The sequence below is a fragment of the Stenella coeruleoalba genome (genome assembly GCF_951394435.1).
Source record: "Stenella coeruleoalba genome assembly, chromosome: 3".
Classification (NCBI taxonomy): Eukaryota; Metazoa; Chordata; class Mammalia; order Artiodactyla; family Delphinidae; genus Stenella; species Stenella coeruleoalba.
This window is the reverse complement of record NC_137148.1, coordinates 172,369,934-172,491,829: the sequence shown is the minus strand read 5'-3', so window position 1 is coordinate 172,491,829 and position 121,896 is coordinate 172,369,934. Positions and strand designations below refer to the sequence as shown.

General features: G+C 57.3%; 5 protein-coding genes across 14 annotated transcripts; 2 read left to right on the top strand and 3 right to left on the bottom strand.

The window, feature by feature from the left end:
• The first annotated feature begins 221 nt into the window (after window positions 1–221).
• Window positions 222–22,543, top strand: BTBD2 (BTB domain containing 2). 4 transcript variants are annotated; one of them, XM_079916887.1, is made up of 10 exons: window positions 222–620; window positions 3,978–4,073; window positions 11,769–11,888; window positions 15,564–15,720; window positions 16,789–16,894; window positions 17,066–17,263; window positions 20,309–20,501; window positions 20,646–20,733; window positions 21,025–21,171; window positions 21,585–22,543. In XM_079916887.1, the coding sequence occupies exons 1-10, from the start codon at window positions 226–228 to the stop codon at window positions 21,744–21,746; spliced, it is 1,662 nt and encodes a 553-aa protein (XP_079773013.1). In that variant the 5' UTR covers window positions 222–225; the 3' UTR covers window positions 21,747–22,543. The 4 variants fall into 4 exon arrangements, with proteins under 4 accessions (XP_079773013.1, XP_079773012.1, XP_079773015.1 ...); XM_079916886.1 differs by having other exon boundaries at window positions 20,252–20,501; XM_079916889.1 differs by lacking the exon at window positions 3,978–4,073.
• Window positions 22,544–35,173: 12,630 nt separating this feature from the next.
• Window positions 35,174–63,063, bottom strand: CSNK1G2 (casein kinase 1 gamma 2). Of its 3 annotated transcripts, XM_079917825.1 has the most exons (12): window positions 62,738–63,062; window positions 45,097–45,529; window positions 38,199–38,239; window positions 37,985–38,054; window positions 37,758–37,906; window positions 37,425–37,659; window positions 37,274–37,359; window positions 37,110–37,194; window positions 36,862–37,010; window positions 36,615–36,698; window positions 36,424–36,530; window positions 35,219–36,304 (listed from the first exon to the last, which is right to left on the bottom strand). In XM_079917825.1, the coding sequence occupies exons 2-12, from the start codon at window positions 45,278–45,280 to the stop codon at window positions 36,250–36,252; spliced, it is 1,245 nt and encodes a 414-aa protein (XP_079773951.1). In that variant the 5' UTR covers window positions 45,281–45,529; window positions 62,738–63,062; the 3' UTR covers window positions 35,219–36,249. The 3 variants fall into 3 exon arrangements, with proteins under 3 accessions (XP_079773949.1, XP_079773950.1, XP_079773951.1); XM_079917823.1 differs by having other exon boundaries at window positions 35,174–36,304; window positions 36,424–36,698; window positions 62,738–63,063; XM_079917824.1 differs by having other exon boundaries at window positions 35,218–36,304; window positions 37,758–38,054; window positions 62,738–63,063.
• Window positions 63,064–70,712: 7,649 nt separating this feature from the next.
• Window positions 70,713–90,052, bottom strand: SCAMP4 (secretory carrier membrane protein 4). 4 transcript variants are annotated; one of them, XM_079919054.1, is made up of 7 exons: window positions 90,004–90,052; window positions 83,284–83,332; window positions 82,008–82,136; window positions 81,561–81,717; window positions 79,742–79,843; window positions 74,619–74,736; window positions 70,713–72,934 (listed from the first exon to the last, which is right to left on the bottom strand). In XM_079919054.1, exons 2-7 carry the CDS (start codon window positions 83,288–83,290, stop codon window positions 72,755–72,757), a joined length of 693 nt encoding a protein of 230 aa, XP_079775180.1. In that variant the 5' UTR covers window positions 83,291–83,332; window positions 90,004–90,052; the 3' UTR covers window positions 70,713–72,754. The 4 variants fall into 4 exon arrangements, with proteins under 4 accessions (XP_079775180.1, XP_079775179.1, XP_079775181.1 ...); XM_079919053.1 differs by lacking the exon at window positions 90,004–90,052 and adding an exon at window positions 84,959–84,999; XM_079919055.1 differs by lacking the exon at window positions 90,004–90,052 and adding an exon at window positions 84,801–84,824.
• ADAT3 (adenosine deaminase tRNA specific 3) lies at window positions 85,075–90,088 on the bottom strand. Of its 2 annotated transcripts, none has more exons than XM_079919052.1 (2): window positions 90,004–90,088; window positions 85,075–86,151 (listed from the first exon to the last, which is right to left on the bottom strand). In XM_079919052.1, the coding sequence occupies exon 2, from the start codon at window positions 86,132–86,134 to the stop codon at window positions 85,082–85,084; it is 1,053 nt and encodes a 350-aa protein (XP_079775178.1). In that variant the 5' UTR covers window positions 86,135–86,151; window positions 90,004–90,088; the 3' UTR covers window positions 85,075–85,081. The 2 variants fall into 2 exon arrangements, with proteins under 2 accessions (XP_079775178.1, XP_079775177.1); XM_079919051.1 differs by having other exon boundaries at window positions 85,075–86,410; window positions 90,004–90,064.
• Window positions 90,089–111,029: 20,941 nt separating this feature from the next.
• On the top strand, window positions 111,030–119,629 carry ABHD17A (abhydrolase domain containing 17A, depalmitoylase). Its single transcript, XM_079917952.1, has 5 exons — window positions 111,030–111,177; window positions 114,578–115,114; window positions 116,245–116,439; window positions 118,800–118,979; window positions 119,082–119,629. Exons 2-5 carry the CDS (start codon window positions 114,783–114,785, stop codon window positions 119,305–119,307), a joined length of 933 nt encoding a protein of 310 aa, XP_079774078.1. The 5' UTR covers window positions 111,030–111,177; window positions 114,578–114,782; the 3' UTR covers window positions 119,308–119,629.
• Window positions 119,630–121,896: the final 2,267 nt, after the last annotated feature.

Here is a 121,896-nt window from a genome sequence, read left to right as displayed (position 1 = left end):
CCTCCTAGCCCCTCCCCGGCCCCCTCCCTTCTCCTCCCTGCTCTCCAAGTCCCCCACATCCTCCCCCTCCCTTCTCTCCCCCTGCCCCTCCCCCTCCCTCCTCCTCCCCTCTCCCCCTCTCCCCCTCCTCTGCCCCCTCCTTTCGCCTCCCTCCCCTCCCCCTCCCAGGCCCTCCCCCCGCCCGCCCCGCCCCGCCCCCGCCCCGCCGGGCGCCGCACCGACAAGATGGCGGCGGGTGGGAGCGGCGGGCGCGCGTCGTGCCCGCCGGGGGTCGGCCCGGGCGCGGGGGGCGGCCCCGGGCCCAGCGCCAATGCCGCCCCGGCCCCCGGCAACGCAGCCGCCGCCGCTGCCGCCGCCGCCCCGGCCCCCGCCGCCCCCGGGCCGCCCCCGCCGGTGTCGGTGTCGGGGCCGGGGCCGGGCGCGCAGGCCGCTGCGGGCGGGGAGCGGGCGGCCGAGGAGCCGGGGGCGGGGGCGCTGCTGCGCGAGCCCGTCTACAACTGGCAGGCCACCAAGCCCACGGTGAAGGAGCGCTTCGCCTTCCTCTTCAACAACGAGGTGCTCTGCGACGTGCACTTCCTGGTGGGCAAGGGGCTCGGCGCGCAGCGCATCCCGGCGCACAGGTGGGCCGCCGTCCCGGGACCCGCCGCCCCCGGGGACCCAGCATCCCCGGGCCCAGACCCCGCCAGCCCCCGGGACTCAGCCATCCCTGAGATCCCGCCACCCCTCCCCCCCGCCGGGGATACCCGCCATCCCCGGGGACCTAGTCATCCCCCAGGACCCGCCCTTCTTGGAACCCCTGCCGTTCCCGGGACCCCACCACCCTCAGGACCCCGTCGTCCCAGGACCCAACCCGTTATTCTTGGAACCCCTGCTGGTCTCAGGGACCTGCCCTCACCCCGGGACATCCACCATCCCTGGGACTCTGCTGTTTCCAGTAACCACCATCCCCGGGCCCTAGCACCCCTAGGCCCTGTGACCCTGCCAGGCCCCCTTCCACTCGTACTTCCAGATACTGGCCGTATTCTGGTCCTGCGACCCCTGCTCCTCCACTCTCATCAGCGTCTCCTGGCTCTGTGACCCCTGACCCTGCCACCTTGGCCAGGATCTCCCAGACCCAGTGACCTCTTCCACCCGCAGCATCCCTGTGACCCCTCAGCCCCTGCCAGGCTCCCCAGACCCTGCAACCCCCAGCCTGGCCAGCCCGAGGACCCCCAGACAGTACCATCTCCCTCCATTTCCTCCTTCCTGCCCCAGTGACCTCCTCCCCCAAGTGCCCCATCCTTCTGGGGCTGAGACCCCCAGAGCCCCACCAGACTCCCACCTTGTGAACCCAGGACCCCCAGTGACTCCCAGCTCTGCAGTCACCCAGCTCTGCGACGCCCCATCCCACAGGCCTCCTTTCGAAAGGCGGGGGGGTGTTGGTCCAGGCCCCATCCCTCTGCCAGTCTCCAGGGTGCAGCACCCAGACTCCTGGGTAGGGTGGGAGTGATGTCAGACAGCGTCCTGCCCACTGCTGGTTCCTCTGCCCCTGCTCGCTGGGGGGTGCTGGGGAGGGTTCTGTCTGGGGAGGGGGGCTGCAGGGGTTCTCACCACTCTGCCTGGAGTGTCCCCCAACCTGCTGTGAGGGTCCTCCCCACCTTTCTGACGTGTGGCCTTTATTTAACTTGTGCCTTCGAGATTCCTCTTTCTGGCTTTTTTTGGTTATTTATATACAACTGGGTCTAGATTCCTGTCCAAGGAAGCTTCCAGGCCCGTGATGCGGTCCCCAGTACCTCCGTGCCCTGTGTGTGTGTGTTGTGGCCCTCCCACCTCTCCCGCAAGCTGTGAGTAGGGGGCCAGTTGATGTGTCACCTGTGAGCCCCCAGCCTCCGTCATGCCTTTCTTGTCCCACATTTCTGCTGTGTGGACCTCCCAGATCGAAGGTTCTGGTTCTTTGTCTTTTCAGCCTTTGGGTTGTTATTTCATATGCATTGTTGACATTTTACCTGTAGCGATCAGGTAGATGACTGTACCGTGAGTGACCCTGGGTTCTGCTGAGCCTCAGTTCCCCCCCACCTCCCCACCCCCCAGGACCTGGGACTGACCACTCAGACACCTCCTTCCCAGGGCCACAGGGAGGGTGGACCCTGTGACCCAACCAGGTCCTTATCACAGTGGCCTGGGGCTCATGCTCCATATAGGCTGGCTTACAATGCAGGTGGGGATGTGACCCAACGCATACAGGAAACACCTCGCAGCCTCACTGATGGAACACAGACAGGAGTGGGGAAAATTCCTAATACCGTGCGCCATGCTCCCGGGCTGGACCTAACTCCCGCCTCTGTCCCAGGTGGGCTGGATCTGGGGACTTGCTTGTAAAGAGTAGATTGGAATCCCACCTTGGGGGAACCCGGCAGATGCCACCTCAGCCAGGTGGTCAAGGTCGACCTCAGGGTGATGTCCTGGGGGTGTCAGGGTCCCCCTAGAAGGAATCAATGAGAAGGGCACCTCATCTCAGTGTGCTCCACCCCAAACCCTTAACCCCAGTGTAGTGGGTTGAATGGTGGCCCCCGACAAGGTGTGTCCACATCCTGACACCCAGAACCTGTGAACGGGACCTTATTTGGGAAAAGGGTCTTTGTAGATGTGATTAAGAGTTTCAAGAAGAGATCATCCTGGATTATCTGAACGGGCCCTAAATCCAACAAGGATCCTTATGAGAGACAGAGGAGAGACCGAGAGAAGACGGCCATGTGACAACAGAGGCAGAGATGGGAAGGACACACGGCCGCAAGCCCAGGACACCTGGGACCCCAGAAGCTGGAAGAGGCAAGAGGGGGACCCTCCCCGGGACCCTCCGGGGGCAGCACAGCCCTGGGACACACTGACCTTGGACATGCGGCCTCCAGAATGTGAGAGAGGAAATTCCTGTTCTTTCAAGTCACCCAATTTGCAGTAATTTGTTAGAGCAGCCCCAGGAAACCAGTACACCTGGTCCTATCGGAGAAAATACCAGATAAACCCAGCTTGGGGCCATGCTGCAGGACGCCAGCCAGTCCTGGGAGGAGCCTGAGGACACAAGTGAAAGCCACGTGGCATCCTGGATGCGGGCCTGGGGCGGAGAGCATCCTGATCTGGTGACTGGGGAGCAGGGCCGAGCCGGGGAGGGGCTCGTGCTAACTTTGAGGAAGGCCATGGGGTCTGGACCCACCATTTCCCAGGACCCAGGCTTGGGGTGGTCTCAGGCTGGGGCCGTGAATTCTGGGTACGGGGTGACCCGGGGCGTGGGACACAGGAGGGCCTGGCATGAGTGATGGCACCCGGACAAGTTCGTACCTCACTCGGAGCCTCCCCCTGCCCCACGCCCCAGTCGCCTTAGCCCCACCCCCTCGCCCTGCACGGCGTTTTGACAGCTTTCTCCTCCTAACTTTCTCTGCGACTGCCGTCATTGGCTTCCTGTGAGCAGGATTTTTTTTTTTTTTTTTTTTTTTTTTGTCTGAGTCACAGCTTGTGGGATCTTAGTTCCCCAACCAGGGATTGAACCCCGGCACCTGGCAGTGGAAGCGCGGAGTCCCCGCCACTGGACCGCCCCAGGGTTTTGCTTCTCTCCCTCCTGCTAGGCCCAGGAAAATGCCTGGCACGGCAGATGCTCAGGAAACCTGTGAGTCCACTGTCTGCGCTCGCGGGGCTCCCTCTGAGGAAATACCGAGCGTCTTCAGGGTAGCACTGTGCACAAATCGGATGGTCCCACGTTAATATCTAAAATACCTTTATTCATCTATCACGGAAAACTTAGCAGTGCAGAGAAGTCCCAGAAGTGGAGCAGTCTGTGTCTGGGGTCCCTTCTCCTTCATCGATCTGTGTGTGCTTAGCCCAGTAACACGTTTTTTGATGACTGTGGCTTTATGGTGGGTTTTGAGAACTGTGTGGCTGTTCTTCCCAGTTTTACTCCTTGTCAAGACTTTTTTCAGCTCGTCTCACACACTTAACTCTTCCAGAATCAATCATCCATCCGTCTGTCCCTCCCTGCATCCAACAGTCATTGAAACAGTGCTGACAGAAGACATCTCTTTCCCTGTGGGACTTACCTTCAGGTAAATTTGCACCAGCAAAGTTTTGTAAAGAGCCAGATAGTATATAGTATCAGCAGGCCACACGGCCTCTGTCCCAACTGCTTAATTCTGGCATAGCAACACAAATGCATTAAGACAGAAATGAATGGGTGTGGCTCTGTGCCAATAAAACTTTATTTACAAAAACAAGCGGTGGGCCAGATTGAGTCCCAGGGCTGTAGTTGACCAGCCTCTGCCTCAGTGGTTCCTTATGATCTTTAGAATCAATTTATCAAATGCTAAAGGAATTGCCTGGAGGGATTGGTCTTTGCAGAGATACAGGTTGGGAGAGCTGACAATTGAGAATACAAAATATATCTGGGAACGTGTTTATCCAGGGCATTTTTGTGAAACCTTAGGGAAGTTTTGTAGTTTATTCAAATAGGTCTTGCACGTATATTGCTAAGTTTCTGGTTAGTTTTTGTTTGTTTTTTCTGTTGTGAGTAATTTCTCCATTGTATTTTTTCTAGTTGGTTCTTGCTGGGAAGCTGTAGATTTTTTGCGCATTTATTTTTGTCTATTTGAACGATTTCTTTCTGAACACTTCCTAGCATTAATAATTGCTCCACTGATTCTGTGGTGTGGCACTGTCCAGTAGACTTTTCTGTGATGTTGGGATTGCTCTAGATCTATGCGCTCCAGTCCTGGCCACTAATCACTTGTGGCTGCTGAGCACTTGAATTGTGGCTCTTGCAACTGAGGAACTGAATCCTTTTTTTTGGTTTTGTTTTTTCGGACACACTGCGTGGCTTGTGGGGTCTTAGTTCCCCAACCAGTGGTTGAACCTGCGCCCTCGGCAGTGAAGGCGAAGAGTCCTAACCACTGGACCACCAGGGAATTCCCAAACTGAATCTTTTATTTACCTTAATTTTAATTTAGATTTAAATAAGCCCTGAATTTAGAGTTTTAAGTGAGACAGTCACGTTATGGGCAATTAATTTCTCATTCTCTCTCATATTTCTGCCTCATTTTTTCTGTTCTGATTGCATTTCTGACCACCAGGGGCATTGTTCCGTAACAGAGGTGTTTTTCACAGTTCAATGTGATCGTTGATACTGGTTTCTGACAAATCCTTTTTAATACAGTAACAAGTTTCTTTCCATCCCCTGTTCACTAAGAGTTTCCATGAAGTGTGGGCATGGGATGTTATCGAGTGCTTTTAATGGATTTTGGTTTGTTTGATCTGACAACTGGCCATGTAGAAAATTATGCATTTGTGTGACAACTGCCGTAGCCCAGTTTGGGAGCACTTCTGTCACCCCCAGAAGCCCCTTTCCCCACTCCCACCCTGATCCCTGGGCAATCACTGACCTCCTTCTTTCTCTCTAGTTTTGCTGTTTGCAGAAATTTCATAGAATTGAATGATAGAATGTGTAGGCTTTGGTCTGGCTTCTTTCGCTGAGTGTGCTGTTTATAAGGTCCACCCACACCGTTGTATCGGCAGTTCATCTCTTTGTATTGCTAAAGCAACTCACGTTACTGCTGAATTCCATTGCATGGATGGACCATGCCTTGTCCACTCACCAGTCGATGGGCATATGGGTTATATGGGTTATTTCCAGCTTTTCATTACGAGGAATCATACTGCCATGAACATTCCACATTCGTGTGGAAATATGCCTGTGGAAGAACTGCTCCTTTTCTCTTGGGTGAATACCTAGGGGTCGCATGTTGGAATTACAGGGTATTGTGACATTTTAAGAAACTGCCAAACTGGTTTCCAAAGTGGCCGCCCCATTCCCCACCCCCCACTGGTGCCCGAGGGTTCCAGAGTGTCTTTGGCTTCATAGGTGAGTTGGGAAATATTCCCTCCCCCTCCCCTTTCTGGAAGAGTTTGCATGGGGTTGGTATTATTTCTTCTGCGAATGGGCTTTTCTGTGTGGGAAGATTTTTAAAAATATTTATTTATTTATTTGGTCTCACCAGGTCTTCGTTGCAGCAGGCGGGCTCCTTAGTTGCGGCTTGAGGGCTCCTCAGTTGCGGCAGGTGGGCTCCTTAGTTGTGGCATGCATGTGGGATCTAGTTCCCTGATCAGGGATTGAACCCGGTCCCCCTGCATTGGGAGCGCAGAGTCCTATCCACTGCACCACCAGGGAAGTCCCAGTGGGAAGATTTTTTTTTTTTTTTTAATTGGCTGCTTTGGGTCTTTGTTGCTGTGCACAGGCTTTCTCTAGTTGCGGCGAGGTGGGGCTGCTCTTCGTTGCAGTGTGCGGGCTTCTTGTGGTGGCTTCTCTTTGTTGCAGAGCACAGGCTCTAGGCACGTGGGCTGCAGTAGTTGTGACACGCGGGCTCAGTAGTTGTGGTGCACGGGCTTAGTTGCTACGCGGCATGTGGGATCTTCCCGGACCAGGGCTCGAACCCGTGTTCCCTGCATTGGCCGGCGGATTCTTAACCACTGCGCCACCAGGGAAGTTCCGGAAGGTTATTAATGAGTAGTTCACTTACTTGTTATGTGTTTGTTTAGATTTTCTCTTCACCAGTGAGTGTTGGCAGAAAGTCTTTCCAGGAAGTCGTCCATTTCCTCTAAGTTGTCTTAAGTTGTTGGCATAAAGTTGTTTCAAAGTTCTTTTAGCACCTATGGGGTCTGTAGTAATGTTCCCTTTTTCATTCCTGATTTTGGTAATCTGTGTTTTTTTCTCTTGGTCAGTCTAGCTAAAGTTCTAGCAATTGTTGATTTGCCCGCCCCCCACCCCCAAAGAGTGACCTTTAGGTTTCATTGTATTGTCTCTATTTTCCCATTCCCAGTTTCATTAATTCCTCCTCTCACTTTTATTATTTTCTTCATTCTTTGGGCTCGATTTGCTCTTCATTTTCTAGATTCTTGAGATGGAAGCTTACCTTGCTGATTTAATTTTTTAAATTAATTAATTATTTTTTGGTCATGCCACACATGGCTTGCAAGATCTTAGTTCCTCAACCAGGGATTGAACCCAGGCCCCGGCAGTGAAAGTGCCAAGTCCTAACCACTGAACCACCAGGGAATTACTGGAAGCTCACCTTGCTGATTTTAGATCTTTATTTAATACATATATAATGTTTACTTCTAAGCACTGTTTTAGCTGCATCCCTTACATTTTGATGCGCCGTGTTTGCATTTTTGTTCCAGTTAAGATCTTTTCTAATTTCCCTTGTGTTCCTTCTCTGACCCATGGGTTACTTAGAAGGGTTGTTTCATTTCCACATATTTGGGGATTTCTCAGAGGTCTTTCTGTTGTTGGTACGGAGTTTAATTCCTCTCTTTGGAGAACATGCTTTGACTGCTTTCAGTGCCTCTGAGTATCTTTGTTTGGCCTTGCATGTGGTCTGTCCTGGAGAATGTGCCATTGCGCCTAAGAGCATGCATTCTGCCGTCGTTGGGCTGAGGGTTCCGTAAAGGTCGCTTGGCAGCACTGTTCAGTCTTCTGTATTCTTGCCGATTTTGTCTGGCCGTTCTGTCAGTTGTGGAGAGTGAGGCATCAGAACCTCCAACGATAATTGTGGGATTGCCTCTTTCTCCTTTAACAGTCAGTTTCTGCTTCGTGTAGTTTGGGACTCTGTTGTGTATTCATTTGTACTGTTACCTGTCCCCATGTACTGACCCTCTGTTCACATGAAACGTCCATTGTTCAGTAATATTCCTCATCTTCACGTCTGTCTTTTTTTTTTTTTCACGTCTGTCTTGTCTGATATCTGTGTAGCCACTCTAGCTCTCTGGTGGTTTCCGAATGCAAGGTATGTCTTTCCCCATCTTTCTCCTTTCATTCCCTTTGTGTGTTTGAATGTAAAACTTCTGAGCCCGTGACATCCATCTGTCCCATCTCTGGTGACGTGAGCCTTGGTCATGGGGTAGATTTCTCCACTGGATGTCACCACCGTCTCCTTGTAAATCACCCTTCCCGAGGGATACTTTGGGACTGTACAGACATCCCATTTCCCCCTCCTGCTTTGCCCGCTGGTGTATGGTGGTTCCTGCTGGAAAGAGTTATTTACTCTGGCACCTGCCATATGGTGATTTCCTATTTCCGTAACTCCCTCTGCATTTGTTAACTGGGGTTCTAAAAGGAAGAGCTGTCCCTTCTCCCTTACTCATCCATTTCTTCAGTTATATATTTATTTCATCATGGACTCATGGATATTGATTTTATCCTGGGGGTCATCATCCAACACGAACATTATTTTGTTGTTCGTATCGTCCCAGATTTGGCTCCTGTGTCCGTTCAACATTTCCCTGTCATGCTGGAGCATGTTTTTACTTTCTGGCGCCACAGATACTCCAAGCTCGTCTTGTCCTTCCCCTGCCCCAGCCCTGCAGTCAGCCATTTCTCCAAGGAGCTCTGGTTCGTTTTAGTGGAAAATGGTATTTAGAAACCAAGACTTGGGTGCTGGGTGTGCCCGCTGCTGCTGGGGTGTTGTTGTTTAGAGACCTTTTTGGCAGGTAGAGCGAGGAAATGTACCAACACACACATATCTCTGTTTATTTGTGTCTCTCCACCCGTCTGTCCATCTGTCCATCCATCCACCATCCAGCTACCTGTCTAAAAGCCACGAGATCATCTTGATCGCTCTGATTTCGGTTCAGCCCTCCAGAATTTATTCCAGCCCCCCCCTTATCTATAACTGTTTTCTCCCAGGATGAGGACCCTGGCTCTCATTCTGCACACGTCTACTTGGTAGCACAAACCTAGATATGAAGAGTAGTTTCAGAGCTGCTAACCCTCTCCTGTGAAAAATACTTTTACTAAGTAAAGCACAGTGTTTGTATGCAGTTCTTTTGGCCTTTAACCTGTTTCCCAAAGCTACTTAGCTGGCCTCTTCTTCCCTGCCCCTTCAGGGTAGTATGTCATTCTTTCTTTTTTTTAAATTTTTAAATTGTGGTAAAATACACATACCATAAAGCTCACCGTCTTTACCCTTTTTAAGCACACAGCTCAGTGGCATTAAGCACATTCACATTGTTTGCAATGATCCCCACCATCATCTCCAGAACTTTCTCATCTCCCCAAACTGAAGCTCTGTCCCCATGAAACCCTGACTCCCCCGCCCCCAGCCCCCAGCCCCCAACCCCTGGCCCCACCATCTACTTCCTGTCTCTGTGGATCTGACTCCCCCAGGGACCTCCTGTGAGTGGAATCAGACAGTGTGTGTCCTTCTGTGTCTGGCTTGTCTCACTGAGCATCACGTCCCCAAGGTCCATCCACTCTGTAACATGTGTCGGAATTTCCTCCTTCTTAAGGTAACTAACATTCCTTGTATGTATGGAGGGACCACACTGTGTTCATCCGGCATCTGTCCATTGATATTGGACAGATGCCTTTGGCTGTCTGTGAATCGTGTCTCTGTGAGCACTTGTGCACAGGTTTTATGTGGACGTGTGTGTTCGTTTCTCTCGGGTACGCAACTTAGGAGTGGAACTGCCGGGTCAGACGGTAACTCCACGTTGAACCCTCCGATGAACCACTGGCCTGTCATCCAGCGCTGCTGCGCACTCTATGTCCCCACCCGCCCTGCACGAGGGCTCTGATCTCTCCACATCCGCAGCAACTCCGGTCATTGTCCGGATTTTCTATCCTAGCTGGCGTTTCCTAGTGGGGGTGAGGTGGTGTCTCATGGTGGCTTTGACTTGCTGTGTTCACCGTCATGTTTTTGAGGATGGATGGATAAGGGAGGGTAGAGGACTCCTGGTGGGAGGCGGGTGAGGCTGTGGGTGGAGGAGCCTTGGAGATGTTCAGCCCGCCTTCGACCCAGTGGCCGTGCCAGCCCTGGGGTTTGTCGCCACGTCCGCCGAGGGCACTGAGGGTGCATACAGCCTGGCATCCGGGGCTCTGCACAGACACACAGGCCCAGTTGGGCCTCCTCTTACTTCCTGCCAGTGAATCGTTGGGGAAAGTTTTCCCCGCGGGAGATCAAGGTGCTTTGTTTAATCTAGAAAGAAAGGAGGAACCGGAAGACACTTTATTTATGGAGAGTGTGCGTGGGGAAGTGCAGTGAGGCTCCAGGGGCCCAGCTGCGGTGGTGAATGAGCGGGGCTTCGAGGACGCGGTGGGGCAGCACAGGGCATGAGCACCGCCGCTGGATGGGCAAAGCCGCACAGATCTGTCCTCTCTCAGTTCCGGGATCCAGAAGCCCAAGGTCAGGGTACTGCAGGGCCGCGCCCCCTCCAGAGGCTCCCGGGAGGGTCCTTCCCGCCTCCTCCGGCTTCTGGGGCTCCAGGCTCTGCCTCCGGCAATACGTAACCTCTCCCTGTGTGTCTGGGTCCACATTTCCCTTTTATAAGTCATTGGATTAGGGCCAGCCCGGCTTTGGGTGGCCTCATCTTAATAAATGGCATGTGCAAAGACACCGTTTCCAAACAGGGTACCATCCTGACGTTCCAGATGGACATGACTTTGGAGACACTGTTCACCCCACTACACTCACACTCGGTTTCCCACCTGGCCCCCATCGCTGGTCTGCCCTTTGGGGTGCCGTAGAGCCCCGGGCCAGACTGGGGACCAGACAAGGGCCTGGCGGGGCCGGGAGCACCAGTCCACGACGGAGGAGTGGGTGGGAGGCAGTTCTTTTTGTGGAGAGTAGGGGGCCGCCCGGGTGGGGCTCGCTGGGAGCGGTGGGAACGTCCCCCGGGCACTGGGCAGAGGCCGGGAATCGGGCTGTGGCTGCCGACTCCAGCGGTTCCGCAAGGGGGTGGCCTTTCAGAGCCCTGCGTGTGTCACCGTGGGGACCCCGGGAGGGGCTGCGATGTGGGGCCTTGCGGACCCAGAGGACAGGGGCTCTGCAGGGCCGCCCCGGGGTAGGCTGCTGTGGGGCGGGCCCTGGGGACCGCGGGTGCTCAGCACAGTGGGCGCATGATGCCAGGCAGAACCTGCAGGCCCCCATGGCCACCCATGTCTGGATGCTCCCTTGGCCTCCACGCCCTTCCCCACGGGCTCAGCCCGATTCAGGTGACCCCCCCAGGCCTTTCCTGACTGCGCCCTCACAGCCCTGCGTTCTCCTTCCTGCCCCACTGTCAGGCTGTCCACGCCGTGGACCCGTGGCTGCCTTCCTCCAACAAGGCCAGGGTCTCAGTGCCCACAGCCCCAGCACGGGGGCCGTGTGTGTAGAGCGAGGAGGGAGTGATGAAGGAGCGGGTGAATGAGGGAGGCAGGGAGTGGTTGAGTGAGTCACTGAATGAATGAATGAAAGGATGAGGTGAATGACGAATGAATGAGGGAGTGAATGAATGAATGAATCAGTGGGTGAGCCAATCAGTGAGTGAAGGAATGAGTGAGTGAATGAATGACGGAGGGAGGGAGTGGTTGAGTGAATGAATGATCGGGTGAATCCGTGAGTGAATGAGCAAATGAGCGAGTGAATGAATGACGGAGGGAGGGAATGACGGAGGGAGGGAGTGAATGAGTTGCGTGGGGAGGGCATGAGCTCTCTGCCATAAGCCATTCAGCCCCTGGGGAGACGATTTCGCTTCTCCGGCCTCTGTTGCCACCGATCCACACGTGCTGCCTTCTCAGTCCTCAGGGCCTTCCTAACGGAAGCATCCAGGGCAGGATGCTCTGGGCACAGCATCTGCTGCAGGTGCTGGCTGGGGTGTCACTGCTGCGGGGACACTCGCCTTCCACGTCCCGGGGCCCCGACAGCCCCCCGGGCTCGGGCGGTGGGGACCGCTGGGCCTCGCGAAGGGTAACCGGGTCTTCTCTGACACACCAGGTTCGTGCTGGCCGTGGGCAGCGCCGTCTTTGATGCCATGTTCAACGGGGGAATGGCCACCACGTCCACCGAGATCGAGCTGCCGGACGTGGAGCCCGCTGCCTTCCTGGCACTGCTCAAGTAAGATTTTCCAGGTCCTTCATGCCCTGGGGGGAGGGACAGACACACCTGATGTTTAAAAAAAATAGAGCCCTGGTGACATTGCCTCCAGAGCCCCCAGCTCCCTGGAGATTTCTAGAACTCGCCTCCTCAGTGAGGGGTGGGCTCTGGACGCCCCCCCCATTTTCATTTTTGTATCTTTAATATCAGGATGTAATTTGCATACCATACAACTCACCCGTGTGAAGTGTACAATTCAATGACATTTAGTATGTTTACAGAGTGTGCAACCATCACCTCTAATTCCAGAACATTCCATCACCCCCAAAGGAATGGCATCCCCCTCCCCCAGCTCCTGACAACCAGGAACCCACTCTCTGTCCCTGTGGATCTGCCTGTTCTGGACGTTTCCCATCAGTGGGATCACACCCTGTGTGTCCTTCTGCATCTGCTGCTCTCACTGAGCATCGCGGTTCCAGGTCCACCCACGCTGCAGCGTGTGTGAGTCCCTAAGTTTTCATCCTTTCAAGAGTTTTTGAAGAAATAGCCTGAGGCAAGAATTTTAAATTCCACCTATATTTTTTCTTCCTGGGTTTCAAATTTTTTCTCAAGGACTTTAAAACAAATATAGTGGATGTTGGGGGTGGGAGTGCCGCCCACAGATTGCAACTCCACCGAGGAGGAGGCCGGCGAGCTCTGTGGAACTCCCATACACCTCCCTGCTCCGCGGAGCACCGTCTTCCCCTGTCCGGAAACCCTGGTGTAAATGGTCTGGGTGGCTTGAAAGGTTATCCCGAACAGTCAAGACAGCTCTTCAGATGTGGAGCTTATTTTTTTTCCCCTTCTGATTATAAAAATGGCATTGGCTCACAGAAAAAAAGGGAGAGAGAGAGAAAAAGGGAGGGTGAGAAGAAAAGAAGAGAAAAGAAAGCATAAGGAAGAAAATGGAGTGAACCTGCCTCTCAGCACCACGGGGGCGGGGCCCACGGGCGGGGCGGGGCTGGTTGCTCCCATTCATATCGGTCCCGTTCATATCACGTGCTCAGAGCGCCCCTCCCCACCCACTGTGTCGTCATCTCCTTTTTTCCTCTGGTGTCTGCAGGGTGTAAACTGGTTCCCTTCAGCTCCATCTAACAGTGTTGAATCCTGTGGGCTGATCACAGCACTTTGTGGAATAATCTCACTCCTCTGTCTTTAGGCAACTTTTCAGATGGTCCCTCAGACCAGGGGCCGCAGGCTGCCCCGGGGTGGGTGGGAGGGTAGGGGCTCTGTCTCCACAGCTCCCCGCCGACATTGCAAAAGCAGCCTGGAAGGATTTGTAAACTGTGGGCAGGACTGTGGGCCAAGGAAACTTTATGTACAAAATAGGGGACAAAAGCACGGTGAGATATCACTTCACACCCACCAGGGTGGCTATTATTAAAAAACAAACAAACAAAACGACTTGTCTCGAGGAGGTGGAGAAATTGGGACCCTCGTGTGCTTCTGGTGGGAATGTGAAATGAGGCAGCCACTGTGGAAACAGTGGACGATCCTCAAAAGCTAAACATAGAATCACTATGTGCTCCAGCAACCCCATTCCTGGGTACGTCCCCCAAAGAAGGGAGAGGTGGGGGCTCGAAGAGAGATTTGCACACCCGTGTTCACAGCAGCTTGATTCACAACAGCCAAAAGGTGGGAACACCCCAAGTGTCCATGAACAGTTGAGGGATGAACGAGGTGTGATCCATCCACACACCGGAATATTACTCAGCCTTCAAAAGGATTCTGGAATTCAGTAACACATTAAAAGGATCATACACCATGATCAAATGGGGTTTATTCCAGGGCTGCAAGGATTTTTCAGTATCTGCAAATCAATCAGCGTGATACACCACATCAAGAGGTTGAAGAATAAAAACCATACGATCATCTCAATAGATGGCAGGAAAAGCTTTTGACGAAATTCAGCACCCGTTTATGTCATAAAGGATTCTGGCAACTTCCCTGGCGGTGCAGTGGTTAAGAATCCACCTGCCAATGCAGGGGACACGGGGACACACAGAGCAACTAGGCCCGTGCGCCACAACTACTGAGCCTGCGCTCTAGAGCCCACGAGCCACAACTACTGAGCCCATGTGCCACAACTACTGAAGCCCGTGCACCTAGAGCCCGTGCTCTGCAACAAGAGAAGCCACTGCAATGAGAAGCCCGTGCACTGCAACAAAGAATAGCCCCCGCTGGCCGCAACTAGAGAAACCCCATGCACAGTAATGAAGACCCAACGCAGCCAAAAATAAATAAATTAATTAAAATTTAAAAACAAAAAGGATTCTGACGCTTGCTCCAACAAGGATGGACCTTGAGGACATGATGCTTATTGAAATAAGCCAGATGAAAAAGGACAAATACAGTGTGAACCTACTCACAGGAGGTCCTAGAGGAGTCACTTCCATAGAGACAGGAAGTAGATGGTGGGGCCGGGGGCTGGGGGAGGGGGAGTCGGGACAGAATTTCAGTTTGGGAAGATGAGAAAGTTCTGGAGATGATGGTGGGGATGGTTGCACAGCAATATGAACGTACCTAATGCTACTGATAAAAATGGTTAAAATGGTAAATTTTATGTTATATGTATTTTACCATAATTTTTAAAAATGTAAAAGTCATATCTATAAAAAAAATCAAGACCCCAAACAGGTGATGGGTTGCAGTAAGCCAAACCCTGCCTTAGTCTAAGCTTGGTGAGATGTGGGGTGGAAGGCTGTTCTCTCCGTCTCCCGCTCCATCCCTGTGTCTCTCTGTCTCTATCTCTCTCCCCATATCAGCTTGGGTTTTGGTAACCAAGCTGCCCCCCCGAGAGGGTGGACACTATCTCCACTGGCATGTGAAGGGCTCCCCCATCTCCCCGCACGTGTCTCGGCCTGTCCCATTACCAGGTCCCCCTCCGCACTGCTGCCATGGGTGGCCGTCCTGCCCCTGACCCCGCCGGCCGCTGCTGTTCGGGCTTCCTGTGCATTCTCAGGGGAGTGAGTCCCAGGAGAGGGGGGCCCCTTCCAGGAACGTGCTCTTTGGGCGGCTCCCGGTTGGGCTCCTCTACCCCGCCCCCAATCCCGTGTCCATGGTGCCCGTGGACGGACACTCGGGTGGTTTCGCGTGGATCGCGCTGCTGTGAACACGCGTCATTTCTCCTGGACGCAGAGGGGTGAGCTGCGCGCCCAGGGCCGCCTCTGAGGCGCTCCCACCAGATGGACCAGGGTTGTGATTTCTCACCATCTCCCCGTGGTTTTGTAATCGACCCTGACTTCTGACCCACATGTAGAGTCGGCCCGATGGCGAGTGGTCAACACATCCGGTATCTGTGATTCCGGCCGGCATTTCTGGTCCCGTTAGTGGTCGGGCATGGCAGTCGGCTGTGGCGGGGTCGGGGCGGGGGGGGGGCGGGTGGTGGTGGTGCGGAAGCCTCTCCGCGTCCCGGAGCAAATCCCGTGCTGCCCACGGAGGAGCCGGACAGAGGCCTACCTGCTGTGTAGACTCGTTTCCAGGGTTTGCCTGTGGGCACTCCTTTTCCCGGGTAACTGCCTTTGCGGGGTCACATCCACAGGTCAGAGGGCGACCGATGCTAATTCGGTTGGTTCCTCGGGCCAGGCCGGTGGGTGGGGCTGGGCGGCTGTCCTCATGCCGCCGTCCGCTCCCCCCCGCCCCTCAACCCCGCTCCAGGTTTCTCTACTCGGACGAGGTTCAGATCGGGCCTGAGACGGTCATGACCACGCTGTACACCGCCAAGAAGTACGCGGTGCCCGCGCTCGAGGCCCACTGCGTGGAGTTCCTGAAGAAGAACCTGCGGGCGGACAACGCGTTCATGCTGCTGACGCAGGTACGGGACGGGGGGTGCAGGTGTGCAGGTGCGGGGCGAGGCCACAGGGGGCGGGGCGAGCAGGGCTGCGGGGCGGGGCGAGGGCGCGGGACCCGCTGGGGAGCATGCGCAAGGATGCAGGTGCGTGGGTGCGAGTAAGGACGCCGGGGCAGGGGAGGACGGATGGGGGAATTTCGGAGTTTAGGCGCCGCTTAACTCTTGCGCCCGGGTGAGTGTCTCCCTCACTTCATCTTGCCCTTGTCCCTGCCCCTGGTGGCACCGTGGTGTTTCCCTGGTCGCCTCTCGTGCAGTGCACCTTGTTGGCAGGCCGGCCTCACAACAGTCATTTACTAAAGGATTCCCGTTGGCGTTTTGGTGTCCTTGTGCAGAGCTCAGGTGTGGGGGGAAAGGCGTTCCGTACTAGGTTTCTTGGAGGGGGACCCTTTGGGGTTGTCCGGTCTGACGGTCTGTGGCGGTCCTGGACCACTGTGGGGGCTGGGAACCTGGCGGGACGGGGCAGAGCCCGAGTGTCATCGTGGCTCCACAGACCCCTCGCTGAGATGGCACCTGGGCCTTGGCCCCGTCTGCTGAGTCGCTCTCAAGGGCCAGAGCCTGGACGGTCGGGTGGGGGCCGGCTGCTCCCGGCCATTTGCTGAGAGCTGCAGCCACGTGGGGTGTCCTAGCCTCCTAGCCAGGCCCTAGGCAGAGACTGATGCACAGGGGTGTGGGCGTCGAGCTGCCCCACAGGTTCTCCGTCCCCGGCCCCCGCCCCGTGTGCGAGTTCTCGGTCAGAAGCACAGCGCTGCTGCGTCCCACGGGTCCTCTCAGCCGTCTCCCCCGGGCTCCTGCCTGCTGCAAGGGGCGACTGGGCCCGCCTCCAGCCTGAACCTCTAGGCGCCCCAGCTTTTGAGGTGTAGGCCTGACCCCCGCCCCAGGCAGTGGTTACTGAGAGTCTGTGAACCTCAAGAAAGAAGATCCCTCTGGACCCTCGGCCCAGGATTTGAAATCTGTGCCCAGGACTTGAAATCTGTGCCCAGTCTGGAGCCAGGGTCCATCCGGCTGGGTGTTGACAGGCTCTCTCCCCCGCAGGCGAGGCTTTTCGACGAACCACAGCTCGCTAGCCTGTGCCTGGAAAACATCGACAAGAACACGGCCGACGCCATCACTGCAGAGGGCTTCACAGACATCGACCTGGGTAAGGCCACAGGGCCGGGGAGGGCTCGGTGGTCACATGCGTCCCACCGAGGCCCCGCCGCCTGCCCCACTTTGCTGCTGCACGGGCCGTGGACAGCCTGGCCGCGAGCCGGTCAGAGGTCATCCCCGAGGCCATGGAGGCCGGCGCTCGCTGATGGCCCCTCCCCTGCAGACACGCTGGTGGCCGTGCTGGAGCGGGACACCCTGGGCATCCGCGAGGTGCGCTTGTTCAACGCTGTCGTCCGCTGGTCTGAGGCTGAGTGTCAGCGGCAGCAGCTGCAGGTGACGCCTGAGAACAAGCGGAAGGTTCTGGGCAAGGCGTTGGCCCTCATCCGCTTCCCGCTGATGACCATCGAGGAGTTTGCTGCAGGTAACGGTCATGGGGCGCCGAGGGAACGCTCAGGAGGGGTGTGACCCCAGGGACCCTGCTGCGTGTGACTCAGTCCCATGACCCTCGGCCCGGCCACAGCGGGTCAGGTGCTGGCCGTGTCCATGCGGGAGCCTGGACTGGCTCAAGTGGGTGAAGATGGAATGACCCCCAGATGCCGACCCTCCCGCGTCCCAGCCTCTCCCACCCCCACGTCTCGGGTGTCCACACGCACGTGTCTGAATGTACCAGGCCCCTGAGGGTCCCGTCTGGGGCTCAGGTCCTGGGAGCTGGGCTCTGGTGCCCACGTCCTTGACGAGCCCCATGAAAGGGTGGGCAGTGTCTGGGACTGTGGGCTGCTGCTGCTGGGCCTGGGCTTGGGCCCAGGTGGGGTTGGCCCTGACCCTGCCTCTCGCGCTGGGGCACACTCGGGTCTTGGGGATGTGCAGCAGCGGCAGTGGTGGCCAGCTTGGCGACCCCTCCCCTGGGCCTGGGCCTCCCCTTCATGTCATTCTCATGGCCGGTGCCGACCACGGTCCTGGAGCCAAACTGGCCTGGAAGGTTCTGGACGGGGCTCCGTGATGCAGCCCCGTGGCGGGTGCACCGCTGTCCTGCCTCTCCCCGGGCCGTGCTGCCCCTGCTCCCACCCAGGCTTAGGGTTGCCAGATTTAGCAACAAGAGCAAACAATTTTTTTTAGTGTAAGTGTGTCCCGTGCAGCAGCTGGGAGACGCTTATCCTAGAGATCAGCCCTCTTTGATCTGAAATCAAGGCTTGACTGGGTGTCCTGCATTTTATCTGGCGGTCCACGGTGTTCCCTCAGTGCTGGGGCGAAGCCTCAGAGGCTGTCTCCACACTGGGGGTCACTCATCCGTCAGATACTTAGCACCTCCTGGGTACCTGGCCTTGGCAGTACAGCAGTGACCGAGGCAGCCTGGGCACTGCAGACATGGGGCCGGGTCCTACTCTGCGGGGGGCCGTCCTGGGCACTGTGGGGTGTGGAGCAGCCTCCCTGGTCCCACCCCCTCGATGCCAGGAGCACCCCTAGTCATTTTTCTTTAACAGTATGAGGGCTTTATTTTTTTATGTTTATTTATTTATTTTTGGCTGCGTTGGGTCTTCGTTGTTGCGCGCTGGCTTTCTCTAGTTGCGGCGAGCGGGGCTCCTCTTCCTTATGGGCACAGGCTTCTCAGTGCGGTGGCTTCTCTTGTTGTGGAGCACGGGCTCTACGCACGTGGGCTTCAGTAGTTGTGGCTTGCGGGCTCAGTAGTTGTGGCTTGCGGGCTCTAGAGCGCAGGCTCAGTAGTTCTGGCTCACGGGCTTAGTTGCTCCGCGGCATGTGGGATCTTCCTGGACCAGGGCTCGAACCCGTGTCCCCTGCATCGGCAGGCACTCTCAACCACTGCGCCACCAGGGAAGCCTGCACCCCAGTCTTGATCACAGATGTCCTCAAACATTGCCCAGGGTCCCCTGGGGGGCAGGATGCCCCGGGTGAGAGCCCCGAGCTATAGTGTTGAGTTGTCTTGGCCTAAGACATCTGCGTGAGCCTTGCTGGACCCCTCTCCAGCCCCGTTTGCACCCCCGAAACCACTCTCCTCATAGGCCACCTGGCCGCCAAATCATCCGGGGTCTCAGGTCTCCTAGAAGCGCCACCCCTCACCCTTGGCCCCCTTGCCACTCTCCCATGATGGGCCTCCAGGCCAGAACAGCCCACCACCCCTCAGCTTGCAAGTGCCTGGGATGAGTGTGTGTGTGTCCAGGGCTTGTGTGCTGGGCCTCTGGCCTTGTCCCTCTGCAGCATGGCCTGCGAGGCTTCAGCTCTTTGTCACTCAGTGTGTTGTAGAGAATTCTCCTGCTTCTTATGTTCCACTTGAAATTACAAGAATGTAGAAGTTTGAAAAAAAACTCCCCCAAAGACTCCCCTGGCTCAGTGTGTCACAACTGAGGTCTGATGTATTTTTCTTTCTGTATTCTCTATGCAGAGATGTAAAAAAAAATGGTTATCTGTATTCACTTTTATTTATTTATTCATTCATTCATTTTTGGCTGTGTTGGGTCTTGTTGCTGTGTGTGGCCTTTCTCTAGTGCTGAGCGGGGGCTACTCTTGGTTGTGGCGCAGGTTTCTCATTGCGGTGGCTTCTCTTGCTGCGGAGCACGGGCTCTAGGCGCGTGGGCTTCAGTAGTTGTGGCATGCGGGCTCAGTAGTTGTGGCTCGCGAGCTCTAGAGCGCAGGCTCAGTAGTTGTGGCGCACGGGCTTAGTTGCTCCGCGGCATGTGGGATCTTCCCAGACCAGGGCTCGAACCCGTGTTCCCCGCATTGGCAAGCGATTCTTAACCAGTGCACCCCCGGGGAAGCCCTGTGTTCACTTTTGTATCTTAACTTGCTCTTGTGATCCATGGAGCTCTCTTGCCCTGTTGCTCAGACCTGTGTGCCTGTGAGCTGTTGGGGCAGTGGGCCGGGTTGTGGCTGACCTGTGCAGAAATGAGCTCAAAGCGGGTGAATGAGTGATTCTTGTAAAGCAAGGGTGGTGCCGTAAGGCCTGCGTCAGGCACCCTGTCCCGGTGCAGGTGGTGGGCAGAGGCGTGTACAATCCTTCCGCACCACCTGTCTGCCCCACGCGCTGCCCCCTGTCACCAGCTCATGGCTACATCCAGGCCCCCACCTCCAGACTCCTCTCCAACTCTGGGCCTCTCTTGGGGGCTGGCATCCCCCCTGTCTGTGTAGGTGCCCGGGGTGGACGGGCAGGGCGGCGGGTGCTCCGTGGAACAGCGGTGGTCCCCTGGGGTGGTCCCAGTGGAGGTGGGGAGGCCTGGGGCAGTGAGGGGGATTTTGCCCGATTAGCCAGCAACTCAGAGCATTGGCCCCATGTCTGCTTCGGGTCCTTCCCCAAACGTGGCAGAAGGGCCATCCCCCCGCGGGGGTGGTTGGACTGGTGATGTTCTGCAGAAGAAAGATGCTGAGGAGTTGAGAGGCTGGGTGCCATGCTTTCCAGTGTCTTCTGCGTGCTTGGGGTCTGCCCAGCCTTCCCTACCCGCCCCTGTGCCCTCAGGGCCCGCACAGTCGGGCATCCTGGTGGACCGCGAGGTGGTCAGCCTCTTCCTGCACTTCACCGTCAACCCCAAGCCACGCGTGGACTTCATTGACCGTCCACGCTGCTGCCTCCGCGGGAAGGAGTGCAGCGTCAACCGCTTCCAGCAGGTGGAGAGCCGCTGGGGCTACAGCGGCACGAGCGACCGCATCAGGTAGGTGCGGGCCGGGCGCAGGGCCGGGAGGCGCGGGCAGCGAGCACAGCGGCGGGGGGGTTGGGGGGCTGGGGTCCTCCGTGGGGAGGGGCGGGCACTGGACGGTCGAGCTAGCTCAGCATCTCCCTCCTCCGACGGGTTCAGGTTCTCGGTCAACAAGCGCATCTTCGTGGTTGGCTTCGGGCTCTATGGCTCAATCCACGGCCCCACCGATTACCAAGTGAACATCCAGGTACCGCTCGCCTCCAGGCCCTGCCCCTCCACATCCCACCGCGTCCCTCTCAGTCGAGGGTCTGCTTGTGTTTCCCCCAAGGTGGCACGAGTGTTCTGGAGTCTGGGGGACCCAGGACGATGCCTCCCCACTCCTGCCACTGGCCTGCTTCGCGCAGGTCACGGGTCGGACCCCCCCGCTGCAGGGCCTGGAGGTGGGGCTCAGCCCTGGGCTCCAGGCGCCTGGGGGTTCTGCGGGTGGGCACAGGGGCCGGGGCGCCAGAGTTAGCTGTGCCTGGCTCCTGGCCCACAGATCATCCACACAGACAGCAACACGGTCCTGGGCCAGAACGACACAGGCTTCAGCTGTGACGGCTCCGCCAGCACCTTCCGAGTCATGTTCAAGGAGCCGGTGGAGGTGCTGCCCAATGTCAACTACACGGCCTGCGCCACGCTCAAGGTGTGCCCGACCCCAGCCCTAGCCGCGCCCCTGCCGCCCCACCCACCCAGCACCGAGACCCAGCCCTGATCCCTGAGCCCAACCCGAGACCCTGAGCCTGGCCCCTGAGCCGTACCCGGGACCCCGACCCCTAGCTTGATCCTGACCCCTGAGCCAAACCCGGGACTCTGACCCCGAACCTGACCCCTGAGCCGTACCCAAGACCCCAACCCTGAACCTGACCCCTGAGCCGTACCTGGGACCCCGACTTGGACCCTGCCTCCCAGTCCATTGCCCACCTCTGACAACGTGGGGCTAGGAGCGCGCAACCCTGCGTCGCAGCCATGGAGGGCCTGCTGCCTGCGCCGGGTCAGGATCCTGCGCCCTGTCCAACGCAGCACATCCATCCTGACCCGCCGGGCCCCACCCCGCAGGGCCCGGACTCCCACTACGGCACCAAGGGCCTGCGCAAGGTCACCCACGAGTCGCCCACGACTGGGGCCAAGACGTGCTTCACCTTCTGCTACGCGGCCGGGAACAACAATGGCACGTCCGTGGAGGACGGGCAGATCCCTGAGGTCATCTTCTACACCTAGGCTGTCCCATCCCACGCCACACCCGCTGCTCCCCCTGCCTCGGTCCCGGGCGCCAGGAGGGCTCCTCTGTTCCGAGGTGGCGGATGGGCAGGGCAGTGGGAGACAACCCCTCAGGACTTGGGGGGCAGGGCCGGCCTGACCCTGCCCTGAGCCGAGGGTCCGCCCGCTGCCCCTGCAGCTCAGGGTTGCCTGACCAGCTGCCCGACCATAGGATTCGTGTAGGGTGTTGCCTCGTGTTTGTTTCAGCTGCACGTGGCAATGCATCTTGGATTCCCGTTTCTCTGGTAGGAGACCACGTACGGGGCCCCTAGCGGGCCTGGGTCCTGCATTCCTCTGTTCTGTTCACTGGGGACACTCAGACCACCCTGACCCACCCCTAGGATGCGGGCTCAAGCCCTCCCGAGGTCCTGCGGGCCAGCTTCCTGCCAGCCCCAGGCCCAGCCCGTGGGCCCAGTGAAGGACCAGCCCTGTCCAGCCCTCCTGGACGGCCCCTCCCAGCCCCTGCAGCTGTGGACACGGGCGGCAGACCCTGTCTGCCTGGGAAGGGCGAGGCTGCGGGCCACACGCAGGGGCCGCATCCCAGCTGGCCCACCTGCACATCCTGTAGCCCCACTCCTGGCCCCCAGCGAGCACTCTGCACGGAGGTGCTGGAGGGCACAGCCCCTCCCTGACCCCCAGGTACTGTCCCCTCCCCACCCCCATGCTTCCACCTGGAGCCTGTGTCCTCCCCGAAGCCATGGAAGGTGTGTCCTCACACCACACCCCAAAATGTTTTTTTTTAAATAAAGGAAAGAAACTTACCGGCCCTGACCCACGTGCTGCTTCCCAGCAGAATGGGCCCCTGGCAGCTGGAGACCTGGCCCTTCTCACTGCATCTGTTTCCCCACCGTTAGAGGGGCCAGCTGGGCTAGGGGGCCCACAGGAGGGGCCATCTCCTGACACAGACTTCTCACCTTCGGGGCATCCAAATCACGCGGGGCTCCACGTGGGCTGCGGACCCTCCCCGGACCCTCTGTCCTCTGCACAAAACCCTGGGGCTCCCGTTGTGCCCCTGCTGTGCAGCGATCAGGGACCCTGGGCAGGGTGGGCAGAGCCACCAGCAGGTGATGGCCACGCAGTGGGGCTGTGCCCTGGTGCAGCCCTGGGAGCCTCCTGGCACTTTCTGAGGATGTCAGCAGGGCCCCCACTGCAGTGAGCCATGCAGGGATCTTGTCAGCTCTGCCCTCTGGACCTGGGGTGCACCCCAGAGCGGCCCTGCTGGCTCTGCACCAGGGGAGTCCCCTTGCATTCACACCCCACCCCTGGCCCCTCCTTCTGTGCAGTGAGGACTCTTGGGTGCAAGTAACAGTTTACACCCGAGGTGGCCCAAAGGAGGATGTGGCATCTTACTGTTCCACGGCAGGGACGATCCAGACCCAGGACTGGGCTGGCTGCCGAGATCCACTGTGGCCCTCAGGCTGTGTCACCTCCTGAGACCAGCCACACTGCAGGCAGACCCCAGCTGAGGGATCCACGGGGTGGGGGGCCAGGCCTTCCACTGTAGCCCCCAGAGCAGTCTGTCCTGGAGGCCACTGCAGCTCAGGGCTGCCGCCTCAGGACAGGATGACAAATGGTGTCAGATGAGGGCACAGCTGGGGCACCCATGGCAGGTGGGCATGAGTAGGAGCAAAGCCTGGCAACAAGATGCAACAAGATGGTGGGGTTGTCAGAATAGCCCCCGAGACATCTGCGTCCCACTCCCAAGACGTGTAGCTATGTAGGGTCACAGTGACCTGCCAAAAGGAACGTGCAACTCACCCTCTGGAGAAAGACGGACAGTATAAGCCTCTACCAGCTGTCATGACAATGTCCTACGGCAACTCAAAAATTACAAAGCAAGAGAGAAAACGGAAACCGATCCACATGTACTTCAGAAATGGGAGTTATCACATACCTCAGCATAATAAAGGCCATATTAGGCAAACCTACAGCTAACATCATACTTACGGGTGAAAAGCTAAAAGCGATTCCTCTAAGATCAGGAACAAGAAAAGGACTCCCATTCTTAGTTTTATTCAACATAGTTTTGGAATTCCTAGCTACAACAATCAAAAGAAGAAATAAAAGGGATCCAAATTGGAAAAGGAAACTTGTCACTATTTTCAGATGACATGATATTATACACACAAAATCCTCAAAATGCTACCAGAAAACTACTAGAGTTCACCAATGAATTTGGTAAAGTCACAGGATACAAAATTAATATACAGAAATTTGTTGCATTTCTATACACTAACAATGAAATATAAGAAAAATTACGGAAACCCATTGCATCAAAAAAAGTAAAATACCTAAGAATAAACCTACCTAAGGAGGCAAAAGACCTGTACGCAGAAAACTATGAGATGCTGATGAAAGAAACTGAAGATGACACAAACATATGGAAAGATATACCATGTTCCTAGATTGGAAGAATCAATATTGTTAAAATGACCGTACTACCCAAGGCAATCTACAGATTCAATGCAATCTCTATCAAATTACCAATGGCATTTTTCACAGAACTAGAACAAAAAAAATTTTAATTCATATGGAAACACAATCCCAAATAGCCAGAACAATCTTGAGAAAGAAAGAAAGAGCTGAAGTCAGAACACACTCCATGACTTCAGACTGTATTACAAAGCTACAGTCATCAAAACAGTATGGTACTGGCACAAAAACACACATATAGAGCACTGGAACAGCATAGAAAGCCCAGAAATAAACCCACGCACTCACTGTCAGTCTATGATACAAGGATATACAGTGGAGAAAAGACAGTCTCTTCACTAAGTGGTGCTGGGAAGACTAGAGAGCTAAATCTAAAAGAATGAAATTAGAACATTCTCTAACATCATATACAAAATAAACTAAAAATGGATTAAACACCTAAATATAAGACCAGATGCTATGAAACCCCTACAGGAAAACATATACAGAACACTCTTTGACATGAATCACAGCAGTATCTTTTTGGATCCACCTCCTAGAGTAATGGAAACAAAAGCAAAAACAAACAAATGGGAGCTAATTAAACTTAAAAGCTTTAGCACAGCAAAAGAAACCATAAACAAAATGAAAGGACGACCTATGGACTGGGAGAAAATATTTGTAAACAATGTGACCTACAAGTGATTAATTTCCAAAATACACAAACAGCTCATGCAGGCTCAATATCAAAAAAACAACCCGGGGGCTTCCCTGGTGGCGCAGTGGTTGGGAGTCCGCCTGCCGATGCAGGGGACACGGGTTCGTGCCCTGGTCCGGGAGGATCCCACATGCCGCGGAGCGGCTGGGCCCATGAGCCATGGCCGCTGGGCCTGCGCGTCCGGAGCCTGTGCTCCGCAACGGGAGAGGCCACAACAGTGAGAGGCCCGCGTACCGCAAAAACAAACAAACAAAAAAAACAACCCGGGACTTCCCTGGTGGTCCAGTGGTTAAGACTCTGCACTCCCAAGGCAGGGGGTCTGAGTTCAATCCTTGGTCAGGGAACTAGATTCTGTATGCCACAACTACAGGATCCTGCATGCTGCAACTACAAAAAAAAGATCCCACACGCAGCAACAAAGATCCCACGTGCCACAACTAACACCTGGTGCAGCCAAATGAATAAATATTGAAAAATAAACAAAACCCACAACCCAATCAAAAATTGGGCAGAAGATCTAAACAGCCATTTCTCCAAAGAAGATATACAGATGGCCAACAGGCACATGAAAAGATGCTCAACATCACCAATTATTACAGAAATGCAAATCAAAACATTACAATGAGATACCACCTCACACCAGTCAGAATGGCCATCATCTAAAAGTCTACAAACAATAAATGCTGGAGAGGATGTGGAGAAAAGGGAACCCTCCTGCACTGTTGATGGGAATGTAAATTGGTACAGCCATTGTGGAGAACAGTATGGAGGTTCCTTAAAAAACTAAAAATAGAACTACCATATGATCCAGCAATCCCACTCCTGGGCATATATTTGGACAAAAGCATAATTCAAAAAGGTACATGCAGGGACTTTCCTGGTGGTCCAGTGGTTACGACTTTGCCTTCCAGTGTACGGGGTATGGGTTCAATCCCTGGTTGGGGAGCTAGGATCCCACATGCCTCAGGCCAAAAAACCAAAACAAAACAGAAACAATACTGTAACAAATTCAATAAAGACATTAAAAATGCACGTCAAAAAAAAAAAAAAAAGTACATGTAACCCCTATGCTCATAGCAGCACTATAATAGCTGACAATAGCCAAGACATGGAAACAACCTAAATGTCCATTGACAGATGAATGGATAAAGAAATGTTACATATATAAAATGGAATACTACTCAGCCATAAAAAAAGAATGAAATAATGCCATTTGCAGAAACATCAATGGACCTAGAGATTATCATACAAAGTAAATCAAAAAGAGAAAGACAAATATGATATCCACTATATGTGGAATCTAAAAAATAATACAAATGAACACATGTACAAAACAGACTCACAGACATAGAAAACAAACTTAGAGTTACCAAAGGGGAAAGGTCGGGGGGGCGGGGGAGGGATAAATTGGGAGTATGGGATTAATATACACACAGTACTATGTCTAAAATAAACAACAAGGACTTACTTAGAGGAAACTATATTCAATATCCTGTAATAACCTATAATGGAAAAGAATCTGAAGAAGAACAGATATATAGGTAACTGGATCACTTCGCTGTATACCTGAAACTAACAGAACACGGTAAATCAACTATACTTCAAAAACAATAAAAGAAATTGGAGTTATCAGAGAGTTCATATATTCAAGACAGTAGAAAAATGGACAAAATAGATGTAATAGTAATTTCAACAAGCAGAACACTCTCTCATATAAATTGCAGCCATGTCTTTTTGGATTCACCTCCTAGAGTAATGAAAATAAAACCAAAAATAAACAAATGGGACCTAACTAAACTTAAAAGCTTTTGAACTGCAAAGGAAACCATGAACAAAACAAAAAGACAACCTAAGAAATGGGAAAAAAACATTTGCAAACGATGCGACCTACAAGGGATTAATCTCCAACATACACAAACAGCTCATGCAGCTCAGTATCAAAAAAACCAAAAAACCCAATCGAAAAATGGGCAGAAGATCTAAATAGGCATTTCTCCAGAGAAGATATACAGATGGTCAAAAAGCACATGAAAAGATGCTCAACGTCACTAACTGCTAGAGAAATGCAAATCAAAACTATAATACGAGGGGCTTCCCTGGTGGCGCAGCAGTTGAGAGTCCACCTGCCGATGCAGGAGATGTGGGTTCGTGCCCCGGTCCGGGAAGATCCCACATGCCGTGAAGTGGCTGGGCCCGTGAGCCATGGCCACTGAGCCTGCGCGTCCGGAGCCTGTGCTCCACAACGGGAGAGGCCACAACAGTGAGAGGCCTGCGTACAGCTAAAAAAAAAAAAAAAAAAAAAAAAAAACTATAATACGAGGTATTACCTCACATCAGTCAGAACAGCCATCATCAAAAAGTCTACAAACGGACTTCCCTGGTGGCGCAGTGGTTAAGAATCCGCCTGCCAATGCAGCGCACACGGGTTTGAACCCTGGTCCGGGAAGATCCCACATGCCGCGGAGCAACGAAGCCCATGCGCCACAACTACTGAGCCTGCACTCCACAGCCTGCAAGCCACAACTACTGAGCCTGCGCTCTAGGGCCCACGAGCCACAACTACTGAGTCCACGTGCCACAACTAATGAAGCCTGCACGCCTAGAGCCCATGCTCCGTGACAAGAGAAGCCACTGCAGTAAGAAGCATGCACACCGCACTGAAGAGTAGCCCCCGCTCACCGTAACTAGAGAAAAAGCCCACGCACAGCAATGAAGACCCAACGCAGCCAAAAGTAAAATTAATTAATTTTAAAAAAAGTCTACAAACAATAAATGCTGGGGAGGGTGTGGAGAAAAGGGAACCCTCCTACACTGTTAGTGGGAATGAAAATTGGTGCAGCCACTATGGACAACAGTATGGAGGTTCCTTAAAAAACTAAGAGAGCTACCATGTGATCCAGCAATCCCACACCTGGCCATATATGCAGAGAAAACCATAATTCAAAAAGATACATGCACCCCAATGTTCATAGCAGCACTATTCACAATAGGCAAGACACAGAAGCAACCTAAATGTCCACTGACAGATGAATATTTAAGAAGATGCAGTACATACATACAATGGAATAGTACTCAGCCGTAAAAAAAAAATGAAATAATGCCATTTGCAGCAACATGGATGGACCGAGAGATTCTCATACTAAGTGAAGTCAGACAGAAAAGACTAATATCATATGATATCACTTATATGTGGAATCTAAAAAATGATACAAATGAACTTATTTACAAAACAGAAACAGACTCACAGACTTAGAAAACAAACTTATGGTTACCAAAGGGGAAAGGTGGGGGGAGGGATAAATTAGGAGGTTGGGATTAACATATACACACTACTAGACATAAAATAGATAACCAACAAGGACCTACTGTATAGCACAAGGAACTCTACTCAATAGTCTGTAATAACCGAAGTGGGAAAAGAATAGATATATGTATAACTGAGTCACTTTGCTGTACACCTAAAACACAACATTGTATATTAACTATACTCCAATGTAAAAAAAAATTAAATGAATAAATAAGAAAAAAAATAACAAAATTCAACAGAGTTGGAACATATCTATATTTGACAGTCTAGCACTGAAAAATACAATATCTGTAATGAAAATATTGGCAGCTAGGAGCAACAGTAGACTGGACACAACAGAAGACAGGGCAATAAGAAATGTCCAATGTGAAGAAAAGTAAAAAGTAATAAGAATGGGAAAATGAAACAGATCATAAGGGATGTGGGACACAGTCAAAGGGCCTGACGTCTGTCAGTGGAGTCCCAAAGGAGGGGAAGAGGAAGAATGAAGAAGACTCCATGCAACGAAGACCCAATGCAGCCAAAAATAAATAAAATATTTAAAAAAATAATAATAATAAAAAAAAAAAAGACTCCACACTCCCAATGCAGTGGGCCCTTGTTCACTCCCTGGTCAGGGAACTAGATCCTGCATGCCACAACTAAAGATCCCATGTGCTGCAACTAAGACCCAGTGCAGCCAAATAAATAAATATTTTTTAAAATATATTAAAAAAAAGAACTGACAGGACAAAACTGAAAAACTGGCAAAACTATATTCATAGTTGGAGATGGACACCATCACACAGCTCTATAAATGACAGAAGAAATCAGGAAGGATCATTAAGATCGGAACAACATGAACAACATGAACAGCAGACTTGCCTAGTGGACATACACAGAACACTACTCCCAGCAACTGCAGAACACAGGTTTTTATCAAGTGCACAGGAAACAATGACCACAATAGGTAATATTATGTACCGTAATGCAGGTTTAAGAATAATTTACCTCCTGCAGAGCATGTTCTCTGGCTAAAGTGGAATCAAACTAGAATCAATCATAGGATAACAACAAGAAATCCCCAAGTGTTTGGTAATTAACTCCTTGACATAAACATAGGCTGAAACAGAAACCATATGGAAATTAAGAACGACTTTGAACTGAATGGTGGTGATTATAATACACCAAAATTTGAAGATCCTGCTAAAGCAGAATTGAGGGGAACACTTACACTTTATGCATAGGTTGGAAAAGAAGAAAGGTTTATTTTACTTATTTATTATCATTAATTTTTTGGCTGCACCACACAGCTTGCAGGATCTTAGTTCCCTGACCAGGGATTTCACCCGGGCCCCACAGTGAAAGCGCCAAGTCCTAACCACTGCACCGCCAGGGTATTCCCAAGAAGAGAGGTTTAAAATCCATGGTCTCAGGTTTCATCTTAAGACACCAGAGAATTAACGGCAAGTTCAACCCAAAACAGGAGAAACAACAAAATAATGAGGCCAAAACTGAAGCAGAAAACACGAAAAACATGAAATACAAACAAACCTTTGGTCCTTTGATAAAACAATAGCAAACGTTTCTGTTTGTTTTTAAAGAGAAAACACATGACTAACACCAAACGTGAGAAGCGGGGGCTTCCCTGGTGGCGCAGTGGTTAAGAATCCACCTGCCACTGCAGGGGACACAGGTTCAAGCCCTGGTCCGGGAAGATCCCACGTGCTGCGGAGCAACTAAGCCCATGCGCCACAACTACTGAGCCCTCGTGCCGCAACTACTGAAGCCTGCGTGCCCTAGAGCCCGTGCTCCACAACAAGAGAAGCCACCGCGATGAGAAGCCCACATACTGCAATGAAGAGCGGCCCCCGCTCACTGCAACTAAAGAAAGCCTGCACGCAGCAACGAAGACCCAACGCAAACAAAAATAAATAAATAATAAATAAATAAAAATAAAGTTCCCTTTATTAAAAAAAAAAAGAGAGAAGGGGAACACCACTACAGATCCTACAGACATGAAAGAGATAATAAAAGGGGTTCAATTTCTGGTTAGGATATAGACTGTTGTGGCAGACCATAACTTTAGGTGGTTAAAAATAAAACGAGAAAAGGAATAGATTCACTACAGAAATCTACAGAAATACAGAAACATAGATACAGCCGCAATGGAAAACAGCATGATGGTTCCTCAAACAATTCAAAATAGAATTCCCATATGACTCAGCAGTCCCACTTCTGGGTATATATCCAAAGGAAATGAAATCAGGTATCTTGAAGAGATATATGCACCCCCCATGTTCACTGCAGCATTATTCACAATAGCCAAGACATAGAAACAACCTAAGTGTCCCTTGATGGATGAATAGAAAATATGATATATACATTTTTTCTGGTATATTATAATCACAATATCATTCCCTTCAGGATCGTTCCTAGTCTGCACACAGTATAAATACATATGTATCTATTTATATACACAACATGTATAGATACATGTATCGCAAATCAAAACCACAATGAGGAATCACCTCACACCAGTCAGAATGGCCATCGTTAAAAAGTCTACAAATAATAAATGCTGGAGAGGGTGTGGAGAAAAGCGAACCCTCCTACACTGTTGGTGGGAATGTAAATTGATACAGCTACTACGGAGAACGGTATGGAGGTTCCTTAAACAACTAAAAATAGAACTACCATATGATCCAGCAATCCCACTACTGGGCATATATCCAGACAAAACGCTAATCTGAAAAGATACATGCACCCCAGTATTCACAGCAGCACTATTTACAATAGCCAAGACACGGAAGCAACCTCAATGTCCATCGACAGAGGAATGGATAAAGAAGATGTGGTACCTATATACATGGACTACTACACCTCAGCCATAAAAATGAAATAATGCCATTTGCCACAACATGGATGGACCTAGAGATTATCATACTAAATAAGTCAGACAAAGAAATACCATATGATATCACTTATATGTGGAATATAAAAAATACAAATGAACACATTTACAAAACAGAAACAGACTCACAGACACAGAAAACAAACTTACAGTTACCAAAGAGGATGGGAGGAAGGGATAGATTAGGAGTCTGGGATTAACAGAAACACACTACTATACATATAATAAGCAACAAGAACCTACGTATAGCCCTGAGACTATATTCAATATCTTGTAACAAGCTATAATGGAAAACAATCTGAAAAAGAACACACACACACACACATATATATACACACATATATATAAAATTTGATCACTTTGCTATATACCCGAAACTAACACAACATTGTAAATCAACTATACTTTAAAAAAACAACCAAAAACACCCATCAGAGTCAAATAACTTCAAACTATAAAAAGCAGGGCTTCCCTGGTGGCACAGTGGTTAAGAATCCGCCTGCCAATGCAGGGGACACTGGTTTGAGCCCTGGTCCTGGAAGATCCCACATGACGCGGAGCAACTGAGCCCGCAAGCCACAACTACTGAAACCCGTGCGCCTAGAGCCTGTGCTCCACAACAAGAGAAGCCACTGCAACGAGAAGCCCGCGCACCGCAACAGAGTAGCCCCCACTCACCCCAAGTAGAGAAAGCCCACACACAGCAACAAACACCCAACGCAGCCAAAAATAAATTTTAAAAAAAAGCAGCCGGACAAAAAAGACACATTCCTTTGAAGGGGTTAACAGGGCCAGCTCACCTCTTGTCAGGAACAATGGAATAGCATCTCTAAAATGCTGAGGCAAGAAAGTCAAACCCAAACCACCTGCCAACGCAGAATCCCATTCCCACTGAAAATACCTTCTGCTAATGTAGGCGAAATAAAGATATTTTTAGGCCACTAAAAGCTGGGAGAATTTGTTGCCAGTAAACCCGCACCACAAGACGTATTAAAGGGAGCTCTTCAGACCGAAAGGAAAGGATCTCAGATGGAACCTCTGGTGGGTCAGCAGATGAAACAAAGAGCAGTGGGAAGCGTGACCACGTGGGTGTACATACAAAACTCTTTTTTTTTTTTTTTTTTGCGGTACGTGGGCCTCTCACTGTTGTGGCCTCTCCCGTTGCGGAGCACAGGCTCCAGATGCGCAGGCCCAGCGGCCATGGCTCACGGGCCCAGCCGCTCCGTGGCATGTGGGATCCTCCCGGACCGGGGCACGAACCCGCGTCCCCTGCATCGGCAGATGGACTCTCAACCACTGCGCCACCAGGGAAGTCCACAAAACTCTTCTTAAAAATGTATTTGAGGGGCTTCCCTGGTGGCACAGTGGTTAAGAATCCACCTGCCAATGCAAGGGACACGGGATCGAACCCTGGTTGGGGAAGACCCCACATGCCACGGAGCAACTAAGCCCGTGTGCCACAGCTACTGAGCCTGTGCTCTAGAGCCCGCGAGCAGCAACTACTGAGCCCACGCGCCACAACTACTGAAGCCCACGAGCCTAGAGCCCATGCTCCACAACAAGAGGAGCCACATCAATGAGAAGCCCGCGCACGGCAACGAAGAGTAGCCCCTGCTCACGACAACTAGAGAAAGCCCGCGTGCAGCAACGAAGACCCAACGCAGCCAAAAATCAATAAATTAGGGGTTAAGAACCTGCCTGCCAACGCAGGGGACACGGGTTCGAGCCCTGGTCCGGGAAGATCCCACGTGCCACGGAGCAACTAAGCCCGTGCGCCACAACTACTGAGCCTGTGCTCTAGGGCTCACGAGTCACAACTAGAGAAAGCCCGCGCACAGCAACGAAGACCCAACGCAGCCAAAAATAAAATAAATTTATTAAAAAAATGTATTTGAAAGACTTGACCGTACATAAGGACAGGGAGTTGTGGGCTTATAACGTATGTCAGAAGTAAAATAAATAGCAAAAATAGCACAAGTGGGGGTAAGTGGGAATAGGCCAACATCACACAGGTGCCCCTCTCTTCTGCGTTCCTTCCCTGTCTATAATGAAAACCGCCACATGAGCCGACCCCTCTGGTTCCGGCACCGCCAGAGGGCTGGCCTGGCCTCCTCTCCGCCTGCTCTCCCAGCTGCGCCATTTCCACTTCCCCACAACACAGAGGTGGCCTCTACCCCTCCATCCCGGACCGGGCAGGCGGCACTGGCCTTCCCAAGCCTCGGTGCTGGAGGGACACCCTGGCAGCACGTGGGAGCCTCAGCTCAGGCTCGTTCCACCAGCTTCTGGAAAGGCTGAGGAGCCGAGTTCTCGGGCCTCAGTGCACGATTCTACCTCTCTGCCTGCAGGCCCCAGTCACGGCCCTCCCCGTGCACGTCCTCGTAAGGTCGTCCCGCATCCTTGCGAGGGTGTGCCTTGTGGGCAACTGTCTCTAATTTGTGGTGGAGATTCCAGGCTCTACCTGGAAAGTTCCCCTCAGCAGCAGCAGCTTTACTTTTTATTTTTTGGCTGTGCTGTGTGGCTGGCGGGATCTCGGTTCCCCAACCAGGGATTGAACTCTGGCCACAGCAGTGAAAGCACGGAGTCCTAACCACTAGACCACCAGGGAACTCCCAGCAACCGACACTCACTCGGCCACCATCTCCTGCGTCAGCAACTGCGTCAACTCTTCACCGTCTTGTTCTGCTTCCCAGGCCTTTTCTCAGATCTCCCCTGGAGCCTGGGGCACCTTACAGTTTATCCTTCGTTTCTAAAATCATCTGTTCTTTCATTTTCTTCCAGAATTGGATCAGCCATTTCCAAGTCTGGTTTTTGTCCGCATCTGTCCCTTGTTTTTGAATTTCTGATCCAAGATGGTTTCGTATCTTCTGACGCTGTTGGGACAGTCTGCCCTTCTCCGACCTCATGCTCTCTCCTGGGGACGCTGGGGTTCCTGGCTGGGGCAAGGGACATGTGCAGGTTGTGCTGTGAACCTCTGCCTTTTGGCTTCTGCCCACCTCGCTGGCTGCCCCCTGCCGATGCTCCCACACGGCCCAGCAGAGAGAAAGGGCTGGGAGGGAGGCCAGGCTCCCACGGGGGACTTGGCGGTGTTCCTTTGTAAGTGTAGGCAGGATGTTGCGCGCGGCAGGCATTCCTCCCAGTGGTTCTGTGTTGTTTGGGACAGACGGTGGGCTGCCATCGTTTTCAACTACCTGGATCCTTGTGAAACTGTTTCAAGAACTGCTGCTGTTGTGTTTTCTTAGCTGATGCTGCCCTAACAGAACAACACAGGCTGAAACCACACATGGCATTTCTCACTGTCCTGGAGTCCGAGATCGGTGTGGCCAGCTCCTGGTGAGGGCCCGCGTCCCAGCCTGCAGACAGCCGCCTTCCCGCTGCATCCTCACCCAGCACAGAGAGCTCTGGTCTCTCCTCCTCTCCTTACCAGGACGCTAGTCCCATCATGAAGGCCCCATGCCTCCTAACACTGTCCCCCACTGCGGGTCTGGCAGCACCATCTGAATGTTGGGGGATATAAACAATTAGTCCATAGCCACCAAAGTCATTTTTCCTCAGCCGCGTCCACAGTGACTGTGACGCTGTCACAGGGCTTCCCACTTTGTGCTGTCGGGTTCACTCAAGACCTAACCATTCACATACAGCTGGTACCTTTTTGCTCCTGGAAGGGAAGCCTTAGGGTTAGGGTTTCAGATGGACTTGTGCAGACAACGGCAAGGAGCCTGTCCTTCAGCTCCCGTGTTTGCTGTTCTCACTGTGATTTACTTCAATGGCTCTTTTTTCCACCAGCCCCAAGTAGACCAAACCTGGTTTTTTTTTTTTTGGCTGCGTTGGGTCTTTGTTGTGGTGCGTGGGCTTCTCAATGCAGTGGCTTCTCTTGTTACAGGGCACGGGCTCCAGACGCACAGGCTCAGTAGTTGTGGCATGTGGGCTCAGTAGCTGTGGCTCGCAGGCTCTAGAGCGCAGGCTTGGTAGCTGCGGCTCCTGGGCTTAGTTGCTCCGCGGCATGTGGGACCTTCTGGGACCAGAGCTCGAACCTGTGTCCTCCTGCACTGGCAAGTGGATGCTTAACCACTGCGCCACCAGGGAAGTCCTAAACCTGGTTCTTACATCCACTTCAGTTCTGTTACCTTGTTTCCGACCGTTTATTTCTCCTGAGCAAGGGGGCTGCCACTCCCCGGCTCCTTCCCCAAGTTGTCCTGCCTCCTAGCCTGTCCCTTCCCAGGGACTTGGCTATGTGAGCTGCTGCTGGCCTCAGCCAAGCCCCTTGGAAAGACTGGACACCACGCTCAGAATTGGTTTCATTTTCCTTTATTTTTTAAAAAAAGCCCCTAAGTTCTATGGCTTCCAGGAAGCATCAGAGAAACGGAAGTGCCATTTCTGTACACTTTTTGTAAAGCAAGACCTAGACGCACACGCGGGGCGCCCCCAGCTGCTCTGCCCTCAGCACGCGGGCCCCAGGGGACCACGGGGGCCGCACCGACGGGCTGCCGGCTCCACACGCACCTGCGGGGCTCGGATGGGCTTTAAGGCGCTTGTCTCCACGGCTCGGCCGGCAGCGCAGAGCGACACAAGGAGCCCACGGGCCACGCGGTGGCCACCCCGAGAGTTCCAGGCCGGCGGCTCCACGAGCAGGTGTGCAGACCCCCCGCGGGCTGCGCCCACCGGCCCAGGCTTTGGTGCAGCATTTCAGTTGGGGGCCGCTCTCATCCCGCCTTCCCCTTTGGTCTGGGGAGGCCCAGGGCGGGCTCACCCCTGGCAGCAACGCCCCGCAGCGCCCCCTCGAGAAAACGGCCTTTGGATCGAGGGAGACAAGCTGCACTTTATGACACTAACGGGCGAGCGGCGGGCTGGACGGAGGCGGCCGCGCTACTTACTCAGCAGACGCGCGGGGGCACAAGGCAGGGCGGCCGCTGTGGTTTTCTCTCTTCCTTGTTTTAAATAGTTAATGCTCTCGGAGGGGAGGACTAGACACAGGTGTAGAAATCTCGGCCAAAGTCTTACGTGAAGGAAGTGACCCCACGCGGGGGCTGGCAGCTCTGCCGGGCCTGCAGTCTGCGTCCAGCGGTGGCCACGCGGCCGTGGAAAAGCGGGCCCCGAGGGGCTGCAGCGGGAGGCTTCAGAGGCCACCGCCCCGGGGTCACTTGTGTCGCTGCAGAGATTTTCTCTTCCTCCTCTTGAAGAAACAGCAGCACCTGGAAGGGGCGGGCACAGGCTGGGAGGCGGCGCAGGCTGGAGAAGAGGGGGATGGGGGAACGGGCGCGAGGGGGTGGGCCCAGGGAGTCCCAGCCCCCAGCAACCTCGGGGGCCTTACTTGGTGTCGTCGGCCACCTCCACCTCTGCGGGGGCCGTGATGGGGGCGTTGGAGTGGCCAGCGGTGGGGTCATCGGCATTCAGCTCCCCGTTGGTGGAGTTCAGTGCCTGCGGGGCAAGAGGGGCACGGGAGTCCTGTAGGCCCTGCTCTCCCCACCCCCACGCTGCTGGGGTCCTCGGCCGGCCCCTCACCTGGTTTTTGCTGTATAGCAGGGCTTTTTCCCGAACCTGAGGCTGCGAGGGCAGGTCGGTGTGGACCGTGCCGATGGGCGTGGGCTGCAAGGGGGCAGGATGCGGCTGAGGCCCGGCAGCCACCCCCCGCCCCACGTCACGTGCCAGCCACCCCCGCCCCCGAGCACAGGGGCTTCAGGGTCCTTGCCAGCTGCCCCCACGCGCCAGGGGCCCCCCTCCAGCACCAGCCTCCCCTCCGCCCACGTACCAGGGGCTTCCCGGCCCAGTCGTACTCGTAGTCGAACACGAAGCCGCTGCGGTCAAAGAGGTCGGTGAAGAGCTTGCGCAGGTAGTCGTAGTCCGGCTTCTCGAAGAAGTCCAGGCGTCGCACGTAGCGCAGGTACGTGGCCATCTCCTCTGCGGACAGCGACAGGGCTGGGGGGCGTGGAGGAGCAGGGCGGCGGCACTGGGCAGGGGGTCTGCGGGGAGTGCGGGGGACGGGGGGCAGACCCTCACCTGGGAAGCTCTCACAGAGCACCTCGATGGGCGTGGCCCGCTTAGTGTCCCCGATCTTCTGGTAGCGCTCCTTGAGCGTGTCGGCCTGCAGGAAGAGCGCGGTTGGCACCGAGGCGCTGCCCGCAGGAGACCCCCCAGCCCCGCCCCGGCCCCGGCGCGCCCACCTTGAGCCCCTGCCAGGGCAGGCTGCCGCGCAGGAAATACATGAACATGTGGCCCAGCGCCTCCAGGTCGTCACGGCGGCTCTGCTCTGCGGGGGGGACGGCAGGTCAGCGCAGCCCTCGCGCCCCCCCGCCCACCCCGCACGCCGCTCACCCTTGCCCAGGTGCGTGTTGATGCTCATGTAGCGCGCCGTGCCCGTCAGGCTCTTGTGCTCGCGGTACGGGATGTGCTTCTTGGTCTCGGGGTCGATGTACTCCTTGGCCAGGCCAAAGTCGATGATGTGGATGGCGTGCTGCCGCTTGGTGCCCGGTCGCCCCACCAGGAAGTTCTCGGGCTTCACGTCGCGGTAGATGAGGCTCTTGGTGTGCACGTACTCCATGCGCGTGATCTGCGGGCGGGCGGGCCTCAGCGGGCTCCCTCCGCCCTGCCCACCTTCCCTCTGCCGCCCCACAGCGTCCGGCCCCCTCTCCCTCCCGCGGCCCGCACCAGCTGGATGGCAATCATGAGCACTGTCTTGAGAGTGAACGTGCGGTCGCACAAGTCGAACAGGTCCTCCAGGCTGGGTCCGAGCAGCTCCAGCACCATGGCGTTGTACTTCCCGCACGGGCCGAAGTAGTAGACCTGAGGGACGCCCTCTGCGGGTGGAGGACACACAGACTCACGCGACGCCCGGGCGGGCTCCCCCTGCGCTCCCACACCCGGCCCCGGGGTACCTGCGGCACTGAGCTGCTTGTAGAAGCGGTACTCCAGGTGCAGCTGCGGCGCCCGGGACTTGATGGGCTCCTGGGAGGGACGAGGGGACAGATGGATGTCACGCAGGGCGCGGTCCTGCCCTCCTCCCGGCCCGTGGGGACAGCCTCTGCTGGGGGCCGGCGAGGGGCCTGCCCGGGCTGGGGACTGGGGAAAGGGGGCAGGGCCCGGACTCACCAATTTGATAGCTACGTATTCATTTGTATAGAGATTCTTTCCTGTGGGAGGAGAGGCACGTCAGGTCAGCAGGACCCCCAGCACACAGGAGACCGCTCACGACCCACCCGTCCAAGGGGCACCTCCTGTTCTGCGGCAGCCCTCCTTGAGCGTGGCCCAATCCCTCCCGGACCTGGAAGGGAAAAGGATGGGCCCATCCCTCCCGGGCCCGCAAGGTACTCCCACCGGCCGTGGGAACCCGCATCTGCCCCCGCACCCTCATCTCCTGGGCCCCCTCCCTGCCGTCCTGCCCTCTCCTCCAGCACCGCCCCAGAGGCCAACCCTGCCTCCGCCCACTCGGGGCTGCTCCCAAGTCCTCTGCGGGATCCTTCCCGCCAGCACGCCAACACGCTCCAACTTCTCCCATCTAAAAAAGTGAAAACACAACAAAGAGTCCTGGTGACCCCAAGGCCTTTCTTCAGCTCCAGCCGCAGGGAACCTGGAGGAGACATCACACCCCTTCCACACACCGTCCCCCCACCGTCCCCAGAGGCTCTGTGAGGCCCCCCCCCCCGCCACCTGACCTATGCTCACCGCTCCAGCCTCTAGGGACCCCGAAGGCGCCCCCCATTCCACAATGCCAGGAACTCCGGCCTTGAGCTGTACACGTCCAGAGGACAAGCCCCGCCCCCTCGCTGTGGAGCAGGGGCCCCAGCCAGGAGCCCATCAGGAGGGAGCGTAACCTGCGTCCTCAGCTTAGACAGACATGCCTGGGGCAGGACATCTCACGCGGCCCATCGCTGGCCCACCTGGACCTCCAGGTGCCCACGGAGAACAAGCCATGGCGCTCAACCTCACGAAACTGCAAAAACACGAGCTGTTCACCTGCTACAGTTCCTACCAGTGGCTGAGCCCCTGGGTGGCCGTCTGCATGCACAGTGTGGGCCAGCCCCTGGGTGGCCGTCTGCATGCATGGTGAGCGCTGTGCACACGCTCCACCCTCTGCCCCTCCCGGTGCTGCCGTCCCGCCTTTCCAGCTCCTGAGCTCCGACTCAGCCCCACGGTGCGCTGCTCCTCCAGGCGACCTCACGCCCGAAGTGCCGTGCTGCTGCGTCTTATTTCTGAGAGGATCCAGTGTGGGAAGAGGCCTCAGCTTCCTCTCCATCCCACTGCAGTGGGACAATCTGGGAGACAGCTGCACCAGGCCGTTCTGCCCCACCCGTGGGTGGCCAAGACACCGGTGCGTATGACCCCACAAGCCCAAGTCAGGGGCCCGCATGCCTGTCAGTCGGTCCCCCGGGTCCCTGCCCATCCCGGCTGTCTCATCACTGTGGTGCCTGGCCTGGAGTCTTCAGCTCAGCCTCAGTTCCTCCAGGGCCTTGGTGTCCGTCCCCGTCTATAGAGTCAGCTGGTCCCCAGACAACTGCAGGGGTGGCCCCGAGTCTGCGGAGAACCGTGCCGTCCATGCCTCCAGAGTTAACTTCTCTCAGCGATGTTTTTACTGCTCAGCGTAGAGTGTGCGGCCTTTGAGACTCGGCGATGTTTTTACTGCTCAGCGTAGAGTGTGCGGCCTTTGAGACTCGGCGATGTTTTTACTGCTCAGCGTGGAGTGTGCGGCCTTTGTGAGATTTGTTCTGGAGGCACCTGATGGGTTTTGGTGCTCTTACACGATCGGGACTATTCTTAAATTTTTGTTTTCCAGTCGTTGCTCCAACAGAGAAATACAGTCGATCTGTGTTGGCACATGCAGCAGCCTTACCAAACTCATTCCTTTCTAATTGTTTACTGAAAGACTACTCTGGCCTCCGCACGTGGGCAATCAAGCCGTCCGAGACAGGCCACAGCTGTATTTCTTCCTCTCCCAGCTTTCTACCTCTCTCTTCTGTTCACTGCCACTGTGCGAAGGGGGTGCCCGCAGGGGCCCCTCCTGCAGATTCCACTCCTTCGGTTACTACGAGTAAAAGGCACCCAGCGGCAGAGAAAGAAAGCGCCCATCTAGTCCTCCTCATTTTCATTAAATAACAGGCATGCCTCTTGTGTTTCCCCGCCACTCTTTATGATGAAAGTTTCACACATTCAGAAAAGCAGGAAGAGCTGGGCGCAGGGAGCCCCACACCCTGGCTGCCTGGGTCACACAATCCGCGATTGCTCTGTTCTGTTTGCCATCACCTGTTCATCTCATTTTCAGATGCGTCTGGAAGTTGCAGACCTCAGCCCCCTGCCCCCTAAACACTGCAGCCTGCAGATCAACTTCGATTTGTACTTAGTGCTTGTTTTTCCCTTGGGAGGAGGCATTTACCTGGGAAACGCACAGCATTTGATGAGCTTTGGCAAATGTGTGCTCCTGGGCCACCCCGATCCCGTGAGGACAGACAGCGTCACCGCCACCTCACCTCCTGAGAGGCCACCCCACATGCTCCCTGCTCCTTGGGGTTCCCTGCACACGCATGACGCGGCTCGCTCTGGCTTCCTGCCCGGGCGCGTCCGTCGCAGCACGGACACACCTGGCCCGTCTCCAGTGTCCGTTACTGAACGCTGCGCACGGGCCTTCCTGTCACTTCTTGGGCAGGTTTGCTGGCTTGTGCTGCGCACGGAGCAGAAGTCCTGTCCGGGGCCAACAAGGCGAGGTGCCCTCCACGCCCCCCAGCCGCTTGTCCGTCTGCTTCTGGGTGGTGTCTGTTCAGATCTCTGGCCCAGTTTTAATCGCAGCACCTGTTTTTTTATTGCTGACCAAGCTGTTGTCTTCTCCTGCGTCCCGGGTAACAGCGCTTTGTCCAATGGTGCTCAGCAAATAGCACCTCCCGGTCTGTGGCTCGCCTACTCGTTTTTTTTTTTTTAATTTAATTTTACTTATTTTTGGCTGCTTTGGGTCTTCGTTGCAGTGCACAGGCTTCTCATTGCGGTGGCTTCTCTTGTTGCAGAGCTCGGGTTCTAGACGCGCGGGCTTCAGTAGTTGTGGCACGCGGGCTCAGTAGTTGTGGTGCATGAGCTAGTTCCTCCTCGGCATGTGGGATCTTCCCAGACCAGGGATCGAACCCCTGTCCCCTGCATTGGCAGGAGGATTCTTAACCACTGCGCCACCAGGGAAGCCCCCCTACTCGTGCTCTAAACAACATTTCTGGAAATTTAAACTTTGATGATGCCTAACTGATCCTTTCTGGTAATTGGTCATCTTATTCTGTGTCTTGGTCAAGAAACCTCCTGTTTTGACTGTGCACGTGGGGAAGCCAAAGTCCTGGAGTCCAGATGAGTTGAAGGTGAGAGTGTGTGTGCGCGCACGTGCATGCGGGCATCTGAAGTCTGGATTTACAGCTTCCTGGGGACCTCGGGTGCTCCAGGCTCTGAGCCTCACCAACAGCCAGCTCAGCAGTAGGTGTGAAAAGTGGGAGAGTCTGCAAGGCCTGACAGAGAATGCCTCCGGGGGGCCATGAGCAGAAGGGAGATGCCGGGGCTGCACAGGGCAGGAGGACGCTGGAGCCTCCACCACCCAGAGCACGGAGGCCACCCTGAACCCCCCGGACATTTGGCTGAGAACCCAGAAAGCCCACACACTGGGAGGGGGCGACCCCAGCCCTTGAGTAATGCCTGCTTGCCACCCACCCTATCAAAGCTGAGAAACAGTCCCTGGTGGGGTCATGATGAGTCGCCAGGATGAAGCATGATCCAGGCCTCACGTGTGGCACCCACATTGTCCAACAGACAATAAAACATCACTAGACATGTGAAAAAAGGAACAGCACTGCAAGAAGGAAAAACAGCGCCAAAGGCACCACAGACACAGCATTTAAAATAGCTACTGCAAAAGGGAACGCTCCTACACTGCTGGTGGGAATGTAAATTGGTGCAGCCACTGTGGAGAACAGTATGCAGGCTCCTCAGAAAACTAAAAAGAGAGCTACCATGTGATCCAGCAATCCCACTCCTGGGCATATATCCAGACAAATCTATAATCCAAAAAGATACATGCACCCCTGTGTTCATTAGCAGCATTATTTACAACAGTCAAGACATGGAAACAACCTAAATGTCCATCAGCAGAGGAATGGAGAAAAAAGACGTGTACACACACACACACACACATACACACACACACACACACACACACACAGTGGAATACTACTCAGCCATAAAAAACAATGAAATAATACCATTTGTGGCAACATGGATTGACCTAGAGATTATCATATTAAGTGAAGCAAGTCAGAAAGACAAAAACAAACACCATATGATAGCACTTATATGTGGAGTCTATCTATGAAACAGAATCACAGACATACAGGACAGACTGGTGATTGCCAAGGAGGAGGGGTTGGGGGAGGGATGGAGTGGGAGGCTGGGGTTAGCAGATGTTAGGTAACACGTCAGCAGATACAAGGTCCTACTGTATTGCACAGAGAACTATATTCAGTATCCTATGATAAACCAATATGAAAAAGAATATTTAAAAAAGAATATATGTATAACTGAATCACTTTGCTGTACAGCAGAAATTAATACAACATGGTAAATCAACTATACCTCAATTTAAAAAAAGCTGGGACTTCCCTGGTGGTCCAGTGGTTAAGAATCTGCCTTCCAATGCAGGGGATGCAGGTTTGATCCCTGGTCAGGGAACTAAGATCCCACACGCCGCGAGGCAACTAATCCCACATGCCTCAACTAGAGAGCCCATGCACCACAACTACAGAGCCCATGTGCTCTGGAGCCTGCACGCCACAACTAGAGAGAAGCCCAGGTGCCACAACTAGAGAGAAGCCCGTGCACTGCAACAAAGATCCCACGTGCCGCAACTAAGACCCAATGCAGCCGAAAATAAATAAGTAAAATAAATAAATGTATACTTTTAAAAAGCCATTGCAAGTATGTTCGAGGATTTTAAGGAAAAGATGGGCAAAATGAACAAGCAGATGGGAAATCTCAACAGAAAAATAAGGGAATCAAATGGAAGTGAAAAATACCGTGTATCAAATGAAAAATTCAGTGGATGTATCAAATAATATATTGGACGCTGCATTAGAAAAAAAAGGGTGAACTTACAATAAGGCAGTAAAAACTATCCAGGCTGAAGAAAGAAAAAAGACTGAAAAAAAACTTGAGAGGAACCTGAGGGACCTGTGGGACAGCATCAAACACTCCTAATGTGTGACTGGAGTATGAGAACGAGAAGAGACTAAACAAAGGCAGAAAGAACATTTGAGGTAATGATGGCAAAGTTTTTCCAAATTTAACAAAAGAGTGTTAATATACATACCCTAGAAGCGCAATGAACCCAAAGCAGGATAAACAGAAAAAAAAACCACACCTAAATTAAGGCCGAATCAACATCTGAACCCAGAGATGAAAAAATCTTTGCAGCAGGCACAAGACAAGACACACTATATACAGGAGAACAGTGGTCAACAGTAGTCATCAGGGAAATGCAAATAAAGTCCACAGTGAGGCACCACTTCACACCCGCTAGCACGCTCCAAGTGGAAAAGCCTGACAACTCCAAGTGTTGATGAGGATGTGGGATACTGAGAACCTTCACACGCTGCCCGCGGGAGTTCAAAGGGGTACGACTGCTTTGGAAACCAGCCTGGCAGTTTCTCATAAGCACACGTGACCCAGCACTTTGATGAAAACACTCATACACGAGACTTGAAGAAAGGTGCTCAGGGCAATTTTATTCGCAACACCCCAAATCTGGGCACAGCCAAAGGTCCCTGAGCAGGAGAACGCACGAACAAAATGGGGTGCAGTCATACAGATGGACAGAGTAACAAACAGCGACTAACTGCAGGCCCAGAAAACCACAGGCACTGAGCCGGAGGAGCCTGGCAGGAAAGAACACAGTTGCCCCTCAGCCTCCAGGGGAATGCTTCCAGGAGCCCCTGAGGATACCGAAATCTGCAGCTGCTCCAGCCCCTGACAGAAAACCCCACAGCACAACCAGCACAGTCAGCCCCTGTACCGCGGGCTCCAGCCCCTGACAGAAAACCCCACAGCACAACCAGCACAGTCAGCCCCTGCACCGCGGGTTTCGCATACTGAGGTGTGGAGCAACAACCAAACCTCGATCCTTAAAGAGCGTTGTAAGCCAAAAGCCACTACCCCCGCAGTCCCCAACGCACGCTCCACCATCTGTTTACCCAGACCTGTGCTGTTTAGGCTGCGGCTCCCAATGCCAAGGCCAGAACCCAGGACAGCCATCTGGGTCCCCAAAGCCACAAGGGGCACCCCCAGGCTGTAGGACAGGACTGGGCCGGGGGACGTGAGTGTGCGTGTGCCAGCCAGTGTGCGTGTGGGCACACATACGTGCACACACTAATGGGGCAGCAGGGTTGGGGCGCAGAAGCCCCGTCGGGGAAGCTGAAGAGTCAGCCACCGTGCAGCACAGATCAGGCTGGGCACGCGGGGCCCCGCACCCGGGGGAGGCACCTGTCTCTCCCACACCTCCGCCCTTCCCGTGAGCAGTTTGGGCCCCTGCTGCTGGCAGTCCACTGGCTCAGACCCAGAGCCCAGGGCAGTGAGGACCTGCTGCTGATCCCATCCCAGCGCCTCTGGCATGGCCAAGGTTCAGGCTCAGGACAGGCCTCTCCCGGCCTCGCAGGCCGCTGGGCATGTCAGACACCAGCAACACCAGCCGACAGACAGACACGGACCACTGGACGGGGGCTGGGGGTCGCCCACCACTAAGCTCCAACCACTAAGTGCTGTGCAGGAGATGCCCCTGGACCCCCACCTCCGCGTCACCAGCCTCCTGAGCTCTGTGGGCCTGGGGCCCCTGGCACAACCGCCCCACAGCTGTCGGGGTCCAGCCCTCTGCAGAGCCTCCTCCGGGGGCAGGGAACAGAAACACACACGCGCTTACCTGCGTTCCCAGCCCTCACGTCCACCCCCGCCCCCGCGTCCCCGGAAGTGAACGAGCGGGGCTCACCTAGCCGGAGCTCCCCGAAGTTGCCACAGCCTATCTTCTTCCCGACTCGGAAGTTGGGGCCCACCATCAGGACCCCCGAGCTGGTCCCCGAGCTCCGGACGCCGTGGCTGCTCCGGCCGGCGGCCTTGGACATTCTCCGGCCCTCCTCCGACTCCCCTTTCCCTCCTTTCTTGTCAAAATCCATAAGTTTGTGGTACCCTGGCCTCTCCACGGTGACTCTGCTGCCGTGCAAATCCCGGCTCCACGGAGACCTGTGGTCGCGGCGGCTCTTCAGGGCTAGCACCCCATGGCGCCCGGCGGGCTCCTGCTAGTGAGACGCGGGCGCTCGCGAGGGCCCGGCCGCAGCGCTCTTCTCGGTGGCCTTGGGGTCACGCATGGGGGGAGGACACATGCTGCTGACGGGTCCCGGGAGCTCAAATCTCGTGGCTCTCGGCTGCAGGAGAAACAGAGGCACGGGTTAGAAGGCCGCGATGCGCCCGCCCGCCACGCGCCCCGGGGCCCAGAGCACAGCCTGGCAGGGGACCCGGGACTGGGCATTAAATGGTGGCGGGACCGTGTTCTGGAAAGATCTCTGATATGCAGGTGCGACCTGTGACCTTCTAGGGGCAGAGGGGAGGGAGGCTCGTGCAACCTGTGACCTTCTGGGGGCAGAGGGGAGGGAGGCTCGGGCCTCCGAGAATTCCACGTGCCGCCTGCCGGCCCACCCCAGGCTAGAGGACGGCTGTGCTGGGAGAGGAGACGCCTAGTTGAGCAACAGAGGCCCCAGCACTGCTCCTCGGAAGAGGACAGGTGCAGAGCAGAAAGTGCCCGAGGCTAGGAGACAGGCCCCTGCCACAGACCTGGGGGGCCTCCGAGCTGCCTCTCCCCCACCCCACCCCTGCCCAATATCCAGGTGACATCAACGTCCCTGGGCCTCGTTCCAGGAGCCCGTGACCCTGTGGACAGATGGGTGACCGGCTGCTGCTGCAGGAGAGTGAGAGGGCAGGAGGGGCTGCAAGGGCCCCGAGTGCGGGCAGATGGGCTGTGAGCCTGACAGGGCTGGCTGGACACGCGCCCCCAAGGCGAGTCCGGCCTGGCCTCTCCAGCAGAAAGCTGGGGCTGTGGAGGGAACGGTGGGCACCCCGATAGTCCTCCAGGTTACAGGGAGGGGCTGGCCACCCAAGCTGGGGGGTGGGGATACACTCCCAAGGTCTGTCTGTGGTGCCGGCTTCTCCCTCCTCCCCCCACCACGTGGACCAGTCACCCTGCAGCTCAGACAGACGGGGCTCTCCCCTGCCAGCTGGCCTAGCCTCTCAAGCCACCTCCTCCTCTCACGAGGGTCACAGGCCCTCCTACAGGCCCTCGCCTCCTCTTGTCCCCTCTGGCCAATTCTCACGCCAAAGCCACAGGAATCGCTTTAGAAAGAAAACACTAACCTGCTCCTATGACACCTCCCCACGCCCTCTGCCTGCCCAAGCTCCCCTCGGGCCCAGACTGGCCACTGCGAGGCTCACACCTGTGCTCCCCTCCCCACCAAGCACTCAAGGGCTGACACCTGGTGGAGGCCACGCCCCCAAATGCCTGCAGGGGTCGGGGGAGGTGAGGCCAGGTGACGGCCCTGATGCCAGGTAGGCGGCCCAGCTGTAGCTCATCCACAACCCATGAAGGCACCCGGGGGAGCCCCCGGCGGGCTGTGGCAGGACCAGCACTGAGGCCCGGTGCCCTGGGGGGGGCGATAAGGGGGTCGCCTCCCACCCCCGTGGGTGCCCGAGCCCCCAACTGGCCTCCCACATGGCCCCCAGCGCCCCCACCTACCACCGAGGGCCTGATGCTCGGAAGGGCCAGCCAGCAACCGTGTGTCACCGACGGCACAGGTGCCAAGAGTCGCAGGCCGAGGACAGGCCCAAATGAGGGGGCCTCTGGCCATGCGCCTAGAGGCAGGCCCACAGCCGGCAGGACGGGGTGGGGAGATGCTCACACACGCGTGCACACGCCAGTCCATGCTCGGCACCCACGCAGGTCATCGCTGCCCGGGGGGGCGTGCAGGGCCGGAGCAGCCAGAGCCTGGGAGCCCAGGAGATGCCCAGACAGGCAGGGGCCCAGGCTTCAGGACAAACCTCACCATTTAAGGCCGGCAGCTTCCCAACCACATGGACGGTGTGTGTGGACAATGCGACCCCAACAAGAACCGTGCGCCCAGCTCCGCCACTGCCTGGGGTTCCCACCAGCCGACACCCCGGCACCGCAGCCGCGCCACCTGAGCAAGGGGCCGGCCCGGGGCCGCGCACCCCCGCCCGAGCAGCGCTGTCCGCGCCTGTGGACGACACACTGGTCGCTGGCCAAGCGGTGCCCCTGCTCGGGCGGCCACCCGTCTGTCTCCACCTTCACCGGCTGCACTCGCAGGAGATGGATCTGAGCCAAGGGGACGCCACACGGGCACTGCAGGCCCAAAGGCAGGCAGGGAGGGGCGTGGCCCAGAATCCGGGCCCTTAACAGAGCAGGCCACTCCCCACACCCTCGGCGTCTCAGGGGTTCCGACGCCACGGGCCAGGCCGCTCCCCACCTGTAAGCGGTTAGTTCCCTGTGGGGGGGTGGGCGGGCGGACAGCTGTTCACCATCAGGAATTTGGGAGTCAACTGGGAACAGCTGTTACAAACTTACAAGGAAATAACTACATTAAAAACAAAGGAAATAGTGGGACCTCCCCGCTGGTCCAGTAGCTAAGACTCCATGCTCCCCAATGCAGGGGCTCCAGGTTCGATCCCTGGTCAGGGAACTAGATCCCACATGTCGCGCGGCAAGGCCAAAATAAATAAAGTGGACAGTTCAACGGTTCTTACTGAACCACAGCTTATGCTTGCAGAGTTGTGCTACAATCACCTCAAATTCCAGCACATTCCATCACCTCAACAAGAAGCCCCGTCCCCATCAGCAGTCACCTCCTCCCCCTCCCCAGCCCCTGACAACCACGAACCCACTCTCTGTGTCTGTGGATCTGCCTGTTCTGGACGTTTCCCATCAGTGGAATCGGACACCGTGGGTCCTTCTGTGTCTGGCTTCTCTCACTGAGCATCGTGTTCTCAGGGTCCGTCCACGAGTGTCAGGGCTTCTGTCCTTCTTGTGGCGGAGTGATGCTGCTACGTGTGGAGGGCACGCTCATCCACAGGAGGACACCCGGGCTGTGCCCACCTTTGGGCTGCGGTGAACTGTGCGGCCGGGGCGTTTGTGTACAACCCCCAGGAGGCGAGTGCTGTCTCCCGGCTCGGACCTAGGCTGCAACTGCTGGGTCAGGTGGAAGTTCTATTTTAATTGCCAGAAGAGCTGCCCCCCTCCTGCGCCCGCCCACGCCCTCCGCATCCCCCGGCATTGCTGCCGCCCAGCTTTAGGACAGCTGCCCGGGGCGTGGGGGTCCTGCTTCACCTCCGGGCACGCGTTGCCCCCAGAGCCCGTGCCAGCGCCGGACACGCGCTCACCTCACGGGTGCCTGTGGAAAAGGCACCCAGCAGTGGGGGAGGTGCGCACAGGGACCAGGTGGAGCCAGGCTCAGAGCGGCCAGATGCCTGACCACACGGGAGACTGCACACGACTCACTTCTGGAGCCGCCGAGAGGCCAGATGGAGCAGAACCGGGCAGGAGGCAAACACTCCCTGAGATGGGAACCAGCCGGCATGGGATTCCTGCAGAAAACTGAGGCCACCACCCCTGGTGCCCAGCCCCCTGCGTCTGCTGTTTCAAGACCTGCACACACGCAGCGAACCCGTGCCCTGTACACCCTGGGCACCTTGTGCCCGGACCACACGCCTGGACACGCTACCCTCATTCATTCTGCTGAAGTCCTCCCAGATTCCATAGAGAGGGAACACCAAAATCTACAGGCCACCCCGCTGATGGGATACTTAAGGGTGGTTTCCAGCCGGATTTTCTTTCTTGTCAGAAAGAAATTAAAAACACATGCCTGGGGACTTCCCTCGCGGCGCAGCGGTTAAGAATCCTCCTGCCAATGCAGGGGGCACAGGTTCGAGCCCTGGTCTGGGAAGATCCCACATGCCGTGAAGCAAATAAGCCCGTGTGCCACGACTACTGAGCCTGTGCTCTAGAGCCTGCGAGACACAACTACTGAGCCTGCGTGCCACAAGTACTGAAGCCCACGCACCTGGAGCCCTTGCTCCGCAACAAGAGAAGCCACCGCAGTGAGAAGCCTGCGCACCACAGTGAAGAGTAGCCCCCACTCGCCGCAACTAGAGAAAGCCCAATGCAGCCAAAAATAAATCAAAAAAACAACAAAAAAAACAAACCACCACATGCCTGTGCACACACACGCAGGCACACCAGAGGTGGATGTAAAACCCACGGGAATTTCAAAGATTAAAAGCTGAGCCCTGCGATCTCCCAACTCCTCGGCTCCACTCCCCGAGGATGCCCCGCGCACTCCCGCCAGGCACTCCCGCCTGCAAGCGGCAGAAGCAGCCAGGGTGCAGGGCAGGCAGACGCCAGCAGCAGGCCACCACGGGCCGTGAGCTCAGGGGGACGCACACACAAGCGGGAGGGGACGAGCGCCGAGGTTCTTAAGGAACCTCTGAGGGTGGTTTCCACGCAGACGAGGCCAGGAGGACTGGGCGCATCTGCGCCAGTGCGGGGCGGGCGCCTCGCCGTCCCGCGTCCCGCCGCCGCGACCCATGCACCCCCGCGGGCAGGGATTCATGTCTGGGTCCCGCTTTGTGCAAGCAGCTTTTATGGGGCGGGGGGCCCTGACACCGCCCAGCCCCACAGCACACACAAGGAACCCCTCCCAGGGCCCCACTCCTCTGTACTCCAAGCCCACCCGCCTGGAAGCCTGTGCCCCGCCACCGGCACCTGGCTCCCTAGCAGGCCTCCTTTCCGGGCCGCGACCCCCGCTTTCAGGCCAGGCGGGAAGTGCTCTCGGCCCCAGCCCAAGATCCACAGAGACACGGCCTTCGCCTCCGCCTGGCCTCACGTCCCCAGGTGCAAACCCTTCCAAGCTCACAGAACCTCTGACGGCCCCAAAGCCACGAGACACGCCTCCTCGGGCTTGTTCAGGAGCGCCCCTACCCCCAGGTGCTCACTCCCAGGCCCTCACTCCCAGACCCTGCAGGACGCAAGCCTCAGGGTCCGGCGACACTCCCCTCGGCAGACCCTTCTCCTCTGCCGCCTCCCAGGATGGCTTGTGTTAGGTGAGCGCTTACTCCGTGCCCAGGGCTCGGGTAGCAGTGGGTTGCCGGCCACAACCCCCAGCAGCAGGCCTGTTCTCCCGGTCACACTGTCCAGCAGGGGGCCCTCCAGCCAGCGCGGAGAGGCACGTTCGCAAGCACACCTGCGGCAGCCGGTGGGCCGAGAGTCCAGGAGGCGCCATGCAGAGACGGGCATGACCGGGCACAGCAGGGAAGGAGCCCTGTGTGAGCCGAGAGCCAGGGCACAGCCCGCGTCGACAGGGGCTGCGGTGCTAGGCGCACCGTGTTGGCCCCCACGCCCCGATGTCCACGGGGCTCCCGGCGGGGAGCCAAGGACAAAATCAGAGACTCTGGCGTGTGTACTCCCCACCCTGGCCCGCAGCCCACACGCGACGCCAGAGGCCCCACCGCAGCTCACCCAGCCGGGCCGACAGCAGCAGGGCAGGCCTACGGCCCCCCCATCCGCCTCCTGACAACAGGCAGGCGTGTGGCCACCACGGGGAGGCGGGGGAGGAGCCCTAGACCCTGAGCCTCCCAGGGACAGGACGCCAGCCCTGCTCACCCCGCAAACGAGAGCAGCCACCCGCAGCGCGCACGGAGGGGTCGCCCCACCATCCACAGGATGGTTATCCTGGGTCCCCTCCTGGGGCCTGAGGGGGGATGGCAAGAGCGAGTCCCCCACTGACCTGGGGGGAGCAGGGGTAACAGAGAGTGGACACAGGGCTAAAACCAGAGCCAAACGTTGCCAGGAGCCTGGGCGTCTGCAGGTGCCCCCCGGCACACCTGGGGGACCAGGAGGCAGGTGTGTGTGATGCCAGCCCCGGTGCAAGCGCCGAAGCTAAAACTCATCGTGGGGGCGGTGTACCCAGTCCTTGACCCAACCCTAAAACAAAGCCAGTCTCGATCCAACCAACATGGCCCTCAGGTCCTCCCAGGGGCACCTGGACTCTCCCCCCATGCAGGGAAGGCCCTCCAGGGGTGTGGGCTCTGCTCAGGCCCCCATGGCCAACTTAAATTCCACAGGCCCCGCTGAGCCCCGACGACCCACTCTTGCCCCCCAGGCCAGTCCCCAGGCGGCCCCTGGCCTGCCTTCCAGCTCAGGTGAGTTACCTGCCGTGTTCTCTGGGGGGTCCTCCATCTCGTCAGGGCCTGGGCCAGGTCCCCTTCGTGGAGGCCCCGGGAACCCCCTTGTCTGAGCGCCTCTACCCAGTGATGTCACAGTCCCTGGCCGACATCACAGGCACAGCCCTGGCCCAGAGGCAGGGCCAGTCTGGGGCGGAGATGGGCAGCCTCTCTCCTGGGGGCGGCCCCTCGGAGGCTGCCTGGCTCCACCGCACACGGCAGGCCCTGGTGGGTGCCGCCTGGGAAGTGCCGGGACTCTGGTGGGATCGTGGCTGCGGCCCCCTTTGAGGCACCTCCGGACACGCGTGTCCCTCCATCAGGCTGAGCCCGTTTCCGTCCCACGGGGCCTTGGTGACACGTGTAGGGAGGGCCTCCTCCCCAGGGTCACCCAGAGCTGGGGTTGGCACCCCAGCAGCCGTGAGCACCCCGAGCGTCAGGTCTTGGTGCCTATGCACTGCTCCCCAAGAGGGACCCGGACCCTGGAGACGCGCCGGCCCTGGGGCCGCAGCCTAGAAGCTTGAGGTCACTGCAACGTGGAGTTACAGCACAGAGCTAGGAAGTGGCCCTAAAACAGTGACCAGCCCCCGGGACGAGGTCGACACCTAAATGAATTAGGCAGAAATGGGTCACAACACACTGACTGACAGACAAGGGAACGCGACCTGAGGAGATGGGAGAGGAAGGGGCACCCCACCCGGCGGAGGCTGCAGGTAACCGCCACCAGCAATGCTGGAGCACACCGAGGCGCAGCCCGGCATCACCTTCTCAGCAGCCACGAGGAAAAGTCCGTGTGCGGCACAAGTCGGCTGCTGCCCAGACGCTGCGCCCCCTGGAGAAAGGGGTGGAAGGGGGCCAGACTTCACGCTCGGGGGCAGCCGCAGGCTCGGGGTCATGAAGAGCAAGTGTGGGCAGAGACGCACAGGTGCACAGCCAAGCTACAGGCGAGCCCAGGAGGACTGGGGAACTGACAGCGCTTTCCTTCAAACCTCTCCACAGACTTGAAACGTTCTCACGACAGACCCCAAAGCCTCAGCCCAGAAGTCACCGGGCGCTTCTGTGCAGGGGCGACTCGAGAACCTACCGGAGGAGTGCTCGGCAGTGACCCCTGGACACAGCACCTGGAACGAGCTGAGGTGCTGCATCGTTCGCAATGCTGGGAACGGGTGGGCCCGGGCCACGGGCTCACTGGCCTGTTCTCGCTGCGTCTGGGCACGTTTAAAAACCTCCCGACAGAGAGCTAAAAGGAGAACAGGCGGGGGTCGGGGAGGGCGGGAAGGGACACAGAAGGAGTCCGATCACGGGGACGGCGGGCGTCCAAACCCCACATGATGCCAGGTGGAACACAAGACAACTGGAGGCGCAGAGACAGGGCCGGGCCGGCCGCACGGGCACAACTGGCCATCCTGCCCCAGGACACGGGCCACGCATTCACAGAAGGCAAACACACAGAAGCGCGCTCGGTGGCACCAGGCACGTGCCAGGAGCTCAGCACCGCCAGGGCTGCCGCACACTGTCCTGGACGAGCAGGTCTGGAACCTTCCATCACCGCGGAGGCTGGCCTCTCCCTGCAGCCCCTCCGCCAAGGCCTTGTCCACACCTTCGCAGTGAGCTAGCCGCCCGTGGAGGGGGCAGCACCATCCCAGCCCACATGACAGGCCTTGCGTGACCCCTCGTCCTGGGTGCTCAGGTCAGTTGTGCCTGCACTGCAGCCCCATATCGGTCCCAGGAGGGGGCTGAGCTGTGTCCCCCAAAGACACGTCCCACCCCTGGAGTCTGGGACTGTGACCTTATCTGCAAACGAGGGTGGGCCTGAAGCTGTGACGGGTGCCCTGTGAGCAGAGGAGACAGAGACAGGGAGACGGCCATGCCCCCCACCCCAGGAGAGCGGGCGACACCAGCACAGCCCGGGGGCCTGGGGCAGAGAGGACGTGGGGTAGAGAGGACGTGGGGCAGCATGGACTCTGGCTGAGGATGACGTATGAACACGGGCCCATCAGCTGGGTTGCGGGAGGTGCTGAGGGGCTGGTCGTGGGCACACGGGGACCCTCTGAACTGATTCACAGCCTCTCTGTAAATCTAAAACTGTTCTAAAACAAAGTCTGTTTAGGGACGTCCCTGGTGGTCCAGTGGGTAAGAGTCCGCCTTCCGATGCAGCGGACGCGGGTTCGATTCCTACTGAGCCCACACACTCTGGAGCCCATGCGCCACAACTAAGAGAGAAGCCCGCGCCGCAATGAAAGATCCCACGTGCCACAACTAAGACCCAACGCAGCCAAAATAAATAAATAAATAACTTAAAAAAAAAAAGTCTATTTAAAAAACAACCCCGTGGCTTCCCTGGTGGCGCAGTGGTTGGGAGTCCGCCTGCCGATGCAGGGGACACGGGTTCGTGCCCCGGTCCGGGAAGATCCCACATGCCACGGAGAGGCTGGGCCAGTGAGCCATGGCCGCTGAGCCTGCGCGTCCGGAGCCTGTGCTCCGCAACAGGAGAGGCCACAACAGTGAGAGGCCCGCGTACCGCAAAAAAAAAAAAAAAAAAAAAAAACAACCTCCACCTCCTCTAGCAGCTCCCCCAGTACCCACCCAGCACCCACTCCAGTCCTCACTCCAATGTCACCCGCCCAGCCCCTCAAAGAGCATCACGGCGCTCACCGCCATCGACGGCAGCCCATCCACCCAACGCGCTCCCCAGGGACACAGCAGGTCCGGGGGGAACATGGCGGCTACTTGCTGAAAGGGGTCCGAGAGCACGAGGGGCAGAGCAGGGAAGTAACGTGAAGGCCTCTGAGGGCCAGAGCGTGGGGCGGGGACACGTGCGCCGATGGAAACGATGGAAACCTGGGCTCCCAGGCCAGGTGCTGGGAGAGGCACGTCAGGGCCCTCAGAAGCGGCCCCCGCGCTTCCACAGCAAGGAAGCCAGACTGCAGCCCAGGGGCTCCTCTGTGCCTTCCCTGCCCCTGCCAGCAGGTGCAAACTTTCCTGAGCTCAGGAGCAGGGCGGGGGAAAGGGTGGGGAAGAGGGTTCTCAGCACGGAGCCTCACGCGGAGCCCCGGCTGGGCACGGAAGCGGGGTTGCTGGGGTGGAGGGGGACACGCAGACGCAGGGGCCGGAGAGACACACGAGGGAGGACATTAAGGGGCCCCCCAGAGCACCTGCAAACTCGCCAGAAAACCACACCCACCAGCCCACCCGTCCGGCCAGCCCCCCACCGGGTGAGGAGTCAGGGACAAAGACCCGGGCCCTCCCCTCAGGGCCGGGGGCATCACGAGGCAGCTGCCTCTGGGAAGGAGGCGCAGCGCCTGCCCAATGGGCCGGGCTCCTGCATCCAGGCTGGAGCCTGCACGGTCCTCCCTCCCCAACCCCCCACCTGGACCTGGTGCACCAGGAGCTGGCCTGAGGCCCACAGGGCTTCGTTTCCCATGGCGCAGCCTGAGACGGTCTCTCTACCCCACACGGAGGAAACCCGCAGCCAATCCCGACGGGTCCGTCCACAGCGTGTCGCTGGACCCGCTTACAAACACGCCCGTGTTGTTCAGCGGTCTGGAAGGACTTCACCAACGCGTGGCTGGTGCCCACCTCCTAGATTCTGAGCAAGTTCTTAAGACATTCCCACGCTTTGTCGTAACGGCCATTCTCCTCAATGTGCGTGTGGCTTTTGCTACTGAAAACACCAACGAGAGGACAGTGGTTTTGTGGTATCACAACTGGGGGGGCCACCTGGCCCTTTGGGGCCTGCCGGTCACTCCAGGCACTGGACACGCCTGCTCAGAGGAGAGCAGCCGAGGGCGCCAGGACCGAAGTCCACGGGCCAGCCCGTTGTCTGTGATGTCAAAGGGCAGGACCAGCCCCAGCGCCCACATGCTCCAAAGGGCTGGCATTCTGGAAAGTGCAGGGCAGTGGGAGAATGGTCTTCCAAAAACCGGCCAGGGTTCCCAGGCTCTGAGGAGACAGACACCACCACAAAGGACAGACCCCAACCCAGGACAGGAAAGATGCTGGGAGAGGCCAGGACACAGAACCTGGAGAGGAAGCTGGTGGGGACGTGGACAAACAGGACCCTCACCCATGGCGGGTGGGGCAGAAGGTGGTGCAGCCGCCATGGAAAACAAGCAGCAGTTCCTCAAAAGTTAAACACGCAGTCCCCACTCGACCTACTCCGTGTCCACCTGAGGCAACTGAGAACACGTCCACGCACACCTGTGTCTGCACATCCACAGCAGCATGACTCATGACGGCCAAGAGGTACACACGACCCACATGTCCATCAATTGAGGAGTGAATAAATAATGTGGTCCCTCCACACACAGGAACATCACTCAGCCACGAAAAGGAGTGAAGCCCTGACACTCGCTACCACGTGGATGGACCGTGAGACCACGATGCTCAGTGAGAGAAGCCAGACACAGGACACACAGGGTGCGACTCCACTGATGGGAAACGTTCAGAACAGGCAGATCCACGGACACAGAGAGTGGTGAGTAGCTGTCATGGGCTGGGGAGTGACTGCTCATGGGGACATGGTTCTTTTGGGGGTGATGGAATGTTCTGGAAATGATTTTAGTGACGGCTGCACAATTTGTGAATACACTAAAACCACCAAGGTGTACTCTCCAGCGAACTGCATGGTCTGGGAGTCGTACCTCAGCTAAAACCGGGGGCGTGTGTGGCATCTCCACAGAGCTGTCTGGAGGGGCACAGGGCGTGAGGCTTGGCAGGCAGCCCAGAGAACAGGGCTTGTCCAGCGCAGATCAAAGTCCGACGCACGTGCAGCTGCCAGAGCCACGCCTCCCCCTCCCACCAGTTGAAGCAGCTTCTGTGACAGACACGCAATAAATCCTTCAGAGGACAAGGGGTTCGTGCCCACAGGAAGTAAGAGACGCAGACACCGGCGAGAAGGTGGGGAGAGGAGGAAGGGCTGACTCACGGCCTCGGTCCTTCCCAGCAGCCCGGGACAAGGCCCCAGGGGCGCAGAGGTGTCCCCACGATGGCCCAGGACGGGCTCACGCTCACCTGGGCACACTCAGGAGCTCCCTTCTCGCCCCAGAACTGCCCCGCTGGCCTCTGGCCCCGCTCAGCGAGCAAGCAGCACCCTGACTTTGGTCCCCCAGACTGGCCGCGAGCTGGAGCGCCTCCACTGCCCAGAGGCTGCATCAGAGTCACCAGATGCCCAGCCCACCCCCAGATGCGGAGGCCGGGGCAGGGCCTGCAGCCGCCTGGGAGCACCACCTCCTCATTGCAAAGGTCCCCCTCCACACCTCAAGGCCGGCCACCGGCCCCAACCCACTGAGGCCAACACAGCCCCGAGCCCCCGATGGAAGGCTGCCACCAGCCCGGGGTGGCCAGACACAGATAAAAACACAGGGCGCCCAGCTGACACGGAAATTTAGATAAGCAGCTAATAACTTCTACTACAAGTATGTCCAACGCGCTATTTGAGGCCTATTTATACTAAGCAATTTTCGGTGGTTTGTCTGAAACTAAAATTTCACTGGGCACCCCACACTGTTATCAGCTACACGTGGCCATGACTGACAGCAGCGCAGACAGCCTCTGCCAGGACTCACATTGCCAAAGGCACTGATGTTTTCTACTCAAGTCCGTGTATTTGTTAAAATCAAGCGTTTCCGATGAAAACTTAGCTTCCAAATGGTGATGAGCCACGAGTATGGATATATACCCAATAGGAAGGACATAAGCCGCCTCAACAGTAACTTCTCACACCAATTAACGTTTCAATGATCATACCTCAGAAAACAAAATTAAATGACGTAAACGGAGCGTCACCTGTTGCTTTCTACTTTTCCACCAGGTACCAGCACACTGTCCACCATCCACACGGCTTACATCCTGTCTGTCTTGCGGACCAGGGCTCGGGAGCCTGATAGACACCTGGGCCTCCAAAATACTCCACACCGCCCGCAAGCTGGGTACTGTCATGACCATTTCAGACGGGGAAGCCTAGGCTGGGGTGTGAGAGGCGCCGGGCACGCCCTGCAGCCTGCCTGGGTGAGGGGCACTACCCAGGGGTGCGTGGGGACTGGCCGGGCTGGAGCCCCAGCTTTGGAGGGAAGGCAGTGGAGCGTCCAGGGGAGACGGTCTCCTGATTGGCTCTGCCCCCTTCATCTGGCCACAGAGGAAGCTCCAACTCCCCAGGCAGCAGCCTGGAGGCCGGGGGCGAAACCAGGAGGGAGGATGAGGGTCACCCTTGGATGAGCAGCAGGGCGGCCCGAGGTGAGGGGGCAGACACTGCCCCATGGGGGGACCTTGGCCGGCCACCACGTCCAGTCCACATGAGCCGCATCCCTCCGGGCCTCCCCTCTGCCGGTCCCCTCCCCACCTGCTTCCACAGACTTCCAGCTCCTGGGGGCAAAGGTGGGCCTGTGGAGGCCCAGAGACGCACTCAGGGAGCACTTGAAACGGGCACCCACCGGGCCCTCACAGCAGGCTGTGGAGTGCAGGAAACACCCAGCTGGGGTGCTCGCCGGGCTGATCCTGCCGCCCTAACACCGCGCAGCGCCTGGGATGTTTGCGGCTGTCACGACGGGGCTGCCCTAGAGAATGACCCGGCCCCAACGCCCACAGTGCCGAGGGGAGAGACCTGGTTCTAGAAAGAGTCCCTCATGCAGGTTCCCGCTAGACCCATGGCTGCAGCTTCAGGAAACAAGCAGCTCATGACTGAGGGCCGGCAGTCCGAGGGAGGGCCCAGGCCAGGGCGGGAGCTCCCCAAACTGCCCCCGTGCAAGTGTGAGAGCAAAGGTGGAGGTGGGGCACTGGTGGGGCAAGAGGCGCACAGGGTGGCACGAGGGGTCCTGGGAGCTATCGGCACTGACCTGGGCCCTCCCGGCCCGCTCGGGTTAAGCTACGCGAGCGGCTGGCTTCAAGGCCAGCCCGTCCATGTGGGTGATCCCCGAGACGGTGCGGCCTGGCACACAGCACGGTCAAGTTTCTGTAAAGACACCAGTCTCCCAGCGTGGCCCCCTGAAATGACACCCAAGGCCCGTTCTAGAAGCAACGAGGAAGGGGGCCTGCACGTGTCCCCAGGCACCTCCCCCAACCTCAGCCCTCGCCACCCCACCGTCCCCCCACGAAAGCCCCCAGTCTTTCCGGAATTCTCTGCCTGGGATTCTTAATCTCAGCCTACTCCCCAGCCAGCTGCCCCGTGGTCCCGGCTGGGTCACCCACTGGGCGCCCAGCAGAGCTCTGCCACGTGCCTACCAGCCAAGCTCTGGAACCACAGCGAGCAGAGCCCCCCATGACGGGCACGGCCGCAAGGGGGCACCGCAAACACTCACCAAGGCCCCACAATGAGCGACGTTGCCCTGCAACCCTACGTCCTGCAGGGGGCTGGCGGGGGAGCGGCCTGGCCCCCAACACCAGGCAGGGCTGTCCCCTCATTCAAGAGGGCGGAAGTTCCACTTTTGGCTGCATTAGGCCTTCGTTGTGGTGCGCGGGCTTCTCGTGGCAGTAGCTTCTCTTTGTTGCCGAGCACGGGCTCTAGGCTCACGGGCTTCAGTAGTTGTGGCGCACGCACTTCAGTAGTTGTGGCACGCGGGCTCTAGAGCACGGGCTCAGTAGCTGTGGCACACGGGTTCAGTTGCTCCGCGGCTTGTGGGATCTTCCCGGACCAGGACTCGAACCCGTGTCCCCTGCATTGGCAGGTGGATTCTTAACCACTGTGCCACCAGGGAAGTCCCCAAGAACAACTTTTTAAGACTGAGGTGCATCACAGACCAACGTAAAGTTGTGATACATACCGTATATCTATTTCTACCTTTTTTTTTTTTTTTTTTTTTTTTTTTTGCGGTACGCGGGCCTCTCACTGCTGTGGTCTCTCCCGTTGCGGAGCACAGGCTCCGGACACGCAGGCTAAGCGACCATGGCTCACAGGCCTAGCCGCTCCGTGGCATGTGGGATCTTCCCAGGCCGGGGCATGAACCTGTGTCCCCTGCATCGGCAGGCGGACTCTCAACCACTGCACCACCAGAGAAGCCCCTATTTCTACCTTTAAATAGCGATCCTACCATGACCCAGGATGACCCGGGACCAGATCCAGCACCTGGGTGCCCCTGCCCGCCACTGGCAGGAGAGGCTCCGAGCAGCGGGAGGACGGTGGGCAGCTCTCTGTTCTCCAAAGGACGGGCTGCTGGCGGGGGCACCGGGGGAGAGCAGTCCCGCACCAGGGGTGCTCAGGCACTGCAACATCTGCACTTGCTGGGACCTCCTGCCGCCCCGCACGCACTCTGCACGGGCTCTGCAGGCTGGGTCTCCGCGGTGAGGGGAGGGGCTCGCCCTCTGGAATTTAAGCACCGCGGTCTGTTCCGAGCAACCTGGCTTCTGCCACTCACTGAAAGGGGTTTACAGGAAGGGCTGCGTGACAGCAGGGCGGGCGCACATCCGTGGACCGTGCCGGGTACCAGGGGACGCATGGGGTTCGGAGAAGGAAGTGCTGCTACCAGCCACTCTCCCGGAGAGTCCCACCGACCCTCTGCATGGAGCCCCGCGCTACAAAGGCGGGCGTGGGCTCAGCCTGGACCAGAAGCTCCTGTGGAAGACAGGGCAGGAGGGAGGGGCTGAGGCCAGGAGAGGAGATGGGTACTCGCAGCCCCTGTGGGCCAGAGGAGCCCAGGGAGCATAGGTCTTCCTACTGGAGGTCACTCAGGCCTCACCTCCTCATCTGTAGGATGGGCACTTGGGCCATCGCCCAGCACAGGCCCCCCAAAGCTCCCAAACGGGGATGGGCAAACACGGAGCTGCCCGAGGTAGGGCCTTCCGCACCTACCAGGTCTCGGGCCTGGCGGACCCTTCCTCCACGGCGGAAAGATTCCCGACCCAACGGCCAGAGCTCTCCCGAGCACACCCCGCTGCCTAGATCACAACAGCAAGGCCCCCATTGGGCGTGACGGCACCAGCTGGACCCCAGACACTGACCACGACCCCAAGCCGCACGCACCACCCATGCTGACCCACCCAACGCCCCTGGCCATGACACCCCGCTGCCAGCTCCCTCCCCAGGCTGCAGCCTGGTAAGGCCTCCCAGTAAGGCCTCTGGGGGGAGGGGGGGCAGGCAGCAACCCAAACCCACAACAACTGTGAGGAGAAAACCTGCTGCTCTGAGGTGGCCCAGGCAGCACTGGAACAAGGAGTTCCTGGTGCTCCAGGACGTCCAGGGGAGGTGCTACTTCCCCAGGTACAACCTTGCGGGGACTGGGCCCACAATGAGGGCTCGCTCAGACCCACCAGTAAACCCCCAAGGACACAGGTTGCCCCTGCAGCTGTCCGGAACGCCTCTGGGCTGGCTGGCTTCCCCAGAGCTGGGACGAACAGATAGAAAGCTTTCAGTGTAAAAAAAAAAACCAACAAACCTCACCTACTTCCTCTTGCAATCCAGAGGTAATTACTATGTAGCTGAAAGGAGGAGGTTAAGATGGAACCAGCAGCAGCAGTTCAGAGGAGTCTGTGTACACACAGCTCTGCTGTCACATCTCTGAGCCAGGGAATGAGACGCCTGTCCCCAACCCGCCTCAGAAAAATTTAGAGGAACTCGAAATCAGACCAGAAGACCCAACTGGCAACTGCACACGGAAAAACCAGAGCCGGGCTGGATGACCGCTGCAGACCCCAGGGTTTGGCCCACCCCTAGGGTGGGGGTCCAGCCAGCTCCTTCCCGACCTCCCTCCCTCCCTCCACGGGCAAACGCAGCACATACAACTGGCCCCCAGCCTGGGAGCTGCCCCCCACCAGCTGGACCCCCGGCCCACACCCACCACCCCCAAGTGGCCCTCCCATTCCACTCCTCAGAGATAGGGCCACAGACACCACCGCAGCCGGGGAACTGAACACCTGGGGCCGCGGAGACAGTGAGGCGGGCCTGTCCAAGCCTGTGTGCGCTCCTGGGGGCGCTACAGTCAACCCCCCAACCCACCTGGCCACGCGCCTGCGGAGCCACAACTTGGTGGAGACGCAGCAGATAAAAACGAACTCCTGGCGAGGACCACAAACTTCCCCCTTTCAAACCGGCGGCCCAGCTCAGCCGGTTCCCCTCAAGCACAGCCTCCACCTCCTTCCAATCAGAGCCATCCCCCAGCCCCCGGTCTTGCCTCCAGGTCAGAGCCTTTGTGCTCTCCCACGGATCTCTCACATCCCTGAACCACAGGAGCCCGTGGGGGCCCGGAAACGCCAACTGAGCCTGTCTGTGTCCCCTGGGGCAGGGACGGGGGACCCCCAGAAGCCCCTCAGGATGGATGTGTGAACAACCCTGGAGTCCCAGATGCTGGCCTGGCCAGGGTCCCCCTGTGGAAGGGGTTGGGGAGAGAATGCTAGGCTCCACCTATGTGCACAGAGCTCTCCAGGCCGTTTCCTGCAAACAATGCCATCCGGAGGCCAAGGGACTACCCCAGCTGCCCAAAGCCTGCCCAGGACGACGCCTCGGACGTCACAGCAGTGCTCTCAGCCCCCAGCCCGATACTGAACACACTTCCCCTGAGAAAACAGGGGAAGCACAGGGCAGGGAGGGGATGAGTGTGGCTGCTGGGCACGCAGACATCGCACTCCCCTCCCTGATCCGAAGTGTTTCCGGAAAACAAAGCCGGTGGCGAGGGCGGAAGGGGGAGGCGCAGCCAGGCGAGAGCCGGGAGTTCCTGAGCAGCCCACAACAGGTCCCCCAGACCAGACCCCTACTGTTGCTCCCCTTCCCTGCTCCCAGCTCCCCGCTAAAACCTGCAGGGCCACAGAGGGGCGAGTGTATGCGCCAGCGTGGGGAGGAGCGATGGGCCCAGTAGAGAGAGCTGGAGGGGTGGGAGGACGCGGGGAGCGGACCGTGGGCTTGAGCGCTGGGGGGTGGTGAAGGGGGGAGGTGGGGTGGGGCTGAGGGACAGTGGGGGACACTGAGGTCTGGAGTGAGGGAACAGTAGGGTCTGGAGTGAGGAATCAGGAAAGACAATGAGGTCTGCAGTATGGGGATTAGTGGGGGTGAGAGGTGACAGGGCCTGAGTTCGGGGGTCGCTGGCGGCGGCAAGATCAGGGGTGCAGGGGAGAAGTGCTAAGCGGTTGGGGTCTAGAGTGTGGGGGTCAGTGAGCTGGAGGGGCAGTGGGGTCGCAGTGCAGGGGGCAGTGGGGTCGCAGTGCAGGGGGCAGTGGGGAAGCAGAGTCGGCAGTGCAGGGGTCCACAGGAAAGGGTCAGGACTGTGAGGTCCGCGGGGTGCGGGACACGGGATGCAGGGGTCTGCGGGGGTCCGAAGTGCGGATGTAGGGGCTGCGAGGTGCCGGAACTGGGAGGTCCTCGGGATATAAGGGCGGCGTGGTCCGGGAGTCCGCGGGGGTGGGGCCGCCGACAAGGGCGTCCGCGTCGTTACCTGACGGCCTCCGCCGTGGTCGTGGCCGTGGCCCCGCGGCCGGGCGGCCGGGCTGGGCGGCCCGGGCTCCCTCAGCAGCGCGGCGCGGGCCCCCGCTCCGGACCCCGTTCGCGCTCCGGCTCCGGCTCTGGCGCCCGCTCGGGCCCCCACTCCGGCGCCGCTGCAGCTGCCGGCCTCCGCATGTTGGGCGCGGGCTGTCCCAGCCGCGCGGGCGCCCGGCTCGCCCCGGTCTCGCAGCGTCGCTCGCGGCCCGCGTTTACGCCGCCAGCGTCGCGGGGGAGGGCCCGGCGCCCACTGCGCAGCGGCCGGCGGCCCTGGGGCGCGCGCGTGACGTCACCGCGCGGGGCGGGGCCCGGAGGCGCGCCCGCCGCTTTGCGGCAGCGGGTGGCGCCGCGCGACGACCGCCGCGCTTTGCGGCCGCTCTAGCGCGGCCGGGCCGCAGCCCCCGGGACCACTGGAGGCGCGCGGCCGCGAGGGCGCGCACGGGCGGGGTGAAGGAACCGGACCCCATCCACCCTCCTGGGAGGCGGGGCTCCCGCCGCCGGCCCTGGCCCACCCTGCCGTTGCCGTGGCGACGCGTGGCCGGTCGCCCGGACACCGCCCCACCGCGCTCCTGTGACGTCAAGGTCTCGCCACTTGACGTCACGGCCGGGCGGTGCCGCGGGGCGTGGTCAGCGCGGGGCAGGCCGACTTCCGGAGCGGGCGGCGGGAGTCGGCTGGGTGGGACCGGCGGGGGCGAGGACTTTAGGTCGACGGGCGAGAGGCTTGGCGGCGCTTCTCCGCGTCCTAAGAAACAGTGACGTAAGCGAGGAGCCAAGGAGGGGGTCACCCAAGGCACTGGTCCAGCTGGGCCTTCCGGCCGAGCACGGGCCCTGGCACGCAGCTGGCGCTCAACAAGTGTCGTCTGCAGAGTGCTGGCTCACGCACTGTCAGTCCACCCCGGACCGAGAGGAAGCTTGGGGATGGGGCGACTGGCAAGGGCCCTGCAGTGAGTGTCTGCTCCCCCCGGGACAGGGCCTCCTCCGGCGGGGCATTTTTACCGTTGGAGGAGACTCACTCATTCTCGTCTTTATTAAGTGCCTGCCAGCGGCTCTGAAAATAGAATGGTGAGCTAGGCTCTTGGCATGGATTCCCAGCGAGTCCTAAGTGCTGAGCCGGGGGATGGACAGGACGGTGAATAAATGGACACGACGGTTTCAGATGGTGTTACAAGGTGACTTGGGGCAGAGTGACCAAGGGCCAGGCCCTAAGGGCTAAGAGCTAGATCTAGCAGACGGGAAGAAGATTTCCATGGTCTCAGCAGCCAAAAACGGGGGAGGAGAATTAAACTGGCGGGGGGCGGCGAAATGACAACGGTTTAGGGCTTGTCCTGCCCCAGTCCTCCTCCTTCAGCCCCACTTGCAATGTCACCGCCTCCGGGAAGCCCAAGCCACGTTCCCCTGTTGTCCTTTCTCACTGCATCCTCACCCTCTCCAACCTGAGCCTTAACTTTGTTTCAAATCAAAGGCTTCCACCAGCTGTGCAAAGAACATGGACTGAATCTGTTTTGCTCACTGCTGTGCCTGTAGGCACCTACTCTTGACGTTCAAAAAAAATCTGCCCACAGGTGCTCAACTCCCAGGGGAGCAGGAGGCATGGTGGCCTCTCCTCCAGATGTATTTGAGCCTTAAACCCGAGCTCCAGCCTTGTCCCTGTAAAAGGCAGGGGGGCTTGTGCAAAGGAAAGAATGCAGAAAGGCCACGGGACTGGGGTTGTGCCAGCCAAAGGCTCTGTGACTATGAGTAGGTCACTAACCCCCTCGGGTCCTCTGCATCTTCGTTTGCAAGTTGTAACTAACGATAGCCCCCTCGGGTACATCATGAGAATCCATGAATTAGTGAATAAAAGACCTGCCAGCATAGGACCTTCTGCCTCAAATGGACATATTTCTCTCTAATCACTTGGGATCTTTGAAAAAGCAAACAGCCTTTCATGCTCCCTCTTTTTTAACCCACTTCAAAGGTGCACCACATGTTCCTGCTTCCTTTTGGCTTTGATCATGGGGACACCATTTGGGGAAGCTGGGGTAGGAAACAGCCCATTTGGGGCTCTCGATAAAATAATAAGAACATTGCAAAGAGGATGAGCTAGTCTCCACATTGCCCCCTCCCCCCACCCCTACCCATCTACCAGGGAAAGTCGAACAACATCCCAGCCTCCCAATAAATCCCAAACAGCTGTAGATTTCGGGGAAGAGACAAGCAGGAAGCACCCCTTTCTGTTCCTTTACCCTTGTAAGAGGCAGGTGCATGGAGAGACCCCAGGACAGAATCAGGGCTGCGTCCTGGTGTCCAGCGCCAGCCCACAGACACAAGCGGGTGCCCCGGTTAGCTTTTGTTGAATTGAATGGAATTAGCCCTCCCTGCAGCCAGGCCTCTGCCCCAGTGGGGCAGGAACTTGGACACATACATTTCCATTTTCGAGCTGTGGAAACGGAGGATTACAGAGGCCAAGTGACGTGCCCAGTGTCTCCCAGCTTCAAACCTCCAATGCTGCTGCCTTCCACCAGTGGGTAGAGGGTGGGCCCAGCACCACCCCCCCTCAATCCCAGTGGCTGCAGGCGAGGCCTGGCGCCATAAGCTCACCAGTGATTGGGACAAATCAGATTTCTCTCTTTGGTCATTGTGAGCTATGGAGGGAAAACTGAGGCCAGAAGACACCAGGAAGAAACCAAGGCCTTGAGGATGCAGAAGCACTCCGGAGCAAACTGTTCACCCCAGGGGCCTCCCCATCCTCTGAGAACAGCCCCCAGCAACCAGGTCTGTACCATGTGACTTCCCAGCCATCTCTGATTGGCCCAGCATGAGCCAATCAGATCCTCCTCTAGGACTGCTCAGCGGATGGAGGCCAAGGTACATGACTTGTGTGAGATGTGACCCAGATGGTGACCTTCTGCCATTGTGTGGTTTCTCTGGCATCCACCACCCCCCATTGTTGAGACACAGTGTAGGGTGACCAAGCACCCCAATATACCCGGGTCTCCTGGGACCCGGACCTTTCATTGCTAAAATCCCAAAAATCCCACCAAACCAGGAAGCCTTAGTCACCCGAGCATCGGGCATATAATGTCCTACCTGTCCCCAAGGAGCCCCCATGAGGAGCTCCTTCGCCCCACTACCGGGGGCCAAGGCCTGGGCAAGGTAGAGAGTTGGATAGCATCCGCCCAAATTCACATCCACCTGGAACCTCAGAATGTGACCCTTCTTGGAAATAGGGTGTTTGCTGATGTAATTAGTTAAGATGAGGTCATGCTGAATTAGGGTGGCCCTAAATCCAATGCCTTGCGTCCTTATAAGAAGAGGGACACATAGAGAAAACAGCCACATGAAAACGGAGGCAGAGACTGGAGGGATATGTCCACAAACCAAGGATACCTGGAGCCCCCAGAAGCTGGAAGAGGCAGGAAGGACCCTCAGAGGATAAATAGCTGATTTGAGCCACCCAGTTTGTGGTACTTTGTTACGGCCACCCCAGGAAACGCATACAGATGTGCACCCAGATTTAGCCACTGTTAGGAATTGTGGTCCCCAAAAGGTATGTTGAAGTCCTGAGCCCTGGGACCTGGGATGCAATCTTATTTGGAAATTGGGTCTTTGCAGTCGTGATCAAGTTAAGATGAGATCGCACTGGATTAGGGCGGCCCTGATGCAATGGCTGGTGTCCTTGTAAGAAGAGGGACATTTGGACACAGACACACAGGGAGAGGCCACGTAACCACAGAGGCAAAGATTGGAGTGATGTGTCTACAAACCAAGGAATGACAAGGATTTCTGGACCCACTAGAAGCCGGGAAAGACATGGAAAAGATTCTCCCTGGTGGCTTCAGAAGAAACCAGCCCAGCTGACACCCTGATTTCAGACTTCCAGCCTCTAGAAACAGGAGGGAATACATTTCTGCTCTTTTCTTTTTTCTTTTTTTTTTTTTAGGCCACGCCACATGACTTGCAGGATCTTAGTTCCCCAACCAGGGATCAAACCCAGGCCCCCAGCAGCAGAAGCGCAGAGTCCTAACCACTGGACTGCCAGGGAATCCCCAAATTTCTGCTCTTTAAAAAAAAAAAATTATTTATGTGGTTCCACTGGGTCTTAGTTGTGGCAGCACATTACTTGCAGCACACAGGCTCAGTTGCTACACAGCATGTGGGATCTTCGCGGACCAGGGATCAAACCCATGTCCCTTGCATTAGGCAGGCAGATTCTTTATCCACTGTGCCACCAGGGAAGCCCAGGTCTGCTCTTTTAAACCACGGTGTTTGTGTTAATTTGTTAAGCAGCCCCAGGAGACTAAAACAGCCACTGAACAGTCCTGTTCTGGATTTGGAGCCTGGAGCCAGCTCCCACCAGCTCACTCCAGGGGCAAGGCCATCCTCCTACCCTCTCACCACGCAGGATGCTTTAAAAGATGATGTTCTATTAGCATCTCTTGGTCCTCACAGCCACCTTCACTCCTGGTCTGGGGTCTGATTCAGGGTCTCCAGCCTCTCACCAATTCCTTGGGTATCTGCTAAATTCCTATATCAATTTACTCTGAAAAATCAATTCCAATGAATTCCTGGGCCGTCTCGAGACAGCCGGAGGTGGTTTCTGATGCTTGAGGCGAGATGCCCGGCTTACCCGATGGGTGAACAGAAGCCACGAGGCAGTGGGGAGACATTCTGGGTTGTGGGTGAAGGACCTGGTTGGTGACGGCTGGGGTCACAGGAGCAGAGATGAAGACTGGCCAGGCGACAGGACAACCCATCCGTGTGTGTGTCTGGGGACGGCTGTAACAAAGCACCCAGACTGGGTGGCTTCAACAACAGAGATCTATTCTCTCCTGGTTCTGGAGACTGGAAGTCCAAGGCTGAGGTGTCCCCCTGAAGGGGAGAGGGGAGGCCCTTCTCTGAGCTTCTGGTGGTTCCCTGGCTGTGGCAGCATCACTTCAACCACCCCCGGTGTTCTCCCTGCCTGTGTGTCTTGTCTGTGTCCAAACTCCCCCTTGGATAAGGACACCAGCCATACTGGCGTTTGGATCACCCCATTCCACTATAGTCTCATTTTAACTAATCCCACATGCAATGACCCTATTTCCAAATATGCCCCCCGTGAGGTCCTAGGGTTTAGGACTTAAACATACAAATTTGGGGGGGGGGTGACGAGGAGAAACAATTCAACTCATAACAAGACACAAACACATTCCCCACAAACACACACACACACGCACGTCCACACACACAGACGCAGGCACACAGACCAGCACTCTCCACCTGAGGGCAGAGTCAAGGCCCCCCGGCCCCCAGCCCAGGTGTGTGAGCTGGAGGATGAACGCCCCCAGCGCACCCCCCGTGGGCAGACAACCTGAGGCAGGGTCCTTGAGGGACTGAGCCCTCCTGACTGCCCACGGCTGTGACCTGCTCATTTATGCCTTCCGCCTCCCGGGTAAACCTTTCACCCTCAATCTGTGTCTCGGGTCCAAGTCATCCTGCTGCAAAGGAGCCCACGGGCGAATCCAGCTCCTCTTCTCTGAACCCACAAGTCAGAGATTCGAAAAATGAAAGCAATGTCACTCATCCTTTTATTTTTATTTTTGGAAAATGTGGTTTTTAAAAACGTTAAAATGCAGGCATAGAAAACAAACTTATGGTTACCAAAGGGGGAAGGGGGGGACAAATTAGGAATTTGGGATTAACATATACACACTACAGTATATAAAATAAACAACAAGGACCTACTGTATAGCACAGGGAACTATACTCAATACCTTTTAATAACCTATAATGGAAACACCACTGTAAAGCAATTATACTCCAATAAAGATGTTAAAAAAACACCTATAATGGAAAAGAATCTGAACAAGAATAGATATACATGTATGTATACCTGAATCACTTTGCTGTACACCTGAAACTAACGTAACATTGTAAATCAACTATACTTCAAAAAAAAAAGTTCAAATGTAATGAGTTTATTTTTTAAATGACATTAACAAATGTTTCAAAATTTTCTGTCTTCAATCCTGATATAGTAAATAACAGTACTGAGCTGGGAGAGGCAGGAAGGGTCCCCCCAAAGGTCTCAGAGGGAGCAGGGCCCTGTGACACCTCAGCCTTGCGCTCAGGCCTCCAGAACGTGGGCGTCAGTTCCTGCCCGTGTTAAGCCACCCAGTCTGTGGTCATCTGTTACATGGACCTTTCCACCTGCCCCCTGGCCCCTGGGTCTTTGTTGATGAAAGACAGCATCTAAACCCAGATTCACCGCCCCCCAACTGATGAGTTTCTTTGAGTAGGTTCGGAGTAAACTCTACAAATCAAATGTAATCCTGATCAATCATTCATTTTCTCCATAGCAAAGTTAAATCGCTTCCAGTTACCTTTTTTTTTTGGCCACGCCGTGCAGCATGTGGGATCTAGTTCCCTGACCAGGGATCAAACCTGGGCCCCCTGCATCGGGAGCGCGGAGTCTCAACCACTGGACGCCCAGGCAAGTCCCCTTTTAAAAACTTTCTGGTTTTTTTTGTTTCATGTTCTTACTCCTGGAAGTGACTTCCATCAGCCTCGATGCTTTGGCATGAAACTGAGGGTACTTGATCCCTCAATCAGATTAAAAAAAAAAAAAAACCTTCATCAAGTTTTCTAGTTCAGTTGCTGCTCTTGACTTCCACTGAGAACAGATCTGCCAGGTCAAATCTTGCAGCTAAAGCAGGAATCTCACCCGGGTGGTCCTGCCCCCAGGGGACATGGGGCCATGTCTGGCGACGTCTGTGGTCATCACAACTGGGGGGCTACTGGCATCAAGGGGGTGGGGCCAGCAAGGCTGCTCCACACCCCGCAGCACCCCGGAAGGTCCTCAGAAGATGCTCCAACCCCAGTGCTCGCAGTGCCCAGGGGACCCGGAGCTGGAGGACAGCTGGTGAGAAGCTGTCAGCTATCAACTACTCACAATTCGCAGGACCTGCCTGGTCCGCCGGCCTCCTGTCACCAGAGGTGACCTGTCGCTGCTCCCAAGGTCAGCCCCTCCCCTCGGATCCCCCTGAGGATGCTCTCAGCCCAGCCTCCCCTGCAGGAAGGCTCCCACGGGCGTCTGCAGGTGCCGTGCCCCCACCCTCACCTGCACCCCTTCCCCCGTGAATGATGCTCTCGTCCATCCCAGGGACCCATCCCCAAAGCCAAGCCCCTCGGTGCAGCCTCGGTTCTCTTTCCCTGGACGGGCTGAGCGGTGGCCCGGAACCTGTGACCTTACTTGGAAACAGGGTCTTTTCAGATGTATGAAAGGTAAGGAACCAGCTGAGATCATGCCGGATGTGGGGTGGGCCCCAAATCCAAGGATGGTTTCCTCATAAGAGACAGAAGAGAAGGCTGTGAGGACAGAGGCAGAGCCTGGAGCGCCCTGAGGGTCGGAGAGGCAGGAAGGACCCTCCCCTGGAGTCTGGAGGGAGTGCAGTCCGGCCACACCTGGATCCAGAACCGGGAGGGATAAATCCTTCGTTTAGGTCCCAGGTCAGTGGTCCCGTCACAGCCGCCCCAGCAGACGGTCCCCTTCTCGACCTGGCCTTGGTCCCCTCACCTCCACCCTGTCCTGTGTCCCCGTCACCTCTGAGCCGAGGACGCAGATGCCCTTCCCCAGACCCACGTCCCCCACACCGACAGGTGAGCCCTACACCGCCCGCGACCCAGCACCGCAGACTGCGCGGCTCACACACGTGTATCCCCTCAGCTCGGCAGGGCAGAGCCCGAGATCCGGGGTCCCAGGCTGGCTCCTGCCCAGGGACCACCTGCCCTCCTCCGCCCCCACTCTCCCCTGGCTTCCGGGGTTCCCCACAACCCTAGGCTCAGAGCGGCCTCACCCCATCTCTGCCTCTGCCTTCACGTGGCCCCTCCCCGTGTGTGTCCAAACGGCCCCCCTCTTAAGGACACCAGTCCTGCTGCGTTAGGACCACCTGCTTCTGTGTGACCTCCCCTTAACTAACTACTCCCGCAAAGACCCCGTTCCCACACAGGTCCCACTCTGAGGTGCCGGGTCAGGACTTCATGTGAACTTGGGGGGACGCGAGGAAACCCACGCCACTTGCTCTGGGTTCCGTCTGCCTCCTCTCTGATGACTTCGTTTCCTTCCCCGGGTGTCCGTGGGGTAACAGACCCGCCGCCGCTCTCCTGTGTCCACGCAGGGTGTCCACTCCACCACCAGGGCCCCCCGTGAGCCGGGCTGGGGCCTCTGCAGACCCACACCGCTCCTATCTCAGCCACTTCAGCCCTCGTGTCTCCTTCCCGGCAAGTGGCGCTGGTGTCTCACTTCCTGCAAATTTTCTTTCTCAGATGAAAGCTGCTGAGCGTGAAGAAAATGTGACTGAAAGCAAGAACACGAAGGGACATGGCTTGCGGGCGAGCTTCCGCGGTGGGTGGGGCAGGGTCCCGGGCAGGGGCGGCCGGCAGCGTGGACGGCACTCGGCCCAGCGCACAGCCTGGTCCTGGTTTATCCCACCGGAGGCCGTGGGCGCTGGGATCCAGGGGAGGAAGGCCCCGGAGGTGATACCACATGGCGCCAAAAACAGCCCCCACGGAGGCTCCTCTGATGCAGAAAGGATGTCTTTATTTCCTGGATATTCTCACGTAACAAAAACCACAACGCACAGCGAGGAGCGGGGTGGGGGTGGGTGCTGTGGGCGATCCCAGGCTGGCTGACGCCTGCTCATCGCCCGTCACTGGTGGCGCCCCGCTCACGCCGAGACTCGGCCCCACGGGGAGAGCGGCACACGCCTCCATCACGGGAGGTGGCCTTGGGGACGCCATCTCAGGGGCCCATTAGGGTCCCAGACCCGGGCGCTTTCTCGCAGCCACCTTCGGGCACCGCGGGGTGGTCAGCACGAGTAGCCAAGCAAGCAGGCAGAGGCGTGGGGGGCGGCCCAGCTGGTGCGACAGGAAGGGCGTCCTGCCCCGAGGGCTGGGCGGCTAGGAGCCGAGGGGCAGCATCCGGGGCGCCCGGGAGCCTGGACGGGGGCCCATCCACTCACACAGGTGCAGGCTGCTTGTCTGGGAAGGAGCTGGAAGGACCGGAGGGCAGAGCGAAGGGGCGGGTTCAGATTCCTAATAAGGCACAGACTTGTCACTCTCCTCTGTCCCCTCAGGGACTCCAACTCCTGGTCCCGCGGCCCCGGCAGGGCTGCGTGGACGGCAGCCCACGAGCCTCGGGCCCAGCGCTCGGCCTGGGGCGTGCGCTCTGCGGAGATGCATCTGGTTTCCCGTCTGCTTCCATCGGGGACAGACCGGTGGCTCCCCTTCCCCGCAGAGCGAGTTGGTCCCAGGTGTCAGATCTGACGAGGTCCCGCCTGAGGGTCCCAGCTCTGAGACCCCTCCGGGGGAGATGAGAGCGTCTCGGAATGAGCGTGGCCATGGGCGGGGGGACTGGAGGTAAGCTGCCAATGGACAGATGGACAGCCAGCCAGACGGGGTGAAGCTCAGATCATGGCACTCAGGCGGCAAGTCCACAAGAGGGGAAACACATGGAGGATCCGGCTACCGTCACGCCCCTCCGTCTCCCACCAGGGACCGGAACCTGGTGCTGGGAAGGCCTCCCTCTTTCCCTCTTACTGGAAGCTGGGCCGAGGGCGACCACCCGGATGGAGGCCGGGAAGGGTGGACGCAGGACCGGGGCCCTTCTCCGCGTCAGCAGCTCTGGAAAGGGGGCAGCCGGCCCACCTCTGACCTGCGAGGCCCGAGGGGAGAGGGTGTGGCTGCAGCACAGTGGACGTCACGGTGACTAAACGCATTCAGGACCACAGGGGGTGGCCTTCTGCTGGACAGCGGCGGCCGGACAGCTTCTGGGCAGAGCTCGCAGGGAGCCCTGCTCTCGGGAGTGAGGTGAATGCGGGGGCGGGTCCCCGAGAGCCCCGGGGTCTGCCGTCCCGTTTGGCGGTGGGGCCTCACCAAACCCAGGGCAGTGGGAGTGGATGGCGAGGGGCAGGTGGGCCGGTGGAGGGCGGGCAGCGGGGCCGCCGGACTCCCCCTAAGGCCACTGGCTGCCGCTGGCCGGGTAGCTGGGCACGGTGGGGTACTCAGGCAGGCTGTTCCCCGAGAAGTTGTTGTACTGGGCCTCCCGGGATGGCGGATTCCGCCAGGCGCCTGTGCTCCACTCCGTCTGCGCCTTCTGGAAGCTCCCGCCAGCCCCGCGGTAGATGCTGTGCACCTGCGGGGGTGGAGGAAAGGACGGTGGAGAGACCCACTTGGGTTCGAGGCGGGGCTTTTCTTAAACAGATGACAAACTGCAGGAGCTTTAGAAAAAGCGCAGAAGCTGAGACGGGGGTGGGGGGGGCTCTGAAGGCCACGCCTGCGCTGTGACCACTGCCTGCCCGTCCGAGGGTCTCCGCCACCCCAGCGGAAAGGGGCTCGTCCAGGACAGTCCTGCAGCCTGGCGACCACCCGGTGACTCAACTCCCGGGGCACATCAGGCCCCGGGCCCCCGTGTTGCCAAGGGCATCTCTGCAATGACTTCCTCAGCAGAGACCTCTGGGGACGGACCACTGCCTCCTCCCCACCGTGCAGGAAGGCTGGGCCCCTCGGACGCGGGGCTGGGCTATTTCTGGAAGTCCCAGCAAATCCACTAACTGAGAAGATGGCATTTGTTTTAACTTGAGGCTCTTGAGCAGCGAAGCTGACGCTTCTGTCCTTTATCTTTCTCCTGTGCAATGGCCTCCCGGCGAAGCCCCAAACCGGGGCGGTGCTGGGGACCCCGATGGGGCAGCTCTGCTCTGGAGGACTCGCTCAGCTCGGAAGCCCTCCCGTCTGCTGCTGAGATGTTCCTGCTGGAACCGCAGCTGTCCCTGCACCACATTCGTCCCAGCATCTCCCCAGGCTTCCCTTGGTTCCTCCTGCCCGCTTCGGGTCATCCACAGAGCCAGCGGACTTCAGGGGCAAACACGGAGGGGCAGGCACCCCTCTGTCCTTCCAGATGACCCAGGGCTCCGGAACAGTGCAGGCCTCAAAACCTGACAAAACAGTTGAGATCCCACGGCACAGAGGCTGGAAGGGACTCAAAACCCAGCCTTCAGGACTTCCCCAGCGGTCCAGTGCTCAGGACTCTGCATTTTCACTGCTGAGGGTGCAGGTTCGATCCCCGGTCAGGGAGCTAAGATCCCACAAGCCCCACAGCATGGGGAAAAAAAAAAGAAAAAAAAAAGTTGTGGGTAGGGCTGGCTTCCCTGAGCAGCGGAACTGAGCGCACAGGAGGGGCCCGGCCGAGAGGGTCACCTCCGGGAAGGCCAGGTGGACGCACCATAAGCCTCATCACCCGTCAGTTTCCACGTGGCCCCAGGACAACCCTCGTGCAGCCGATGCCCCCAGACTATAGGGCTCACGTTCCCGCTGGAAGCCTCCAAACGCCTGGAGTGGGGCTGTCCAAGGAGAGCCCGTGACAGTGGAGCTGGTCGGCGCCAGACCCTCACGCCTGAGCGCTCGGGAGGAGGTGGGTGCGATGGACGCAAGGAATTTTTAGTTTTAGTTAACTTTACTCAATTTGGATTTAACTGTAAACAGCGATTAGTGGCCGGCGGTGGCTGAACTGGCAGTGTGGACCACCCTCTGGGACACGCGTGCTAGGGGCTCTGGCAGGCAGTGGTCACCATCGGCCACAGGGCACTGTCTCCCCAAGTCCCTCCTCCCTGGAAGGCCATGTGGGCAGGACGGCAGGGCCCTGGCCTGAGCAGTCGAGGGTCCGGACCACGGAGGGTGTGCCCTGCTGACAGCGCTCACTTCACTTCCCGATGCTCGGTCTCCTGCTCCCAAAACAGGGTAAGACGAGCCCCCGGGGATGGGAGGTCAGGACACAGGATGCGAGAGAGGAAGTGGGATGTCTCAGGACCCAGAGGAGTTACCTTCATGATCGTGATAGCCATCATGGCGGCCGACATGGAGAACATGATAGCCGGAAGCAGCATGACCACGGCGGCCCCGACACTGGTCTGGAAGAACCCAATCGCGGCCAGCCAACCACTGCAAGGGGCGAGAGAGCGTGTGGGAGCCAGCATGACCTCCAGACAAGGGCCCACCATCCCTCATATGTAAAGAGCTCCAATAAATCAACAACAAAAAGGTAAATGACCGGCAGAGAAAATGGGCAATTCACAAGGAGCAACAAACTTAGGAAGTGATGCTCGAACCCACCAACAAAGATGTGCAAGTTAGAAAAAGTCTTGTTCTCACACCATCGTCCTTGCAAACATCGTGAGGGAATGGAGAAACAAACACTACTTTGTCAGTGTGGGGTGCACCCTTCCTGGAGGGCAATGGGGTGTGACCTACAACAAGACTTAAGTGCTCATTCCTTTTTCTTTTTTTCTTTTTTTTTTTGCGGTACGTGGGCCTCTCACTGTTGTGGCCTCTCCCGTTGCGGAGCACAGGCTCCGGACGTGCAGGCTCAGCAGCCATGGCTCACGGGCCCAGCCGCCCCGCGGCATGTGGGATCTTCCCGGACCGGGGCACGAACCTGTGTCCCCTGCATCGGCAGGCGGACTCTCAACCACTGCGCCACCAGAGAAGCCCCAGCGCTCATTCCTTTTCCCCCAACTATTTCACTTGTAAGAATTTATGCCACGGCCATTGTTTGTAAGAAGGAAAAGCTGAGGGTAACATGTAAACGCCCACTGGCTGGGAATGACTGGAACATCAGTTTGCTAAGGAGACAGCAAAACAAGAGAAAAGCTGGTGGTCACTGGGTGCGTCCCTAGTCCACACGCGGAAGAACACCCATCTGGTCTCTGGGAGGGAGAGGCAGGAAATAGGGTGTTTTTGAGAATGTTTCTTCTTAGCAAGTAATGACACCACACTGTTCAAGATTCAGGAAATTAAAAAAAAAAACACAATAGACAGCCTCTCTCCTGCCGACCCCCTCCCCAGCCCAGAGGGAACTGGTGTAGCTCATCTACTATGTATCCTGAGAGAGTTTATAAGACGTATGCAACCCGCTGCAGGCACACACGAACAGGCCTCGCCCCTCTGTGAAACCAGGAGAGACGTCCTTGTATACAAACAAGGACAGCAGAACACGCTGCTTTGCACTTTGAGGGGTATGAGCACAGCCGGGCGGCTGGGGGGCTCAGGTAGGTAGACAGGCAGATGGGGCTGGGCCAGTGGGGGGCTGGATGCTGTCCTGTGGGCTCCTGGGAGGGGAGGAGGGGCTGGCTCTGCTGGGGGAGGGGCCACTCTGGGGACCAATGATCTCGCATCGGATCTGGGGCCATGGATCCTGGCCACTGGGGAGGGTAGGGCCGTAGGATGCGGACCTGGCTCCACGGCCCAGACTCCCAGAGGGACCGGCAGCCAGAGCTTCCAGAGAGCAGTATCACCAACAGCCCAGGGTGACCCACTCAGGACAGTGGGTGATAAACCGGCCTCGACCAGCTACGGACAGATGTGCAGAGCCTGCTGCACCCACCAGGCGGGTCAGCCAAGGCAAGCGGCAGTGGGGGGAGGGCAGGGAGGATGACAGGCCTGGAGACAAGGCGGCAGGGACACGAGGGTGCCAGGTGCTCCCCCAAGGCCACTCAGCCAGGAGCTCGAGGGGACAGAGCCAGGGATATGGGGACAGGAGGTGCAAAAGGACAGCACAGGGATGCAGCCTGCAAAGGCTATGGGAGGGCCTGGCAGCTCCTCAGACAGCGAAACAGTTACTGTGTTGCCCAGCAATTCCACAACCAGGTGGAAGAGGAATGAGAACACACATTCACACGGATACCTGTAGAAACCGCACAGCAGAACGACAAGCAATAACAGACAGGCACACACAACCCAAGCGTCCACCATGTGTCCGTGAATGGACACACATACCGTGTCCCTCCACACACGGGAGCATCACTCAGCCACGAAAAGGGGTGAAGCCCCGACACTCGCTACCGCGTGGACGGACCCTGAGAACACGACGCTCAGTGAGAGAAGCCAGACGCAGAAGGACACACAGAATGTGATTCCATTGATGGGAAACGTTCAGAATAGGCAAGTCCACAGGCACAGAGAGGGGATGCATGGTTGTCAGGGGCTGGGGAGGGGGTGTGGGTGACTGATGATGGGGACGGGCTTCTTTTTGGGGTGACGGAATGTTCTGGAATTAGATAGAGGTGATGAACCTCTATCCTTGTAAATACACTGAAAACCACTGAATCATGCGCTTAAGAGGCTGCCTTTCTGGCTGTGAAGGCACCTAGATAAAGCCCCTACCATGGAGACTACAGACGGTCGAGCTCCCGGATCAGAGAGGCGTTCACACCTCACCTGGAGTCTGATGTGAACCAACCGCAAAGGCCAAACGTTAACAACCCACAGGGATCCCCGAGGGGAAAGACCTGTCACGGAAACACTGTGGAAACCTGGGACACCTGCAGGTGGGTAAGAGCACTGCACCCGCCATGTGTGGTCGAGGCCAGGACGTCAGATGTGGGCGGGGAGTTGGCCGAGTGGTGGGCGGCGGGCTCTGCCCCGGGTCCGTGAATCTCTAAGGAGCCCCACGTGAGGTCACGAGAGGGCAGGAAGGACACGTCTGAGCACCTGAGGTGCTGGGGTCACTGTTGGTTTCCTGGCGCAAAGCAGCATCGCAGCCTTTTACGTATAAGACGTCTCAGGGGTTTTAAAAGTCCGCCTCCTGCACGGACTCACAGGGAAGCGTCTGGGGTGAGCAGGGAGGGACAGACCTGCGGGCCCGGGACTGGCTGGGAGCCGGTGCCCCCAGAAGGCATCCCCGAGGCTCCACACGCTGACCCCCGAGTGGTCCACTCGCTCCCTGGAGGTGACCTGCGGGACTGCGGCCACCTGGGCAGGAGGGTGAGACCCCGGGAACAGGGACACCCCAGCCAGCCAGGAGGAGACCCCCGGAATGGGCAGACCCCGGGTGGGGAGGCTCAGCAGCGGGGCAGACCCCAGGCGGGGGAAGCCCAGGCTGGCCCGTCAGGGTGAACGCAGACAGGCAGAGCTGCAGCTCCTCGGCCCCAGCCCCAGCACTGAGCCCCGAGGCGGCCCCCGGGCCAGGCGCCATCTATTCCCCCACATCTGCGGAGGCCGGGGGTCCCCATACGGGACCAGAGCCAGGACAGCTGCCCACACCGGCAGGAAGGGGAGGGCCTTGGGTACCAGGTACGGAGCCTAACCCTGACCCTAACCCTTGCCCCCATCCACGCCTGTCCCCCTGTCTGCAGACTAGGAAGTCAGGAGACCCCTTCAAGGGGAGCAAATGAGCCAGCCCTTGGGAGGTGCCCAAGCCCCCCTGCACACCCAGGAGCACTGTCACCGTCACTGTCACCGTTGTTATTACTACCCCCCTCCCCCTCCCCAAACAAGGGCAACATCTCGGGGCAGCCCCTGCACGAGGTGAGGTCACCAGCTGGGGAGGCCCCCACGGGAGGTGGGAAGGTCGGCTCCGATGTTCCCTTTCTGCAGGCTGGGCCCCAAGGAAGGTGTGCACCCTGCCCGTCCGCGCAGAAACCACGGCGATGGGGGGCCAGGCAGAAGGCGGCTGGGTGCCAGCGTGAGGCCGCGTCTGGAACCAGACCTCAGGGGCTCCCCGTCCCAACACCGCCTATGCAAACGTGGAGTCCACCCGGGCACCTACTCTCCCACTGGATCTGGGGTCTCGGCCGTGCCTGGGGGTCGCCCAGTGAATCCCTGCACTTGGGGTGGTCCTGAGGACCCCACACCCGCATCTGGGAAGGCATCGGCCGAGAGGAGGCCCAGCATTCAGGGTCTGCTCACCATGCGGGGAGGGAGCAATGTCAGGAACCCGGAGAGACGCACCCTGGAGATGACCCTGGGTGACAGGCTCCATCCTGGGGAGGGGTGAAGGCCCGGCAGCAAACGGACACCGAGAGGCCGTGCAACCTCAGCGGGGCCTCAAGAAAAAGAGCGCGCACAGCTCACCACTGCCAAGGGCACGTGGCGGCCGTCCCCGCGGACACGGCAGAGTGACGGGGACGGACACCTAGAAGGCAATGGCAACAGGCGTCGCCCACCCAGGAGCCAGAAGATCCACCAGAGGGCGTGACCCAGAAGACCCCCCCGCTGCTCACACGGGCAAGGTCCCGACACGCCGAGAGATTCTACCAAGAGACGCCAGGCTCTTGGCGTGGGGACACGCCAGGCGGCACATGCGGCAGGAAGAGCAACCGCCCAGCGCCACCTCTGGGCACTGCCTGCCGCAGATGGACCCGCTGCCCCGACACTGCCACGTCCTGCTCCAGGGCCCCGCGGATGTGGCACCTTAGGTGGCAAAAGGGACTTTCCAGGTGAGATTAAGTTAAAGCCCCCGAGACAGGGATGACCCTGGATTCCCCGGGGGGCCTAGCGTCATCCCAGGGTCCCTATAAGAGGGAAGCGGGAGGGTCAGAGGCAGAGAGAGACGGGAGACGCTGCGCTGCTGGCTGTGAGGATGCAGGAGGGGCCGCGAGCCAGGGGTGCGGCGCCTCTAGAAGCTGGAAAAGGCGGGAACCGCTGCTGCCCTGGAGGTTCCGGAAGGATCAGCCCTGCCCACTCACAGGTTAAAGTGAGTTCTGACCTCCAGAATGTGACATAAGTTTCTTTCATTTCAAGTCCCTAAATCTGGAGTAATTTGTTACAGTAGCCACAGAAACCTCGTATGATACCCCAAAAGCAAACAAATGGAAAACGGCTCACCCCCTAGATGGCAGGCCTAGGCACAGGTGGCCGCTCAGGGCAGGCCCTCGAGCTGCTCTCCCACCCCCCAGACACACCATGGACCACGCTTCCCAGGTCCTCCTGGGGCCGGGTGACCACGCACGAGGCGGCAGAAGGCGGGCGGATCCGCCGCACCCGGCCCCCGGAGCCGGCAGCTCCCTGGAGGGTTGACGAGAGCAAGGAGCAAACATCAGCCCTGTCCCGGCTGTCGGAGTTTTGGGGTCCTCGTCACAGAGCTCAGCCTGCACTAACGGTACGAGCAAGTGACTCGTGGCCCCAGAGCTGACCCCGCTCGTCGCGGGCTCTCGGGGGCCCTGCTCACCATGCGCCCCATCCCGAGAAGCCAATAGCCTGGATGACGGTCAGGATGAACTGGGCTCCGAAGATGAAGAAAAACGCCATGAAATTGAAGGAGCTGTCAGATCTGGAGGAAAGGAAAACAGCCATTACTGAGGCCGAGGAGGAAGAGGCAGAGGCTGCGGGAGTGGGACGGCCCCTCCCCTGCAGTTCCCATCAGGAGGCGCCCAGCACTGCCCTTCCCAGAGGACGTCACCCAGACACACTCCTCCTGGGAAGTTTAAGAGCCTCCAGTGTCCTAAGGACATGCCCGCACCCGCGTGGCCCAAGGGAGGTTCATCGTGGATTTGAGGTGCTCTGCATGCTGGACCCATGCCTGCTGCCCCGGACAAGGGAGGCTGCACGGGGCTCACCCAGGCCGCTTCCGGCTCATGAAAGGAGGGCAGGCGCCAGGGGACCCACAGCAGAGGAAGGGCGGGGTAGGCAGGGATGCCCGCGTAGCTCAGGGCTGCTCCCAGGCAGTCCCCGAAGCCCTCGGGGGTCCCCGTTCCTGCGCACGGTCACACCAGCCAGCCTGGGGCCTCAAGCAACAGGCCCCTTTTGCTTCAGCACATGTGAGCAGGTTTCTGATTCTTGCCCCCAAGAGGGCACCAGGGGCCCTGTATGACTCCCACTGAGTCCTGGATTCAGGGACCTTCCAGGGGCAAACATGGCACACACCTGAGTAGCAGGGGGCTGGCTGGGGTTGAATTCACAGAGCAAGATTCACAGCACCCAAAAGGTGGCAACAACTCAAACGCCCATCAACAGATGATGGATAAACAGCTGTGGGGGGACTTCCCTGGTGGCGCAGTGGTTAAGAATCCGCCTGCCAATGCAGGGGACGCGGGTTTGAGCCCTGATCCAGGAAGATCCCACATGCCGCAGAGCAACTAAGCCCACGCGCCACAACTACTGAGCCTGCGCTCTGGAGCCTGTGAGCCACAACTGCTGAGCCCTTGTGCGGCAACTACTGAAGCCCGTGCACCTAGAGCCCGTGCTCGGCAACAAGAGAAGCCACCGCAATGAGAAGCCCGCGCACCGCAACGAAGAGTAGCCCCTGCTCTCTGCAACTGAGGAAAGCGTGAGCACAGCAACGAAGACCCAACACAGCCAAAAAAAAAACCCCACGATATTATTAACAAAAACAAAACAAAACAAAACCTGCTGTCCCTCCACACACGGGGGCACCACCACTCAGCCACGCAAAGGGGTGAAGCCCCGACACTCACTACAACGTGGATGGACCCTGAGAACACGATGCTCAGTGAGAGAAGCCAGACACAGAAGGACATGCAGTGTGTGATTCCACAGACAGGAAACGTCTAGAACAGGCAGATCCACAGACACAGAGAGCAGGTTCATGGTTGTCAGGGGCTGGGGAGCGGGATGGGGGGATGCTAATGGGCACGAGGTTTCTCTTTGGGGTTTTAGACAGTGGTGATGGTTGTCCAACCTTGTAAAGATAGTAGACACTGAACGGTTAAGCAGGTGAGCTGGATAACATGTAAAAATATGATCTCAATAAAATTCTTAGAAGTGAACAAAACAGGCAGCAGCTGGTTTTGGCCCGTGGGCCGCTGTCTGCAGACCCGATATTAAGTGCCATCCGAACTAGACAAGAGGAGGGGGTGGAGCTCACGCCTGCGCCCGGCGGCAGATGCAGACCAGGATGCAGCCCACGCGGGGCCGGGCACGGAGGGGAGCGCACGCGGTGAGGTAGCCTGTTCCCCTCAGTTTGGGGCTGTCAGCACCAGACACTCCCCGAGGGCCCCTGCAGGGTGCAGGCCACCCGCCCCACTCACCGGAAGGCCTTGTATGCGGGCCGGAACCAACACACATAGCCGCAGGGGGAGAAGAGCAGCAGCCAGACCAGGGCCAGACCGAAGTTGGCTCCCGAGCCGCCGGCGATCCACCAGGCCAGGCAGGCGATGAGGTTGACGCCCAGGGTGGCGCAGTAGACTGTGGGGAGGGGGCGAAGGGGGAGAGAGGGGCTGAGCCGGGACACCCCCCACCCCTGGACGGCGGCTCCCATGAGTGCAGGGACCCCAAGGCCAGAGAAGGGTCCAGAGGGCCCGGCCCCGCCCCCTGCTCCATCCACACCGGACAGGAGATCAGCAGAAAGGAGCTTTATCACCAAACCCTCAGGCTCTCACCGCCCGGGTGCAGGGCGGCCTCCTAGCCTGCCTCTGTCCCAGGCCTGGGTCTCTGGGTGGTGCAGGTGGCCCCCCATTCCTGCCCTGTCCACTCACACAGCCACAGGCGGTAGATCCTCTTCACCAGGACCTGGTGCTCGATAGGGATCTCGTCAGAGAAGTTCTGGTAGAAGCAGGGCTTCAGGGGGATGAACTTGGGCAGCGGGGGGAAGTTGTTCTCCTTTTCTGCAGGGACAGAGGAGCCAGAACAAAACCCACACTGCAATCAGCTTGTAGCAGCCCCAAAGATGCGCCCATCTGGTCCCAGGACCTGTGGACATGTCACCTCACGGGGCAGAGGGGACTTTGCAGGTGGGACTAATTAAGGCCCCTGGGATGGGGAGGACACTGGATTCCCCGAGGGGCCCAGCGTCATCACAGGGTCCTTATAAGAGGGAGGCGGGAGGATCAGATGCAGAGAGAGATGGGAGATGCTGCACTGTTGGCTGTGAGGATGCTGGAGGGGCCGCGAGCCAGGGACGCGGCACCTCTAGAAGCTGGAAAGGCGGGAACCACTGCTCCCCTGGAGCCTCCGGAAGGACCAGCCCTGCCCACACCTGGATTCAGCCCCAGTCGGACTCCTGACCTCAGGACTGTCAGAGAACAAATTTTATTTTAAATCACTGAGTTTGTGGTGATTTCTCAGAAGTCACAGGAACACACACAGACTCCATGGCAGGGCCCACGTGCCATTCACACCTTTGACTCCAGGGAAGGTTCTGGCACTCGGAACATATGAACTTCCCAGGGCGGCTGTAACAAAACGACCACAGACTGGGGGGCTTAACACAAGAGAGATTTATCCATCTCCATTCTGGACACCAGATGACTGAGATCCAGGTGTGACAGGGCCACGCTCCCTCCACACGCTCCAGGGGAGGGTCCTTCCTGCCCTTTCCAGCTTCTGGGGGCTCCAGGCGTCCTGAGCTTGTGGACCCGTCCCTCCAGTGTCCGCCCCCATCTTCCCTGGCTTCTGTGTGTCTGTGCCCACATTTCCTCCTTCTTAGGACGTCTGCCATGAGACATCAGGGCTACCCTATTCCATTGGGACCTCAAATTAAGTTACATCTGCAATAGGGTCCTGTTCCAGGGTCCCGGGGTCCAGACTTCATGGTTTTCAGCACGAAACTTTTCCGGTCCCGCGTGTCTCCCGGCGCAGGGGCCGTGCTCATCTCTGTATGGCTCCGTTTTAGCGCACGCGCTGCCACGGCAGGCACTGCACGGGCCTCAATGGGGACGTGATCCTGCCCGCAGCACAGCGTCCAGCGCCCGAGCGCTTCCCAGAGGAGTGGAGAAGCCGGAGCCCTCGCTGTGCGACGCGGCCAGGACTCACCTGACATTTCCGCTGTGAAGACAGGGCAGGGGCAGAAGCCTGCAGCCACCTGGAGGGAGACAGTCACAGTCAGGGGGTCCCCATGTCTGCTGGGTGACCCCAACGCCAACTGCAGTCCCAGAGGGCTACCGCGGGCACCGTCCTAACCACCAAACTGTCCACAGGGGTATCTGGGCTCTTGGCCCAAAGGCTGGCCCAGCCCTGAACATGCGATCCCAGTCATCACCTCACCTCAGAGCCCCCCAGGCAGCCTGGCACTTATGCGAGGGGAGGCATCAGGCCAGAGGATCCCGGCAACCCACCCCCACTGCCCTCCTGCCTCATCTCCCCCACCCCCCGAACTTCCCCTTTATCCACGGATGGCTCTGAGCACCTCCTATGGCCACAAAGAATCTCTGAATCACCGATAAATGGGTCCATGCTCATTGCTGTGTGACCTCAGGCAAACCACACAACCTCTCTGGTCTGCGGTTTTTGCCCTTGTGAGTCTTGCAAGGCCAAGGACCCCATTGCAATCCAAGTAAAATGCCAGGGGACAGACCCGGCACCCAGCGGCCCTGCCCAGAAGGAGCCCAGGAGCCCGTGTCACAGAGCAGCCCCTCACAGGAGACACCACCGAGGCGCGTAACTGAGCTGAATTCACCTGTTCCACGAGGGCCCTGTGGGCAGATGGTGTCATCTTCAGGAAACGGGCCAGGCAATGTGGCCACGCCTAGCGCCCACCTGGCCCTCACGGTACAGCTGGCCCTGCACTGCCCCCTGTGCCTGGCACCAGAGTGGGTGGGGGAGCCCTGTCTGGAGGTGGTCCAGGTGGGAAGGATCCAGTGACCGAGAGTTCCCTGGGTCCACCCCCCGGCCCCCTGCTCAGTGAGGGCCCCACTGGGACCCTCAGCCCGGCCTGGCCCTGCCCTCCTGCCTGCAGGCCCCACTGTCTGCCCACTGCTCCGGCTCTGGCCGAGCCCCCCTGACCTGTCCCCACGGGCTGGGAGCATCCCCGAGCTGGGGGCTGGAGCGGGGGCTCAGGGCAGGGATGTCTCAGGGCCCTGTGGCACGGTGTGGTCAGTCAACGTGTATCTGCTGGATGGACAAACAGGCTGCTCCGAGCCCCTCGCACACGGGTCCTAGAGCTAACCCGCCTTGGAAGAGCCCAAGGGCCCCTCTGGGGACCCCGTGGGCACCTGCGAAGGACGGGAAATTGATGTGGTCAGCTGAGTCCAGGCTGGCCGGGCTCCTCCCCAGAGTCCAGCCACAGCCTTCCAGACTCCGGGGGCCCCGCTTTGCCCACACGTGGCTCAAAAGCTCACCGCCCGCATCCCCTCCAGTACAAGCCCAAGTGTCGGCGGAAGCAGCCACCCCGATCCAGGGACCCTCGTTCCTCTGTCAACAGACAACGACCTAGTTTTGTTTTTCTCTTGGCTGCGCCGCTTGATACGTGGGATCTTATCGAACCTGTGCCCCCTGCACTGGAAGCACAGAGCCCTAACTACTGGACCGCCAGGGAAGTCCCAGACACCGACCTGGTTTTCAGTTGTTTATTTTCACACGTCAGAGCTGTTTCCTGACACCTGAGAAAAGGAGACACAATCCTGGTGGCCCCAGAGGCCCAGGTCTGAAGCTGCCCGGCTACTCGGCCTGGCTGGAGCCCCGCTACGCCCACGCCCGGAGAAGAGCTCACCCAGACAGGCATGTACCCCACGCGCCGGCAGCAACAGCGCGAGTGTCCCCAAGCCGAGACGGGCCGGCAGCCCCTGGCAACATGAGGGAGGCTAAGGAAGGTCCGGTCCGGTCCGGGCCGGGCCTATGCGTCGGGGTCCAGCCGGCGGCACTGGGCCTCCAGCACGCCACAGAAGGCCTGGAAGCGGTGGTTGAGGTCCGGCTGGGCGTGGAGGCGGAAGCGGGTGCCCAGCGCGCCGTCGGGCGAGGGCGCCCCGTAGAAGACGCGCCGCACACGGGAGTGGACCAGGGCCATGGCGCACATGGCGCAGGGCTCGCGGGTGACGTACAGGTCGTAGCCGGTGCACACGTAGGGCAGGCCATCGGCGTCCTCATCCAGCTTGTGCACGGAGCCCGCGCGGACGCCTGGGGGGGCGGCGGCTGGGGCGAAGGAGCAGGCGGGGTGGGGTGCAAGGTCATAGGCACCGCGGCCCTGGCCCCGGGCCACCAGGTCGATGCACACCATGGTGGCGTGCAGCAGGGGTCCGGTCGCGCTGCTGCAGTCGTGGCCTGTGGCCAGCACGCGGCCTGAGGCCGGCTCCACCACCACTGCCCCCACGGCCCGCAGGCCCCGCGAGGCCGCCTGCTGCGCGGCCCACACGGCCCGCTCCATGTGGCCCTGCATCGCCACCCGCTCCTGTGCCGAGAAGAGCTGCCCGGCCAGGGCTCGGGTCACCTGCCGGTCCTCGTGGAAGGTGGTGGGCCAGTGGGCGCGCGCCTCCTCAAACTGGCCCCTGGTCAGGGGCGGCCGCGCGGGCACAGGCACCAGGAAGGGCTGGCCCAGGCCACGGGGGTCCACGGCCGGCGGCGGGAGGAGCTCGGCCAGCGATCGCATGCCCGCGGCCGGACCCGCCAGGCACAGCAGCATCTCCAGCGCGTGTGGGCAGCCGGGGCGGGGGCTGGGTCGCACCCTCTTGAGGTGAGGCTGTGCGGGCAGCGGGTGGACGGCTGACACCTCCTTGAGGAGGCGTGAGGTCTGGCGCTTGTCCAGGACCGGCGCGGCATAGGCCAGCACCAGCTCCACAGCGCCGGACTGCTGCTCAGACAGGATCGGGAGGGCCTGCCACGCCGGCTCTCGCTCGGGGCTCCCGGCCTTCGCGTCTCTGTGTGGCTCCACGTCGCCCGGGGTGGGGTCCATCCTCGGCAGGGCTCCGACTGCGGGGACAGACACCGGAGCAGGGCATCATCCTCAGCTGCGGGAAGCCTGCTGGGCCGGACGAGGGGTCGGTCCCAGGAGCGTGCCGAATCTGGAGGCTCGTCCAACCGAGCGAGACGCATCAGCGGTCGTGCTCTCACTCACGGCCTACTAACGCTTGCTTTGCACAGAGTTTAAACCGCCCTCGTTACGGTGTCTTTTTCCCCCTTTTGCTTTGAGATGTCTCACGTTGGGAGAATGCACACCGGACCTCAGAGACTTAATACAAAAGAAAGAACATACACTGTCTCAGTTTTTTCTGTGTTCCACGGATACCGAGGACCGTCTGCACTACACCGTTTTACATAAGGGCCTTGAGCATCCTCGGATTTTGTTATCCTTGGGGGTCCTGGAACCAGTTCCCCATGGATACCGGGGAGCGACCGTGTCGACTACGTGCTGAAGTGGGAATACCCTGCCTGTCTCAGGTTAAAGAAACGTATTACTAACGTTAAGTTCACCTGTTTCTTCATACTTTTCAAAAACATGGCTTCTAAACGCTTCATCTCACATACATGCCCCACATTATATTCCTACTGGTCAGGGCTGCCTTGGATGACGTTAGAGATGCACTACAGATGACCTTCGCGGGACCCCAGAGGATCTCGGTGCCACGCCCGCAGCACCCTGCACCCTGGCGGCGTCTCGGAGTGGGCCAGCCCCTTCCGCCTCTCCCTCCGGACGAGGCTTTTGCTCCTGTGATGCGCCCCGGCTCACAGGCCCCCCAGAGGACACGGTAGGTCCTCGCCCAGCACCACCTGTCCGAAGCTCACGATACGAGCTCGGCAAACGCACAGGACCAGGGGTGCAGGTGGCAGCTCTGAGAAGCAGCCAGCATGGACGGGCCCCTCGGGCGCCCATGACGCCCGTGCCAGGCGGGGGCCCTCAGGAGGGTCCGGGGCACTGGCTCTGAATCTGCTCCCGGCACACACCGTGCCCAGGATGCCAGGGCCCGCACAGCCTGCCCCAGGCCACAAAAGCTCCCATTGTCTCCCGGGCAAGATAAAATCGTCTCCTGGGCAAGACAGACACAGTCCCGTTTGTATCTCCAAGAATGCAAGCTCTGTTTGATCAAAATAAAACAAATGACAAATACAGGGGGCTGCCATTGGGACACTGCTGGCCGGGCTGCCGGCTCCCAGGGAGGATGCCTAAATACAGCAGACCACCATCCGCTCCTAGGTGTGTGTCCAGGGGGCTGCCATTGGGACACTGCTGGCCGGGCTGCCGGCTCCCAGGGAGGATGCCTAAATACAGCAGGCCACCATCCGCTCCTAGGTGTGTGTCCAGGAGAACTGGAACACACATCCACACAGGCACCCGCACACGCATGTCTGCAGCGGCAGGATTCCAGCAGCAAAAGGCGGACACAACCCAGATGTCCACAGAAAGATGGACAGATAAACACAACGTGGTCCCTCCACACACAGGGGTATCACTCAGCCATGTAAAGGGGTGAAGCCCCGACACTCGCTACAACGTGGCTGCACCCTGAGAACACGATGCTCAGTGAGAGAAGCCAGACACAGAAGGACACACAGGGTGTGATTCCACTGACGGGAAACGTCCAGAACAGGCAGATCCACAGACACAGAGAGTGGCTTCGTGGCTGTCAGGGGCTGGTGGAGGGGATGGGGAATGACTGCTGATGGGGACAGAGTTCCTGTTGGGGGGATGGAATTTTCTGGAATTAGACAGATGTGATGATCACACAACATAGTGAATACGCTCATACACTTTAAGTGGGTGAACCACACAGTGTGTGAATCATATCTCAGGAGAGCTGCTGCTCCTTGCGGGTGGTGGGGGACATGTGGTGGTCGCCAGGGCAGCCGGCCCCAAACGAGGCCCAGCACCTCGTGACCACTGCTGGCACTGGAACCACCGCACGTCCTCACACTGCCGTGAACAGGCTCCCTGACTCCTTCCCATGACCCAGGACAGAGACTGTGGGGCTGTTCCCTTTCTAGAGGCCAAGGAACTTGCCTGGGGCCAAGTGGCTGGGAGGACAGAGCCAGGACCTGACGCTGAGGCCAGGTGGCCAGCAGCTCCCCGACTCTGCCTTCTGAGCCCCGGACCATGGGGGTCCTGAGCCCCTTCTACAGATGAGAAACAGGGTCCGCAGAGGGTGACCCACCCAGCGACTTGCTTCATCGTCCGCGGGGACCTAAACGCACGCGCTCGGAGGCTGACCTGGTCCTCTTTTCGTCCTTGAAGCCCCGCATCCACCCCCAGCTCTGGGCGCCCCACTGCGTGCCACCCTCCCCGCTGTGCTCTTTGCTGCTCCCGCCAAGCTCAGGCCCTTCCCTGGGTGTATCCACCTCCCTCTGCCTACAGCGAGGGCACCTCATAAAGGTGCCTGTGCTCCAATGAGGGGGGGGCAGCCCCTTTCACAACTGTTTACATTTACGGTTGTAGCCTCTGTGGCGGGCACCGGCTGCCAGGCTCAGGGAGGGCTCAACTGCGTGGGGCAGGCCCTGGAGGGTCTGCAGAACCAGGGAGTCAGGACACCTAACAGCCAGTCCCCTCACTGGGTGCCCTGGAACTCCTGGGCTGTGGGTCTGGGGTCCGAGGAGGCAACGGGGCTTATTCAGCAAGCTGAGTCAGGCTCTGAAGGTGACACCCAACCAGAGGAAGGGGCCTTATCTCACCCCTGGGTGTGTCCCAGCCCTGCCCGAAGCCCTTACCCAGCCCACGTTTTCCTAGCTGAGACCTGGTGTTACCTGTCCTAACCCCACCCCCAGCTTCCCCCTCTGTGAAATGGGATCCACGGCCACCGCCATGCATGGCTGCCTGGGGCAGAAAGTGACAAAATCCACAGGAGGCTCAGGGGCCCAGTACCCTGCAACGGGCAGACTCCAGGAGGGCTCCTCAGAGGCGATGACACAGAGCTGGGCCTGGAGGGAGGGTGGGGAGCCCTGGGCAGAAGGAACAGCCAGGGCTGGAGTCTCCAACACTCACACAGTCCGGGTGGGCACTGGTTTCAAATACGGTTTCCAGGACTCGGCCCCATAGAAGGGGGAGGACCCCAAAATCTGCATTTCTGACAAGCTCCCCAACAAAGTGGGGTCCGCAGATAACATGCAGGACGCTTCGCTAAATTCGAATTCCAGATGATCAGATAAATTTTTAGCATAATCGTTGTGTCCCATGCAATCACTGGGATATACGTATTCTAAAATATGTGTGTGTGTTGTTTACACTAAATTCCAATTTAAGGGGGCAACCTGCGTGTTTATCTGCAGAACCTGGCCACCCTATAAGTGGGCCATCGTGCATGAAAATTCGAGAACCTCGTGCATGTGGGGTGTGGGAGAGACCCGAGGTCACAATTTTAAAAGGTCTTGAAAACTCACACTTTCCTTAAGTATCAGAAAAGATTATCAATGTTCAGGACGTACAGAAAGGTTGGGGCATTTCCCCCAAAGCGGGCGGGAAGCTGGTAAGTGGACAGTCCAGTGGACAGCCCGGAGGTAGAGGGTTGGCCGCGATGACCCCTGGGCAAGGCACGCCGGAAACAGCTGGGGCACGGGGTCTCCACCACGGACGGCAGGGGCGCGCGCACGCGCAGAAGGGCGATGGCGCGGAGAGCGGGGTCCCGCGGCCCGGCAGCCCCGCGCGCACGCGCACGCGCACACGCACACGCGCCGCTCCCCGCGCCCGCCCGAGGCGCGCACGAGCCCGGCCCAGGTTGCTCCCTAGCTCCCCGCGCGGCCGGCGTCCACCGCAGCCGCAACCCCGCCCCAGCTCCCGCTCGCCCTCCGCGGGAGCCTGGGACGCAAGAGCCCGAGACCCCGGAGCCGTGCGCTTACCTGACGAGACGGGCGGAAGCGCTGCGCCTCACCAAGTCTTAGCAACCGGCCCGCCTGCCCCGCCTCTTCACCGCCTGGCGCCGCGGGGCACGACGGGAGCGTAGTTCCAGGGGCGGAGTCAGCGCGAGGCGGAGGCGGAGCCTGAACTACAATCCCCACAAGAGCGCGCGCGCGCGCTCCGCCCCTTTCTTGAGCGCTGCTCCCGTGACCGGCGGGGGGGGGGGGGGGGGGGGCGAGCTCTGAGTTGAGGGTTCGAGACCCATCAGGGCGGCGGGAAAAGTCCGACCCTGGGGGCCCTTTGGGAAATCAGCAGAGTGAAGAGACTGAGGCGGAGAGGCACACGCCACCCGTTGCAGTCACTCCCCGAGTCCAGTTTGCTGCTGCCACGTGGCACCGGAGAGCCTGTTCCCAGAGACGAGGATGCGGTCTGGTTCCAGTTCTGCTCTGGGGCCCCAGCCGACTCCGGCCTCACTTTTCCATCTCTACAGTAAGCGAAAGGGACCTCTTGACTCTCCCAGGCGAGACATGCTAATGAACAAATCCGGTTATTCATTCTGGTTAAAGAGGTTAAACCCAGAGGGTCTCAACCAGGGGCAATTTGTCCCCCCACTCCCAGGGGACACTGGGCGATCTCTGGGGACATTTGTGGTTGTTATGCCTGGGGTTCCTCCTGGCATCAAAACCTGGGATGCTGCCAAACACCCCACAATGCATAGGACGCCCCCAAAGCAGCCTCCCAAATTGTCCACAGTGCGGGGGGGGGGGGTTGGAAGACCGTGGTTTAACCCCACTGCTAAGCAAGGAGAAAGATTTAGGTCTAGAAGGACCCTGAAGAGGGAAAATTTTCAATCTTTCCATTTTCTCCCTGCTCCACTCCTGCAAGAACCAAGGTATCCGTTCAACGTCTACCCTTGGAAGGCAGTGGCTGGAGGGTAGAACCCACCTCCTAGAGTCCCCCCCGCAGCCCAGCTCCTCAACCTTGTAGGACCCTGAGAGTCCAACCCCCTGTGTTTCTCCTCTTAATTTGCAAAGCATCTCTTGGTGTCCCAATCTATTCCTATGTGAAACAGCACTCCAGGAAACCATCCTGCTGGAAGCTAATCACTCTTTTCTTTTCTAAATACTCAGATTAATGTATGCTTTAGTTTAACTTTTTTTTTTTTTTTAGAGACGTCTTTCCATCCCTGCATGTCCCACTCAAGCTAGCCAAGCTAGCCAAGAGTCCCTGTTTTGCTGATTTTTTTTTTTTTTTTTTGGCCCTGCCGCACAGCTTGTGGGATCTTGTTCCCCAACCAGGGATTGAACCTGGGCCCTTGGCAGTAGTGAAAGCGCGGAGTCCTAACCACTGAACCACCAGGGAATTCCCTGCTGATTTTTTTTAATGCTCTTTAACTGGTATGTTATTAAAAGCAATGCCTAGATTATTTGCATCTAAAAAATGAATCTCTTCAATGTATCTTTCTGCTTACTTTTAATTTCTCAAAATGCAAAAACACATACAGGTACGGATGTAAAATGGTGCAGCTGCTGTGCAAAACATTGTGGTGGTTCTTCAAAAACTTAAACAAAAAATTACCCAAAAATCCAGCAATTCCACTTCTGGGTATATACGGAAGAGAGTGGAAAGCAGGGACTTGAATGGATACTTGTACACCCACGTTCATAGCAGCATTATTCACAATAGACAAAGGGTGGAAACAACTCAAGTATCTGTCATCAGATGAATGGATGAACACAATGTGGTCCATCCATACAGTGGAATATTACTCAGCCACGAAAAGGAAGGAGATTCTGACACCTGCTATGACATGGATGAAACTTGAGGACGTGACGCTCAGTGAGAGAAGCCAGACACAGAAGGACAAATACTGTCTGATTCTGCTCACAGGGCGTCCCTGGAGGAGTCACAGCCACAGAGACAGGAAGTAGATGGTGGGGTCAGGGGCTGGGGGAGGGGATGGGGAGTGCCTGCTAATGGGCATGGAGTTTCCTTTGGGGTGATAAATATGTTCCACAGTTAGATAGGACTGATGGTTATACAACATCGTGGATGTACTCTCTATCCCACCAAATTGTACTGTCGAAACAGTTAATTTTGTGTTGTGTGAAATTCTCCTGAAAACAAGAAAGACATAAAAGAGAGAAAAGAAATGATCCCTGTCTCTCTGCCTCTTGTTTGCATGCTGCCTTCATTTCCTTACCGGACAGGGACAGACAGGATTTCGGCAATCCTCTGGCTGCAACCTGACAGCTGCTGGCTGGCCTCCAACCCACCTGTCTACCAGTGGGGTCCCCTTGTCCAGGGACCCTGCTGTCAGGCTGTCCATGCAGACAAATGTCTGCCTACAACATAACATCCTCTGTGTCAACACAAAGAACTCCACTTTGGGGAGAAAAACCAACAAAGGCCCACTGAATCTTTCTTTTTTCTTTCTTTTCTTTTTTCTTTTTTTTTGGTTGCACTGCACAGCAGCAGAATTTTGGGATCAAACCCGGGCCCGGCAGTGAAAGTGCTGAGTCCTAACCACTGGACCACCAGGGAATTCCACACACACCCCCGATGCCTGCCACTGAATCTTTCTAATGGAAGTCACGCACCAAGTCTGTGCATCCACAGGGCAGCGCTAAGGCGGGGAGGGAGAGGCAGTGTGGCGGGTGGGCAGAACAGGGCACACACACATAACAGCTTGGTCCAGGGGTGTCTCTTTCACTCGGGTACTGCCTGGTCATCGGCATGGATACAGCAGAGGGGGTGAGAGGGGGGTGAGACTGGAGTCAGGGCATTGACTCTCAGGTGCACACCCCAGAGAATTAAAAACAGGGACTCAAATACTTGTACATGAGTGCTCCTAGCAGCTCTACTCGCAACAGCCCAGACCTGGAAGCAACCCAAGTGTCCATCAATGGACGCGAGTGGATAACCAGAACAGGGGCCTTCCATACACTAGCGTATTATTCGACATTGGTCCTGGATCAGGAAGATGGGGGAGCTGCCTGTGCTTATGTTTCCAGGACTGGGATGGGGTGGCAATGGAAATGGGTTGGCATCTCCTTACTGGAAACCCCATCAAAGCCGGGCAATTGTAAGTGGTGTCTGTGTTCTATTCTCTTAGGATCCAGCATACCCTTCTGGACATGGCACTCCAATGTTTGTGGGGGACTGTCCTTCTCACATGCTCATGTGGCTCTACAGATCCATTATCAACTTAGCCCCCCGTCAATCAGAGAATTTCCATCCACAGAGATTCCATCCACAGTGATTGGTTCGGGGAATGAACATGTAACTCAAGTGGGACCAATGAGAGTCATCCCAGGCACTTTGTCTGAAATATAAGCAGTGTCGCTCATGGTGCCATACAGTGGAAGCCCGGAGCTTCCATGAGTCATTTTTTGCCACCCAACAGCTCTGAGATCTGGAGGGCGTGACCATGTCGCACATAGACTCTGACCCTAGATACTAGCCACTCTGCTGTTCCTCGTTTGTGCATTCACCCCCACCTATCAGCTGGACTTAAGCCTTCTGGGAGCATCATTGTGGTTGTTTTGCATTTGTATGTCTGGACCATGAGCCTCAGTTAAAAAAATATGGGGGCTTCCCTGGTGGCGCAGTGGTTGAGAGTCCGTCTGCCGATGCAAGGGACACGGGTTCGTGCCCCGGTCCGGGAAGATCCCACATGCCGCGGAGCAGCTGGGCCTGTGAGCCATGGCCGCTGAGCCTGCGCGTCCGGAGCCTGCGCTCCGCAACGGGAGAGGCCACAACAGTGAGAGGCCCGTGTACCGCAAAAAAAAAAAAAAATGTAATTAGAATGAAGACAAAACAGAAGAGGGCGGATCTTAGAGAGAAAGAGAAGTTGAGGAGTCCATGCCTTCACAACATTGTTTAAGCACCTTTTTTTTTTTTTTTTTTAGCTGTGCCACACAGCATGTGGGATCTTAGTTCCCAGAGCAGGGATCAAACACGTGCCCCCTGCATTGTAAGCATGGAGTCTTAACCTCTTGACTACCAGGAAAGTCCCTGTGTAGGCACCTAGATCCAGCCATACCTGAAGCAGGTGGCCCTTAGCCCTTCCTGTGTATTTTGTTTTGGTTTTTTGGTTTAAGCTAATTTGAGTCATGACTTCAGTCTTTTGTAAACCAAGAGTTTCGACTGATAGTGTCCCTTTTGTTTTTTGGGTTTTTAAAATTTTGCATTTATTTATTTATATGTTTTGGCTGAGTCAGGTCTTAGTTGCAGCACTCATGCGGGCTCTCTAGTTGTGGCGTGCTGGCTCAGTAGTTGTGGCATGTGGGCTTAGTTGCCCTGCGGCATGTGGGATCTTAGTTCCCCGACCAGGGATCGAACCGGCGTCCCCTGCATTGCAAGACAGATTCTCAACCACTGGACCACCACAGATGTCCCATGTCCCTTTTGTTTTGATGTGATTCATCATCCAGCACCTCTCACAAGTAACGTGATCCTCAAAACTCACGGTGGTAGGTTACTGTCTGCCACCAAAATGTGGCGAAACCATGGAATCGGTTCCCCAATTGGAAGCTCAACAGCAGCAGAAAGCACCCTGGAGTCAGTCAGAAGCCTGTGTCAGCTGCAGAGGTAAGACTTCCACCTCTGCAGGGCAGTCAGTCAACAAATGAGTCCAGGGGGAAGAGAGGCTTCCCCCCAAGCCACCTCTATCTCCATGCGGCTGGGGCCAAAGTCAACATTTCTTCAGCCAAGTTGTGTGGCTTGTGTTTATCTGGCTTTTCATCCTGTTGACTTTCTGAGGTTGCCATGGGCAGCTGTATAGGCCCCAGGTGTTTCCCGCCTCTCTGGGGATCTTCCTGGAAATGGGTTGCAGGGGGCTTCCTTCAACTGCCCAGGAAAGGCAGATTAAAGGCTGTGAGAGCCTCACAAGGAGGGGAAGGTTGCCATCTCCTGTTTCCCGGAGGTTACAGGACACTTTCAATAAATGAATCCCTGCCTACCTACCCAGACTCTAACACACACACACACACACACACACACACACACACACACACACACACACACACACAGCTCATCTGGCCATTCCCCCAGGCCGGAAAACATTAGTTTCCAAAAAGCAAATTCAAGTGTTGTAAAATTCTAAAACACAACCTCTTTTCTCACAGCCCTTTAACACTTAGTTTACACACAATTAAAACCTACAGCGTTCTCTGCGTTCCCAGGTCTCAGATGCTGAAAGTAACGTTCCCAGGTCTCAGATGCTGAAAGTAATGATAATAATTAATAGAGGTTAGGGACTTCCCTGGTGGCTCAGTGGTTAAGAATCTGCCTGCCAATGCAGGGGACATGGGTTCGATCCCTGGTCTGGGAAGATCCCACATGCCGCGGGGCAACAAAGCCCGTGCGCCACAACTACTGAGCCTGCATGCCGCAACTACTGAAGGCCGCATGCCACAACTACTGAGCCCATGTGCTGCAACTACTGAAGCCTGTGCTCCTAGAGGCTGTGCTCTGCAACAAGAGAAGCCACCGCAATGAGAAGCCCGTGCACCGCAACGAAGAGTAGCCCCCACCTGCCACAACTACAGAAAGCCCGTGTGCAGCAACAAAGACCCAATGCAGCCAAAAACTAAATAAAATTTTTTAAAAAATAGTGGTTAATATTGAGACTTCCCTGGCGGTCCAGTGGTTAGGGCTCCATGCTTCTGCTGCAGGGGGCTTGGGTTTGATCCCTGGTGGAGGAACCAAGATTCTGCAAACTGTGTGATGCAGAAAAAAAAAAGTGGCTAATATTTACTAAGTGCTTATTTGGAAACAGACACCATTCTGAACACTTTATATCATCTCATTTAGTCTTTTCAGCAAGTCTGTAAGACAGCAGTGTAACCTGTTTTAAAGATGAGGAAACAGAGATGCAATCTCCTAACCACCCAGCTATCTTTCATTGAATCTGTGTCCTTTTGATTATTTTACATTTATGCTTACATTTATGTGTGCACCTCCCCAACTAACAACCCAAGGTCTGCCTAGCTGTCCACTGTGGTTCTAGCTTAGCCAAAAACAGGGCCTGGCACAGCTAGGAAGACCACAAATCTTCGTCTCTGAGTTTTGCGGCTGCGGAATGACCCACCCCTGGCCACGTGGGATTGGGGTGTCAGAGAGGAACCCTCATCTCTAGTACTCCCTATTCTTTCCCGGCCAGCTCTTTATTGTATTGTCTTTCCAGCATTTATATTAGCTGGTGATATTTACCTAGAATGTCTGCTCCATGTTGGAGCAGACTGGACATGTTGTCTACGGAGGTGTCCCCATTGTCCAGAGTGAGAGCGCAATTCGTGCGAAGGGACCACGTTATTATTGTTATTATGCTGACAAGTCAGTCGCTCACGCATCCCGCCCCGCCCCCACCCCCCACCCCCACCCCCGCCGCATCCCTGCGCCCCTTCCCCGACCTCCAGGATCAAGCGGGCACTGTCGCCACCTAGCGACGAAAGGCACCATGGTCCGAATCCCTGGCTTCAGGCCAGATCTGGAGATGCAGTCATTTGAGCACTTCCCCCCCAAACATCTACCCCCCCCCGCCCCCCCAGTCCCCCCCACCCCGCCTCTGGCTCCTCCCGGTCAGAAGGAGGCAGCACCTGGCTCCAGTGGCTCTCAGTCTGGCAGGGGCGGCGTTACAGCAGTGGGTCTCCAAGAAGGATTCCCCACCACCAGCAACACCTGCATCACCTGAGGTCCTTTAGAAATGCAGATTCTTGGGCCCCACCTCAAACCTGCGGAATCAGAGACTTGGAGCGAGGCCGGGCCTTCTGTGCTTCAGCGGGGTCCCCGGGGGATACCCCTCCAGCCCTGAGCAGCAGTCTTCAACCACGTTTGCTCCCCAACATTTTCCACAATTGGGGAGTCCTCCAGGCATCGTGCAGGTGGGGACCAGGGATGCTGCTCAACACCCTACAGTGCCTAGAAGGGCCCCAACTCAGAGAACGATTTGGCTCCAAGTATCAGCAGTGCCGAGGTTAAAAAGCCTCACACTATTTGGGGGAAAAAATGGAGTCTGACTCAGTTGAGTCCCTGCTCACACTACGCACCAGGACAAATCCCCAATGGTCAGACAGGGTAAACCAGGGTGACCCCCAGTGTCTGTGTCTCCTCCTCTCCCTCCCACTCAGGTGTGTATTTAAATGTGTGCAGCATTCCAGGACCTCAGAGGTCAGATGGTCATGGAGTACATTGTCCTGGGGGGGGTCCATGAAATCCCCTAATCCAGTGAATCTCACCCATGGTGATCCTGCCGACCCCCCAGGGGACACTGGGAGATGTCTGGGGACATTTGTTACTGTCATGACCGGGGGACGGGGGTCCTGGCATCCAGTCGGTGGGGGTCCAAGGATGCTCTCCACACCCCGAAGAGCCCAGGATGCCCCCCCGCAAGAATCATCCACCCAGTCTACTGTCTAGACTGAAATTCCTGCCCCAGAGCCAAGCAGATACGCTAATCATAGTGGGGGACCTTGGGCAAGGGTCTTGGGGCTCCAAGCCTCCAAGCCCCAACTTTTGTAAGTTGGGAATGATGACAGGACCTATCCGCCTAAGAATGTTGCAAAGACAGCGACGAGCATGGACAAGGAAAGACCCAGTCCCTGGGTCTGGGAGGAATCTATGGGGCGGCAGACCCCTCCCCTTTAAAATGGAGGCCCGTATGGGACTTGAGGAAATGGGGGCCCTTCTGCAGAAGCCCGTGCCACTGTGCCAGGGACTGGGGGAGCCCCTTGTCCTTCCGCCTTCTGCTCTATCCTGCAGGTACAAATACCTGGACGCGTCTCTTCCTCGAGAAATGCGGAGACATACTGGCTGCCCGTCCCGCCTCCGCCTGGAAAGGCTGCTTTCTATTGGTCTCGGGCAGCAGTGGCGAGGGCCGATTGGCCTAGAGGCGGGCCGTGGCGAGTGATGGACAGACCTGGGGGCGGGGCCTCGGGGCCCTGAGAGCTTTCAGCGCGCATAAGGCTGGTCCTGGCCGCTGGAATGGGGGGCGAGGAGGGGGCGGACAGAGCGCCCCAGACCCCGCGGAATTGCCCAGGGGCCGATTCGTAGGGATGGAACCGCAGCCGCGGGGAGATTGCCTGTCTTGCTCCCACCCTCTCTTTTCCTTTCTCAGATAGGGAAACTGAGTGTTTATTCAAAATTGTATTTCCTCCACCTTGGCTTTTTTGCATTAATCTTTTTTTAATTAAAAAATTTTTTTTGAATTGAAGTATTTGATTTACAATGTTGTGCTAATTTCTGGTATACAGCAAAGTGATTCAGTTATACATATATATACATATCCTTTTTCATATTTGTTTCCATTATGATTTATTACAGGATATTGAATATAGTTCCTTGTGCTATACAGTAGGACCTTGTTGTTTACTTATTTTATATAAAGTAGTTTGTATCTACTAATCCCAAACTCCTACTCCCCCACCCCGTTTTCCCCTTTGGTAACCATAAGTTTGTTTTCTGCATTAATTATGCTTTTTAAAATATATTGCAATACAATGGTATTTACCTCTATGACTGAGTTTTTCTGGCGTGACCCAAACCCACCTCTTCAGAGAAGGATCCAGGCAAGTGAGCCCAGGGGATCTGCTGCTGCTTCTTGGGCCTCCAGCTGCTGGGGTCAAATCATCACTCCCAGATCTGACCTTTGTGGGGCAGAGGGAGGGGCCCTGGCTCCTTTGGCCTTACTTTTTTTTTTTTTTTTTTTTTTTTTTTGCGGTACGCGGGCCTCTCACTGCTGTGGCCTCTCCCGTTGCGGAGCACAGGCTCCGGATGCGCAGGCTCAGCGGCCATGGGGCCTAGCCGCTCCGCGGCATGTGGGATCTTCGTGGACCGGGGCACAAACCCGTGTCCCCTGAATCGGCAGGCGGACTCTCCACCACTACGCCACCAGGGAAGCCCCGGCCTTACATTTTAAAATTGATTAATTAATTAGGTACAATGACTAAGTTTTGTAACATGTGTATTGAGACATAATTTTCATGCCTTACAATTCACTCATTTAAATTGTACAATTCAGTGGTTTTCACAAGGCTGTGCAACCAGCACCAGGATCTATTTTAGAGATTTTCATCACCCCAAAAGGAACCCTGCCCCCCTCATTAGCAGTCACTCCCCACTCCCTTCCCCAGCCCCTGGCAACCGCTAATCCACTTTCTGTCTCCGTGGATTTGCCTGTTCTGGAATGTTATATAAATGGATCAGACAACATTTGTCCTTTGGTAACTGGCTTCTTTCTCTGAGCATCATGTTTTCAAGGTTCATCCACATTCTAGTGTCAGTGCTTCATTACTTTTTACTGCTGAGTAATAGTGTGTGGACAGACCACACTGGTTTATTCATTCGTCAAGTTATGGACATTTGGGTTGTGTCCACTTCTTGGTGGTTATGAATCATGCTGCTGTGAGTTTGTGTGCATACATTTTTATGGGGCATACATTTTCATTTCTTGTGGGCATGTACCAAGGAGCAGAATTGCTGGATCATATGGCAATTTTGTGTTTAACCTTTTGAGGAGCTGCCAGACCGTTGTCCACAGGGGCTGCTCCATCTTACATTCCCACTTGCCACGTGTGAGGTTCTGATTTCTCCACACCCTCACCAACATTTGTTATCACCTACCTTTTTGAATGCAGCTGTCCTAGTGGGCATGCGGTACCATCTCACCATGGTTCGGATTTGCATTTCCCTGATGGCTTATGATGTTGGAATGCCTGCTGTGTGCCAGGTTCTCTCCTGAGCTTGGACATAGAGCGTGGACAGCAAACTTGGTCCCTGTTCCAGGAGTACTCACGAGCCGTAGAAGGAGACAGGTAATAACCAAGTAAGATAAAATTGGGACTTCACAAGCAGTTCAGTGGTTAGGACTCTGAGCTTCCACTTCAGGGGACCCAGGTTCAATCCCTGGTCGGGGGACTAAGATCCCGCATGCCACGTTGTGCAGCCAAAAAGAAAGATGAGGTCACAGGAAGTGCTCTACGGAGAATGGAAGGTAGTTGCTGCCTTCAGGATGACCATGTGGCCATGGTAAAGGGAGCGGTCAAGAAGGTTGGGCTTCCCTGGTGGCGCAGTGGTTGAGAGTCCGCCTGCCGATGCAGGGGACACGGGATTGTGCCCCGGTCTGGGAAGATCCCACATGCCGCGGAGCGGCTGGGCCCGTGAGCCATGGCCGCTGAGCCTGTGCGTCCGGAGCCTGCGCTCCGCGACGGGAGAGGCCACAACAGTGAGAAGCCCGCGTAACGCAAAAAAAAAAAAAAAAAAAAAGAAGTCATCTCCGCAGAGTGATGCTTTCCCTGAATCCTGAACGATGAGACGTTTTCTGTTGGAAAAGCATTCCAGGCAGGACCTGGCTCTGCATATTGAAACCAGGAAGATTCCCTGGGATTTGAGTTTGGGGAAAACAGGGGCAGGTGGAGGAGATGAAGCCAGGGAGCCAGAGAGCCCGGCTACTCTGAAAAACCATTTGGCATTTTGGACAAAATCTAAACTCATGGGTATTCCGTGACCCAGCAAATAAGCTCCCGAAGGCGTAGGTGTCTGTTAGGGACTAAATTTTGTCTCCCTAGATGCATACATTGAAGCCCTAATTGCCTGGACCTCAGAATGTGGCTGTATTTGCAGACAGGGTCTTTACAGAGTTAATTAGGGTAAAATGGGTCTAGACCCTAATCCCATCTGACTGGTGCCCTTGTAAGAAGAGGAGATTAGGACACAGGATTGAACAGAGGGATGACATGGGGAGAAGATGGCTGTCAAGGAGAGAGACCTCAGAGGGAACCAGCCCTGCCCACACGTCAATCTTTGGAGCTTCCAGAACTGGGAGAGAATCAATGTCTGTCGTTTAAGCCCCCAGATTGTGGTACTGTGTTATGGCGGCCCAGGCAAACGAATACAGTGCCCAATAAAATATGAGTGCAGGCTTCCCTCGTGGCTCAGTGGTTAAGAATCCGCCTGCCAATGCAGGGGACATGAGTTCGAGCCCTGGTCGGGGAAGATCCCGCATGCCGCGGGGCAACTAAACCCGCGCGCCACAACTACTGAGCCTGCGCTCTAGAGCCCGCGAGCCACAACTACAGAAGCCCGCACACCTAGAGCCCGTGCTCCACAGCAAGAGAAGCCACTGCAATGAAAAACCAGTGCACTGCAACGAAGAGTAGCCCTCGCTCACTGCAACTAAAGAAAGCCCAGGCACAGCAGCGAGAACCCAACTCAGCCAAAAGTAAAAAAAAATATATATATATATATATATACACACAACCAGGAAAAGACTCATAGTAGCTGTGTCCATAATAGCCCTACAGTGGAAACCACCCAAGTGTCCATTTGCAAGAGATGGGTCATGAAATGGTGGTGCGTAATAAACAATGATAAACCATAGTGAAAAAGAATATATATTTAAAAGAAAAGAATGTAAGTACTTCCCTGGCAGTCCAGTGGTTAAGACTCCACGCTTCCACTGCAGGGGGCACAGGTTCGATCCCTGGTCAGGGAACTAAGATCCCACATGCTACACAGTGTGGCCGGAAAAAAAAAAAAAAAAGTATATATATGTATAACTGAATCACCTTGCTGTACAGCAGTAAGTAACACAATATTGTAAATCAAGTATACTTCAAAAAAAAAAAGAGACATCATAATTCTTAGGTCAGTGCATCAGAAGAACAAGAATGCTTCTGAATTCTTGAAATCTGTATTTTGACTTAGGATCATGCAGTGCATTGTGAAAGACTTCATTTAGACTATTTGTGAATTTAATATATGTCAATTAATAAAATTGAACGGTTTTTTAAAATAAATTCATTTATTTATGTATTTATTTTTGGCTGCGTTGGTTCTTCGTTGCTGGGCGTGGGCTTTCTCTAGTTGCGGCGAGCAGGGGCTACTCTTCGTTGCCGTGCAGGGGCTTCTCATTGCGGTGGCTTCTCTTGTCGTGGAGCATGGGCTCTAGGTGCGCGAGCTTCTGTAGTTGTGGCACTCGGGCTCAGTAGTTGTGGCACGTGGGCTCTAGAGTGCAGGCTCAGTAGTTGTGGTGCACGGGCTTAGCTGATCCGCGGCATGTGGGATCTTCCCAGACCGGGGCTCAAACCTGTGTCCCCTGCATTGACGGGTGATTCTTAACCACTGTGCCACCAGGGAAGTCCCTTGTGTGCAGGATTTTTTTTTAATTTATTTATTTTTGGCTGCTTTGGGTCTTTATTACTGTGCGGGGGCTTTCTCTAGTTGCGGCGAGCAGGGGCTACTCTTCGTTGCGGTGCGCGGGCTTCTCATTGCGGTGGTTTCTCTTGTTGTGGAGCACGGGCTCTAGGTGCATGGGCTGCAGTAGTTGTGGCTCGCGGGCTCAGTAGTTGTGGCGCACGGGCTTAGTTCCTCTGTGGCATGTGGGATCTTCCCGGACCAGGGCTCGAACCCATGTCCCGTGCATTGGCAGGCAGATTCTTAACCATTGCACCACCGAGGAAGTCCCCCTTGTGTGCAGTTTCTAAAGACAATTTCTCAGAGCAGTTTTAGGTTCCCAGAAAAACTGATCAGAAGGTACAGAGATTTCCCACTTCCCCTCCCCCCCCCCACGCATAGCCTCCCCCACTATCAACATCCCCCACCAGATGGGACGTTTGTGACAAGGATGAACCTACACTGACACGTCATTATCAGCCATTGTCTGCAGTTGACACTCGGTTTCACTCTTCCTGGTGAACGTTCTACGGGTTTGGACAAATGCATAATGAGAGGCATCTATCATTATGGCATCACAGAGTATTTTCACTTCCCTGAAACCCCTCCGTGCTCCACCTGTCATCCCCTCCATCCCCCGACCCCTGGCCACCGTGGATCTCTTTACCGTCGTGACATTTGCCTGTATGTGTGTAATTTCATTAAGTCGTGCGACATTACGCTCTGTAAGATACATCTCTTTGTTTTTTCTTTTTTGTCCTCACCATGGTGGCTTGCAGAATCTTAGTTCCCCAACCAGCGATTGAACCCGCGCCCTCTGCAGTGGAAGCTTCGAGTCCTAACCACTGGACCGCCAGGGAATTCCCAATATATCTTCATTTTTTAAACTTGATTTCTGGTGTGTCTGTGCAGGGCTTTCCGGATGAGGTGGTCCTTTGAATTGGTGGACCCCATAAAGCAGATGGCCCTCGCCTAAGTGGGCATCAACCAGTCCATTGTGGACAAGAATGAAAAGCAAGGCAAAAAAGGGAGAATCTGTCCCTTCTGCCTGACAGCTGGCAGGACCATCCATCACCTCCTGCCTTTGGCCTTACAGCACCAGGTCTCCTGGGTGTCCAGCTTGTAGACGGTAGATCCAGATAGAGGGACTTCTCAGCCTCCATAATACTGATTATACATCTCTTTCTGGGTAGCAATATATCTATATCTATATATTAATAAATTTTCTTTCTTTATTTTTTTGGCCATGCAGCATGTGGGATCTTAGTTCCCTGACCAGGGATCGAACCCACCCCCTGCATTGGAAGCGCAGAGTCTTAACCACTGGACTGCCAGGGAAGTCTCCACAATATATCTATATTTGTATCCTTATATATTCTGTTGGTTCTGCTTCTCTTGAGGACCCTCATCCAAGCTCTTAGGGTGGTCCACCGGCACCTCTTTGCTTTGAAACCCAACTCCTGAGGCTGGGCTGGTAGGGCCATGGTGCAAGGTCTGGCTGAGTCCAGGGAAGGAGCAGGGCTGGGTTCCGGGGAGGGGGCTTCCTCAGAAAAGTCCCATCCAAGCCCCTCTCCCCGTCCTCACCCACAATCAGCTGGGTGAGCAGTGCTATTTTCAGACCCTCCTCCCCCCACTTCCTTCCGTGCCCTGTCAGAAGCCCACTTCCTGACTGGGTCTCATCCTCTCCCCTCAGGGTGGGGCAAAGACAAACTTGCATATTGTGGCATTTCTCCACCGACTTCAGTGTCCCAGACCCCGATCTTGAGTCCTTTCCCCGAACCAAGACTGGCCACATAATGTACAGATCCCAGTGCAGAATGAAAATGAAGATGCCCTTGCTCAAATACTATGAGGAATTTCAAGACACAAGCCACAGGGCAGTAAATCATGGGTGCAGCCCTTCTGAGCGTGAGGTCCTGGGTGACTCCATGGGTCTCAGCCCAGAACGCTGGCACTGCCCCCAACCACCTGCAGCCCTCCCTCCACCTCCTGGTTTCATAAAGTTTTATTTATTTTATTGTGTTAAAATACACATACTATAAATTTTCCATCTTAACCATTTTTAAGCACACAGCTCAGTGGCATTAAGCACATTCACATTGTCGGGCAACCGTCCCCACCATCATCTCCAGAACTTTCTCATCTTCCCAAACTGAAACTCTGTCCCCAAGAAACACTGACTCCCCGGGCCCTCCCCCAGCCCCTGGCCCCCACCATCTACTTCCTGTCTCTGTGGATGTGACTTCTCTTGGGACCTCACATGACTGGAATCAGACAGTATCTGTTCTTCTGTGTCTGGTTTCTCTCACTGAGCATCATGTCCTCAAGGTTCATTCGTATGGTAGCAGGTGTCAGAATCTCCTTCCTTTATAAGGCTGAATAACATTCAACTGAGTGGATGGACCACGTTTTGTTCATCCATCGATCCACGCATGCTGCTTCTACCTTTGGCTGCTGAGAACCATGCTGCTGTGAACATTCCTGTACAGGTATCTGTTTGAGTACCTGTTTTCAGTTCTTTTGGGTCTGTACCCAGAAGCACAAACATTAATTTTAAAAAATTAATCAGTTAATTAACTTTTGGCTACGTTGGGTCTTCATTGTTGCACGCGGGTTTTATCCTTTCTTTTTTTTTTTTTTTTTTTTTTTTGCGGTACGCGGGCCTCTCACTGCTGTGGCCTCTCCCGTTGCGGAGCACAGGCTCCGGACGCGCAGGCTCAGCGGCCATGGCTCACGGGTGCAGCCGCTCCGCAGCATGTGGGATCCTCCCCGACCGGGGCACGAACCCACGTCCCCTGCATCGGCAGGCAGACTCTCAACCACTGCGCCACCAGGGAAGCCTCGCGGGCTTTCTTCAGTCGCGGCGAATGGGTGCTACCCTTCGTTACAGTGCGCGGGCTTCTCACTGCGGTGGCTTCTCTTGTTGCAGAGCACAGGCTCTACGCGCGCGGGCTTCAGTAGTTGCGGCACGCGGACTTCAGTAGTTGCGGCACGCGGGCTTCAGTAGTTGTGGCTCGTGGGCTCTAGAGCGCAGGCTCAGTAGCTGTGACGCACCGGCTTAGTTGCTCCATGGCATGTGGCATCTTCCCAGAACAGGGCTCGAACCCGTGTTGCCTGCATTGGCAGGTGGATTCTTAGTCACTGAGCCACCAGGGAAGTCCCACAAACATTAATTTTTAATAGCCAGCCTTCCCTTAGGCATCTAGTTTTATCTCAGCTTCTGGCTGATCCTAACAGTGAAAACACTCCCTTTGCCTGGCAAAACCAACGAAAACTCAGAGACACATCAAAGAGTGAAGAAGAGAAAAAAAACAAAATCTCCTGTAACCTCATGCCCCAGCGTCCCCCTCGTTTCCACTGTGGCGTGTGTTTGGGGGCGGGGGTGTCGGCTACAGTTGCGCTGGTTGCGCTGTTTGCTGGATGTGGTGCGTGAATCTTCTCATTAGAATCCTCTGCTTCCAGGAATCTTCCCCTCAAGTCCCGCCCACAAGTGGTAAATGCCCCAAGTGCTGTTTTTGTCCCGCCCACAGCGGAAACAACCTAAGTGTCCAGCAAGAGCGGACTGTGTACACAAACAGTGGGCCAGCCCTAGGGGTTGCATGAGAGGATCGCAAGAGCAGTGTTGCTGAAAGCTACTATATGTGTCAAAAAATAATAATAATAATGGGGATTGTGTCTTTACACCTGCTCACAGGTGAACACAGATGCCTGGGTTTCTCAGCACTGAATGGGTTGCAACTGAGAATATTGGCCGCCTTAAGATGGGGTCATCTGTTTCCTGTGCAACAGGATTGGGGGAGAGAGGTTTTCTGCACAGCCTTTTAAACCCTTTGAATTTTGAACCATGTAAATATATTTCCCATAAAAACATAAATCAAAGTAAAACTTTTTTTTTAAATTTATTTATTTTTGGCTGTGTTGGGTCTTCGTTGCTGCGCGCGGGCTTTCTCTACTTGTGGCGAGCGCGGGCTACTCTTCGTTATGGTGCGCGGGCTTCTCATTCCGGTGGCTTCTCTTGTTGCAGAGCATCGGCTCTAGGCGCGCGGTCTTCAGTAGTTGCAGCATGTGGGCTCAGTAGTTATGGCTCGTGGGCTCTAGAGCACAGGCTCAGGAGTTGTGGCGCTCGGGCTTAGTTGCTCTGCGGCATGTGGGATCTTCCCAGACCAGGCCTCAAACCCGTGTCCCCTGCATTGGCAGGCGGATTCTTAACCACTGCACCACTAGGGAAGTCCCCGCAAACTGTTTTTTTTTTAAAAAAGACCGACAGCCTAGTATGGGTCCGCATACCTCAGGGCTGCAGTTTTTTTCATCAAAGGTTGACCATAATCTTTTTACTTAATTTCCTCTCTTCACTTTGAGGATGTTTTTTCTGTTTTCTTTTATATTTTCTTTTATTTTTTTATTGGAGTATAGTTGCTTTACAATGTTGTGTTAGTTTCTGCTGCACAGAAAAGTGAATCAGTCATGCATGTACATACATCCCCTCTTCTTTAGATTTCCTTCCCATTTAGGTCACCACAGAGCACTGAGTAGAGTTCCCTGTGCCAGCAGTCCCCAAACTTTTTGGCACCAGAGACCGGTTTCACCGAATAAATTTTTTCCACGGACCGGGGGCAGGGGGCGGGGGCTGGGGGGTGAGGGGGTGGGGGTGATGATTCAGGCAGTAATGCGAGCGATGGGGAGAGGCAGATGAAGCTTCCCTCGCTTGCCCACCGCTAACTTCGTGCTGTGCAGCTGGTTCCTAACAGGCCAGGGATGGGTACCTGTCCGCGGCCTGGGGGTTGGGGACCCCTGCCCTGTGCTATAAAGTAGGTTCTCATTAGTTACCTATTTTATACATTGTAGTGTATATATGTCAATCCCAACCTCCCAGTTCGTCCCACCCCCACTTCCCTTCTTGGTAACCATAAGTTTGTTCTCTACATTTGTGACTCTATTTCTGCTTTGCCAATAAGTTCATCTGTACCATTTTTCTAGATTCCACATATAAGCGATATTATACGACATTTGTTTTTCTCTTTCTGACTTACTTCGCTCTCTGTGACAATCTCTAGGTCCATCCCTGTCTCAGCAAATGGCATTGTTTTGTTCTTTTTATGGCCGAGTAATATTCCATTGTATATAGGTACCACAGCTTCTTTATGCATTCCTCTATCGATGGACACTTTTCACTATTGTAAATAATGCAGGGATGGACATCTATGGATAGAACTTGCTATCTTCATCAGATTATTTACTTTGATTCCTACAAGGAGAATTCCTTCTTTCCTCCCTCCCTCCTTTAAACATTCATTGAGCACTGACTGAATGCTAAGCTCCAAGCTAGGCACCAGAGACGCAACAGGAAACCAAAAGGATACCAACGCAGATGCCTTTCCTCTTGGAGCTCAGGGGCTAGACCGGTGCTTCCAGAACTTTCTGGGTGATAGACTTGTTCTCCATCTGTGCCATCCAAAATGGGAGCCCCCAGCGCCAGGTGGCTCTTGAACACTTGAAAATGAGCCCATAGCGACTGGAGAAGTGAAATTTAATTTACTTCTAATCAAGTCATTTCAATTTATTACTTTTTTTTTTTTTTTGCAGTATGCGGGCCTCTCACTGCTGTGGCCTCTCCCGTTGCGGAGCACAGGCTCCAGATGCGCAGGCTCAGCGGCCATGGCTCACGGGCCCAGCCACTCTGCGGCATGTGGGATCTTCCCGGACTGGGGTACGAACCCGTGTCCCCCTCATCGGCAGGCGGACTCTCAACTACTGCGCTACCGGGGAAACCCAAGTCATTTCAATTTAAATAGTGGCTTGGGGCTGACGGCCTCCATATTGGATAGTGCGGGGCTGAAACTTATGGCTCCAGGTGGGATTGATCTCGGAGAGAGACAGCAGTGAGCGGGGGCTTGAAGTGTGATCTTAGTTCCCCACCCAGGAATTGGACCTGGGTAGCCTGGATGAAAACCAAGAATCCTAGCCGCTAGTCCACTAAGGACTAGAGGCTAGAAGCAAGGTTCCCCTGGCTCTCGCCCCCATTGAAAAATGCATTTCTCAAGGAGGCAAAAACTGTAAGAAACAGGTACAAAGTCTGTTACTAGAGACACAGCACAACAAGCGAGAGAGCACACAGAAAAACAATTTGTTTAGTTAAGACAGAAGCAAGGCAGAGATGCACCCCTGGACAGAAAGATATGGGCGTCCCCACTAAAGAGGAGGAGCGCAGCAAAGGGGCGGTTAAGTCATTCATATAGGGCAGTTCTTCCGGTCTTTGTTTACCTTTGGCCAATTATCTGGCTTATTTTTCCACACCTGAACTGCCCTAGGACCTTCCCCAGCACGCGTGCGCAACTTTTTTCCAAGATGGATTCCAGTCCAGAGGCCTATGGGCATCCTTGGCATCACCTATTATGGGGTGACGCCCCCTCCTTTTTGTCCCCGAAGGAAGGTTTCTGCGCATGTGCGGTGTCTCCCTTTCCCCAAGGATGGGAAATATGTGACCTCTTGATCTTTTCCTCAAACAGGATTGCTTTTAAGACCATTGATTCCCGTGGTCACGTTATTTTGCCAATGGGTTGAGTGTCTCGGGAGAGAAGGAAAAGCACAGCAACCCGCCAGCCTGAGGTCTGTGCCAGTGGCACCGAAAATCTCATGGAGCCTCCCTCCACCCTCCCGAAAGCCTTCCTCTGGGCTGGGAACTACCCTTCTCCTGTGCATCCATTGATTCATCAGACAGCATGGGAGACAGCTGGGGACCTGGTGGGTAAGAGCCTGGGTGTCTGCCCCGGGGAGCTCATGGAATGGGGGGAAGACAGATGATAAGCAAACAACTCAATAAAATGATGTCAAGTTCTATGATGGAAATGAATAGGGTGTGGTAGGGATTTTGACTGGGGGTGGTCAGGGAGGGCTTTCTGAGGAGGTTATATTTGAGCAGGTGCTTGAAGAGGAGGAGAAGCTGGCCATGTGTCTATCTGGGGGCACTCCAGGCAGTAGGCACCACTTGTGCACAGGCCCTGAGGTAGGAACAAACTTGGCAAGGATGGTTTGGATGGGGCAGAGAGAGCAGGGGCAAAAGAGGTGGGGAAGGGACTTCTCTGGTGGCCCAGTGGTTAAGACTCCACATTTCCAATGCAGGAGGCATGGGTTCGATTCCTGGTTGGGGAACTAGGACCCCACACACCTCGTGGTGCAACCAAAAAAAAAAAAAAGAGATGGGGAAAATGGGCCAGCAGCTGCATGGCAACACCAAGCAGGGGCTTTGGGGAGGGGAGGAGAGAGGGGTGACTGACCTTCTGAGACCTTGGGGTATTCACAGCAGTGCCTTCATCCTTTCAGAGTGTCCTCTGGTTGATGGGGGAACTCCGTGGGAGCGGGTCAGGCCACATTTGGGTGGGGACTAAGCCTATCCCCACATCCTGGCCACCCTCTTCACAAGTGTTCCCCTTGGGGCATTTCAGTCCTGGTTGAGCTGGGCTTTCTGGAGGCGCCACTGCTCTGGCCCTTTCTAGCCCAGGCCTGGAGGGGAAGATGGGCAGGGGAAGGAAGCTGCGGACAGGCCTCTTCCTGTTCTGGCACAAGGAAACTGGAAGGAGCCTGGCCCAGGTGTGACCTTTGGACCTCAGGAGAACAGCTGATGCCAGGAGCCCTGAGGGGGGCAGCCGAGGCAGGAGGACTCCGGGGCACCCCTCAACAGCCCCCTGGCACATGGTGTGGAAGGTGGCAGCTGATCCCGGGGCCAGGGGCCAGAGGAAACCGGCTGGAAACTACCTCTGGACAGTGTCCACTCCTGAGCCTAAGCCTCTCCGGGAATGGGGCCCTGGGGGAGGGCTGGCCAGGGAGGCTTATCTCTGCAAATGAAGCTGAAGGTTAGGCGTCCCGGGGAGGAGAGGGGCCTGGGGTTGCCTGCAGCTGGTGGGGCGGATTTTGAGCTGGAATAGGCTTGCCGGCCCAGGGAAAGGAACACGCAAAGGGCGGAGGCCTGGAATGACGAAGCTGTCCCACTAACTCATCTCCCTGACTCAGGCTGGGCCCTGTTGGCCTCTGCAGCCTTCCTGCCCCTGTCCCTGTCACTCCTCAGGAAGGCCTGCCCTGACTACCCTCGAAGAGATTCCCTGGTCACCTTCAGCCACACCGCCACTTTGCTCTCAACTGACATCCTTTTTCATCTCCCCTACCTTCAGCTCGGTAACCATCCGCCTCCCTGCCCGCGGGGTGAGCTGAGTGGGAGGGGCTCGAGATCCATAATATTTTACTATATTATTTATTTATTTGGCTGCCCCGCGCGGCATGCGGGATCTTAGTTCCCTGACCAGGCATGGAACCCGTGCCTGCTGCAGTGGAAGTGCAGAGTCTTACCCACTGGACCTACTGGACCGCCAGGAAGTCCCCGATCCATAATATTTTAATTGCACTAGTAAAAAAGCCAAAACCAAGGCAAAAGAACCCATGATGAACAAAATAAAGGCAGGATCACTTGCCTTACCCCAGTCAGGGGCCTGGTTCCAACAAAACTTTGTGGGTTTTTTAGTAGTGCATTAAAATATATTTTTTTACGTTGACTACTGAGTTTTTTGGCACGCTGTAAGCTTATTTTCTAGGAGAGTGCCTCACTTGCCTCACCCGAGTCCTGGCGCTGGAATGAGTGAAGGATCGAATGAATGGTTGTGAGTCTCCACTGCCTGAAACCTAAGGGGAACCCAAAGCCCGGGCCCGCCCACCCACTCTTGCCCCGCCCACCACGACGTGGTCCCGCCCCTCCAGGGAGCCAGCTCCACCCCCAAACCCTGCCCAGCGCCCAGCGCCCGGCGCCTGGCCCCCGGCCCCTCCGGCCCTCGCGCACACCTGCGCGTCACTTCCGGGGCGGCGGTGGGAGTGAGGTTCACTTCCGCCAGCGGGGGAGCGGCGGCGGTGGCGGCGCAGGAGACCGGGCCGGGGCCCCGGGGGATCGACGGACGCACGGGCGGGCGGCCGGGAGCCATGGAGCGCGGCCCCGGGGCCGGGGGGCGCGGGCCGCGGCGGTGAGTGTCCTGTAGGGGCTGGCGTGGCTGCGCGGAGCGGTCTCAGTGCTTTTCGCGGCCGTTTGGAGAGCCGGGCCGGGCCGCGAGGCCGGGGCAGTCCGGCCGGACGCCCCCGAGACCCCGCACTCCCGGGGCGGCCGAGGTCGCAGCCGGAGGACCCCAGGATCAGGGCCAGGGACGGCGTCTCAGACTCCGGCAGAGCCCCGTCCGCCGTCCATTCAGCCCTCCGACTTGGGGTGTGTTCCCACCTTTCCGGGTACGCGGCCCCGCCTTCGGGGAATGCGCTGTCCGAGCCAAATACTCTATCCCCGGCCCCGAACCAGTGCCCCAGCCTGACACCCGGACCCGCCGAAGCAGCCGGAGCCCTGCTTCCTAAACGTCTCCAAGACACCTCTGCCCTTTCTCGGGCGTCCTCTGGCGCGCTGGGACACCTGGACAGGCTTCCCAGCCTTTGCTCCAGTCCCATCTCCAGGCTACAGCTAGGGCATATCCACAGCTTCTAACCCACGGGCTCCATTCCCAGCCCGGGACTCCTCCAGGGCTCCTCCTTTTCCCCCAGGATGAAGTCCAAACTGTAGCAGGGCTTACGGGCGCGGCCCGACCCAGCTGTGGCTCTCTCCAGGATCCCTCTGCTCTCCTCTTCCTCCCAGTGTCCCTCTAGCCTGGGACCCGCAGTTCCTGGAACCCGCTGTCACTTCTGGGTTTTGCCTGTTTTCTCCCCTCCCGGCACCCGGCACTTTGCCTGTGCCTTTCAGGCTGACTGGCTGAATGAGGTGCGGTCATAGTCGTCCGTATTTAGGTCGTCCTGGAGTATTGTAATTGCCTGGTTCCATGTTGGTCCTCATGACACTGCCAGTCTGCACCGGCCCGGCAGCGGGGTGTCCGATTATGTGCTTGTGGGTGAAATCGCTGGGCTCTTGGTGCCAGGGGTGCCTGCCCAGTGAGTGAGGTATCTGGATGTGCTCTGTCCAGTCCGAGGCCAGGCTCTCAGGTCACATTCAGTGACATCCATAAAAGACAGCGGGAGGTCCCAGGTCTGCGTGGCTTGAGAAGAGACCTTCCCCCCTCTCTGTCAGATGTCAGACCTGGCGGACTGTAGCGTCCCCCCTTCCCTTTTGCCCCTGGTACTTTGTCCATTCGTTCAGTCAGTGTTTACTGAGCAAGAACAGGTAGTAGTCTTGCCCTCATGGAGTTTCTCTTTGGTTTGAGGGGTATGGTTGAACATGCAACTACAAGCTGCAGAGACAGATCTGAGCCATGAGAGTGTGTATGGGGGGCTGACCCTGTTTGGAAGGGTGCTGGAAGGGAGATGTGAAGGGTGGGTGGGACAGGGGTCACGGGCTCTCTGGTGAGATTAGGGGAACTACTGGGGCTTCGGCTCTGAGTCAGGAGAAGGCAGTGGGGCTCATCAGGGGAGAGTGAGGTACAAGATGCGTGAGGCTGGAGAGGTCGGCCCCACGCCTGGTGCCAACCTGGCAGATTGTGGTGAAGGCTTTGATCTCTATCCTGAAAATAGTGGGGCTACTGGGGCACCCCAAAAGGGAGGTAGCATGATCAGATTTGTGTTGTGAAAAGATCTTTTGGCAACTGGGGTGAGAATGGCCCAGAGTGGGTGATGGTGGCCCAGCCGGGGGTGGGGGTGGGGACCGGCGAGGAAGGAGACTGTGCATGCCCCAGGCAGAGTCAGCAGGCCCTGTGACGGGCGGATCTGAGGGTGCAGGGAGGTGTGTCAAGGATGGCATCCCGGTTTCTGGCTTGGTCAGTGGGACCTTGTCCACCTTAGTATGCCTGTTCATCCTCGGGTCACCAGAGGCCTCCTACCTGCCCACCGGCTCTCAGCCAGACCTTCCTCTCAAAACAAGCCTTCCCTGTGCCACCCAAACTCCAGACCCGCCAAGTCACCAAAAGCACCAGGGCAGTGTCCTCTGTTGGGGCCTGGGCCTCTTTGAGAATGTGTTGGAGCAACATCGGTTTGGTTGACACTCTGGAGGGGGAGGGAGGGTGTCCTGGGCACTGTGGGGTGTTGAGCAGCACCCCTGGCCCCACCCACTCAGTGCCATTAGTAACCCCCTCGCCCCCAACTCATGACAGCCAAAGATGTCTCCAGACCTTGGCAAGTGTCCCCGGGGGGCAAACTTGCCTTCGTCTGAGAACAGTGTGATGGACTTGTAAAGCGAGCATCCCACCTGGGAGTCTGGGGGCTCCTGGAGGCGGTCCGTGTCCCCTCCTTGGCTTTAGCCACCCTCTCCCACACCCCTCCGTGTGCCCCCATCCGAGTGACTGCAGTGCGGCTCTCTGCAGCCCCCGGTCTCAGATCACAGGTCTGGAGGGAGCAGGTGTATTTCTGGGCCTCGGACTGCGCCGACCTGCTGTGCATCCGCGTGTCCCTGGCCCAGTGGTTTACAAATGCTGTGGCCCCGAAACAGAACAGGCTCAGGTGCTCTGCTGCTGACACTTGAGTTGTGAGCGTGTGTCCCTCCCTCACTCCAGGCTGTAGGGAAAATGTAGTAAGCGAGTACTCCGTATTTTCAAACCTCTGTATTTTCTTCCAGTCTCCCTGTTGGCAGCTCCATGTACGATTGTAGTTGCTTTAGCAATTTCGCTGTAGTCTGTTCAAGGCCACGTTTCACATGACATTCTGCATTTCTTCTCTGAGCCTGGCCCATTCCACCACTTTCTCCTCATCTTATTCACTGTCTCTGTGACCTGAGTGGTGTCTGATTGATAGATGAGGAAACTGAGGCCCAGGGATGCTAAGCAACTTGCCCAAGGCCACAGACACCTAAGCTGGCAGAGCTGGGGAAGGAACCCCAGGCTCCCATGACCCTGCCCTGCCTCCCCCCTGCAGCAGGCTGACCCCTGGGCCTGGCCCCAAGCACTGGAGAGAGCCATTGTCTCAGCCCAGTAGGCCTTCCCAGCCTCGAGATGTATCCTGCTTTTGTTTCCAGAGCCTTTGTTTGTTGTATTTCCTCTGCCTGGGCTCCTGTCTCCGGACTTCGCAGGCCCTGGGAGCTGGGAGCGTGCTCCTGGGTCCCTGTGGTCAGCAGTCGGTCCTTGCCTGGCTGAGCTGTGGCACCTGGGGGTGGCAGATGGGGATGGGCCCCAGGGCAGAGTCTGGGCCGGCCGTGTGGACAGAGGCGTGGGGCGGGGGTGGGCTGGGGTGACATTTCCCAGGGCCTGGAGCAGGAGCTGTGCCCGGGAGAGCTGGGTGGGCCAGGGCTCTGATCGCCCCGCACAGCCTGCAGGCCGAGGCTGGGTTGATGAATGGGCTTAAATGGCAAGAGTTGGTGTCTGCCAGCGGAGGAAGGGTGGTGGCAGGCGGGGTCCTGGTCAGGTTTAGGTCCCACCAAGGTCACTTGGGAGCCCCGGGGGAACTCCACATCTTGCTGTCCCCCTGCAGGGTTTCCCTCTGTGCGACATGGACACACGAGGCTGCGAGGCTCCCAAGGGCTCAGCTTGGACCGCGATGGGGCTGGGCTGCAGCCTCCTAACGGGGCTCTCGTCTGGGGCGGTGGCCGGGGGTCGCCCTGCCCCCTGCCCGTGTCTCCGAGCACCCCCATCCCTCCCCTGCCGGGCAAGGCCCGCCCCGGGGCCCGGCGCCCGCCATGAACGGCCTGTCGGTGACTGAGCTCTGCTGCCTCTTCTGCTGCCCGCCCTGCCCCGGCCGCATCGCCGCCAAGCTCGCCTTCCTGCCTCCAGAGCCCACCTACTCGCTGGTGCCTGAGCCCGAGCCCGGGCCTGGTGGGGCCGGGGCCGCCCCCTCGGGGACCCTGCGGGCCTCGGCCAGCACCCCCAGGCGCTGGAAGCTCCACCTGATGGATCGCGCCGACTTCCAGTACAGCCAGCGTGAGCTGGACACCATCGAGGTCTTCCTGACCAAGAGCAGCCGGGGCAACCGCATCTCCTGCATGTATGTGCGCTGTGTGCCCGGCGCCAGGTGAGCCACATGGACTCGACCCCCCCGGGGTGGAGGGACCGGGTGAGGGGTGGGAGCCCAGGATGTGCTCCATCCTCAGGGCTCTCGTTTCGGCCACTGGTGGCCCTTGGAGGGCCAGAGACTGGCGAAAGCCCATCTGGAGGTGCGGGTGCCCCGGGGATTCTTCTCGCCAGAGGGGCAGCAGATGAGATCTGCCCATGGCCACCGAGGAACTGCCGGGGGTCCTTCCACTTGCAGCCCTCTGGGGGGCCCTCTCGGCACCCTGTCTTGTGGACAAGAACCCTGAGGCTCGGGGGTGGCTCTGAGTGGCTGCGTCACGTCACCTGCTCGATGTGGAGCCGTCTGCTTCCGGGTCTCGGTGTTCACCTGCCCAGGGCTGGTCTCCTGGGCCCTGGGTGCCTGGTGAGGCCCGGCACCCGCTTTGGGCCGGTGGCCCCTGAGGCCTGGCTGGCGGCTTGGGCCAGGTCTGACTGCCGGAGCCCTACAGTGGTGCAGAGGGGGACCTTCCAGCTGCTTCCGCCTCAGAGCAGGCTGGGTCCAAAGGGCAAGCTTTTACCTTTCAGCTGGGCTGGGCTAGGGCCGCAGTGGGGCTGGAGGAAGAAGGCTCTGCAAGGCTGTCAGCCGGGATCCAGCCTGGTCACCTGCCATCGGCATGACTGCCTGGCAAGGCCGCCATGGGGCACAGGGCAGAGGTGGCGGCCCGGGTCATTCCCTGGAGGAGCGGGAAGAGCTGCACCGCGGTGACCGGGGCTTGGCTCTCTTCGCCTGTGGTCGGAGGGCCGCGTCTCATCCTCCAGGATGGTTCCGAGCAGTAGGCAGACGTGCCTCTCCCATCCTCGGGCCGTCAGAGTCCCTCCAACAGGAACAGTTCCAAGGGAGAGGTGGCTGCTGCTCAGGGCGTCAATGTGATGGTCACTGCGGCTTCCTGGGCTCACGCTGGGGGTCCACCTGTGGCAAGAAGGTGACTGGTGGGCCCAGCGGCCCCCTTAGATGAGCGGAAGCCCGAGGCTCCACTGTGTGTCATGGCCTAAGTCACACCGGGCAGAGCCAGGCACTGTTCCCCTTGGCAGGGCTCCTGCCCCCTCCGCCCTTCGCCGTCTGACCTGTGCTTCCCCACTGCCCACCCCAAGGTACACGGTTCTCTTCTCGCACGGCAACGCGGTGGACCTGGGCCAGATGAGCAGCTTCTACATTGGGCTGGGCACGCGCCTCAACTGCAACATCTTCTCCTACGACTACTCGGGCTACGGCGTGAGCTCGGGCAAGCCCTCCGAGAAGAACCTCTACGCCGACATCGATGCCGCCTGGCAGGCCCTGCGCACCAGGTGAGCTCACGCGGCGGGGAGGGGCTGGTGGACGTGTCTCCTCACAGGTGGCTGGTCCTGGTGAGACCAGGTGGGAGGAAGCCCAGGTGGGTAGCCCCGCAGGAGAGGGAGCTGATCTGCGGCCACACTGGGCCACAGGAAGAAGCCCGACCCCTGTTCCCCCTGCAGGATAACAGGCATGCTTGGTGTGCAGGGGGAGGGCGGTCCTCCAGCCTCCCTGGGGGGGGCCCCTCCTGGGAGCCACTGGCCTGGGACTGTCCCCATGGGAATGGAGGTTCCGCCTGGAGGGAGGGGGCAGGCAGAGGCCGAGGCCCCTCCTGAGCCCAAGAGGTGGCGTGTGAGGGCGGTGTGAAAGGACTCTGGGAGCCCCGAGGCTGAGGGAGCACTTGGGGTGCGGGGAGGGGCTGGGCCTCTGCATCAGGGTTCTGGTCGTGGAGCTTGGCCTCATCCTGAGGAGGGTCTCCTCTGGGCCTGGAAGGTTCTGTCGGGCAGCTTTGTACCCAGCACAGTCCTGGTGGCTGGAGGGAGGTCAGCTCCTGGAGGCTGGGTCCTCCGCAGGCATTGTGCCCAGCACACAGCTGCTTGCTTGACTCAGACAGGGCCCCCACTGTCTGGTCTACACCTCCGTCCCCAGACCCCACTGCCCCGGTCATCCAGGTCCTGGCAGCCCCCTTCCACCCCGTGCTCGCTCACTGAAGCACAATAGCTCAGTCTCTGTGCAGAGATGGCCCGGCGCCCTGTGCTGCTCTAGAGAGAGACCCACCCAACCCCACCCTCCCAAAGGTGGTGCCCTCTGCCTGCCCAGGGCTGCCCCATCTTGGCCCTGCCTGGCCGACTGGCACAACCAGCTCCTTCAGGGACCACAGCCAGCCTGCCATGGGGAGGCGGGGCCCTGGTTGCTGGAGTGATGCACCAGGCAGTCCCTGATGCAGGCCCTGGGAGCAGGGTCCGCTGGCACCACCCTGGCACTGGGACCCGTGCTGGGTGGCGTGGTGCAGGTGTGTGTCCACACTCGGCTGCCGCAGCCTGTCCCCACTGGCTGGGGGTTGCTGGCAGAATCATATCCCGCCGAAGGGTCAGGGGTCTGAGCTCTGTCATCCATCCATCTGTCCTGCTGCCAGGCTTGACCTCCAGAGACCTGGTCCCTCAGACCCAACGGCTGAGAATCAGCAGGAGGGTGGGAGGCTGGGGCCCAAGTGGTGGCCTGGGGCGGGGCAGGCACTGGAAAGAAGAGTTGTGTCATCCGGCACCTGTCATGTTTGTCCAGGTGGAGACAGCCAGGTGGCAGCTGGGGGTCCCTGCCTGGAGCTGGGTGATAGGACGAGGCTGGTGCTCAGCACAGCAGTACTCATGGTGAACCAGGGAGCAGGTCGGGGAGGAGCTTGCAGGGTGGTAGGCACAAGGCCAGATGGCATCCCCGAGGCCTGGGGGTTGGGACCGGAGGACAGGGACAGGGGCAGATGGCGCCTGGGTGCCCAGGTGGGTTGCCCAGGTGAGACTAAGACCTTCCCTGGCCACTCGGAGAAGGGGCACCCCCTTTGAGATCAGGATGTGGGTGTGGGGAGGAAGGCCGTGGAGGCCCCCTGCAGTGGGAGGGTGGTGAGTGGGTCCTTGTGGGGTCAGGAGAGGACTGTGCTGGGATGGCGCTGGGGGAGGCCCGTGTGGAGGGGGTGTGTGGGGGGGTCAGGACCTGGCCACTGTGTAGGAAAGATGCCCAGGGAGGGAGGTGATGGCCACCCACCTCCTCCCCTCAGGAGCCGCTATGCCTGCTCACCCACGTTGTACTAAGCAGCTGAGGGGCTGCAAACTGGCTGAGATAAGAGAGGACGAGGCTGCCTCCATTCCCCGAGGCCAAGGGGGTGGGTGAGGGTGACGGATGCTGGGAGGAAGACACACCCCCTTGCCCTACGACCTGGAAATGCTGTCGAATTCCGAACAGCGAGGACAGGAGGGCCCCAAGCAGGTTCTGCATGTGGCCCTGGTCGAGTGTGTGTAGGGGTGGGGGTGGCCTGGTGACCAGGAGGAGCAGGAGAGGCCCCAGGGATCTGCCCCCAGGAACCACACAGCGCAGGTACGGCCCGCACAGGTGTACTGCCCAGGTGTGACCAAGTAGATGCTGTCGAAACTGAGGGTAGAGCTGGGGGCTTGGGGCTGCGGGCAGCCAGCTCCCCTCACACCTGTGGGTCCTGCCTCCCCTGCTGAACGGACCGCCTCGGGGCTGGGAGGCAGGGGAGGGTGCCTGGGCGCCACCCTATTGCTTGGAGCCTAAGCGGAGAACAACTGGGGACTGCACTAGGAGGGCAGGCAGTGGGAGGGGTGTGCGTGTTGCGTCGCGGCTGATCTGCCCCCACCGCCGCCAGGTACGGCATCAGCCCAGACAGCATCGTCCTGTACGGGCAGAGCATCGGCACGGTGCCCACCGTGGACCTGGCCTCGCGCTACGAGTGCGCCGCGGTGGTGCTGCACTCCCCGCTCACCTCGGGCATGCGCGTCGCCTTCCCCGACACCAAGAAGACCTACTGCTTTGACGCGTTCCCCAAGTGAGCGCTGAGGGGGGCGGGGCCGCGGGCGGGGGCGGGGACCCAGGGGGCGGGGCCGCGGAGGGGGCGGGGCGTGGAGGCCTAATGTGCCCCGACCCGCAGCATCGAGAAGGTGTCCAAGATCACGTCGCCGGTGCTCATCATCCACGGCACGGAGGACGAGGTGATCGACTTCTCGCACGGGCTGGCGCTCTACGAGCGCTGTCCCAAGGCCGTGGAGCCTCTGTGGGTGGAGGGCGCCGGGCACAACGACATCGAGCTCTACAGCCAGTACCTGGAGCGCCTGCGCCGCTTCATCTCCCAGGAGCTGCCCAGCCAGCGCGCCTAGCCTAGCAGCAGGCCCGAGCCGCGCCGGGACCTCAGCAATAAGGCGGCGCCCGGCCCCGGCCCCGGCCCCGGGGGCTGCATGTGAACCCCCGGGCGCCCCACGTCCTCGAAGCAGCTGGCCGGTAGGGGTCGGGACCTGACCCGGCCCCTGGGCCGTGGACAATGTACAGGCGACGGAGCTATGCGCTCCTTTCCTTCTGGAAGAAAAACGAAGGAAAAACGTGAGAACAGAAATTAAAGATTTAAAATTTTAAGGTTCCTCTCCCTTTCTTGGCTCATGCGTGCTCTTCTTGGGGCTCAGCAAGCACGAAGAGGGGGCCGGGCTTTGTCCCCAACCCCCCAAGGAAAGTTCACAACTGCGGATGTCAGGTCACTCCCTACAGAAGAGGGGTCCAGTTCGGGTCCTTGGGGCTGCAGGTTGCCTGGGTGGTGACGGAGGGGCAGCAGCATTTGAACCCAGGACGCTGCGTGCTCAGAGGGCGCGCCTGGGGAGGGTGGTGGGCTTCCTGTCTCCGAGACAACCCTGGGGGTGGAAGTGGCCGCCGCCGGTTTAGGCTGGGCCTGCTCCGGGCCCCCAGAGAGGCAGACAACCCTTCCGTGCCCGTGTGGTAGACATCGCAGGGCTGCTCTTCCCATCCCACCCCACCCGTCCTCGGCTCCCGCTGCCCAGAGAGCTAAGAGAGTCTTGCAAACGGGGACGCTTGGGTCCAGTGGAGGGCAGTGGCAGGTCCGAGGCCGCGTGGGGCCTCCCCAGGAATGAGGTCACCATGAGCACCCCGCAACACGCCTCCGGACCTTGGTCTGAGTTGTATCCTCCGCCCGGGGTGCCCTTGAAGACAGGGTCGGTCCGCGTCACCCTGGACCCTGGCCAGACGCCTGGCTCATCAACGGCCTCCGGAGTACCCCCTGCGACCTCCAAGGGCGGCACTCTAGAGTGGGTAAGGCCTCAGAGGCCTGTCATCCACCCCGAGGTCGGGCGGCGGCTCGGCGTGTGTGGCGACACTAGGCAGTGGCGAGGCCGGGAGCCGGCGATGCTTCCGCCTCGGCCCCTCGGGGTCCGCGGCCCCTTTAAGAGGGGGCAGTGCTTCGGCCTGGGGGCGGGGAAGACGGCAAGGGGCGCGGCCGGGCGAAAGCGGAAGTGGGGTGGCGCGCGCACGGCGGAGGCGGTGGGTGGCGAAGCGCGAGGAGACCGCGGCGTGCGCGGTAAGTGGCAGCGGCTGGGGCTCCGGCTGGCCGGCCCTGCCCTTGCCGCCGTCCCGGTCGTGGGGGCGCGCCCAGCGGGCCGGCCGACGGCGGCGGGTGTGTGTCAGCGCTCTCTGTGGCTCACAGCTGGCCCTCGGGCCTGGGGCGCTGGAAGAGCCGGGAGTGGCCCCGGGCACGCCGTCCCTGACCCAGGACGGTGCCCGCCCTGACCCTCCCGAGCCCCACGGGCCCTCCCGCTGGGAGGCTAGGCTCGTGTTTGATAATCCAGGACGTCTAGGAGCAAAACTGAACGTGGGGTGTGTTCTCTCGGGAGCAGAGAGCATCGGGTCCTTTCCGCCGCGGGGCCTTTGCACGGAGTGGTCCTCGTGACCGACGTGCCGCCACTATGGCCCGGCCTTTGCCGATTCCCCTCAGCACGTCCGGCTCCTCAGCCTCCCGCTGCAGTATTTCTTCCTCGAAGCCGCCCCCCAGCCCTGTGCTCCCACTGACCCCACTGCTGCCCGTGTCACAAGAGCCCGCCGTCTTTTCACCCCATCAGAATGTAAGTTCCCTGAGTGCCGGGGCTCCGCAGTGCAGCAAGTCCAAAGCGACGGCCCACGATTGAACAAAAATGTTTTCAGACACACAGAGTAATTCAGAGTATAGAAGAGTGTTGGGTGAAAACTCAGTGTTCTTCCCACCCCTGACCTCAAGTGCTCCCCTCCACTGGGGCAGAGAGGAAGCAGTTTCTTATGTGTCAACAAAGAAAGTGCATGTGTACCTAATGAGTTTATACAAAAGTGTGATCCTCTTACTCAGCGTGCCTTGGAGAGTGTTGAGTTTCCCCTACGTAGATAGACTGGATCCAGTCCTCCTGGTGGCCACGCCAGTTTATTAGCACTATAATTTATTCATCCTGTTTCTTGTTGGTTGAGATGTAGGTTTTTTCCAGTCTTCTGTAGCAGGCAATGCTAGGTCCAGTATCCTCGTACAAATATCTTCCTACCCAAGTACGAGTACTTCTGGAGGCTGAATTCCTTAATACAGAAGGACTAGATCCAAGGGCTTTCCATAGAACTCTAAATGGGTATGTGAGCCCTTAAAATAGTATTTCATTGTAGCTTCATTTGTGTTTCCTAGAAGTATAATCAAACATCTCAGTGCTTCTGTCAGATTTGTTTTTATGTTGATCATTTCTACCACTAATATAATCATTTTGAAACTGGAAGTCTATTATAAACATGTATATACTTAAAAAGCCATTTGTATTTCACATTCTTTGTCCATTGGGTTCTTGATGTTACTATTGGGTTCTTGGGTTGGGTTCTGTTGGGTTCTTGGTTTACTGTTTTATAGGAACACTTTACAGACGAAGAAAATTAGCCCACTGTCTTAAAAAAGATATATA

Bases quoted from the DNA above. Each gene is read 5' to 3' on its own strand.
- ADAT3 (XM_079919052.1), bottom strand. From the start codon at position 86,134: ATGGACCCCACCCCGGGCGACGTGGAGCCACACAGAGACGCGAAGGCC.
- BTBD2 (XM_079916886.1), top strand. From the start codon at position 226: ATGGCGGCGGGTGGGAGCGGCGGGCGCGCGTCGTGCCCGCCGGGGGTC. The intron at 4,074-11,768 runs GTAAATTTGCAC...CTGACACACCAG, and splicing joins CCTGTGGGACTTACCTTCAG to GTTCGTGCTGGCCGTGGGCA. The intron at 11,889-15,563 runs GTAAGATTTTCC...ACCCCGCTCCAG, and splicing joins GCCTTCCTGGCACTGCTCAA to GTTTCTCTACTCGGACGAGG.
- SCAMP4 (XM_079919053.1), bottom strand. The intron at 82,137-83,283 runs GTGAGTCCTGGC...CTGTCCCTGCAG, and splicing joins CTTCACAGCGGAAATGTCAG to AAAAGGAGAACAACTTCCCC. The intron at 81,718-82,007 runs GTGAGTGGACAG...CCCTCCCCACAG, and splicing joins GATCTACCGCCTGTGGCTGT to TCTACTGCGCCACCCTGGGC.
- CSNK1G2 (XM_079917823.1), bottom strand. From the start codon at position 45,280: ATGGATTTTGACAAGAAAGGAGGGAAAGGGGAGTCGGAGGAGGGCCGG. The intron at 37,360-37,424 runs GTGAGCGGCGTG...TCCCCCCCGCAG, and splicing joins CAACACGCACCTGGGCAAGG to AGCAGAGCCGCCGTGACGAC. The intron at 36,699-36,861 runs GTACGTGGGCGG...GCCCCCTTGCAG, and splicing joins ACTGGGCCGGGAAGCCCCTG to CCCACGCCCATCGGCACGGT.
- ABHD17A (XM_079917952.1), top strand. From the start codon at position 114,783: ATGAACGGCCTGTCGGTGACTGAGCTCTGCTGCCTCTTCTGCTGCCCG. The intron at 115,115-116,244 runs GTGAGCCACATG...GCCCACCCCAAG, and splicing joins CGCTGTGTGCCCGGCGCCAG to GTACACGGTTCTCTTCTCGC. The intron at 118,980-119,081 runs GTGAGCGCTGAG...CCCGACCCGCAG, and splicing joins TGCTTTGACGCGTTCCCCAA to CATCGAGAAGGTGTCCAAGA.